The following is a 144,179-nucleotide window of genomic DNA, read 5'->3' as shown; positions in this document are numbered from 1 at the left end:
GAATTACTATGGGGAAAAATATGGATTAAGCCCAGATTCCCCAAATTGTTATAAGACACACAATTATTTCAGTCCCCAAATGTGTCTCAGTTTTACATTCCCTGTACATTTGCAAGGAAACAGCTACATTTTTCATTAGATCTTAATATCAAGTAACAATACACTGGACTTTAGCTATAATTGCCAATAATTTGTAATACTTATGAGTGATTTATGGTGAATACAGAGAATCACCCCCCCCCCTTAACTAAGCCTTGTTAACCTGGAACCTCAGCAGATCTTTTGCTTCACCTCTGCCCTGACGATTGAGTCACCATAAGGGTGGCCAAACTCCTCTTCCAAGTGCCAAGGGGTTCAGCGAGAGGATGGAGGGAAGAACTCAACAAACAGAGCTGCTTCAGTCCATAGCGGAAACTAGCTGGCTGAAATGGTCAATACTTTAGGTGGATCTAGATGATAAGCTGTAGGACACAGAAGAGGGAATTATTGTGAAATGGTAGCCACTGATAAACCTACCAGCTCAGAGCTGAGATCTGGGCCAGGCAACAGACAGTTTTTCATGCTTTCTCCTCATGTGAAAGCAGAAGTCTGACTTTCTGACATGGGAGTCTGACCAATGTCTTCATGGCAAGAGCATCAATATTTTCTCACGCAGCATCTCAAACAGCTGGCACAGTTGAGGTGCACAGAAACAGAGGAGTGCCCAGGTGCATTACAAACTGTTCACATGATATTTCTCTTAATCCATCCTTTCAGTTACTCTCTGTTCTGTGAACCACCAGCACATGATTTTCCACAGGAAAAATTAATATGCAAAATCCTTGACCTAAAGAAAATAACAATGAAACCCACTAGCTCCATCGTCATAACTTTTCCACAACTCTGTGGTTCCTGAGTTCAGGGCAGAAGACAGCCAGAAATACCATGAGAAGCAGTCTCTGGTTAGGCCATGCTGCCATCCCTGTGTCAAACCACACTGTGACTCCACAGGCTAAGGTAAATTGTAGAGCAATATTCACTGTGCCCTTTCCTTAGCTTGCCCATTAAAGCGAGAACAGAGAAGATATCAAATACACAGGCAGAAGAGGGATCTTCAGCTGTACTCTGAACTCAACTACCCTGACGAAACAACTTTTTTCATGCTTTTTGTCATGCCTTTCTGAGAGAACACTAAAGAAGCAACAGTCTTCTGTTCATAAATGAAATGCACCATAGAATTTAACTACTCACTTTTCAAGCTTTTTAAACCCGAATACCTCCAGAAAGATTTTTCAGAAACAAAATATGGACTCTTCAGAGGCTCTCTACTTTGAATTGATGATAAAGATGCAAAATCCCTTTGCCTTTTGAAGTCCACTCATCATTTGTCAAGAAAAGTACTGAAGAAAATTTGTAGGATGTATCTGGCATTTTGGGCAAACATGAAAAGATATATCAGAAACAAAAGAAACCATAGAGTTTGCTTTCATCATGCGTTCAAGGATCACAAAAAATATTTCACAAGGATCAAATAGCTGGAATAGGTGTGGCTGATCTGAAGCAGCATGAAAGGACAAGAAAATTCATCTGTGCTAGGATCCTCAACTGCTTCTTGACAAATATTTTGTATGATAATGAAACATAATTTTGCAGAACCTGAGAGAAGGTGCTATGAATGGCAGCTATGAAATGATCATGTACAGAGAATCTGTCCCCATCACTTTGGCAGCACTGCAGACAAGAGTCAACTGTGAAAGTATTATTATTAGAATATGTGGTGAACCACTCCCTTCAAGGGACCCAGGAGTGTAAAATTGTCCCAAAAGGATTCTCAAATAGCTAAGAGAAGGCACCATCCCAGACCAGTTACATCTTAAATTCTGATCCTGAAAAAAATAATTATATATATATATATATATATATATATATAATTACAGAGCTGTGGTAAAGTTATTAAGGCTGTCAACTGAAGCATGCAAAAGGATAATCTTAAAAACTCCCCTCATGTTTATAGGGATAGGGATTTTGACTAGCTAATTTAATTGTTTCCAAGACCTGCTAACTTGTTAATTGTGCTGGGTGGTGATGAAACAGCTCAGTTGAAGAAGTCCAGGTCCTGTCAGAGGAACATTCTTGTTGATATTTGGAGGCACAAAGCCAGAACCTGCTGCATGCACCCAGCTTTCACTGAGCTGGGAGACATACAGATGCAGTCCTACTTAAGCACTAAAGTCCTCAGGATCATAGGAAAAATCAAGAAAACATAATATTCTGTCTTGACTAAGGTTGGCAATAAATATAGTCGAGGAGCTACATCCATGGAAGATAAATGTATATATTTTAAAGTGAGAAATTGAAACACTGGGGCATATCAAAAATCTGTCTTTTAGCTAGTATTTCAAAGTTGGTAGAAGCTGAAAAGCCTTTTGCCTCCAAAAAAAGACTAATCATTCTGCACATTAGCAGAGCAAATGTGGAAATATCTGGAGAATCTCTCCAGAATTTTCTCACATTTTCTAACAAGGTGAAACCCAAAGATTTCTGTAGTTTAAAGTGATCACTTTTTGTTTAATGTTGCCTTTGAGCTCATTTAAAAGGAAATTCTCAGCTTTGCTAAGAAGGTACAGAGCCACATCTATCTATTTGCTCAAACCTGCCACCTGCTAACTTTATTTAATAATCTTTAACATAACTTTATTTAATGATCTTTAACATAACTTTATTTAATGATCTTTACTTAATGATTGTCCCCCTGTACTCGGCTCTGGTGAGGCCACACCTCGAGTACTGTGCTCAGTTTTGGGCCCCTCGCTACAAAAAGGACATCGAGGTGCTTGAGCAGGTCCAGAGAAGGGCGACGAAGCTGGTGAGGGGCCTGGAGAATAAGTCTTACGAGGAGCGGCTGAGGGAGCTGGGCTTGTTCAGCCTGGAGAAAAGGAGGCTCAGGGATGACCTTATCGCTCTCTGCAGGTACCTTAAAGGAGGCTGTAGCGAGGTGGGGGTTGGTCTGTTCTCCCACGTGCCTGGTGACAGGACGAGGGGGAATGGGCTTAAGTTGTGCCAGGGGAGTTTTAGGTTGGACCTTAGGAAGAACTTCTTTATTGAAAGGGTTGTTAGACATTGGAACAGGCTGCCCAGGGAAGTGGTGGAGTCACCATCCCTGGAAGTCTTTAAAAGACGTTTAGATGTAGAGCTTAGGGATATGGTTTAGTGGGGACTGTTAGTGTTAGGTCAGAGGTTGGACTCGATGATCTTGAGGTCTCTTCCAACCTAGAAATTCTGTGATCTTTTGTTTCTTGAAACAGAGGCATATAACTTCATTCACTTTCTCCATGTTTCTTACAATTCTACATCCCATACCACTCCTTAGCTGATAGGTGTCCCCTTGCAAAAACCCAGTCATCATTTGCATACTTCTTTGTAAGGGCATTTATGACCTTGCTTGTAAATAAGGCCCTGTAATACCCAGATATTGTTCTCTTCAGGCAGTTAAGTCTGTTTTCTAGGCAATCATAGATGACACAGCTCTTAAGTAGCCAGTTTGGAGGTGAGAGGAAAATGTCACTAGTTTGGCACAAGGGAACTTTTCAGACATACAGTGAAGCTGACAGAAAGCAGCCAAATTTTGTGGGTCTCCTTTTTCTGTCTTCTAAACCCTCAGCTAGTATTTATGTCAGAGGGAGAAATCAAGCTAGGAAAGTCTGGAGAGATTGATTAAACTTCCCTTTCTGTCCATTCAGTTCATGTTCCTTCTTATCATTGGTGCTTACAACCTTTGGTACCTAAATTTGTTCACATTTCTGTCAAAATCTTGACATCATCAAAAAAATAGGTGTGTACCTCATGACTAAGCTCCGGAACATTGCAGAAATGTATGTCTTCCCTCTTAACTGCTTTCTGAAGCCTATCAGATGATTTTCAAGCAAAACACGCTGATAAAAATCCCATGTCTTCCCATGTCCTTCATCATTGAGAAGTCAATATTGAGAGGGTGTAGGTTGGATGGGAACATCCAAATTCAGATCTTTCCTCTACCTTGTCTCCGTATGGGATTTAAACACATAACCACAGCAAAGTTAGAGGTGGTTCAGCTCTGATATCCTCTTAGTCTTTTCTACTGTGTAAATAATACTTAAATATTCATTGAGTTGGGACAGAGTGTAAAAAATACTATATTTAGAATCCAGCCTCTGGTCATACAGCTACTAATGTGTGTAAAGTGGAACAGCTTCAACAAACAAAGACTGTGCTCAGCTTATTCTACAATCTAGGTGTAAGGGAGCTCTCTTGGGAAGAAAGCAATTTTATATCAAAGGCTTGCTTCAAATCAGATGTAAGGACATGAACATAAGGATTAGCTATTTCAGCTGTGACGACAGTTGGTGGTTTTTGTTTTGTTTCGTTTTGTTTTGTTTTAATGACATTTTTGCATTAGTCCTACTTCTGAAGATGATTCGTGGCCATGAAGTGTATGTTTAGGGAATCCTCTGTCCCTCTAATCAAAAAAGGTTACGAACCACCTTTTAGATAAAAGCTAAATCCTGCCCTTGCCTGGGAATTCTCTTTCAGCCAGCTTAAACTGCCTCACATGCATCTGGCTGTCTTTTTGAAGCCTCCTGGGCGTTAGTTGTTTAAACGCACCCTGTCAGTTGTCTGGCACCAGTTTAGCTGTTGGGGATTGCCCATTTGTACATCTGTGACTCCATTCCCCCAAACATATTGAGGCCAGCCAGGAGGCAGGGTGATGGGTCTAGTGGCTCTTTGAAGGTTATAGGGACAGCAAGACTCCTCAGACGGGTAGAACACCTGGGGAGGTGAAAAGTTTTGTGAGCCCCACAGCCATGGTGAGAGGGCACGAGGTATGACACAGCTCACCCCATTCTCTGACAGCACCTGGAACAGAACCTATTCTCTGAACACCAGGCAATTGTGCAAAAGCTACATAAAAAACATGTGGAAACAGTCAAATCGGGGAGCCTTATAAAAAACAAAAAAAAAAAACAAAAACAAACAAACAAAAAAAAAAAAAACCTGCATTTGGAAAGATGAAAAACATGGAGAAGAACCTGAGAGGCTTAGCCTGAGGTAAAACTTATGGGTTCTGCCAGTCTTTTTCCTTGCAGCTAGAAACCCTTGGCCAAGGTATGAGGTATTAGGTGATTGTTAGCAATATTATGCCTAACCAATATCAGATTGGTACACTTGCAATATTTCCATTTTAAAAGTCTTGATTTTAAGAAACGAGGGGAAGTTAGACTTCCAGAATATATTGTACTTAATAAATACTAACAAAAACAGTTTGGGATCCTTGAAATAGTTATCCATGTTTTCCTTTCTTGTTCGCATCCCTTCACATTCTCATACAGAAGTGCGGTCTCCTAGGCCATTTACCAAGCTTGAGGTCATCCCAGGCAAACTGTTCATCCATTATGTTTGCTGTTGCTATTTCCCTTTACTTGAAAAGACAGAGAGGGATGTGTCTTGCCTCAGTGAATCTGCTCACCGTAGTTCAGTAGAAAGCCAGTGGTACTGCTGCAAAACAAATGCAGCTAAGCTGTTCTCAAAATACTTGACTAACCCATCGGTTATGGCAGCATGCCTTGCACTCCTTATGGCAATCACAAGCAAAACAAAAGCTGACAGAGGCATGAGGTACGATGTTCATGGCACAGCTGCAAGCACAGCCACAGCAAGGTTCCATAACTGTAAATATGAGTGAAAAAGTTTCTTTCTTGGAATATAATTGTCAGTCATCCTTCAAAGCATTAAAATGTTGTAGGTTAGAGTAAATTAATTGCATGCAATTAATTGACTTATATTTTTGCAACTGATCTGCCTATTGGATTACATATGTGTTTATATTGCACAGCCTTTTTTACTTTGCTTCCTGTTCTATGTTTGTTTTATGATGTGTGCATATATCACAGTAAGGGTATTGTCAAGTGATTCATTAAACTAGTATTTCATAATTAATAAATTAGGAATTAATTGTGGGTTGCACCAAATCTTTCTCAGAATCCAACTTAGAACTTTCAAAGTTGATAAGCATACATCACCATGAATGAATCTAAGAGTCATTCTCCATAAATAAGCAAATTTAATAATTTTTATTAGATAACCACAAAAAAGAAAAAATATTTATGCAAAAAAGATTACTGTTTGATAAAGTACAACACACAATTTAAACAAATGAATGGATAAAAGAACAAGTTAAAAAAACACATTGAAAAAAATAAATATATTAAAACTGAAATACTTTGTTCACGCCAAAATAGATTTGAAAGGGACTGGATAATATCAACAATAAACTTTCAGCCAGTGCACCTGAAATGCAGTTAATATGTTTTGCTATTATCTATACCTGTCTAGACTTGCTGCACTACTCCAGGGCTGCTCTCCACACTAGTATGTCTGATGTCTTTGCTTTGAAACTACCAACCTCTGTTGTGGGAAATAAACAGGTCTGTGGCACACCTACTTTTTTTTTTTTTTTTTTTTTTTTTTTGTTATGCCTGTGTTATCAGAGAGAGAATGTACACATTGCAACCTCTCCTGTTTTCTGTTAGTGGAGAATGACTATGGAATTCTTTCTGGATTACTCTGCAATCTGCAAGAACAAGCAATTACAGTAGGTAAAAGATATTACCTATCAAACCCAGTGTACTTAGCAGAGTGTTTACATGATAACCATGCTCTGTAACTTAGTTATCTAAAACCCTGCTAAATGTTTTAAAGACTCTTTCACAGGGTTCCTCACCTATATTGAGAAAGAGGAGAGGAGAGGAGAGGAGAGGAGAGGAGAGGAGAGGAGAGGAGAGGAGAGGAGAGGAGAGGAGAGGAGAGGAGAGGAGAGGAGAGGAGAGGAGAGGAGAGGAGAGGAGAGGAGAGGAGAGGAGAGGAGAGGAGAGGAGAGGAGAGGAGAGGAGAGGAGAGGAGAGGAGAGGAGAGGAGAGGAGAGGAGAGGAGAGGAGAGGAGAGGAGAGGAGAGGAGAGGAGAGGAGAGGAGAGGAGAGGAGAGGAGAGGAGAGGAGAGGAGAGGAGAGGAGAGGAGAGGAGAGGAGAGGAGAGGAGGAGGGGGGAGAGGGGAGGGGAGGGGAGGGGAGAGAAGAGGAGGGGAGGGGAGGGAAGGGGAAGGGAGGGAAAAGAAAAGAAAAGAAAAGAAAAGAAAAGAAAAGAAAAGAAAAGAAAAGAAAAGAAAAGAAAAGAAAAGAAAAGAAAAGAAAAGAAAAGAAAAGAAAAGAAAAGAAAAGAAAAGAAAAGAAAAGAAAAGAAAAGAAAAGAAAAGAAAAGAAAAGAAAAGAAAAGAAAGAAAAAGTCAGCAGATGATATGTAGCAGCTGTGTTCTTAACAGGTCTGGGCACTGAAAACCACCAAAGATAATGGTTTATGAGACCCAGACTAATTCTTCTGATAAAGCTCTGTGGACTCAAAACAGCTAAAACTAAAACTTTCCCTTCAGTAACAAAATTGAAGACACCAGAAAAAATAAACTAGTTAGTCATCTAAAAAGATTGCAAGCCATCTTTGATCCTCATTTTGACAGTTCCAGGACTACATATTTCTTTCTGATCTAAATTACATTGGGACATCTCATTTTTCACACTAGTGTTTTTTTTTTTGTGTGTGTTTTTTGTTTGTTTGGTTGGTTGGTTTGTTTTGTTTTTTGTTGTTTTTTGTTTTGTTTTGTTTTGTTTTAGCTCATTAAAAATAGATATTAATAATCACTTTCCATGTTGAAAGCTGTTTCTTCTTGCTTTAGAGCCAAGTCCTTACCCATGATAGAATTTTATTATTAATGCTGTTGCCCTTTTATTGAATTAATATTACCTTAATAAATTTATTTTTCAAAGGGCATTATATTCTTTATAGGCAACTCAAATATTTATTTCAGCCATTTATTCAGCAATCATATTTTTGTACATTCACTGAGATAGTTCTGATAAACTGAGATTAATTTTCTGCATGTGGAAGATTCACGGGAGAAGTTTAACCACAGTGGTCAGGTACTAGGTGTGCATGAGAGTTCAGGGGCTTTTGTAAAATTACTTTTCAGCTCTCCTGGGAATTTCCAGGGCTTCTTCCACTCATATGTGTAACCCTTTAGAGCTTTTTGCCCGCAGGGAGGGCCCTCCCTTTGACACCAACCAGTCCCTCCCTTTGACACCAACTTACTTCTTGCAAGGCCTACTGTGCTCTAGGACTGCTGGGGCTTAGGGTACAGGGAACTGAAAGATGTTCAGACAGTGGAAAAAAAGAGTTTATTACATTGACACCAGCTGAAGGATAGAATGTTCTTGCTCAAGAAGTTCTGTGTTCCATGTAACATACAGGCATATTATTGAATATAATGAAAAAATATATAGTAATTTTGCAATGGCATATGATGTATAAAACACTTATTCTTGAGCTCCCCTTGCAAAAAGTCTTCATCTCAGCATCTTCCATGAGATAACATCTGTCCTTCGTTATATTCACATTCAGGGTTCTCTCTGATGTGTTTTTGAATTGCTCTTTTTTTTTTTTTTTTTTTTCTGTGATAACCCTGACATTACAGGACTCTTACTTACGTTAGAAAACAAGGGTTCTTTTTGTTGAATTGCAAGAACAGAGTCTTTCAGGGTTATGTTTTTAATGAAAGTTTCCATAGATGGTGGATTTTATTTGGATGGCATTGCACTTCCATAAAAATCAGTAGGTCTTTATTGTTTCCATATATACCTCTTACAGTTGTTTTTTGAATTGGTCACAGGAAAAGCTGATGTCATGTAAAACTTCTGTGAAGGGACTTGTCCAAATTTTTTTGGATCATTATCACAGAAATAGAACAGAGTAGAAAAGTGTCTGAAAGACCAGAGAAATTTTTACTAACCCACCTTTCTCATGTTGAAGTACAAAGCTTGGATTAGCTGTGCCTGGCTATGTTTGCCCTCACTGAATCTGAAAAATCAGAAAATGCGGTGCGCTTTCTACCCATGGTTCATTTTAGTGCTAGGTTTTAAGTTCATCTATTGTCTTGGCAGATATCTACATATAAAATTCCCAGACATTCATACATAATGAGTTCTACAACAGTGTATAGCACTAGCATAACAGATACAAGACCTATTATTTTCCCATTCTCTTGATTAAACTGAGGTTGAATTTCACCTGTAATTTTAGTTTAGCAGTGTCAAGTATGTAGGAAATCAAACTCCATGTATCTGGAGAAGATATGAAGAAATTATTGCTTTCCAAACTTTCTGGAATTACTAAAATATCTGTGAGGTCTTTTTTGATGGTCTTAGGGAAGTGTAAGAAATTTCCAAAGTGACACAGGGAGTTGGGCTGGATTAATATTTTATAATTTTAAGTATGTAAGTAATAGGCACAGAGTATAAGCGGGTCGCCTAGGCTTCTACAAGCACTAGAGAGAAATAAATACATCCACAGGGCAATTTATCTCACTTGACTTAGCAGCCCTTAGAGGTCTAATATTTTTTGGATCTACACTGCCACACTTTTGGGGATAAAATAGTGGTAGGCACCCTTGAAAACATACCCATACCAACTATGTTGCCATAAAGCAAGGAAGTCTGCACTTAGACATATATGAAAGTCCATCCTGCTTGTTGACATTGATGGATGGATAGCATGATTCACAACATGATGGAATAAGTGACACGAATGAGGCAAGAAATTAAAGAAATTTTAAGCATGCCTTCTAAGCATACCATACCCATGAAGATATATATTATATATACTATAGCAGGAGTGTGTATGGTACTTTGCAGGCATAAGAAAGCTCCCAGGGAATTTAGCATCTAAGCTTATTTGTCAGTGTTTTACATGAAACTACTAAACTTGGCAGAATCCATATTCTTTTCTAATATTGTGAGGGATAAAATAAGCAGCCAGGGATCCCACGGACTGAGTAATGCTAAAAGAAGGTGTTTTATACTGTAAATCTGGCACCCTCCACTTCTGTATCTTGAAAGTTGAGATGCATCTGGTCTCAAGATGGCCTGGAGTGGAAGTGGACATCATGGCCATGTATAAAATTCCTCTATCTCAGCTTAAGAACTTGGCTGCTCCCAAGCCGCAGGTGGTCCTCTGCTGGGGACACTGTCTCTTGCCAGGAGCCCTTAGCTGAGATGGGAGAAAGGAAAGCTCCAGAGTTTCCTGTTTTTTTGAACTGAAGTGTCAATGACCATTATTTATTAACTGACAAAGGGGCCTTTTTTTTACTTCCTTTTAATTAGAAACTACAACAACTTGCTTTTCAAAGCTGAAAATACTTGAAATGATCCCAAGTAATATTCCAAAACCACTAGCCTAAAGCTGGCAGTTAGAAACCTAATGAAATCTGATCGACTGGCTGAGCCCCCCTTTTCCTACACACATACTCACATGCACACATGCTCCCTTCACCCCAGCACCACAAAAAAAGACCCCAGACAAGGCGACCACATTCCATCTGAACAGCCATCTACATTTGTTACACAGCGGACAACTTGGGATCTATCCATGAGAGATTACAAGTACTGCTTTAAGAAGCAAATGCCTTATGAAACCTCTCAAAGCAGACTAAGAAAAGCACATTCATTTCACAGGCTATTTTTAATTCCATTCCAGCCCATCACAGGCCTTTATAATCCTCTTCTGTAAGGAATATCTTCATGGTTTGAACTCCTCTTTAGTGGGGTAGATTTAGCATTTGCTGCAGGATGGGGAAAAGCTAAATGAAGCTGCACTGAGTTGCCACAGCTGCTCCATCGCAGGCTCCCTCCTTCCCTGGTTAGGAGGATTGCTATCCTCTAACACACTCTGCAGCACACACACCGGGTCACAAGATGTGAGGCAGTTTTTTTTTTGTTTGTTTTTTTTTTAATGGCAGAGTTTGACAGACACATTGCTGCTGATGTTCAGCCAGATAGAGCTGGTCAAAGCAATGCTGCTCATTTACATCTGCCTCCCATGCACCGAATCCTGTCAGGTTTTATTTGTCATGGATGGAGTTAATTGCAAAATGCTCAATGCTGAGAAAATGTGGAAGAAACAACATAAAACAAGCATCTGTTCTATAAGAAATATGCAATGCTGACACAAAGCTGGCCTAAAGCTCAAGCAGTTTAAATGGCTGCAGAGGCACCATGTGTTTGGGTGCTCCAGGATTATTTAGTCTGTCCGTCTGTCCATCCCATCTTCCTCCCCCTCCCACCCCCAATAAGTTTCTGTGCCATAGCTTGTCCATTATAACAGCTTCTGAGCCTCTTCTGGCATTGTGGTATATCAAGAACTGCTTGGAGGCTGTGGTAGGACACAGATGTGTAAAACCATACCACAGGGGTGTAAGCAGGGGTGAGGTTTGAGCGGGTGTATGGCTGAAGGGCTTGAAGGGACCTGTGGGGATGGGGAGTGGGTAGGCTGGGATGCAGCAGTCACATGGGGAAGAGACAACTTAAAACTTTCTAGCTGTGAAGTAGGGAAATACTTCTTGAATTTCGCTTAAGGCATGCTCCCTCTCTCTCAGGCCTATCTGGCATGGATGGCCTGTGCTCCCCTTGCACAGGAATGTCCATCTGCAACGTGTTTCCTTGACCTGGGGTTGGTTCATCTGTACATCCTCTAGTTGTTCCTCTTCAGCAGCAGCAGTCATTATTAGCTGGTCACAGAGCCTTCATGACATGTCTGCCATGTGAAAAATAATTAAGAGATTTTTCAGAAAGTATTACATTGCCCAGAAGTTTCCACAGGGCACATATTTAATCTCCTTGAAAGCATGGAAAAAACTCTTCTCTAGCAACTTTCAGTCAACAACTGCTTCTTGGAAATAATAGTTTGTAGGAATATGTAAAACTGGCACGTGGTACTTCCCACACAATATAAAGACTTGTTCCAAAAGCATATTATCTGTTAGAAATGAGGTTTCATTTCAGTCTCCACAGAATTTTATCATTTGTTGTTATGTTTATGTTTGATTAAGGGAGGGGCTCTACCAGATGAACTTTAAGGTCCCTCCAAACCCAAATCATTCTATGATACTATTGTATTATCTTTGACGACTGTGAAAGTAAATCTCAAATGAGAAACTTTCAAGAATATCCATGCTCTCTATATCTAAAGTATACTTTTTCCTATGCTAGCCTTTGTACAGGCAGAACCAACAACAGTTGCAAAATATTCACAGCACTTCACAGAATGCATACATCAAGGCATATGCTCAAATCCTATTGATCTGGGGGGGGTGGGGGGGGGGAGGGGTTAGCACTCTAAGTTAAACACACACACAAATTCTTTGCAAAACAGTGCCTTAAATACTTGCTTAATGCCTACCTCTTTCATACCAAAGGATCAAAATAGTTTGGTGTTAGTGATGCCACTTCTGAGTACTTTGATCTGTGCAGCAAACGCTTCCTTGCTGTCTGCTGCACATCTGTTTATCTCCTCACCTCAGTTGCACTCCATGAGAGTGTGCAGGCTCTCTGAAGTCCTACTGATTTGGGTATGGTGCCACAGAAATGCAGCGCTGACCCATCAGAAAGGCTAAAAGCATCGACGCTTTTGAGTCAGGAATTGGAAATTGTACCAGATATGAAACTGCTTACCAGCTAGTTATAGAAAACTCATTGCAGCAATAGAAAATCCCACAAACTTCAGGAACAGAAAAAATTCTCCTAACCCATGGTGTCTTTGCAATCTTTCTCTAAAGCAAATCTCTAGTGCTTTTAATGTCAAGCTAGAATGTTTCTTTTGTGTGTATCAGTCTTTGCAATTTTGTTTCCACAATCCCAAACCTCTAAAAATATATAAGTAAATAAATAAGCAGTGACTGTGACCTCTCCCTGACTTTGTTCTGCTTTCAATAGAAATGTGGTACACGCTGATGCTTGGGCAAAATTCATAGCAATTTTAATCCTCTTGAAACAAATGTTTCACTGTCTTTGAACACTGTCTTTTATCCTGGAGCCTGAGGATAATTCTAGCAATAGAAATATGTTGTCTATATTTGTTTGCATTGTTTTCAAGATCTTTATGTCTCTCTGTTTTCATTTGCAGATGGTATATTTTCCTCTACCAAAAAGAAGATCGGAGTATCTGGGAAATCATATTTATCTGTGGTGTATCATTAATTCGTGCTTCAGAAATTTTATTATTATTATTTACTTTTTGCTTGTTTGTTTTGAGGGAGACAAAACCCCTCAGCAGATCACCTTCAGCATCTTCCTGAACAGAAAAAGCAACACTATTCACTAGTGTTCAATAGCGTCACTATTTCTCAATCACTGTTTTTTCCTTTGTCTTTGAAGTGTTATCATATGGAAGCATATACAAACAATAGATATTTTCTTAACTTCCTGATCCTTTTATGTCAGCAATTCTCTGTCCCTTCTGTTCATATCATTTCTCTTACATCAGCAGTTCCAGGATAAGAAAATCTGCCTAGTCTGCTGAAGATATGTGAAACTGCCACATCCAGAGAAGAGCACCTTTTTCACATCAGTGAAGCCTTTGTCACATAGACACTGTGTAGACGATATGAAAGAAGGTTGGCATTTATACTCAGAGCCCACCAAAACTGCAACCAAGCACAGGACTATGAATATTTTTTTTCCGCAACATTTGAAACTCTATTCTAAATGCAGTAGGTAACTAGTTTTGGACACTTTGCCAGGTGGTTTCCCAAGGAACTTACAGATTTGCCTGGACGAAGAGAGATGGATTGCCAGAATACATCAATTAGTGCACACTGAAAAGCAATGTTTGGCTACATTGTGAGCGTGTGCTTGCTGGTTCCATTGTAAGGTAATGGAAGGCCAGGTCTCAGCTTGTCCAGCTGGCAAATGTCAACATTTACACTTCCTTGTCTGTGCTAGGAATTCATAGCACATTAATTTAGAGCACATTAATATAGGTGCCTAATGCTTACTGAATCTTTGGGCCTACTAGCATTTTTTGTTGTCATTGCTGTTTTTAAGAAATCAGAAGAAAGGATTAAAGAAATAAGAAAGAATTAATAGACTTGTAATTTTCCCATACTTTAAAGTTGAAGAAAGAGTTTTAAACGTGTAGTTGTTTTTAGGACTTTTAATACCAAGTCTGAAATCAAGCAATGTGAAAGAACAAAAAATTTATTGGAACCATGTTTAGCTTTTTCTTAAAAACTGACATTTTGGCTTATAAACTCAGATAATTTTCATGGGAAATTAATGGCTACTGCTAATAACTGGATTCAGTGTCTGAGAAATTACACTAAAAGTAATCATAAACAGTTAAAGATCACTTGTGAGTTTATCACATGGTCCAGATTCAAATTTGATCAGGCTCCCTAGTGTCTTAGCATTAGTGAGAGCTAATTCCAGAATTAAGGGGCTTAGCTGTGAAATTTTTGAAGGACATAGATGATGTTGATTATCACATGAACAAAGCCTGGGATTTTTGAAGAACTTATGGAAATTAAATACACAGCTTGTTTTGGAATGTAGACACCTAAAGCTCATAAAACTTATTTATATTATGACTAAAAGATGTTTTGTTACAGAGCTATGTCATTCGAGAAACATCACAATAATTATTAGTTAAGTTTTGGTCAGAAAAAAGAAATAAATTGTAGGCATGAAAAATTAGATGTACATGACCCATATGTAGCACTGTCTTTCTGGGATCTGCAGCAACATTCCATTAACAAAAATGCCAGCTGTGGTGGCATAAAGGTGTAACCCATGCCAGGGAAAGACTCCTTGTTTCACATCATGCTGTCTTAATAGGTCATGAATATGAGCAGAATAGGGACAACTGAGAAGATGCAAACTCAAGGTGATGGTTAGTGGGTGCACGTGCCAGCTTCTGCCACCACAGTCATAGTGTAGTGGACTCCAAGTCCGCTGATCGGAGAAGAGAGCGTGAGATGAGTTTTCCCACTGCTCTATCATTCAACAATCTTTTTTATGTGTATGAGTTTTGCACTGCATTGCTTATTGCATTATTTTTATTTGTGAGGTTTATTAGGATGTCACATGTAAAGTAATGGGATTATTCAACACACATTTTCCCATAAAAGGGAACTTTTTTAGCCATAATAAACAATTGCAGAACATTAACTTGGAGTTCAGATCTGGAACTCAAAGAGATGATTAATATAATGTTCACCAGATGAGGGCAAGTGAGCACCCATCTCCACTCAGTTACAGGCAATGGTAAGAAATTCTCAAACCACATCAGTGTCACTATGTCCAGGGTGTGAATATAGGACTGGGAATAAATGCCACAGTCAAGTTGACTGGTTATTTTATAGGTGTCATCTCAGGCCAGATTGCTGTGCCAAACATCAGGGTATATTTTCTCTTGACTCAGGTGGCTAGCAGTAGCATCTTATGATGCTGTTGTGTTCTGTCTTACTGACTGCAAGGAAGAATAGGCAGAACTAATGTTTTAGACATGTTAAGATCATGCTTTGCAAAACCTGAAATGGTTAACATACATACTCTCACTTCAGGTTATGTTTCAAATTGAACTGATAACTCTCGCTTTTTTTTTTTTTTTTTACTTTAAACACAAGTAATAAATCATCGAGGTGCCTCAAATGAGCAAAATGAGCAGCTGGCTAGCTCTATTATTTTTCTTCAGATGAAGAAAAACCACAAAACAAAATTTAATAGCCAAAACAGAACTAGTTTAGTTACAATACAATAGACTAAATTTTTGGCTATAAACCCCATTTGTGGTGTACTGTAGAGTTAGTAATTCTTGTACCCTGTGGATAAGACAAGAATGAATATGTTTGTTCTAATGCATATACATTAAAAACAAAACAAAACAAAAAAACTTACTCGGTTTGGATATGTTTGTGCTTATCTAACCATAATGGTTAAAACTATTTTGGCAGTGTAGCAACGTATTATATAGTTTATTGGGCTTTGTTTTGGAAAATGAAAGCTGCTAAGATATTGTGGTTTGGAAGCTGTCTGCAGAGCATGTACAGTGTTTCTTGCAGGCATACACTTTCACTGGATTTTTGTCTTGTTTACAATGGATTACAGGCATCTCTGTTATACTTTCATGTACACTTTAAATCCCCTTAAAAATTGTAAGTAGACTCTCAGCTGGTTTAATTTGTCTCATTCATAGGATACCAAGGAAGTTATACATTATATGATAATAAAATTAATAATAATACATTATACCATCCCATGATCTGTTATTTTTTATGCATTATTATTGCAATTTGGGATTCCTTACTTAATAATTAAATCTGTATTCCTCTTAGCTTTCCTTATATGTTTCCTTTCCATAAAAAGATAACCCTTCTTGACATTTGTTGAATGCATGAAGGAGGATGAAAGAGCGATTATTTATTTATTTATTTATTTCCAAATTGTGTATAGTGTCTAATGCCAAGACACATGCAGAAGCAGTGAAGGAAGAGAGGGGTAAATAGATCAACGGCACTTTGTATGGTGGGGGTGATTCTATCGGGGTTGTTACAGCAACAACAAATCCTAGTTTTATAATAAGGAGGGATTGCAATGTCCATGGCAAATGGCTCAGGTTGTTTTTATAGGACATTAAATATAAAGAGCTTTATATGTAGCTTTGCACATATGGATGCTGGGGCCATCAGAGTTGTACCAGAGTCCTGCTCAGCCTGGAGACCTGGAAAGTGCTGAGGTACCAATGAGGTGCAGGTGGGTCATATATACTTTTTTCACTGGTACTTTCAGCTCTTTCAATCCGGTTCTAATTACTTCTAGAGTCCTTAAATCATTGTCTGTCTTACACTCAGCATGCTGGATGCTGGTGCTGAGACACCTTGTCTCTTTTGCTCAAAATGAATCCAGTTGTGGTGAAATTCCAAGGATCACTGGGGGAAAAAAAAAAGCATAACCTATTTTTTCTAGCCTATAATAACCTTTTCCTGCCACAGCCACATCCAGCAGGCATCCTGTGCCTGGCAGTGTGCTCCTCCCTAGGCACACCAGGGTAACTGCCCTGTGGTATGGACTTGGGGTGTGCCTGGGGTCATGGCTGTGGGCACTCCAAGGGATATTGTGGAGGTGTGAAAGCTGTCAGATGTCCACAAGCCTGACCCCATCTTTTCCCCACATCATCCTAGTGGCAATCTCCAACTTGGGATGTATGAATTTAGTCTGATAAATGTTTCACAGATTTCTCTGTTTCCTTCCTACACAAATAAAATGGTGAGGTCCCATTTAAGCCCAGCTCAGTGCATTTACCATCCTTTTTTTCTTCCCACCCATTTAATGCTACTGATGGAACAGTAGCCTGGGCAAGAAACAACTGGCAGCTTTTAAAAGGCATAAAAAAGTTCTTTGTTCACTTTTATCTCAGGACAGAAAGACTGGTGAAAGTACAACAAGGAAATAAATGACTAACTTATTAAAGTGTTTGTCAGAGAGAACGGGCTCCCATCCCACGCACTCTCAACACGTGAAAGTCGAAAGGAATAGGGAAACTATTTTTCCAGTGGAAAAATACTATCTCCAAGATAGTCATCGAAGTGAGCAGTGGCCAGCAGTGCCCAGATGCCAGCCTTTTCTTGCCAGGACTGTGTCCAGCAGGCAGCCTGTGCCTGGCAGCGCACTCCTCCCTGGGCACACAGGGGCGGCCTCCCTGTGGTGTGGGCTCAGGTTGTGCCTGGGGTTATGGCTGTGGGCAAGCAGGGATAAGGCTGGCCATGGAGAAAGCCTGGTCCGAGCCCCATGGGAACACCATCAGAAGTCCAGAGCTTGAGGTGTCACAGTTTTGAGCGAGGGCACAGCTTTTCAAGACTGCGACACGTGGGGGTTGCAGGCTTAGCTTTGTATGTGGCTAAAAGTATATATGTAATAAGGTAATCAATTGGCTGTTGCAGTGACTGTACACACAGTGGTTGTGATAACACTACTTCCTTGTTGTTGCTTTCTGTTGCTGTAGCCATGCATTGACATATGATAAAGATATGTGAGCATAATAAATGTTAGGGTGTTGTCATCTGCAGTATGCCACCAAGGGGGCTAAAATCAATAAAGAAGAGATAAAAAAGGAAATGAGTCCTAGAAGGTGAAGCTATGAATCAACATTGTGTAAAGTGTCTGTATGTTTATTTGGTAATTTTTCTATAAAAATAAATAGCAATAGTAATTGGTTTGCATGGAACAAAATCACACCTTTCCCTTCATCACCAACATCTGTCCCTGCCAGATGCTGTGCTCTGACACTTAATAAAGGTCTCTTCTTCTGACACTGCTGTAGCTGCTACTACACCCATATCTGCTCCATGGCTCCCTGGCACAGCCAGGGCAAGGTGTGCTTTGAGATGCCTCCCAGCTCATGTCCCACAGGGGATGCAGGCCAAGAGATGCCTTGCCTCAGGACCCCGTGTGGCCAAGGGGCAAGCCTAGAACCCAGCTGCATAGCCTTGTCAGAAACAGGCCTGCCACAGGAGCATGCTGAGATGTGATGCCTGGTGGTGGGGAAATTCTACAGAGAAGGAGGAAAGCATCTCTGGTGTCTAGGTGCTGGTGGAGTTATGTGGCATTTTTGTGGTGGTATTCAGTGTCTTTATTTTGCATTCACCACCCAAATTCTGCTTGGGACCCTTAGCTTGAATGCAGGGTGTGGTTGCTGTGACTTAAAGTACATTAACTAGTCCACAGAATCAACCCTGCCCTCTCTAAAATGGCTCTTCTCCTCTCTGTCAGCTTATATTCCTTTATTTCACCTCTTGTTAACTCCATCCCTTTGGCCCCTTACCTCCTCTTCTGACCTGTTCCCACCCTCACAGGTCCCAGTCCTCTCCCGGAGGCCCCTGTCCAGACCTGGCCTTTCCTCCCAGTTTCATGCCATGCACCACAGCTGTGGCTGATCAAATTATTACCCAAATATTTCCTAATCTTCTCCAAGGATTCAGTCAGGACCCTTCCATGACCTCCCAGGCCTGGTGACGTTTTCTGTCCTTAACTAGAGTTGTGGAAGAAGCCTTGGTTCCCAGAGGAAAGGGCTGATTCTATAGGGGAACTGCAGTTTTGGGGTGGGTTTTTCTATGATATGTTTCCTGCCCCAAAGTCTTTCTTTGTGAAGGGATCACAGGTAATGCTTTATGGTGGATTGTGTAACTTCTTGTGATTTTGTGTCTCTGCTGGTAAACAAGTGGTGTAGAATCCAGCCAGTTCCCAGATTTCATACTTTCCCCAAATGTTTTCGCAGGAGAGAATTCACATTTCACTTCCTCTGTTGTTGCAAAGGTTCAAAGCATTCGTACTTGGCATATGGTTTTGTTTTATTTTAATTTTTATTTAGCCATGTATTCCCCAAATATAGAAGCCACCATATCTAAGCTGTACTGTAATACAAATACATGTTTAACTGCATAGTAAAGCAATGAAAAGCAATTTTAAACAAAAAGTAAATGAACTCAACACTAAACCACAGCATATTTCCAAATGAAGCTATTACTGCCCCACAGAATCATTACTTTTCCTGCTGGGTGGGATAAAATGAAAATTACCTCCATGAACATTTTTCTGCAAAATGAAAATGGATATTATATATATTATATATATATTCATATGTATGTATACATACATATGGGCTAATGTCACTTAGTTTCTCTCTATGATATCCTTGATTACACAGCTGTTACCTTTTATTTATTTCAATACAAGTGAATGAAGGATCATGCTGTACCACTTACAGGCAGTAATACCATCAGGTCCTCAAAAGTAAGCTCCGTAATGACTATGTTTTCTGTGACTTTCTATTTCTTCTCATGTTGGGATGTGTACTCTTTTTTTTAGCTCTGTTGTGATTTTTTTCTTATAAAAAAAAAAAGAAAAAAAAAAAAGAAAAAAGATTCCTTTGTAAGAAGGAGGATTGAACTAATTTAAACAGTGAAGTTTTCAGAAGTAGAAACAGCATTTATTTTCTTTCATTTTCTAGCATAGGTTCATAATAAACATTTTTCTTTTCTATCTAAAACTTGTATTTCTGAATTGTTTGGAAGCAAACTGTATGTTGCACAAAAGACAGAGAAGATTTGAATACATAATCCTATTATTTTATTCCACCCAAGATTCTACAAAATCCACTTTCTGTGAATAAGTGAATTTCCTATATTAGGAAGATAATACATTTCTAGCTAAAATAGCTTTAGACATGGGATTTATTAGCACAGGGAGATGTCAGTCACTTGGCCTATTTGTTATTACCCCTTTCAAACAAAGTCAATGTAGGTTAGTAGAATTCCTGTCAGTCACAATAAAACACTGTTCCATCTGAAGAAGAAAATGTTGGCAAAAACATGGGAGAGTCATAGTTAATCTCACAGAGAACAATGAGTTCTTCAATAAAAAAGGGAGTTTCTGAAGTGCAGTAATTGTATATCCCCCGTTTAAAGTGAAATGATGATCAAACAACTTGGTGTACAGATGCATTCTCATTGCATTAATTGTGGTGGGGTGAACAAGTTCTAACAATACAGTGCTTAAAATGATCATATTTCAATCCAGACTGGAAAATTTCAGTAGGTAAGTATTGTGAGACAGCATCTTTCATCTTTCTATAGCTAGCTTAAAGCAACCCAGGTCAGTGGTAACCAAACATTTTTATTGTCCTCGATAAAGATCTTCTGAAGTCTGTTTTCTGACTAAGTGCAACAAAGCAGCGGTTTTGGTTCCACAAACCAGTAAATCTCTTACTGTCAGCAGGGGCTTTGTGGACCAGGAATCTGGCACTTGGAACTGAGTACTTCACGCCTCTAGAAATATTCCCCTGGAGAGCAGGTCTGGGGAAGCTTGCTGTGGGAATGTCTCAAGGACAGACAACATTGAAGTCACCCATGCTAAATTACCTTGTAATACCTTTTAATTACCTTGTATAAATTGTTTCAAGTATATATAGCTTTTTATGTGACCTTTGCTGAAGACCTGTGACAGACCTGCTGACCATCTGTAGCGACTGCGGGAAATGCACTGCCACTCACGTGCTGCATGATCTTCACATGAAACCTGAGGGTGTAGGAAGGCTCTTCACTTTGTCTTTGCCTTCTGCTCTGTTTCTGTTGGTTGTTCTTTTTTAACTGGTTTATATTAGCACCCAGTGAGCAACTTACACTGCGAGTTTCTGAATTTGAACCAGTCAGCAAGAAGGCAGCATTACGTTTAGAGAGAAAGCTTTGCCTTCTTTCTTTATTAGTATAAATGATTTTGTGATGAGTCAATATAAACCTCAGAGCTGCAAGACATACGGGAAATGATAAATAGGCCTCCGCTTTGCATGTAGGAGAAATAGGCAGGAGGGAAACCCCCAGTGATTTATTTGTATGAATGATTGTATTTTCTCTTTTACCATGTTGTACAGTGCTTGAGGTAGTCCTGTTGAGGAGCTTATGTTTTGGTTGTGAAAATGACATCCTGTAGTATCTAGTATTTTAGAATCCAAACAGAACTCAAAAAGTTTTGTAAAACAAATATATTTAAGAAATTAAGCTATACACATACATAAACATTTTTGAAAGTTGATACATGTGCTACCAAGAAAGCTGAGAAAATCAGAGTCACTTTGCACATATGAAAGTGTCACTTCCTAGTTTGAAATTGCAATTGTCTGAAGAGTTTTCACTCTGAAAATAGGAGCCAGCAAACACTTTTCTGTGGTGCCTGCAAATCAATTTAAGCTTGGAGCAGAATGAATTCAACTGTAAGAAAGCTGACTAGAAGGCAATCAGGGAAATGAAAAGGACACACACCAGAAGTGTTCATTCTGCAAATGAACCACATTTTGAACTTTAATGGATTCTGTTTTGGCTGTAGTGTGTGCAAGCTTGATTTGTAATGTTTTATGTACATGTAATGGTAGGTTAAAGTTACATGTTTATTAAAAGAAAAGCTACAGGGCTTAGCCAATATATGATCATCCTAGATAAAAGCTGATTCATTTTGGCCCAAAGGCAGAATCACTGAAATAAATCCTGCTAAGCGCTAAAATCAGAGAGAATCAAAGCTACAAGTCTGGCATGCAAGAGCTTTAATCTAGAAGCACTATATACATTGTATTATAGTTCAGATTTTAATGTAGTCATTGCTTGAGGAAAACCCATCTGCTTTACATTATGCCTGCAGTGCAGAGTACATTGATTTCATCACATCTCTGTACAGAATAACAATAAATGGACTGTGAACCATTCTTCAAATAACTTCTTTAAGAATATAACAACTGGTATAATATTTCAAGGTATGAAAACATAAAGAGAATGAAATAGAATAACTGTAAAATGCACTTTGAATACATGTTTCAGAACTGTCTCAGTCATCTTCCATTTATTTTATCCTACATCTTGACAGTTGGCTGTCTGCAGGAGTCACTGAAGAAATTGGTTCAAAACTTTCACTTTGTTCCTATTTCAGGGATATTGTATTACATCAGGAAGAGCTGTTGATCTTGTGCAATCCGAAAGCTGCAGGACATGTCCTTTAGTGGTTTTGTTGTTCGTTGTTTGTATTACTTGTTTTTGTTTGTTTGTTTGTTTTGCAAGAAAGTTACTACTTACAACACAAAAGAAGAATATAGCAAAATTTCAGATTTTCAAGAATAGATTAAGGCAGAAAGTATTTGCTAAGTTTTAAAAACATCTATGTTTAGAAAAAATGGACATCAGGTTGCTTCTGGAACGGGACTTCCTGAACAAAACAAAAAGCAAAGCACAATATTTGCAGATGCTTTTTCAAGAGAATTAACATTTTGACACAGAAGCAAATCTAATTTCCTGGAACTTTAAGGAAAGGCAGAATAGACATGATGATGGAGATAATATTACACAAGTCATATATCACTGGGCTGTATCATCTACAGTCTGCAGTGACATTCATGGTTATTATGGTCACCAGCCAGCACAAAGAAAGTTCAAAGGATGAGGTAAAGCAGTGAAAGAAAATACAGTCATCACCACAATTTTCCACTGCTTAGATGAAGAATACATGGTTCCTCTATGCAGTGCAAGGCAACAGTATTACAGCAGGAAACTCATCCATAAAAAAATGTCAGCTCATAGCCTGAAACTTCTGAAGTAGTCAAAACAGTACTGAGCTGGACATAAGAAACTCAAAAGAAGCATGATGTGAGGGGAAATCACACAGGTCTTGCTGTTTTGTCTCTGCATGGTCTGAATTCTCCTGTTCTGGAGGATAAATAATCATTGATCAACCAGGGTTAGGCCAGAAATCAGAAAATTCTTCCTAGCTAGAAAAATTCAATGATTCTTGATAACTTGCTATGACCAGACTCCTTTAACACTGAAAGGTTACCCTCGGTGACTCAGAAAGCCTCCCCAGGTGGAACCAGAGAGCCGTTCTGTTCACACCAGAGCAGACTCCAGTCTGAATCACTCTCCAGGCTTCACTAACTGCAGACTGAGATCTTTCCTGATGACAATAATTGTGCTACTGACACCAATCTCACATGCAGATTTCTAAAATTAGGTGTCTTTGTCTGGTGCTGACTCTCCACCCTTTCACTTTGCTCTTGTTCATGTTGCCCTTTTTGCATAGTATGAGTCAAGACAGCACTGAGTTATGACCATGCAGACTAGCTGGCACGGCTTATTCTGATTCATCCATGAATCTGTAAATCAAAAGAAGTTTCAAATGCTCAGTAAAATAGTCTCAGATGCTGAGCTCTGCACACAGGGAATATGAAGACAATTTATTTTTTGACTCCACCTTAATTAAAATAAAGGGCCCCATATTTATGTGGGGAGCTGGAGGTAGTTACATGCTATCACTGGGGTAATCTCCAATGCTTTGGGTCAGCCCCATTACATGACTCAGTGTTTCACAGGAGAGCAACCAGGACTGCAGGTTCCTCATTTTCATCAACTGAATTGTAATTATGGGGGGAGGTGAACTGCTCACTTTGGAATGAAATTTGCTGGCATAAAGGCAATAGAAGAAAAAAACAAGCAACCTTTTCCATGGGAGCCCACTCGTTTTCCCTGCTCAGACCAGAAATCTCTAGAAGTTGTATGGGGTGGCTCAATGCCTGTGCCATTTCATGCTGGTAGTACTGGCACTTCATCCTGCCTGATTTCATGAGGTAGTATTAACAACATCTGTCAAAGCAGTCCTGAAAACAGAAGGTTTAGAAATAAACAAGCAGTTTTGACTCCACAAATGATACACTACAGCTGGTCTGTGCTGACTTCTTTGCAGGAGAAAACAGGTGATGGGAATAGGCAGGAATGAGGAGATGACACCTGCACATCTGAGCTCACATAGGGACTTTTCTCCCATTTTCTTATAGCCCTCTCTTAACACAACTGCTCAAGATCTAATCTTATTCTGGCACCCCAGCACTGCTTCTCCAGTCCTGAAGTGCATGTCTCCATAACCATCATCTCAGGTGCTTGGGAACTCAAACTTATGTCTCAATTTTGGAAGTTCTGCTGCTGCCCCACATGTCCCAGTCCTATGCGTGCTGGCCCATGACTGTCTGTCATTGCTGCCCAGCAGCTTCTCTGTCTGAGTCCTGCTCTGGCAAAAAAAGGACAAGAGTAGTTTTGAGAACACATCAAAATAGTCTGCATTCCTCTGAATCTATTTTAACATATTTGTGATGAGAGGAAAAGACAGGAAGTGTCTAGTAAAAAATTAAATACAGGAAATAGGACCCCAATCTAGCCCTGCTTCCCATTTTACTATTAGCTTGGGACTGAAAATGAGGTTGATGCAGGGGATTTTATGCCCTAATCCCTCATTTTCCCATTTTGTGGACATACTCCTTCCATTGCAATAGGCAGAGGAAGTGGCCACATGATTTTAGTTCCCTTTTTGGTACCTAAAAGACTATGGAACTAAATGAAACTATGCTAACACTTTACTTGATGTGACACTGTATATACTCCTTTTTTCCTCAAGGAATGCCAGTGGTCCTCAGCTGATATCTGAATCCAAATAAATATGATAAAACATGATAAACATGGATTTAAATAGAAAAGGGGACTTTTACAATGGTAATTCAAGGGGTGAGGAAAGACTATTAGAGTGAGTAGAGGGGATGAAAATAAAATATTATGCAATCATTACACTAAGTGCAAAGGAGTCTAAATGCCTAACCTTATCTAGCATTTGTTGGGACCCAAATGTTAGAATAGACTTGTGGTGTTGACAGTCTGGCACATGTGACCAGTGGCTACATGACTTCACAGAACAGTCATTCTGTGTGTAGGACCTCAAGGAAATGTGTTGTACAAAAAAGTAAGTAAATGATCTTCCAGGAACACATCATGTTGGTATTTGGATAAATCAGACTATATTAAAAAATAAAAAATAAAGTAAGTGATAAAACCCTAATGAATGCCTCTGCATTTGGCACAAAGCCAAGGAAAAATGCTGTACCACTACTTTTGAGAGAAAGTGAAGTTATTATTGGTGGGTGTGGGATAATTATTATGCACTTCTTTGAAGCACAAGTTTTTCAAAGTTAATTTAAAGCTTCAGGTAAATTGCATGTATTTTAAAAGTAAGATACCTCTTTTATTGACAGTACTAACATTTGACCAGGAGGAAATCTATGAAAGAAAAAGACTTATTGGTAGGAATATTGGACAGGAATATTTTCTAAAAATCAGGACTCTATAAAACACTGTATATATATATATATATATATATATATATATATAGTGACTGCATCTATTCCAGCAACCTGATTTCAGTGGGAATTCAGTTCCTCCGTGTGCATGTGTATGTATTGTAAACATGTATAAAAATGTGCCTGATTCCCCTGTGAGACCAGACCTGAGAGGCGTAGGTGTTCTTGGGCTCTTTCCCCTAACGGAGGTGATGCAGATCTCAGTACACTTCCTGGAACCTCCCTGAACATATTTTTATTTTATTTAGGGTATAATGCTCTCTTGGATAGATAGCCTACATGATCTAACACTTGCAACAGCTTATACAAGAGGTTACATTCTGCATATGTCCCAGGTGATCCTTTCCACAGAGTCCTCAGAGTTTTTTGAGTCACTTATCAGCCAGAATGTAAAAAGGTGCATAATTGTTCACAGAATTTTTGGCCTGGTCAGCAAGCTTGTCTTTGGCCCATTACCTCAGCTGCAAACAGAAAGACTCTTCAGAATGATAAATAGGAGATAAGAGGGGAGCAGTTATGGCAGAGCTTCTATTGGAGAAGTGGATGCAACATCTTACAAAAAACGTCCAGCACTGTTCCAGCTCTCTGATGCTACCCAGATACATGCAGAGCATATGCTTGAGAGATCACAGCCAGGTTTAAAACACTTTGCTTCAAAAATATGTCTTCAGAAATTGCCTTACTCCCTGACCAGGCCAGAGACCTAAAGGAAGAAGAATTAACATAGAAAACTGCGTTGGGTGCCAGCAGTTCCAGCAGAGCTGCAGTGCTGGGCTTGCTCTATCTGGATTTTGTATGTGCCCAAGGCATCTTGGAACAACTGCTACAACACACAGTGGTACTGGCAAATGGTCTGGCTCACGTAGCAGAGCAACAGCTTTCAGGCTGGTGCTCTCATTACCCATCACAGAGGGGGGAACTAATTCCCAAGACTGGTCTTCTGGTCACAGGACACTTACAAGCAGCACGATATCCAGCTAACTGTGTTGGACACTTAATCAAAATGGTTTTATATTGAAGGCTGAGCACTGGAGGTAAGAACTGATGTGCTGTCATGTGGTCACATTTGGACAAAAGCATCACAACCCTCTTTAGTAAGATGAGATTGGCAGTTTAACATTTGCACATAAAAATGTACAGGTAAGTTGCTTCCAACTGCTCTGGTGACAAAACTTTACACTAAAACTTTGCACTAAAACTTTACACTAAAACTTTAAAAAGTTTTATAAATGTAAGTCCAACATTCACCAGATGATAGAGCAAAAATAAAGGACTATGACATGGTGATGAACTGGAAAAAAAAAAAAAAAAAAAAAAAAAAGATGTTACTAAATTCAGTTTTGCCCTCCTAATTTCCAGGTCTGTGATATGGTAGGTAATTCAAACTGCTGGCCTATTAACATGCTAAGCATGTTGACCATGCCAGAATGTAAAAGGCACGTAATTCTTTATTACTTTTTTCCTGCTAAGTGTTCTTCAGCAATGTGAGGATGCCACAATGTGGCAGTGATTCATCTGCCTGGCTTAGGCATCTGTATGCTCTGGTCTACCAGCTGCTGCTCTAAAAGGCTGTGAAATGCTTATGTAGATGTCTTGGCTAGCCTAAAGCTTCTAAAATGGCACTAGATGCCTGTGCTTAGGTCTCTGAATATCTTCCAGTGTGTCATTCATTAATGTGGGTAGGGAGATTGAATTTACAAGTTCAGAATTTCAAGATTTATTTGTGTAACCATTAGCTATGTATACCCTGAGTAATGAAATGGCTGATCTTGATCTTACACCTTAGTCACGGTTTTGATATTCTGTAAATATCAAAGAAAGCTTCATCTAACATTACATATAGTAACAGATCCTTTCCCTTTGCAACAATGAATGATTTCAAACAGTCACTCTTCATTCCTCAGAGTAAAGAGTAAAATGGATGACATTATCACTGAGCAAGAAAGGAAAAGATGCATGCCAGTAAGACTGTGTCAGTAGACTGCTAATACAGCAAAGTTTTAATTTTCTCAGTGAAGGGCAGGGATTTTGTTTTCTGAAACCTTACAGATACTGAGTAGCTGAGGGGGAAAAAAAAAAAGCAAAAAAAAAAAAAAAAAAGCAAAAATAAAAGCTGATTTCTCCCTTTGTAGGAAAGATAATCTTCCAAAGGTGTGTAGAAAATGATGTACATTGTTCTTTCTATTGCATCAGACACTTCAAGTGGTATATAATCATTGATGAGAAATATCCGTGTAATGAGATGAGTGGTGCCAGGACTGAAATGTGGAAAGAACCTTATTTTTGTTCTAATGTAATATTTTCTATCTTCTCTGCTTTGGTGACAAAAAGGTTGTAGCGTAGATCAGAAAATGAGGAGAGGAGAGGAGAGGAGAGGAGAGGAGAGGAGAGGAGAGGAGAGGAGAGGAGAGGAGAGGAGAGGAGAGGAGAGGAGAGGAGAGGAGAGGAGAGGAGAGGAGAGGAGAGGAGAGGAGAGGAGAGGAGAGGAGAGGAGAGGAGAGGAGAGGAGAGGAGAGGAGAGGAGAGGAGAGGAGAGGAGAGGAGAGGAGAGGAGAGGAGAGGAGAGGAGAGGAGAGGAGAGGAGAGGAGAGGAGAGGAGAGGAGAGGAGAGGAGAGGAGAGGAGAGGAGAGGAGAGGAGAGGAGAGGAGAGGAGAGGAGAGGAGAGGAGAGGAGAGGAGAGGAGAGGAGAGGAGAGGAGAGGAGAGGAGAGGAGAGGAGAGGAGAGGAGAGGAGAGGAGAGGAGAGATCAGTATGTTTACTAAGCTTATTCCATATTTGTGTATAAAATAGGCATGAGAGCTTTTCTCTGTTTTATAAGAATGACAACTGTCTTCAGTTTCAAAGGCAGTAACCATTACTGTTGGAATGGGAGCAAAATTAGGAGATCCAGCGGTAAAATTCAGAGCCAGGGACTGCCAGAGCTGTTTTAGTTGCATGTGGAGACTGCAGTTATTTTTACAAATATAGTCTGCATTTTTCTACATGGGTAGGCAGAATTGATCTTTTTCCTGAGGCATATTGTTCCTAAGTAAGGTAGGTTACTTTTAAACTCACCTGTCACCTTTAAACAGGCTAATTTTCTTACTTTGCAGACTGAACTAAATCCACTGTGACTGGGCCTCCGGCTGAGGAGGAACATTCAAGGTAAGGACACTGGCAGGAATAGAGGGGAAGACAGAGCCAGTGGGTAATTCTATACTGTGTGCTGTGTTTTATTTTTCCCCGTAGACATAAAGGATTCCACAAAACATTGCCAGAAATATTTAGGAGCAGCAAATATAGGATTTACACGCAATTTTTGTAAAGATTCTTAGAAAACTTATGCTGCAGTTTGTCAAGTTCTATGAGGTAAAACAATATCATGAGTAAAGGGAGATGTGTGTTCATCTGCTGTGAGAGCATCTTGATGATAGCTGTGAACACCCACTGCAGGCTAAGATACGACGCACATGGTCTGTCAGCTACAGGGTGAACACCTCCCCTTTCCAACAGTTCTGGATTGATTTTGAAACATGTTGGTGAGTAGCTTCCAAAGGTTTTGTATGATTTTCATAAATGCACAAAACCAAAAAGAAAAAGCAATTCAGCAGGCAACTAGGAGACGTTTTAAAAAGCAGACAGGCAAGCATAGACCCCTAGGCTGTATGCACATGCTTTTCCCATAGAATGAAAGACCCAAGTCATGGACTAAACAGTCATGAATTAAAGATGGGAGAAATCCATTAAGTCCTATAGATTGTTCCCAGAGTACAAGCTTGCTCAGTCAAGGTCTGACTGCCCAACACAACGGTACCTCCAAGTGACCCCCAAGGGACCATCCCTGGATCTCCTAGTATTCCCCCAACATCCTTTAATATTTTGGTCTACCTTTCTTCCTCAATTTTATCTGAAAACTCCCTGCTGCATTCTTCAGAATGCAGAACAGCTCTGCTTTTTTGCTTTTTTTTTTTTTTTTTTTTTTTTTTGGTGTGTGTGTATTGTTTGGGAAATGCAGGCTGTCAGCTCTTTTAGGTATCACTTAGCTAAGTTTCTCTGAGTGAGCTTTCATACTTGCAAAATATGAAGAAAACAATTCTCAGTGATGGAGGGAGAGACACTGGAGAGTACATTTGACATGAGTTTGTAATATAATGTTCAGCACAACCAAACCAACACAAATCTGGCATGCAAAAGAAATTTCCTTATAAAAAGAAGAGAAATGAGATTTTCCCATGTATGTATGTCTCTAATATGATGAACAATAGATTCAAGTAATGTCTCTTTGTCCAGCAGTGATGTAATGGACTATATTCAGTTGAAGGAAGGAAGGAAGGAAGGAAGGAAGGAAGGAAGGAAGGAAGGAAGGAAGGAAGGAAGGAAGGAAGGAAGGAAGGAAGGAAGGAAAAAAAAAACTCTTGATAAAATTAAAGTACTTTGGATGTACAATAATACAAATGGGATTGTGTTACAAGGGGAAGTATTGAAGACTTTCCTGAGGAAGGTGCTTTCTTCTTTTCAAGAAAAAAAAAAAATATATATATATATATATATGTTTACCTGCCCCTTCTGTTGTATTGGTCTATTTCTTTTAATTTGTCTCTTTATACTAACCATTTACTATGTATGTACTATGGAAATACCAGTCACGCAGTCACTGAATACATATTGTCCATCCACAAAATGACTGAGGGTGATAGCCGATAAATACTTTGTTATGTGCCTCTCTGGGGGACAATACCATCAGGTCTGAATGTAAAGAGACTTATAGGAAAAAATGAAGAGCAGAAGAGAGGATGAATGGAAGGAAATAATTTTTCCATGGAGAGCTTGTATAGGCTGTCTGCTCTCATCAGTGAAGAGGATTTATCTGAGTTGCTATAGTCAGACAGATGAAGCTTTTGGACAAGAGTGAGGAATCCTGTTCTGTCAGCAAGGGAGAGGGGAGAGATGATGTAAGAGGTCTTTGCATCACTCTGACTCACTGGTAGTATTTCTGTTTACTGATACAGTTGATTAAATTGAATCAGGTGATATACTCAAGGCTTTACTGTGAAATAGCAATTGTGAAGGTTCACAACTGATAAAGAGAGCTTACGCAGTCTTATCACAAACTATTAGAAAGCCAGAGGTCATAGCTTGTTTATGCCGCTCACCAGGAAATACTGTAGCAGAATGGTGACATGGCTACATGATTGGAGTAACGAGCATGCTGTAGTTGCAATTCACAAGGCTTGAGTATTTTTAGCTTCTAATGTGCCTAAAAAGCAGGCTTTGAGACATTAAGAATCAGGAAAATCAGAACAGGATGCAATTCATCCTGCAAGGCCCAAAATGTTGGCCTTGAGACCTCTTTAATGTGATCTTAATGGCACTGTACTGACATTCATCTGATATGAACGATTTTATTTAGGCAGACTAACAAAAAAATCTTAAAAGCCACAGAGCCTGCACTGTGGTTACAAATGAGCATGATCCCAGAAACAGATAAGTAGCTGATTTGCTCCCAAATGTGCAGGATCTCGAAATACGCTCATGGTGGGTGAGACTTTTTTAATCTCCAGCCAAGAGTTACTATTTTTTCTCCTTCTGCTACTAGGTAAAATGTGCCTGGACATTTTACAGTGTGTCATAAATTAAAGAACACCAAAGGGACCTTTCCTCTTTATTATAGCAATCTACACCAAAACCACAGTCTGATTTTATACTGTAAATAAAACAACATCTCTGGTTTCTAATTCCAGCAAGCTGAGCAGCTAGTTGTTAATGCGGCTCTGAAAAAGCATTTCATGCATGATTTCAGAAGCTGAGTGTAGGTAATTGTATCTGAAATTATACTACTAAAAATACAGGATGGTGAAGGAAAGGTCAAAGACTGGCTCTTGAGGGATGGAAGGAGGACCTCCATCATTTGTTGCATGCTATTTTTAGAGCAGTGTTTCTCAAATTTTGTGTTACAACTAGGAAGTTACAAAAGGCTTCAGAAAGGTGATGAGTGGAAGCAGTATGTAGAAGCTCCACTCCTCTGAGGCAGCGGGGAACGTGAGAGGGCTGCAGTACCCAGCTGGGTATGTTTGTCTCAGCAGTGAACCGCTGCCTACCTGTCATTGCTGGCTGGGGCTCAGCTCCTCCCAGGCAGAAGAACTGACTGAGGGCTGCATGAAGGTTGCAGCTGAGACAGGCTGCTCTAAGGGAAGATGTGACTCAAAAGCAGCTGCCACGAAGCACTGAGCTGTTGCCTTGAGGCTGGCTCTAGGACGAGGTCCCTGTTCCCACTACGCAGTGCAGACAGGGGAGGAGCAGCGATGGCAGAGGACAGACCCAAGAGAAGCACCCCATGTGCCAGCTCAGCCACAAGCCTGACAGCCCAGGCCTAAACAAAAAGCAATCCACCGACGTGAATACAGAACTATTATGAAATTTTCTGTGTACTGCAAAGTAGGAAAAGCTGTTTAAGCTCCCCCATGTCAATCTATCCATTAGATGCCTGTTACTTGTGTGCTACCAGAGCTGCAGTAGCAGCAACCATTCACCTAAGTGCCGAACGGCAGTGGCAGTGAAGTGTAGCAGAGTTGGAAAAAGCAGGTAACAAACACAGCAGCTGTGCAAATCGGTCACATTACCAACGGCTTGATGAATTGGGGCTGCTACCGAAGTGATACTGCTAAGTGGACAAGAGCTGCCCCCAACAGTTGCTTCATCAGAGGAAAACAGACTAAAATAGATTGGTATTTGCTTTAGGCATTTGGTGTTATAAATCATCCTGTTTACCCAACTTGCTGGAATTTTCCCTGCCTACCCCCCAATAAACAATTGTTAACTGATCTGTGTTTGCAGGGAGGGAAGTCAACTCGTTTTGGGCATCGAGAAATTTCATTACCCCACGTCGCTGGGTGGGAGCTCAACCGGTGTGCCTGCTGCTCGGCATCTGCTCTCAGTCCTTGCTGACAGCCAGGCCCTGGAAGGAGGGCTGTCCCACAGCTAGGAGGCTGCTGTGAAAAAGGGAGTCACCAGTTTCTCCTTGGTTCTCTCAGCCAAGCCTGGTCTCAAAGCCTGTAGCCAGCTCCGGGCTCTGTCATGAGAGTTGCGCTCTGCAATATGGATCTCCCTGCAGTGCCTGTTAAGGGGTTAAAAGCCTTTGCAGCATTTCTGAGCCTTATCCGTCCATCCCATTTCAGTTGGTGTGCAGCATCTCGGCAGGAGTCTGGTTACCTTGTTCCCTGAGGAAACAAGCAACTGCTCCAGCCACGAAGCAGCTCTTGCTGTGCAGACTCCCACAGGCTATCGAAACTCCTTACCTGCCTCTGCCATGCGGGAGCGACCTGCCCAGGCGATCTGAGTACACTCCTACAATACTTTGGCCCTTCCTGCAGAAGTCACTCAGCTGTCTTAATTAGGAAGTAGCAGAGGCTACAAACAACACTCAGGGCATTGAAATGATAAGCTTAAACTGTTATTCTGTTAGCATCTGATAGACCAGTTACTATCCAAGGGTTATGTGACTCCTGAGAATAAGCAGACAAGAGTGACTATTAATACAGGAATACTCTATGTCCTAAAAATAAATAAATAAACAAAAGCCCTGAAAAACATTCCTGGGGTGCATCCACTCAGATCTGGGTCTTTTGCTACATGTTTCAATTTGGCCCAAATGTTATTATTAAAGAGTAACAGGCACATCAACTTTAAACCACTTTAAACTTCCAGAGATTTGAAGTCACAGCTGAATCAGAAAATCTGCATCTTTATCAGCTTTAGCAAGAAACATTTTAAATGCTGGTTTTAGATGTTCCCAAAACAGGGAGGGAATGGAACCAAGTTGATGAACAAAAAAAAAGCATGACTTTAGAAGCATGTTAATGAGGTTTTTCCACATTCTTTTAACTGATCATTTCCATATTTCTGCTGCTTAACAGTAATATTCTTGGTCTGAAGTCCTTGCCATTGTTACTTTACCTAGCAATACTAAAATTGAAGTATTACATTAGCAAAAATTTTCTTTGCTTGAGATTTTTTTTAATTATTTTTTTAAGAACTATTGAGAGACCTAAAGTAGACATGAGCCATAAAGCTATATATATAAAAGTTTATGTGCTAATTGTAAGTCCAGGTCTGAAGCCTAATGTGGATACTTTTCTGCATTGAATGAGGTGTCACAGGCTCAAATTAGCTTTTCAAAGTTTAATTAGAAGCCAGTGTAATTAAAACAATCTCTGGAACAAGATCACGTGCCTTCATGCTGTGTGTGTGCATGTGTACACATTACACAGCAATGCTACTTCCACCCACTATGGACTGCAATTTACAGCTTTTGTAGAAACAAGCCTGACGCTGATTATTATACTGTTGATGAGAACTTCGAAAACGTGCTTTAAAAAACATATACACAAGCATGGATAGCTAAAATCAAAGGGAATAACCTCTCTGATAAGATCAGCTCTAGCATATTTCAGCTACTGCAGCTGTAAAACTAAGTATGAAGGTCAGGTCTTTTTTTTTAATTATTATTTTACATTTAAATCTCCATCAAGAATTGATGACACTTCTCCCCTCAAGAGACAGAAGATGATGATCCTGGTGAAGAGCAAAATGAGTGCCTTAATTGCTGGTCCAGACTGTCCTGGGCACTCAGCACCTTCTGCTGAAGAATCCAAGCGAATGTCCTACCATTAAACTGAAGGATACGTCTCTTGCCCTCTTTCTCTTTCTTGGTTATTTGTGAACTATTTGTTTAAAGTGGAACATTTTTAACTGGAGAGTTTGTTTTATTTCAGGATATCCTATGAACCATTTTAGAGATCTTGATTTCATTCATATCCTAACTCCAAACAATTTAGAGGAGGGAGCTGACTTGTGTGTTTCGCTTGCCAATTAGTTAATTTTGACAGAAGACTTTCTTTCTGGCTGCCTTCTCTTGGATAAATTTGTTCAGTATGTTCTGAAATCACTTACTGCTTTAGGCCCCACAGAGATGCAGGAAACACCTGGTGTGCAACTTCTCAAGGGCTTGATAGCCAAGGAGTTCAGTGCTGCCAGGATCTGAATGGTTATAGAAGAACTGAGGTAGTTGGCAACTGAGCAGAGACTTTGGAGATTTAAATTTTGCTCTCAAGAAATATGTGGCTCTCTCCACATGATTCAGAAACTAGAAAAGAACATAAATTCCCTCAGATGTCTTTCAACTACAGTACAGGTGGGGCCATCCTTTTGCTTCCTGCATTTCCCTCTCTCTTTAACCCTCACCGACTAGTGTCACAAAGTAAATTTAATAGTTTCTTCTAATTCAGCTCTTAATTTTACTAGCAAGGAGCCAAGATCTCTGGCTGATGCCACCTACAAGGGAACAGATGCAAGACCTAGATGGAAGACTTAATGTCCATAGCCAGTGGACAGGGGAAAATGCAAACAAAAATGTTTTTCTTCTCTTTTGTCTTTTCATAAATACAGGAAGAATTTTTATATTAAATATTATTATTACACAGCACAAACGGATTTCTCCCAATATCCCTCAGGCTTCCTCTTCTGATTTTTATGTGAAAATTCATCTCATGAACTTGTTTGGATGGATCTTAGACATCCAGACAGTCATGAGCATGCAGAACCTTTACATTGGTGTAAAAAAACCTGTTTAAGTTAGTGATTTCTGAATACTGCTTGTACTTCCACTTGCAGCCCAGCTGGATTCAAGAGAAATAAGAACCTGTTGGCTTCAGCCTAAGTTATAACCACCACAGTGACTTTAGTGCTGAGGAACTTCTGTCTTCCTCAGAGACTGGCTACTTTAGAAATTAAGTTTTTTATAGCTTTGCTTAATGCTTGCCAGACCTTGATTAGAAAGTTTACTATAAAAGATGATTCATTTTACTATACCATGGACTGATCAAATCTTCAATTTCACATTATAGGTTGAATCTTTTGATGCCTCACTGTAGCAGTCCTTCTCTACTTATCATGAAGGTCAACTTTAAGAAAGAAAAGGATTTATTAAATGTAGGTTTACCACTAAATCAATAATGGAGCAGTACGTGCTTGAGAGAAAGAATAGGTACTTCTTTATTATATTTTTTTATTTTATTTCTGGAGAGCTGGCCCAGATTCCCTGGTGAATCAAAGTGCTCACTTGAACATCAGAAGTGAAAGGGAAAAAGTGGACACTGGCCCATGCTGGAAATTGTTTAATGCTCAGATAAAGAGGATTGTACAATGGGTAGAATTTCACAATTCAAAGCCAACTTGTATTCTGGATGTCTAAAGCTTTTTTGATCTAGTGTTACTTATTTAGCACTAGTTTGCAGGGAAGGACTCCCAGGACAGCAGGAAGACAGCAGGAATGCAAGTGGTCAATTTAATCAGCTGACAGAACGATAACATTAAAAGTCAAATCAGTTTTTTATTCTAGAAGGTAACTTTAACCTAATTTAATAAGCCAGCCGAGAGACCTTTCATAGGTGAACAAAGACATCTATGAATAAAATAGCTTTTGGTTTAAATGTGTGAGTGGGAAACACGGTTCCTCACTAGGAAAATCCATCTCCAAAAGAGCTACCTGGGAAAACCTCCCTGTGACAGAGCCGCAGAGAAGGCAATGACTTTCATCAACAAACTGCATGGGCTTTGATGTAACCTACTCAGGTTGTGAACCACCAAGAACTTTCACCTTGAATTAAAAATAGAAGTGGAATTCCATAAATCAATGAAAATGGCTTAGTACGGAAGAAAACTCCCTCTTGCAAAGAAAACTGAACAATGCATTTCTGGGAACAGGTTGACATGTGGCTTGAAGATATCCCTTTAACAAACACAACAGACTATAAAAAGGATGGCCTGTGTTGCTCATATTATTACCTGATTACTTCCAGATGTTACTTAATAGATTTGCAGCCTTGTTGAATTACTCTTGAATGTTAGCTTGTATGTTTGTGCTGTTCAAGGAGAGCAAACAAGAGGACTTAACATGCAGAGTTTATAGCCTAGTACTGATTCTGAATAAGGCAGCAAGTGCACATATACATTATAAGATACTAACATATTTGAAACCAATTAACTTCTAGTCCATCATGTCACTAAACCGAAGAGCTACTTTAAGTTTGCTAAACTGCATGAGGAATTATGAAGCATCCGATTCATTACGAATTATGAAGCATCTGCTTTAGTACTGTAACAGATTTTAAGACTATTATCACACAAAGTCAATATACCCTACAGTAAAGAGTAATATCAATAATTAGGAAAAAATATAGAATTGTTAGAATAGAATGTAACTTAAAATCAGTATTAATAGCAATGAACAGCAAATAGGCCACCAATAGCTAGCCACAGATCTCAAAACAGAAAATGCTTACCTTATTTTTAGCAGCATCTATGCAGAGATCTATTCCTGTCTCAGTACAGCTGAATTACAAATTTACTGTTCACAAGGCAACAAATACAGAAGCCTTTCAACTGCTAGTTGTGGCTCACTGTTTACAATGTTTATTAACAAACTCATTTTCATGCGATTATCAAATGAAAATACTAATTCCATGGGCAAATACACACTTGTTCACCACTCTAAATTATACACATTGTATTTGCATCTTATATTCAGAGAAGTGCAAAGTCCACAGTGACATAAATAACAATAGTTTTGTAAACTTTCAGATGACCAGTTCTCAAAAAATATTACTGTATGATAACGTATCTTTTTGTACACTGCCGAAATCGAACATTTTGCAGTAAAAGAACATGCATTTCAGCTACATTCAAGTGATTATTTTATTACCATATATTATGTCTTACAAACTTTATTGAAGGTCAGCAACAGCGCTACAAAACCATACCTTAAAGCAAAAGATGTACTGCATGGTATGTGCAGGCATAGCAAATGAAAGATAAGAACTGGAAAGTAAAACAAGCTAAGAAAACTTGTACAAAAGTTGATAGTAATACTGTCTAACATGGGGTTAATATCTTACTTATAACAGACCTGAAGGGCTACTAGAGATCCAATTTAGAAACATCTGTGCACTGTAGGTACAGTTTGGTGCAGATCAAGAGTGCACTAATGCAGTCAATGTTGTACACATAAGATAATGCAAAAAAAAAAGCTGATATGCATATAAACAACTAATTTGTTTACAGTAAGTAAGGCAGCACAATTGTAGTACTGCATCCTTGGCACTTAGTGAAAGGACATGTATTTGGTTTAACTAAATTCATAAACAGAACATACACTGGTTTGTAAGATGTAAAACATACATTATCCCTTTGAACCTTCTGGTTTTACAGCATTACTTTTCTTTCCTAATTTTCAAGTTCAAATTCAAACATACACTAACTACATATGGAAGACGTTTCAGATATTGGCTTAAAACAAGACCTTACATAAAAAAAAGTGACAGGATGACCAATTAATTCAAAAGACATTAACTAAAGCTTAGTGATGTCTTGTGTTGAAAACAAAATCTGAAACGTTTATAAAATAATAAAAAAAAGCAACCTCGTATTACAACCCACAATCTCTTTATGGGCTTTTCCCAAATAGTAATTGCTTCCTTAATGTCCCTTTCAAATATGGCAATTTCACTTAGAAAAACTGAAGTCAGTCATCTGAAAAGTTGTAACTGAACTACGTTTGGCCTAGGATATTATATCACAGAATCGAAGACTTGTTCTTCCTTGAAGCAAACACGTTACATCTAAGAATGAAGAATTCCAACCTGAAGTGATTGTCCTTGTATTAAATGATATTAACAACTAATTGGAGGGAGCTGATTTACTTTTGCCTGCTTTAAACTGGCTACATTGCCATTTTATATTATATATAACAAATGTAATAAAATTGTTCTTAACATGTAATGATGTAACACTTTAAAATTAACTGGTTTAAAATATGTTACAAAGACATTTTATTATATATGAACTATACAACACGCAAGAATACAGAAATATTTTGAACATACACACATTTCTGTATTTTCATGTAGACTATTATTTTGCACCAAACATTGGTGTCTAAAGTTCTAACAATCCTCTCTGATAAAAAGAAAAACAAAAACCAGAATGATGTTTTGCCTGTGTTTTTTTTTTTCCTCCTGAAAATAAAGCTTATTACAAGCAGAATTTCTTCAACGACTTTTTGTTTCTTTTTCCAATTTTATATTTTGCACAAAGCTTTTAAAATGGATCCACATACATTAAAAGAATAACCTCTCAGTCCTTTGCAGTGCAATTTGCTAGGGATAAAGTTTAAACCAAAACTGACCCCTTCCCACTATGAACATTGAAAGCTGCAGTCAAAGTGTCAATACAACTTGCTATTGAGACTCCTTTCCCCCTTGTTTAAAATGCAAACCTTTTCAATATCCATTTTAATGAAAGTATTTGCATAGAGCAGCCTTGTATTATTTCTAAAGAACATTATGAGTGTTTTAACACAAGATAAGGCACATGTTTTTCAGCATTAATAATCTAAAACTAATCCTGAGGAACTGCTCCTCCCCCTCAGCAAAATCTGCTTTTTAATATACCCTGTATTACCTGAAGAAAGCAGAAAAGCAGTATAGAATAAACCAAAACTCTTTAGCTGAACTAAGTTCAGAACATTTAATAGCTCCAGATAATAGTGTAACAAATCCACAGATAAAGAATTAAGACATACTCTAAACAAATTATCTTTAGGGAAGAAAAAAAAAAGGTACAGCCAGTAGCACTGTAGATGTTAGATAAAAGTTCACATAATACAGATGACATTTATAGTGAGTTTTGCTAAAATAAGCTCCTGTCAGAAACAAGGTAGCTAAATTGTGAGGCACTTAAGGTTGACGAGAAAAGGAGGAATGCAAGGGATCTGTTTCATAGAAAACCTGAAGTTGCATATCATATCATTGTATTAAGCCTTCTATTAAAGTGCTAGAAATGGAGACTTAAAACAAAATGTTTTAAATATAAAATAAGTGATTAAAGAGCTTAGTATGCATTAAATTAAGTGCTTTTGATTCTCATGAATTCAGAGCGTTTTAATATATATATATTTTTAAATAAAGTTTGGAAATAATCCAAGTGTGAAATCATCTTCCTTGTGCCATTGATGCTATTTGTAAAGTGCCCAATTATTTTTCTTAACAACAAAACCATTTGCCTTATCTTATGTTGTATAGCATGACATAGTCTGTAATACATATGTAATCCATACTGGAACAACACAGTCAATCTGATGGAAAACAGCACATGCATACGTTTAGTCAAGAGTTTTAATTCCACCTGTCACCCTAAGAAGTTAGGGCCTTGGATTACATAGCCACCAGCATATAGTGCAACCAACCTCAAATTTTCAAAATGTAATTTAGCTGTTCAAGTCCAATGGTCAAAGATAGACTTATAGAGCTTTTCCTCAGAGCAGCCTGATGCCCAGACAAAGTCACAGATGGAGCTCTAGATCTGAATTACATAAATCCACTAGATGCCAAATCTGAGAAGGATCTGGGTTCTGTTGGATGATGAAGAGGCTGAAGATGTGTGGCAGTCTGTGCATTACTGATCACATCTAACTGAGAGGGATATGCTTCATTTACATTTCCTCCATTGAAACCGTTTTGAAACTGGTAGGAAAAAAGACAATATAAATGGTTAATATGGGAAACCAATTTTATTTCTTTTTAAATCTGCCTAAACGCACAGTTTTCATAAGATCATATTAAAATATAATGAGTATCTTCAATTATTTTAATTTTTTTGGGGGGGGGGCGGGCAGGGGCTGATGAATGACAAAAACATAATTTGTATCAAAGTAGGGTCTGAATCACCAGTGAAACCAACCTTGCTGATGTCACTGAGAGTCCCACTTCAGGCCAAGGGAAAGAAACACCATCATTATCTAAAGCATAATAGAGTTTCCATTTGTAGAAAGTACAGTCTGAGTAATCTTAAGTTCCACATCCAGCTGTCACATTTTAGAAGCAACCTATTTACATATTTTCATGTCTGCAATGGGATCCAGACTTTACAGCTCTTCCAGGAATGCATATTCAGTCCTATTTGTAAGTGTACTGCATTCAATCCATGAGCTGAGCTATCTTAGGGTGGGCTTTTTTAACAAATGGTCTTCATATTGACAACATCAAATAAGAGTAATGAATGGATTTCATCAGTCTTGACATAAATTGTTCATAGGATTATTTTAACCATCTGATGTAATGCTTACCGTCATGCTCTGGAAAACTAATTTTATCTACAAAATACTCCATTCAGTCATGCAAAGAAAATAAAAACAAAATATTTTAAACATTTCCATCATCTCTTTGGGAGTAGCTTATATTGGAAGTATTCATTCATTCAACGTTTGTCCTTAAAACATATTATATATTCTCTCATTCATCTATCAAGATATGCTGATTTTGTGGAAACTTTTTTTTTCCTGCTAGGCAAACACTGAAATTTGACAAACCACGCAGTTGTTGTTCTAAAATTCCTAATGACTATTCTACAACCATGTGGATTTGGCTTTAAATCAAAGATGCCATACTAACAATGATGGATACACGAACGAACTAGGATAAATTCTGGAAGAAGATGATATCATTATGTTTTATAAGACGAGTGAAAGGCTTTTAGTGATGGAGACTACAGTGGTTACTATCCTACCATGAATGCACGAGTTCAAAGAAGGAGTTAATTTTGGTAGAACAGATTAATTACAAGTTAGGCAGAAGGTCAAGGCAGATGATCACAACAGACCCTTCTGGCTTTCTAATCCTGCTGTCTTTTTGTGTAGAAATCGATGGGAGGTAGGAGGCTGCTGAAAGGACAGCAATCCCTGCTGGCATAGTAGACGTCCGTACTCTCTCCAGCCTGTGGCTGATGTCAGCAGGCCAAATCCAGCCACGCAGAATGCCCTGCTTTGGTTTGGCTGTGTGACTGCAACTCCAACAGTAACACCCAGTATCAGCTTACTTACAGCCTTACTGAAGTTACCAGCAGCCAATAAAGTCAAACCTTAATAATTTTATTACCGTAATAGCGACACCTTCTCTCTACTTACAATAAATAAACACATTTTATTTGCCATCATGGCTTTGGCACAGATATTTTAAAAGACTACAACTTAAGTGCAGTAGCTATACTTCCGAATTACTAATTTCAATGAGTTCACTTATTTTAAAGTTCTCTTAACTCCTCTTATATCTCTGCAATACAAGTATACATCATAAACATGGTTATTTTCCTTCCAGCAATTACATTTCTAAGTAAAATGAATAAGTTTTTTTTATATTAAAACAGTTCTCAACATAACATCTTTACTTACGTAGAGCCTTCCTTTGCCCTCAGTCCATAAATATGTTAATTGACAGGTGTGAATAGAGATCGAAAGTGAGTACAGTCTGATACAAGAGGCCTTTGGTTGGTTGGTTGTGTTTTGTTCTTGTTTCAATGTGAACAGTATGCATTAGTATAGGCTGCAAAAAGACACTGCTACTTGGTTTAGGAGCAAGCAGTCTCTTCCTCCCAGCCACCAACACTCATTGGCATAAGTAAGTTGTGGACCCACTAGGACTTGGAAATGGCTTTCAGCTATCTCTGATCACTCTTTTACAAAAAAGGGAAGGGGCAATAAGCCTTCCTTATCAAGCAGTGTGTTGCTCTTTTAAGCTAATTTGGACAAATGTCCAGCACTTCTCTTCAGATGTAAACAGGAACTGACAAGGAGCTAAATGATGTTACAGCGTAACAGCAGTTCTGCATTAGGCTTCTGCTTATGCAATGCCATCCAGATCCATTCAGCATGGGTATACCATAGCAAAAGGGGCTTAATTTGCCTCTGAACAACTTAAGTAAGGCTACGTTTTCACAAAGTAGCCTTTGTTCATGTTTTTATGACAACCAAGCTAAAAGCAATGTTACTATGGTAGCACAACATTCCCGTAAATACAACGTAAAAGAAATTCATTTATTGCATTTAGAGATGCTGTCTTAGTCATTAGTCAAACTTTTTACAGATAGAGAAGATAAAGTAATCGAGAAAAGAACAAAAAGGGAGCATAACAAAAATAATTAAGGCAGCATAACAAAATAATCAATCAAATAAATATATTTTAAACCAACCATTAGAAAGGAGGAAATTGAATTGCTGAGGTGCTGGCTGTTCGAAACCAATGGGCCACACCAGTACAGCTTTTGGGGAAAGGACATTTCTATCCTATTACAGGAATAAACTTTGATGATCTTGAAAATGCTTTACATCCCTGTTATCAAGCACTATGCAGGTTTATTAACACTGACCACAGCCATGCAACAAACAGCCAAGTGCTGTGCAAGCCTGTGCCTGCAGTTTGCCAAAGTAACATCATGCTATTTCAGCCCTCGGACACTTGCTGAACTGTTTTAGCTCAATTTCTGTAATTCTGCAATTACATTTTTCCACTAGTGAAACAGTTTAAAAGGATGTTTTGTACTTGTACTGAGCATACCAAAAAAAATGGATATGTTCTACTCGCATTCCTCACCTCTGGCTTGTGTAGGTTAAAATGCCAATTAATACTTTAATTCTGTAAATGCTTATGCACATGCACAAGCATTTACAGCAGGATCAGTACTTTAGAACACAAACTCACTGAAGTCCAAAAAAGAATTGTGGCTCTGTACTTGAGCATCATAACAGAAATAAATGGTACAATTTAAAGGACTTCAACAAAGGTTATTCAAAATCAGGAACTGCCTTAATAACTGATTTATCTTTTATTTTTAAGTTAATTTTACCTATGAAGAACCGTGCTTAAAATTGAAATCTGTGCTAAAGAAAAGCTCCATTTTTCTACTGATATCATCCTTTTCCCCTAAAAATGTATAAGCCAATTCTAAGCTTATGACCTAATCTGTTGTGTTTTGTTTTGTTTTTTTGGCTCCCACTGGGAAAATTACTGGTAGGTACAATAGCCTAGTTCACTCACTCCTGCTTTAATACTGCCGAAGAGAACTACCAGGATGTGGATATATGTACACAAAAACTTGACCGAACGCAACCTTGTTCAGTCTAATGAACAACTACAGCAAAGACACTCACTCACTGCTAACACACCAGTTTCAAACTCAGTGAGATTCAAGTATGGCAAACACTGCATCCCAGGAGCCATTCAAACCCCATAAAAATGTGATTCAAGCAATATAACAATGTTGCTTACCATACCTTGTTCAACAATGTTTGTTGACTTGCCATCATAGGATCATATTGCATTTGATCCATGCAGCTGGGCTGTGCTTCTTGCGTGCACTGGTACATAGAAACAGCACCTGCATAGCACGTTTGAGGAGTTAGCATAACCGACTCAGAGTTTATCCCACAATCATGATTTTCAGGGACCTGCTGCAAACAACCGAGAAAATCTTCCAAGTTGGAAGAAGCAGAGTACGTTGATCTCTCAAAACTTGCTACAGGGAAATTCATTTGGGAAAAATTAGAAAGCTGCGGCATCATTGCTGTGGGTTGCTTATAAGGAACAAACTCTTGCCTACATGCATAAGGTGAAGTGTTTACTTCTGATTTGTAAGAAAACTCAGGAGTTGTGGCATGCATGCCAGAGAATACATATTGCTGGGGCTGCTGCTGTGAGCAGCTAAGAGGCATGCTGGTGCCAGAGTTCCAATTTGTTAGCATCCCGTTGACTTGCATATGTTTCATCTTCTGACAGAGCTGCTGCTGCTGCTGTTGCTGCTGCTGCTGTTGCTGCTGCTCCATGAGCTGCTTCCGATGCTCATGAATTTGATGCTGATCTAATTCTTGCTGTACCAAGCAATTGGCATTCTGGACCACAGGTTGCTGCTGGTTACAGCCTGAATATAAGAAGTCAGACTTATTTAAGGAATCCTGAACATAAGTCAGGATTTCATCAGTTATGTCTATGTCCCCAATATCATCCATACCAGATAATTCAGTTTTAAAAAAATCCTCATCCTGCTGAATGTACTTTAGATCTTCAAAGTCAATACCAAGATTTTTCATGATGCTGTACAAATCACTGGTTTTGTTATCTTGAAAGAGTGCCGCACTGTCTTCAGGAAGCAGCACACTACTGTCCTGGGAACACTCAGTTAGTTCCTGTTTGAGGATGCTGTGATTTCCAGCAGGCAGGAAACTATCTGTCCAGTCACTGCTTACAACACTGCCCAGTTCGTCCCTGCTGTCTGTGAAGAAGTTCCTCTCAAAGGAAAGTTTGTGTGATGCTGGAGGACAAAGATACACAGACTCGTCTTGCCTTAACATGGCACCTAGAATGGAGTTTGGATCCACAGAATCACCGTGTAGCGTAGCTTTACCTCCTTTTCCCGTTGTGGCCTTATTCCTTGGCTGAGAAGCATCCATAAGGCTTGACATTGGGAAAGTTACCTCATATAAAACAGCCTCACCCGTGGCAAACATGAAGGGCAGTTTCATGTTACGTTTCCGTAGATGTTCTGCCCCTTCTTCGTCTCTGAAAGTAAATCAATATATAACACAATACTGCAGTACTCAACAGTTACAGTAATCTTTTTGTCTCCTGGAATTAATAAATAAATATCGAAGGCATTTTTCAAATTCCTAGCTATTTCAGCTCAACTTGGCTGACTTAAACCAAGAGGCAGATTATGAAATAAAGAGCTTATGACTGTAATATGACCTTTACATACTACATTGTAATTAAATCTAGATAGCATACACCATTTGCTGTGCATTAGGGGCTGAAATAAACATAAATGGGCTTTGTTCCATATGTTATGTTTTTCTTGACATGGCAAGTAATCATTTTACAAACTCTTTGGGAAAATTCGTTTAACCTGTATAATAATGCTAAATTCCATATTATATGGAACTCGATTAAGCACCATAAATTACAAAATATATAAATTCTTTATGCTTTTTGTTGTTTCCCCTACAAAACTGCAGCTGGATTTTTGAAGGTAAACAAGAGTGATCAAAAATGCTCAGTTTCTGAAGAATACTGCTTTATACTTTATACTGCTTTATGATGACTCACGTAAGAGGTCTTTGCGTGGCAATGATGTAATCTGGTCTTCCATTTTTGTACACAAGTCGCGCATTTGCCTGTACCCAGGCCCACCGATTTTCTTTGGTTAGAAGCCTGAAGACAGTCATTCCACTTTCACCTGTCTTCATCACTAAAATTGAAGAGCAAACATACCATTTACTGTCAAGTGAAGAAAAATAGGAAAACCTAGCTTGTCATGAGAATAATCCCATCTGTAGAGCAATTTACAATTTTAGGTCCTTGTTTACCTATTTCTGTACAACACTAATGTATTCCTAGTGCAATGGGATGATCGATCACTTTTCAAGGTATCTTTTACCCATAAAATAAAAGCCAAAATTACAAGTAATTGTAAGATATCCACTACAGACAGGCAACATCCTATATAGAGCCTCATCTATTATTTCTGCAATAATAGAGACTATTAAAAGTGTAGATGACAAAAGTGTAAATCTCTTTTACAGCTGAGAAGTGACTACTGTTTTATAAATTAGAAAACTTTGAGTTAGCCCTGTACTAGAGCTATGCTAGCCTCCGTTATATGTTAGCTCTGAATCAAATTCTTTCACATTTTGACTGGTTAATACTTCAAAATCCATTTTACACTCCCGTTTTCACTTTACTAGCAATGCTTCATAAACATACTATTGTTTTCGTTATACATTGCTGAAACTACTGTCTTTGTAGACAGAAAAATCAAATAAAAATAGTGGAAAAGTTCACAAATCCTAACCAAAAGTAAACTTTGGTAAAAGACTATTCTTTATGTATTTATTTTTAAACTTAGCATCAGATATTGAGAAAAAAAAAAAAAAAAACATTTCTAAGACAAAGTTTCCAAACTAAGTTTCCAACCAATCTTATTTTGGAATTTTTTTATTCCTTAAAACAAACAAACAAAACAAGTGAAAGGCAACAGTGACTGAGCTATCCCTGAAATACAAAATGTGCTTAATAAAGGTTAAGAATTAACCTCCTGAAGGGATTTAATTAATTGTATACATGGGGACTAAAGAACTAAAACAGTTTTCCAAGAGAAGACAGTAGAAGAGAAGCATCAAAATCTCTTGAAGATGTTTCTGTAACTTTGAAAGAGAACTATGTTACACCTAATAAAAAAGGGAAGAAAGAAGTCTACCAAATGGTTACTTATCAGTCACTTTCTCCTCATACTGTTATTTATATCAAATCAAGCTACCAGGGCTCAGTAACAGAATATTTTTCTCTTTAAAATCTTACATTTCTAAGGAAAGTTATCTTTGAAATAGTCTCTTTGCCCAAATTAAGTTGTTGAAATAGCAGAAGTCTGACTGAGCACAGAAGGAAGTGAGAGAGCAAGATGTGACAGAAACTGGAATACACAACCTAAAAGGCTCTAGATAGGAATATTAAATATTTCCTTGTCCAGTATAAATTCTTATAGGAAGGGAAAGATCACATAAGATGAATAGTATTCTTTTTGTTAATAACTGCATAAGTTTAAGAGTCTTTCATAATATTTTTCAGTGTAAATATAATCCAAGCATTGATTTTTAACAGCCTTTCTTAGGGAATGGAGCTTACTTCGGACATGATTTTCAGCACAATAAAGCATATCAGCTGCATGAACAAACTGGTATCCCGTTCCTCTCATACACAGCTCTGCTTCAGTGTATCCCAGGACAATCTTTCCTCTGGAAGGTAAAAAGAATAAAAAATAAAAAAACTTGCAACACTGCTGATGAACCATCTCACAGAAGGAATGCCAAGCAAGTTAATTGTGGCTTGAACATCTCAGACATAAATGCTAACTACTTTTTTTTTGTAGTATCAGTCATTTGTTGAGACATTTCTAATAAAAATACATTTAACAAATTAACAGTTAACAAAAGTTAACTTATACTAGTCCCCCAAGTTGGCTTCAGTTACTAGAAACCATTTCTCTGAACTTACTAGTAGGGCTGAAGAGAAAAACAATAATGGATCCTAAACAATCATCAGTATTTACTGAAACAGTAACTAGCTATACATTTCAAATTCACTTTTGAAATGTTTCTCATCAGCATATGGGTAGAGTGCTATAATTTATACTTACTTTGCATCACAGCCCGTAGGTGTGAAATCCAGCTTGTGTTTTGTTCTGAAGATGAAGTTTTTGGTTCGTATCTCAAGGATAGATGGTGGCTGCAGGGGAGTAGCTACTGCAAACAACGCTAGCTGAGGAGACAAAGTAGTGCCATCCTTCCCTTTCTTGTTTTGTCCATGGAGAAACTTTAACCGTCCTTGAAAATTCATTGCCTTAAGATGACAAAAAAAAAATAACTGTTAGTAACTGTTACATGTTGGAGGTATTTAAGAGTCAGATATTTTTGTTATGATGTAAAATATATCCTTTGTTTTATAACCTATTAGATTCAAGCTTTGTATCACGCCATACACAAAAGTTAGCTAACAAGTACTGAGTACTGCTGTTATAACCCTGAACATATAACCTAGAGATCTAATAACCAGTAAACTCTCTAAAAAAAGAAATAATGAGAAGGCTGCTTTATGAAATAAATACATGCAAAAGCAAATGCCAGTTGGATCTTCTAATATTCCAATGAACATATCATTATACATATATGCAATTAACATAACTTCTTATGAATTCTTCTCAGTCACAAGGGCTTATTCATATTTCACAGAGAAAACCGAGCCATGAGAAATGAGAGAACTTGCCCCTAGTTCTAACAACACATCAAATGGGAACCCAGGAATACAGTCCCTACTTGTCATTTAGTATCGCTAACTGGAATATGCTGGTTCAAGCACTCAGATATCAATAGAAAGTTAAATAAAGTAAGTTGCTGTACATATTGTAAGCATAATGTAGATTACAGCATGTGTGAAAGTTTTTACATAACTCCATACTCACCAGGAACCCAGATGAATTATCCAGGAGGCATCGTAACCTGCAGATGAAATTCCTTTCCATAAAGGAAGAATTCTCTGGAGGAAGTTGGTCTGGGTTATAATAGGTTGCTGGCTGTGAAAAGCCATTATCTCCTACAGGAAAGGATTATTTATAAAGATTATTTTTAGAAGAACACCTAGTGAAGGCTATCTATAACAAATCATCTTCCGCCTCATAAACAAAGCCTTAGGTCGTGACCTGAGCAAGAACAATGTAAACTGGAAACGTTCTCAGAACTTCTACCAGTTACAATGCTAGGTTAAGCATCAGTTCTTCTAATGAGATTATGTTTTATAGGTTAGAGTATTTTAAAACTGTATGCAACTTTAAAAAAATAATTATTATTTTAGTCAATAATCTAGATTCTGAATCAGTTGCAGAAAGCAGAATGACCAGAGAGTACAGTCCCAATGCTGCAATGGCACAATCTTCAAATGTGAAAAGTCAGCATTTTCAGCCATAATAAGTAATTTGAGTATTCAAAAGGTCAGTAAGATAGTATCAAAGATGGTATGTGAAACCATTGCTGTCCATACAGCTAGGTGAAAGCCATCAGTAGCAATAAATAAAAAGAAGCACCTTTAGAGATTTACTACAATAAATCAATCTGAGCAACTTTTTCAGAAGATGTCAAAAAATAACAACAACAAAAAAAGCTAATATTTTACTACTAAATAGTGAAAACATTTCTTCTGAGTTGTCGATCATGAAAATGATGTAGGCTCTCCAAAGCCTCCACAACCTCGAGTACTAGGATAGCAACCTGACAGTCTTCTACCACTTTACAATAAGCATGTGCTTATTCTAAAATAATAAGTGGGATTTAGGAAATAGACTTAAGCATTTAGAATATAAAGTAAAAACAGGAGGTAGATCAATAAACTGCTGATAGAATACATATGTTCTGCATGGGACCACATATACAGAGATACTAGAGCATGTCAACTTAAAGCAAATTTGGCAAAGTAATCTTGTTTACAATGCATATTAAAAGAACACAAAATGCTCTTTCCTAATTCAAACACACAGAAATTAAGAAAAAACAACAGTGTAAAAACATTGTTTTAGTGTGTTAAAACTCTGTAAATTTTAAAATCCTCTATATACTGTAAGAGAATTAATTACCATGTATGTAAAAAAGACCATCATAGAAAGAATCCAAACTGACCTTCTTGACTCGGAGGTAGAGTTGGAGGTAGCATGCCACTGGCTTACCAGACACATTATGTTCTCTGAAATACAATTCTGTCTTTTGGACAGCTGGAAAAACTTATGGATAGGCTAGCTGTTTTGCACAATGACAGATCAACCCCAAAGGAAAACAAATCATGACTAACTGCCAGTTCAGTTTACTCTACTATTAATTCAACGGACTGAATTGGAGTCAAATGAGATCACTGATGGCTCATCAAGAGGACATATAAATCCAACAAGAAAGCTGAGTCACCCAGCTCTTTAGACAACGGAATCAGGAGATTCCTTTTTTTCTGCTACACAAGGTCAATTTTTGATGAACAGACCTCCAACTACGGATGAAAAAAAAAAAAAAAAAGCACCGTAGCTAATAGTGAATATGAAAAGGGATGTGCTGAAATTACAGCCATCTGCAGAACTGCATGATAGCCAAGGCCACCATTTTGAGATGATCCTACAGATATTCACATTCAGGGTGTTTGCCACCTAACCTTGATACCAGAAAACAACATATTCCCTTATCATATGGATGGTTCTCAACAGACAAAAGCAAACTTACTTCCTTACTCCCTACTGCTGCAGTGATTGTTTTTTTTTGTTTGTTTGTTTTTTGTTTTGTTTTTTATTGATTTGCTTAATTGCTGGTGGGAATTTTCAATACTTCTGTCTTTGAGGTGGGGCTTCTCCAAGAGGTGCTGAAATGGGTTAGAAGCCTTCTGAAGAAGCAAGGATAACAAAGAAAGAGCAAAGAAGCAGCTTGCAAATTCCAGTTCCTTTTTCAAAAATGCAAACTCCAACACTGCTGAGAATCCCCGCAAACCCATTAGTGGAGGTCTCCTTGAAATAGTTAACACACTGTAGATACCAATATTTACTTTCCACAACTATTAGTACCAAGGAACCACCTAAAATACGTTTTCTTCCAAGTATTCCCAATATTTACATCCTTTTGCTATTGCCAGGACTTTACTCCTGCAGGGCCAGCGACAACTGAGAAAGACTCCAGCTAGTGAGGCAGAAAGCCTACAATCCCTGTGAGAAACTAGTATTAACAGTTGGTTATTGTCTATGTAAGAGCTGCCTGGAAAATCTAGTGGCCAGGCAGGGGCATGTTGAGAACCCTGAGTAGTTTAGGGTGCCTTAAAGGCTTTCTGTTTGTTCAGCAGATTCTTTCATGGAGATTAAGGGCATCTTCTTGAAGGGGATGTAGGGAAAGACTTAAATCATCAACAGCAGGCTCCTCAAAGGGCTCTGGTAAGTCCCCCGGCTCAGAGAAATCTTCTGGCTGAGGATTGCTTACTGAGAGGAGCCCTTGAAACCAAAATGCTGTGCAAGGCTTTCTGTGGGAAACCTCGGCAGTGCATAGGCATGCCCTTCAGCATTTCTGCTACTGAAGCAGCTCAGTGCTACTCGTTTGGTATGTACATGGCTAGCATTTGAATGCTAATACCTTATCTTAGTTCTCTTGAGTGTCTGTCAACTCCCTCAGTACAACAGGCAGTTCCCAAGAGGGAACAAGACTTTGGTGGAAGAAGCAACAATCTGTAGCTTGGAAGAGGGGGAAGGCACTCAAAATAGGAGTTTCTGATCCTTGTGGAAGGGAGAAGGCTTTAAGCCCAAGCCTCCTACATTTGTGAACAGAGTACTGTTGCACATTCCCAGGCAGACCTGAGGCAGAGAGGTCTTAGTGCCAGAACCTTGGAGAACTGACTTGCTGTAGGGAAGCGAAGAGTCTTACAGACCATTGCTTGGCAACTGAACTTTAAAAGCTAATCCAAACTTAATGCCCTGAAGGGGATATTTTGGACTGAAAAACCAGAATCTTGCAGACTTCACTGAGTTATGCCTTCCTATGCAGGGAGGCATAGGAACAGCTGAGGAAAACAGTGGTCTTGAGGCATACCAGAGCACTGAGTGGGAAGCATCCAGTCCGGGCTAACTGAAGCACAGCCACTTCCCAGACTGAGACTGAAATCTGTGATTAAGCCTGAGGACAATTATAATGTATCTATAAATAACTATGTAATGCTTGCTGGATACATTACAAAGGAAATGGATTAAATTAACAAAAACAGGGGGTAGGGGGAACAGGGGAAGTTCCTTGTGATCATAGCGTTATCCTCAGTTATAAATCTGAATTCAGTTTAAAAATCTTCAACAGCCTAACATTTTACACTACTGGAGGCATGAAAATAATTTAGCAGCTTTTAGTAAGCTAGTAACACAAAACAAACGTTTGTTTGTAGCGCTGCTCAGCATTTGGAGTACTCCCATCACTCAATAAAAAACGAGGCCTAGTCGGCCTAGTATTGTGCTTTTCAAACGCAACCTTCTGTAAATTCACATACACTTGCTTAATCTCCACAGAACACTACTTCACTCCGAGGTAAACAGTAAGCCACCACATAAAAACAGGAATCCTAAGTGCCAGCAGTTGTTTGCTAGGCTGAATTGCAGTATTAATTGTGTAGCATGTTTTCCCCTGGCTCATGTAGATTGACCTACAGATAGCTTAAGTGTTGACCGCTAAATGAGAAACTGAAAAGCACTGAGTTATGAGCCAAACAAGTAATATTAGCTGGTTTCTAAGAGTTTTTTTCTGTTAAATCCCAGTGTTCGTGATTTACTACTATAAAACATTAAATGGGAAATTGTTGCAGTTTTAAATCAAGTTGCTTTATAAGTGGTAAATTAAAAAAGAATATGGACTTTTTTTTTCTGGACTAAAAAACAACCTACAATCAAGTAACTTATAGTAACAGACCTTTACCTACATATTTAAACAGCTGTTGTGTGAAATTAAGCATTACAGTTGTCTCAACAGTTTTGTCATTATTATCAGGCAGGTTTACGCTTACGTTATTGCATGTAGCCATCTATAACAAGACATCTCTCTTCCAATATTTAGGTAACATATTTCTCCTTGATAGTTTCTCAATACAGCTGCTCACATAAGCATCAGTCATGATAACTTGTGACAACCTGAAACTCTAGCCAGCATAATACTTGGTCTTAAAGGCTCATCTATTTCATCTTTTATTCCCAGGAGAAGTAGTGGTCAGTGCAGCAGCTTACTTAGCATACTAGCAGATATGGAGGAGTAAAAGTCTTCCACAGCCAGGAATGCACTATTCCATATTAACATAATACTTTAACTAATATTCCTGGAATATATCTACCAGCCTGAAGAACTTCATACCCAATTGTCTGATGGTCTTCCTAAGCTAATAAATGTGCTGTCATGATCTATAATCAGGAACAGCAGATTTTAGAAATCCTCTTTTTTTTTTTTTTTTTTTTTTTTTTTAGAAAGAAAGCACTTTCCCATTCATACATTAATTAAAGATGAGGTATAACTGAAGATGAACACGGGAAAAACAAAACAAAACACATCTTCCTCATTTATTGTATCAACAAAAGAAACTGTTCACTTCTTACTCTTCTTACTGCCCTGTTTGCCACACAAACATGCAGGTTTCTATTTACCACTGTACATATATCAAACACGCATAACATTCATTTTTTTATGCCCCAAATCAAAGTCTTCCACTTCAGAGAAAAATTAGTATGTTTATGATGCTGTCCTATGGACAACAGTGCAATTTAAAGTGCACAAATAGCACTTCCCATTGTTGGCTAAACACATCCATAACATTTAAATAAATTTAAAATACATTATTCATTCTTTTGTTCATATAAAAGGATCCACACCTTTTTTTGCTTGTTTGTTTATGTAGACCCATTAAAAAAAAAATACTTGGACAGGCAAATATAAAAGTTAGCGGCATTCTCACCTTGTACACTTGGTCCAGAATCTGCAGACTGAGAAGGATTTAATGCCCAATGTAGCTGACGTTGAAACTCAGGTCTGTCTTCTGTGTGAATCAGTTCAAATACACTCTGGTGTATAATATCAGACTACATACATAAACGAAAAAAGAGGGAAGTAAAGAAGAATATGAAACTTCTCTGAGACTATGACGAGAATTGTCTGGTTGATAATAGTGCTATTGCCATAGCAATAAAAAACATATAGCATAAAAACATAATTTGCACACACATGGGAAAGCTTCCTGAAACAATTTTTAGCAGCACAAAGAAAGAATCAGTCACATCCATGACTGCAAACACAAAAAATAATAATAGAAAATATAGATATTACCTTCCAACCCCTCCCTCCCTTTTTTATTTTTAATTTTTAAAACCACTTGTTATCTATGCAAGCCTGGAACTATTATGCTTATGTTTTGTTTAAATCATTTCATTTTATGTACTTGTAAATAAAATAATTGCCAGCCAGTACTTTGACCTGACCCATTCCAGGTGCTGCAGGAATACAAAAGAAGTCAAAGTCCCCGAACAACAGAACTTTCAAAACTAAGCCAGATATATTTTGAATATTGTGTTTGTTTGCCTAAAAGCCTTATCATTCCTGAAGAATGTATTAAAATCAGTAATTGCAAAGTTTTCATATCACCACTTGCGTGGTTAGGAATGTGATCTGAATGACAAAGTTACAACACCCAGGATTAAAAAAAAAAAACAACAACACACATAATTAAGGGGGAAAAAACACCCATAATATTCAAAAGCATCGGTCAACTGAGAGGAATTAAAATGTTTACTTTCTACATAAATCTAAAACCCAATCAAAAAAATATGCACACAAAATGTTTTTAAATAAAACAATTCTAAAGAGATTAAGATGAGCTACCAAAAGCAGAAGCCTAGCTCAGACTTCGCTTTGATGAACTTCATAAAAGAATCAATGTTTTCCAGAATTAAAAATGCAAGAAATGCTAATTTTTGGACCTTTAAGATTTCACTTCTGTATCATGTACTTGATTTACTGGCATTGCTTTAGAATTTCTATGCACATTTCTTTTCCATGCTTTTTTCTTCGTTTCCCAACACCAAAAGACTCTGAAACCTAAGGAATAATGTTTTGTTTGGAATATTTTCTTTTACATAAACATTCCCCAACTAATTCTTATCAGTTAGCTAAAATTGCAGACCAAGCAGAGTTTCTCCCTATTTTTAGACAGCATCTGAATCTATCATCATGCAGTACACAACAAATGAAGAAACAGTTATAAATTGACAACTGTAGATATTTCTGTACAGATATTTCGCCACAGAAGTGCAGTAAACAAATGTATCTTGTGGAGATGTAGCCCATTTGTAATTCAACACTGATGTCATAGCATAAAGTATTCAGTTTATGTATTTATCATTAAATCAAATTTCCCTTTGTCATCTATGCAATGCCCAGTAATTCAAGTGCTACTTCCATATCAGTTCTACACCGTACTACCCAAAGAAGGGTTGTACTGGAAAGGAGGCTCTTGGCTAGCAGAATTTCTGCATGCAGGAAGAAAAAAGTGTCAGAGGTTGCCCAAGCTAGCATCACTGGGCCATCCTTGACTCAATCTTTTTAAGCAACTTTGCCCTATCTCTCATGCAGAGGTAAGAACCACCACAGTTTGTATCATCTTAACATAAACTAATCCTGGGAGTTGCATTCCTTAGGGAACATGTGTCCTCTGGATCTTGGTCTTTTTGCTATTTTGATACATGGTTTGCAAAGCCATATGTGATCTGCTCCATAAATTGTAAATAACAAATGCTTGTTTTAAAATAATAAATAAATGAGGGGGGCAGGAGAGAGAACACACTAAAAAAATCTAAAGTTACTAAAAATCTCTGAATACATTCTTAAAAAAACCTCAAAGCATATGGACTTAATTTTGTATGAAAGGTTTCCATTAAAATAATTACCTTCCCATTGAATTACGTCTAATTCAGCATCATAAACTGGGTAACACCACAGTATAAATTTCAAACAGTTGTTCCAGTAAAGACTAATTAAGTGTGAGAATTTCCTATCTTGCCTAACTCAGCTTTGGAAATCATATTACTGTTGTGCTTGGCTTGAGATCCCATTTTGGCTACGTAAGCTGTTAGAAAAGTAATACAGTTTCAAAGTAATCCAACTCAAAATATCTGACTGCGAATTTTATTACACGATCAGATCCTAATATGAGTACTGATGCCCTCAGAAACTATCCAAAACTTATGTGAAAAAAAAAAAAAGGAAAACATAAACTTACTTGTTGGAACCCCAGGTAGTCTTGGATAGTAGAAGAGACGTAAAAAACCAGAGCGTCTGCTGTCACAACTAACACAAAACCATTTAATGCCTGGGGAGGAAACACACCAATCTGTCAGCCTCAGAGACAAAATTCAGATAATTATTGTGGCTCTAAGTCTACCTGTACCATAGTCTCACATAATGCGAAGCATGCAAAAACATATCTTTATCTAACAGTGTAAACAGAAGGATTCATCATCATCTCTCCCTACAGTATGCATGATACAATAAAGAAAATCCCACCTAAAGAAGAAAAATGTTTGGAAAATTCCAGTGGAATAGTCAGGGGAGAAGCTAAAGATTTTTGATGACTTATTTACTCTTTATCATAGGAGATGAGGGGCAGCAGTATGAAGACCTATGGATTTATCTAACATCAACCACAGTTCACAATGCTTCAGCTCAAGCTTTCAGGATGTTCAAACGTCTGCAGTATTAAAGGGAGCAGCATCACAAACTGATTCCCAAAATCTCTTCTATTCATAGTGCAGACAGGCCTAAGTGGACAGGAAATCAAGCGATCAAGAGCCCCAAATGGTCCAACAAACATTTTATAGCTTACTTAAAATAGAAGACCTCTGCACAAGCCGACTATTGCAAGTAAACAATGTTTTCGAAGAGATTTCCCCCTCCATGAAGAAGCAGACTAAGTGGCTCCTTGTTCAAAGTCACGCAAAGGGCATTTATCTGAACTCCAAATCAATATGGTTCATGGCGATTGTTGTGATAGCAAACAGAACATTTGTGACTTGGCAGCTCATCTGAAAGGTGCTGATTTACTTCTGTGGATTTCAGTCAAGATTTAACAAAAGGCTGTCTCAAGGGACGGAATTAAGTATGTTGTGCCACTTAATTTCCTCAGCTACATTTAAAGTTGAATTTGGCCAGCATGATCAAAAAACATTTTTAAAACTCTTCGTTACGCAAAATTATCGTAACTAGGAGAAAGCATAAAGTAAGTGAAGGATATCCTATTTGTTACTGTAATATAATAATATATATTTTTATTATGAAACAGCATCATTCTTCAAAAAACATTAACCCACCATAAGTATGGGAACCACCATAGCTGCTTTTCCATATTTAGCCAGGGTATTGTTTTACTATTTCTTGTTCTTTTATGATTATTGTCTAATTAAGACAACTATCTGATTACACTGGTTTTAAAATTCTGTCAGTTGCTCCTATTTCATTTGTAGATATTTCTTACTCTATTTTCATTTATATTCACAAGCTCTTAGAACCTCCATATATTAGTTTAATGAAATTTATCTGAAAACAGTATGTGCTTAAAAAAAATATGAAACAGCGTAGTCAAACCAAGAGATCTTGAGGTTCAGAGCAGTGTCCCAACAGTTACATAAAATCCTTGGTTTTGATAAAGTTCATACAAATCCCAAGAGAGTGGGAAATCTGCAATGGCAGGTGCTTGTGTCCTCTGCTGACTTACTTTGCAGTGAATTTCACATGAAGTGTTTGATATAAAACTTCTTTGAACTGTACACTGTGTAATTCTGCACCACATGTTAAAATTAGTTATTCTGCTCTGTTTCATGCAAAGCCATGGAAAGATTCTTTGTCCAATCTGTGACAAAGGCAAACAGCTCCCGTACCTGGAATTCAGTCACATTTTACAGTGGCTCTGCTAGGCAGTTCATTTTGAAATGGAACTGTTGCTACAGAAATCAGATACCTTCTGTAAGCCAAAAATTCTGTAAAAGACAAGATTGTTTTCTGCCAAGAAATCTAAGACAAAACATTGCTAGAAGTCCCTTAAAATATGCAGGTATCCAGGATATGTCAATAAATGGGATGTTGGTTACAATGCCAGTTTTGGCAAAAACTAATCCTAAAATAATCATCTTTAAAGGTATAATGAAATTTGACAATGATTACTATTCTAGATCATTGGACATAATATTTTTGTTTATATAAAAGTACTCTTAATATTCCTAACACAAGGGCAATTATAAAATTGTTACTATCAAGAACAAAGATGTTTTAAAAATTTGAGGATGTAAATTCCACTTGCATATTTTATCATAAACTTGCTTATACTACTACAGACTATACATCTAAATTAAGACTGAAGTAATTTAAGTAATTTTAAGGGAGATAAATCTTAATTTTAAGGGAGGCACAGCAATTCATTCAATCTCTACTTCTGCCATATGTTGAATTGTTAAGACAATTAGTTTTTATGTTTGAAACTAAAGACATCCCAATTTTGTTTGTTTCGAAATGAAAAAAACACCTGATGAGTAAATACAAAAAAATGAATAATATGGTATATTTTCATACCATCCTTACAAAAAGTAGATTATAGTAAGGAAATGTTCATCATCAGTTGTAGTTTATGGAAACCCAGATAACTTAAAAGACTTCTGGGTTTAGGCACAAAGCAGGATGGGTACTACTATTTACATCTTAATGTTATTTAATATCTTCTAGATAATTCCCATTTTCATCATTTAATTTTTTAATTCCCTCATAAAAGTCTGTTTATGTATTTTCATAAATTAGTTGTGTTTTTTTTTGTAATAATTTTTTAAAAATTGAGAAATTCCATTAATTTTCCTCACTTCTTAAGGGGCCAGAATTTACAGTAATAAATATGCAATCTATTTTGTTTTCATATTGGAAAGGCATTTGCTACAGCAGTTTCATCATAGATAGAACTTAGTAGTCAAGTAAAGTAACTGAATTTCATATCAAACAATTAGATGTCTCCAGTACAAACATATACTGTGCCTTTTTAAATAATTTCCATCTAAAAGAAAGCTGCTTATCTGTAACAACCCTGTTACAGTTCTGTCATACTTTATTGAGGTTAGAAAAGTACACTCGTGTCCTAGTTTTTTCAGTTGGTTGGGAAACAATTTTCCACTAGCATTAATTTACAGTAATTGTTTTGTGGGATTCTTAGAAGCTGTTTTCATTTCTGCCCTTTGAACAGTCACATTTATTTTGTTCTAAGCAAAGCACTGCCTCTCACTGACCTAATAATTTGACACTTATGGTATGTCAGTTTGGAAAATGCGCATATAAAATAGATTATGGACGTATTTCAAACGGAGTTGAAGGTCACAGTGAAATATATTTTGTGAAACTAATTAGAACATTGGAATGCTTATATTAGTCATTTCTTGAATTTAATCTGGACCTAATATTGTATCACATTTCATATGTTTTGACATTCTAGGATATTAAAATAAACTAAATAATTTTTAAAAACACTATTTTTCATTAATTCTTTCCAGTAGTTCATATTGCTAAGTTGATGGAAATACTTTAACATTTCTCCTGAACCTATGCAACAAACTCTAGGTTCTTTCAAACCACCGAGAATTCAAAATATCCCAGCAAGCTTAATGTCTTTTGAAGATAATTTTTTTCTAGACAGTCATCAGACTTGCAGTACATGACTAATTATCTACCAATCTTTGTAATAAAAGTCAATAAAGATATCAATATTAAAAACCAAAAAATAGATGCAAAAAAATACAACACTAAGATTTGACTTAAAGCATAGGTCCCTGCGGTCTAACAACCACTCTTCAAAGTCACTAGTACCTCCAGCAAAAAGTGCAAGGAAGACATAGTATTAACCTAAAGAAAATGACTAAGTAATTTGACAACAGGAAAACTTCCTTTTTAAACTCACCACTGAATAACTAGTATGTTAAATATAGTCTTATTTTTATTACTTGAATTTAAATGGTCACTTAACAGATTCATTTCAAAACATACCTGCAGTAAGAGTTCCCCTTCGAGGATCTGCATCCCCTCTCCAAGTTTTGCTGTTCTACAGTTTTCCTGAATGCCATTTCTTTCTGGTCTTGTAGAGTTTGAAGATTTTAATGCAACTACAAAAAAGAAAGAAAGAAAGAAAGAAAGAAAGAACAAAGATGAGTGATCTTTGAAAGGCTCACTAGAAATTCTCGTGACATTATTTTGCTTTGTGTAAGAAAAAATGTTTATGAAGTCAGTCTAATGGAAGATCTCCATTTCAATGTCAGTCTTTTTTCCTTACCTTTAAAGATAACCCATCTTGTTTCTATGACACTTTCAAAACAGAATCAGTGTTATTATAAACTATCCAAATCTGTTTTGCTCCTTGTCTTTACTATAAGGCACACTTTTAGCTCAACACTTTTCTTTAATAAAGGATATTTTTGCTTCCACACAACCTCATATATTATAACAATCCTGCTTTAGGGTATAACAATTACATTTATTTTTATCCCATCTAAATTCAGACATCTAGGTACCTTAGATAAGAGCGTGCTCTAGAACTAAAGCTCCCTTCAGAGAGAGCAAGGAAACACAAAGGAACTCTAAATGAGTATCATACATTAAAGAAAACATGAAGAAAAGAAAGCCATTTCAAATAAACATTTTTATTTATTTATTGTTGACCATTTAACTATTCAAAGAACTAACTTTCCAGTTTCAGCTAAACTACCGTAACCATGAATAATCATTATCCACGTCACAAAAAAACAAACTCAGTGAATAAGGGATGAAGAATCACACGGCACTGCTACAAAGATAAACATATCCTATCCTATTTCTGTACTGTGTGCTCTCATAAACAGGACATTATCAAGTAAAATTAGATACTAAAAGACTGTCCATAATTCAGTTATCTACTTTCCACCTACTTCTAAAAAGAAAAAAAAAAACTTTTCAAATCTGAAATTATTCTGACTGGATCTGTAATGTGGAAACAGCTTAAAATTACATTAGTAATTTTACATACCTTAAGCCTTTACCATAAAGTTAAAGGAAAAATATATATACATGAAAATATATATATAAGTTGCAAGATATGGTAAATCTATAAAAGCAACAATGCTGCTGGTAAAATAACAACAGTTTAGTTCAAAGATGAGATATCTACCCTAAACTCAAAATGGTTTTTCAATCTGTTTAAAGCCTTCATTTTCAGCTACTCAGAACTTTAGTCAATAATCCTAAGGACCTCCCGTTCACTCGCTTTTCAACTATGTTAAATAATATTCTACACTAAGTATATTAACTGAAGGATAAATTATGCCTTTCCTTTATTTTTTTAAGCTTTCTCTACAGCTAACAACTTTCAAGCCAGACAGTTTTCATTAAAATAATTAAAATATCCCTCAAAGGCACCGCAGAGGAAAAATATGGTCTAAAAAAAAAATAAATGATTAACTGATTAATGAGTCAGGAATTTATATTTGAAATTAAAACCTTAATGCTCTTCTTCCTTCCAGTTAGTCAAAAAGTCCTGTAGTAAGTCACGTGGAGCTACAATCACTAATTCATTTTCAATTCAAGTAGTTGGAAAATAAGGTAATATTTTTTCCTATGTATTATTTTAAAAGGAAATCTAGAACATTTACTAAAAATCCCCAAAGTTCCCTGGCAGTTGGAGAAAACCTAATATCCTTTTAATTTCTATTGTATACTTATTGAGAAGACCCATATTCAGCTTTCGAAGTTGCAACATACAGTTATGTATACATACACCATCCAGTTATGTATATACATTTTATATTGTGCAAATAGTAAATGAGGGGGAGGAATTATACAAGGTTATCTACTAAATGATATTCTGTGCTTCATCCATCAATTCATAGAGCTATAGAGCCTATATGCAACACAGCCTACACACTGGTATGACTTTATTCCTCACTACTGGCAAAAAATGCACAGAGCTACACACAAACTTACATCCTTTGCTGAACTAAAACCTAAGGCTTTTGAAGAAATCAGAAGATGGATGAAAGCAAGTTGTTGTAATTTAAGATGGATGGAAAACTGCTGACAATCCAGGACGGAAAAAAGAAGATGATAGAGTGGAAAATGTATAGATCATTAGTAGTGCACATCTCCTGATAAACCCCATCCCTTTCCCTTGCTTTGACAGATGAAGGGTGAAGACATTGCATTACAGGGAACTTCACATTTTGAGACTTTGAAGATATATCACTAAGCTACAGCTCTAAAACACCCACGCTTTCAAAGATAAGTCTGAAGAAGGTTAACTCATGTATGGAAAGTTTTTATCATCCTGATCTAAATTAATAAAGGGTCATAAAAACTGAAGTGCAAGTGTTGCTTAGGTAGGAGTACTCTTCCCTTGTTTTCATTACTTTAATGCGTACAGTATAAAAACTAAATGCCATTTAGTGGAAGAAAAAAAAAGTTTAGCTGGTACTAGAAAAAAGCCACTTTTAGAAAAAAAAAATAAAAGCAAAGCCAGCTAGTAAAAACAAAAATCTGAATGAAAGGTAGTATCCATTCACTTTCACTATTTTGCAAAACAACAACAAAAAAACAACCCCCAACATCTTGAAATTGAAAAGGAAACATTCCTGAAAAAAAAAAAATAAATATCTAGATTATAAAAGAATGAAGGCAAACAGAGCAGGACAGACTATAGAACTTTACCCTTAGCAGGGATTTAGAAATGCCAAAATCCCCAAGATGACACTCATCACAACTCCTCTATCTAGAATAACGCAGCAAAAGCTGCATTCTATCCCAAGACCATTTCCAAATTCTTCCTTCTTTATACAGCCTGTAGCCATGTGTAAGTGTAAGATGTATACTTCTGAATGAATTACTTACTGATGGCTAATTTTTTTTAATAGAAATAGTCCGTAATAATCAACTAATTTGGAATATTTAATGCAAATTAGGATTTATTTTAAAAAAAAAAAAAAAAAGCGCCAAAGCTCTCATGTCCATCAAGAGAAGAATGAAGAAAGTCTGAGAAAAGAAATCCCAGCAACCCTACAACTGGTTTCTTCTTCAGTGGAAATTATAAAAATATAAATTATGTAGAAAAAACAGGAAAGATGACTAAGTATTTCTGTTAAATATTTTTGAAAATAACAAGTGAGATGCTCACTTTCATGACAAAAGCCCTTTTATTCCAACAGAGCTACAGAGTTGACCAAATATGGGTATTTTAGATCAAAAAGACTTGACAAATTTTAGCCAGTATTATAAAAACCGCTTGTTGAATTTCCTCCTGGTGAGACAACGGAGTGGATGATACAGAACTCCAAATAAATATTTAAAAGAAAGTAGTATCCCCCCAAAAAAGTATTCACAGGAAGTGCACATTTTAAAGTAAACATAAAAATTATTTTATTTTTTGTTGAGTGACCTCATAAATGTATCTTGTAAAGGACATGATACTTGTATAATTAAGATAATTACCAGCCATATGTGATTAAACTTTTTAATCAATAATCGTTATGCAAACACACAAAAATCTAGCAATATTTCAAGCTGACATAAATACTATGAGACTAATGAACACAGACAAGAGGACTCCCTGACAATGAGCAACCCAGGCTACCTGGATACAAACCTCCAGTGTGTGGCTCAGAACAAATTGGTCTCCACAACATGCAAGTCTAAGGCCACAGCCCTGGCCTTACGGTATGGGGGGGGGAGGGGACTATCCTGCAAAGCAGTAATTCTGAAAAGGCTCAAGGGTCACAGCAGACAGTGCTGTGGCCTCAGAAACATCAACTAGAGATCTAGTAACAGACAATACTAAATAAGGACAACTAAAAATATTTCAAGTCATCAGTACTCCAAGCAGCCATACTGCATGCTGGCAGATAAGAGAGAGATGGTGAATCAATGAAGTTGTATGTGTAATCAGTTGAATGATTAAAACATGCCATATAATGGAAAAACAAACAAACAAACAAAACCCCTTCCATTTAAACTAAGAGAAAACTTGTGTTCTCACAGGAATCCAGGCCATAATATTTAAAAATTCATTCGACAACCATATAACAAGATTCACTAGCTCAATGAGTGCATTTGTAAAGTAGCAGAGCAGTTAGGATAACAAACAAGTAAGGTAACTTATCCAAAGGTAACATTACAGTGAACATAATCTACCAGTTATTTTAATCCAGATCAAGTACAACATCCTCGAACCTATCCCGTCTAATTTTCAGCCTCAGGAAACATAAACATGAGTACTCCCACAGAGTAAATAGAAAATACTGTAGATTATAATATCTCTGTATATACTCTCAAAGACATGAAAGAGTGGGTTACTTCTTTGAATTTCACATTAATAACTTTAAAACAACAAAATATAAAGCAGAGCTGTTTATACCTGTAAAAACAAATTACTTTTTGCTACGCATTTTTATCAAGAGGGCTAAATTGTAAGCACAAGCTTTTCACATAGGTTAATCATTGTCACTTAATCCAGTGTCCATATAGAAGCATCATTTTCATTGCCTGAACTTTTCTGATTTAAAGTAAAAACTAAATCCTATAGATAAATCTAGACAGTGGCCTAATTGGATTTCTAGACATAGAACAATGTTATAGTTTCTATTACATTTTTTTTTACAGTTGTGAAATGCTTTAGCATTCAAAACAGAAAATACACAAGATCCTAAGTCAGTCTTAAGTTGTCTCTAGAAAGACAAATTAAATAACAATGGTAACATCAGCATTTACCAGCTTCTTATCTATGGTTCGAACTGTTGAATACAAGTGGTGAGAAACTTGTACAAAGATTCAGTGTACTTTCTTAGACAGACAATGTCTGGAAAAGAAAATTCTCTGCCACAACTGCTTCTTCAGGTCTGAAGCAGAATTCAAGCAACTCAGTTTTAACTACTGCCAAAAGCCATCATTAGGTGTTAAAAACACCTAACTATTTAAGAGGAGCAAATATTAAGCAGTCTTCCTTCTTTCCAGAGAATAGCATCCAGTAGAGAAACTGCTTTGGGACATACCCTACAATGCATGAGTTATAAGGAGTGTGCTGAATCAACCAGTAATTTATGACAGAAGGATGAATTTCCAGATCTGTTGAGAGATTCAGAAATTAATCTATTTGTTACCATGCAGACAACCAGCATGCTTTTAAGCTTCTGGAATTTTAGAAATAACAACACATCTAGGTCTTAACTGGTCTTTTAAATTACATTTCCCTCAATATGAGTCCTTTCACTTTCACCTTTCCTGGGAAAAAAACCTCTCAATGTTCATCTCTTCAAATCAGGCTCTTGAACTATGACACATTTAACATCAACTGTGTTTACTCAATGGATCCATTCAGAAACAATATCTTCAAGTCCCCAGTAACTGTGAGCAGTGACCAACAAATTAACAGGGAATTTTATGCAATACAACAGTTTTAACTCCTAGCAACAGGAGCATAGTAAGGAACATGAGTGATGATTAAAAAAAAAAAAAAAAGTTTATCTACCACCACACAATTCATCTTGATGCTGTTGATTCTTCAACAAAGGCTTTTTTCATCATTTTCTAGTGCTTTTTCTGCTTTTAAACACTTGATCTCTGGGGTTTCTATGCAGCAGATAAAATTCCCCAGAGTGCAACCCACAACTGGTATCCTCTTCCTTCCAGGCTGCCACTCCTGTTCTCAGAGAGAACCTCTGCTGTTATTTCGTCGCTTGACAGCCAGCTGCTTTGAAGTCCCATCTCCAGTAGTATACTGAGTTCAGTTTAGAAAAACTAAAGACCATGCAGTCATCTGCAGCTGATATCCCCATACATAGAATCATAGAATCATAGAATATCCTGAGTTGGAAGGGACCCTTAAGGATCATCAAGTCCAACTCTTGACACCGCACAGGTCTACCCAAAAGCTCAGACCATGTGACTAAGTGCACAGTCCAATCTCTTCTTAAATTCAGTCAGGCTCGGTGCAGTGACCACTTCCCTGGGGAGCCTGTTCCAGTGTGCAACCACCCTCTCTGTGAAGAACCCCCTCCTGATGTCAAGCCTAAACTTCCCCTGCCTCAGCTTAACCCCGTTCCCACGGGTCCTGTCGCTGGTGTTAATGGAGAAAAGGTCTCCTGCCTCTCGACACCCCCTTACAAGGAAGTTGTAGACTGCGATGAGGTCTCCCCTCAGCCTCCTCTTCTCCAGGCTGAACAGGCCCAGTGCCCTCAGCCGTTCCTCGTACGTCTTCCCCTCCAGGCCTTTCACCATCTTCATAGCCCTCCTCTGGACACTCTCCAACAGTTTCATGTCCTTTTTATACATGAGCAACTTCAGCAGGAATCCTAGAAACAGTGACTCCTTACTCTGTTTACACAAAGTTACAACAGCAGAGGATTGCAGTTTTGTCACAGAGCAAGTGCAAATACATTCAAATAGTTAATGCAGCATTGCCTGTACCAACAACACTGTCTGACAGAATACACTGTTGTCTGGCCATGGAATGACAGATAAGGATCCCCAGCAACGTGTATCATAGCACTGGCAACACTAAATTCATCCAGACCATGAGCTATTTCACTATTTTCCTCAAATCTTGAAAATACTCAACTTAAAAAATGCAGTTTTTTTTGCAAAGCATCAGAAAGAAAAATAAAAAATACTATTTTTTTTTTAAAGGTAATTATTTCTGTGTTGAGTGAATAAGGAAGCTATTCCAGATATAAATTATAAAAGTCTTACCAGCACTCTTACCAGTGCTCAGCTGTGGAGCCTGCAGAGATTATCTCAACTGAAACCTGAGTATTTCTATACCCAATGTATCTTATTATTAAATCAGTGAAGAAATGTATGATTACACAGGCTCCAACTCAAAATTTGCCTGAACCAGCCATAAGAGTGCTGAAAAAAAAATGATTCGGAGATTGCTGGCTGAAAAGCTTCATGGAAATCACAGAAAGCTACTCAGTGGTTAGGACCTTCTCTGCTACCTTTACATTCCCAAAGAAAAGGCAGAGCAAAAAGTTGAGAACCCAGGCTAGCTCATGCCAGTGAGGTACAAAGAAAGGGATACCAAGACACAAAATTTTAACTGGGCCTTCTGAAACCACATTGAGATGCAATCACTTAAATCTGAGTGGATATCATTTTACTTTTAGGTGAATGATCTGTTAAAGCCTAAAACTGTATCGAAGGAACACTTGCCTAATATCACAAGTATATCATTAGTACATCAGTTATGCAGTCCTGGAATTTAATCTTAAAGAGCTTCCCAGAACTGTTTTATATCAAATTTTGGCACCATTCCCACAATTCGGCCAAACAGGTCAAAGTTTACAGTCAGAGCCAATTTAGACTGTTTCATAACCTCTTCAGTAGAATTATAAATTCAACTAGTCTGTTCTAGATTACTTTAACAAACAACAGTTCTCATGAGGGGGGTGGTCTTACTTGTCTCAGTCACAAATACTAACCCCCAGCACAAAGTTCACCAACCAAAACAAGACATTTCTAAAGGCCAGGAGAGCACTACTGAGAAAACCAAGTTTAATATTAAACTCCTGCCTAAATCATTAACATATGCTAAACTGCTTATACTGGCAGAAGATCCATTTTAAGTGGGAGAAAATATTCTATATCCATCTATCTGTATGCAACCTTAGCCGTATCCATTACTTAAGATTACATGGAATATTTTGCATCCACTACCTCTGAGACTCTAAAGGGAAAAACAGGTTATTAAGCAACCCAATGAAAAAACATACATATTTAAGATATTCTTTTTTGAAAGATATATAAAATGTGCACTGAGTGTGTATTTTGTACACAGGTACACTTGTTCTACAGAGAATAAACTGCAGGTTTCATTACTAAAACGCATGCACTAAGGATTGTTCTGTACTTATAAACCCAAGAGAAAAACACAATTCAGAATTATCACACTTGCATCCCCAAAGTTTTAGTTATGTTACGCAAAGATGTAGAATTGAATTCTGTTCAGGCTGCAGACACAAGTAAACTTCAGAAGATACACGTTACTTTAGAAGAAATAAAAAGTTTATTGTTCACTTATATCAGTATATTGTACAGTTATTTTGTACTTCCTATCCATTAATTTATAAATTCTGAATAATTTTCAAGCTAGCTTTATAGTGTTTATTTATATCCTGCTAACAGCTGACCAGATATTTACCTCATAGAACTGACAAAAGAAAAAAACGCAACATATGTAGAAAATCTCTTACTTTGTTCACACGAATTCTGATAACTGTCAATTAAATTTATAGTTATTCTACTAATTTAGCAAAACTATGTCGTTTATTTGTTAAGCTAGCTCTTGCTCTGTGAAATGAGTTTCCAAACAATCAGGTTTTTACACAGCATCCTTGTTTAGAATATATCCAAATACTGAGTATTGAAGAAATCCAGACTTCCGTTTCCAATTCCAATATCTTGGCTTCCAATTATTCTTTTATCTATTAAAAATTAAAGTTTTGATGTGTATCATGATTTTCATTTCTTATATGCCTGAAGAGGAAACAATTTAAGGTCAGTCTTCCTTGTAAGTTGCATTACAATACACAGTTCAGCTTGTAAATTACATTAAACTGTGGATGGATGTATAACAACATCTATTTCCCATTAGCAACAAAACAGCAATACATGAATACATTAATAAAAATGTAAAAAAAAATATAAAATAAAATCATTATTCTGATGAAAGCAAGGCCAGTACATGCAGGAAACAATTTATAAAAGTAGCTATGAAAGTTGAATGACCAAATTTTGGAAACATAACTAAAATGAGGGTGAAATTGCACATTTGGTAGTAACTGGTGACAAAGGACTTATTTTTCTTCTTAAGCATGGGAATAACTAAACATGTCAGATTATGACAGTAATGGGCTCACTTTTTAAAGACTATGTCTTAAAACAGGAACATACCAACAAAACATATTCAGATTCTGTAATTTTGGCTATTTCCAAAAAGTCCAAATTAAGGTTAAAAAATTGCTGACAGACAACTCTCAGATTCAAAGGATGTTGCTTTGATTCCTAAACTTATTTTAAACTGACGTTAAGACATATAAAGATGTCTACATTTTTAGACTAAGCAACTGAAAGAACCTATGAGCCATAGGAGACAGGTGTTTCTTCACTTGGCCTCCAGGAAATTATTCCTGGTTCAAGAGAGAGGAAACACCACGAGGCAGCTGTCACAAGACTATAAACCATATCACCATGAATACTTTCAAAGAAGAATTACTAGGCTACAGCTGGTGAAGGAAGAGAAAGGAGGCTGAGGGACACTAACACTTGTACGAGAACAAGTTTTAACAAGAGAGATGGGGAAAAAAAAGCCTGAAAAAGTATTTCCACTAATAAAATAAAAAAAAAAAAAAAGAAAAAGGAGAAAAAAACAAGAGCAAAAGTAAGTGGCCAGACTGAGAATTTCCTGTGTCTTTGAGAGTTTACAATTTAACTGCTGTACAGACTTCCTACTGATGCATACAAATCTCTAGAAATCAGCAATTTCTAGCTTGCAATTCAGATTTTGTGATGATGCCTCAAACTGGGGCTCCTCAGTGCCACAGGCCAGCAGTTAAAATGATGTCAATTCTACACGTGCACTCCTGAATTTTCAGTCATCAAGAGCTTTCTAGTTTAACCCAAATCCAAACCAACTGAATGCATACTCATCAGTTGTACAATCAGACATGGCAGACAGAGCAAAAGTGTGGTAATCTGTGAGGACATTTGTGGCAACAAGAAATTTTCTTTAAAGGAGGAAGAAACGCAAGGTTTAACCCCAAAAAGCTTAAGCTAGGAAGGCAGAAAAAAAAATATATCTCTGAAAGTGGATGATTACAAGTGTTAGAATACTAAAGGTTTCAATATTAGGAGTTGCCACCAAAACAACTACTAAAATAAAGCTGTATTTGTTTACTACACTAAAATGAATAATTTGTACTTTAGTACTTTAGGATAAAGAACTTTCAGTACTACAGTTCTACTAAGAACTGACTTTGGATATTCTGGATAACACAGATGAAAACAGACACAAAAAAAAACAAAAATTAAACAGTAAATATTTTGCAAATATTGCACTGAAATTACTCAAGATACAACTACAGAACTAATCAAAGGTCCACCGTTCTTAGACTTCAGACATGTTCATGCACATTTTACATTCAACAGCAGAAAAGAGAAAAAGCAGTACACATTACATCAATTGCTGCACGAGTCTAAAATAGTCTCTTTATCATAACCAATATAATCAATATATATGAAGAATAAAAACAGCATCTAACGTTATTCTCAAGACCAAGTATTATGGTTTTCAAGCATATGATAGTTCAGATTAACCTAACAAAACCCATCTACTTTAAAATGACCTTAGGTTCCCCATGTTATAAAAGCAAAGCTCCAAAATGCAAAATACTATTTTCCATTTATGATCTTAAATCATTTATCACAGAAGCTATTTTCAACATAAGGAAGTCTGTTGCTTGCCCTTTCAAAACTGACAAGTCTGCGAGCTCAGACCAGTGCTACTAGGTTTCCAGGACTATTACAAAGATACATTTCTAATTTTCAGAGCTATAAATCATAAGGCAGACAAAAACTTGGCAGGATTGTCTTTTTCTTTTTTTTTTCTTTCCCTGTCTAAATTTAAATCAAATTTCACTGTCCAAAACTCAAAGGGGGCCATGAATTTCCCACAAATTATAGTTCTGAATCACAACATTATTTATGAGACAGTGAGTTTCCTGTTTTACTACTGTATATATATATATATATACATAATATATATATATAATATCTAAATCTAATATTGATGCTTGATAAAATTTTCCAACACAAACAACAAACAAAAGCAGAAGAACTTTTCAAAGGGTTTGAAAAACCTGTATACCCTTTGCTGATAAACCTTATCCTGGAATAATGTTATGTCATAACATTATTTTCCCCTTTTTAGTCTGGTTTTGATATGTTGTACTTGAATACAATATGCACTCTAATATGTATCTTCTGTAATGAAGACTTTCACTTAAATGTGCTATTTTTTATTGAATTACATATCTGTAGAAAGAATTCATACAAATGATTAACAAAATTTTAAATAAAAGGTCAGAATTGCAGAAGGTGAACCAACAAGTCAGTAACTTATTTGCTGTTTTACTGCAAGTTAACTTACATATTTAATGAACCACAATTTCAACCATGAAACTCATTTAAAATAGAAGTAGATCTGTTTTAATAGTTGTTTGCACTGAGAAGGCATTGTTCTGCCAAGTGCATAACTACATAGGTAAATACTAAACACGAAGAACAAAACCATAAACCCCTGCTTTCTAACACCTGAAATATGGGCAAACCTCTATTTAAAAGCTTCTGTTCTCCCTGGTGTTCTTTTTTTAACCTGCAGAAAGCCTATTAGAAGTGAACTTTAACCTTCCTCTCCTACAGAAAGCTGAACAGGTAACAGCAGGTAGCTGGGGCAGGAAGCATACCTTACCTAATGAGTGCATTTGAGATGAGCTAAACATATCGCAGCTTCCCAAACCAGAATGATGATGACAAGATGCTGGATTTCCACCGCTACATCGGAGAAACACCACAGACTTCACAAGACATCAACCCTTTAACTAACTGCAACAGAAAAGTGCAGTCTCCAAAACTGACAGCTGTCTTTTCCAACCTTATGACAGCATTTCAAGACAGCTTAAGTATGTATCAAAATTGAAAAAGGCAATAAACAGTAGAAAAAATGTATTACTTTATACAGGTTTTAATCTTTGGTATATTTTTCTCGTAACACACACTGTTATACTATATGTATTATGCTATAATTCTGTATAATAGGATTATAAACCACACCACAAAATATACATGGGGCTGATGTGTGTGTCAGTGAGACAGAGAGGCTGAAGACAAAGCAGAAGTTAACAAAAGTGCATATAAAATTCGAGAGGATGGATGGTTTTGTGGTTCTGACAGAGTCTTCCTGTGCAATGCAGTGGAAGGCGCCGTATGCTTCATTTCCTTAACTATCAAACAGGAATCACCTCCAACTCCAGCAGCAATGCAAGGATTAATACAGGAAAGACCCAGAAGGTCAGATTCTATAACTGGGAACCTTGGAAAGAGATTTTAGTGGCTCATATGAAATTGTATTTGATAACATATAGTTTGAAGCTTGTGGTTTCATGATTATTTCAGTATCATCTTGCCTGGTAACTTTGGTTGGTTAAACTGAACGGTAAAGTCATTGGATTAAAGATCTAAGAATGATTACAGTCCAAACTTAACAAACATGGTAAAGACTTCAACAGCTTTCTACATAAAAAGATGAAAAATGGAAAAAAGAAAACGCTAGACTGAATTTCAGCCCTTGCACTTCACTGAGGATGGTGTTTAACAGCTTTCACAGGACAGAAGCCTGCATTTTTTGATCAAGCACTATAGAGCCGGTTAAGAGTTAGACTGTGATGCAGCAGAAAACTATATCCTATTCATCACAGAAGAGGGAAGGAGAAAGAGGTGAGGAGCCCTTTGAGGAAGGACATCTGGAGCAAACATGCCAAACTACAGAAGGAGGAGCTGAGGGAAATGGGAACTTCCACCTCCTGTCACCTCGTCCCCACAGGGATGGGGGGCCTGCCTTGGGTTGTCCAAGAGTGGGTCGGTGAACACCTCCGTTCTCAGGCTGAAGTGTTCTGATAAAAGAAAAACCACAGCCAAACCACAGCTAAGAGTTTTGCAAAGCTTCTTCATAAATTCTAACACCAGAGGTGGTTGTGTTTTGCTTTTGTTATTTTACTAAATATTGAAATATACCTTAGAAGTATCACACTGAGTATTAACACACGCTTAGTGCCGTACAACTCATCTACTTTCGAAGTAACCGATGAATTGAGCAGGAAGTGTGTAAATACAGCCACAGTAAAGATAAAGCAAAAGTTTGATTGGTGAATTAACAGACACTCATCCAGTTCCAACAGAAAGAACCCTTTTTTGCCTTTAAAATATTTTAAAACATTTTTACCCACTGAGTCACATAAGCAAAGCTTCTGCCTTAGTAGATTGCCTTGAAGGGCAACCACACAAAAACCAAGGACGAGAGACAGTACCTCAGACTTCTAAAATAGGATTTCAGTTTCTTGTCTTAGTTTCACTCTTTGTAAGAGCTACATGTATATAACTTGCGTGGACTTGCAGAGGGGTTTGTTTTAGTTTGTTTTCAACAAACTATTTAGCAATACAACTTACTGTGAGAATCTGACAGCACAACAGACATTTCTAGTATTGCACCTCGCCATGGGGCTTATAAGGTACCTGCGCTGTACCGTTGCAGCATACTGCATACCTGGAGCTGAGAGCTCTGTATCTCAACTTAAGAGGCATTTCAGTCCATTTCTGCAAAACTTTATTCCATAGACATATAGAATATATGACATATAGAATATATGGCTCATATATGACAAACAATAAATTTCCCATTTCATTGTCTATTAATTTCAAGCATTTTCTCAGATCTTCTAGATTCTCAGTTGTTTTAAACTGAATTTGATTAGTGAAGTAACCATGCAGCCTTTTTTTTGATATATGTACATGTGTGGAGAAAGTTATGTAGCCCATTTTTACAGCATCAATATACACTAGACCCAAGTTTCATACCATCTTCTACTACAGATGATTCCCAAACCTGAAAGTTGAAAATCAGGAGGCAGGTTCCCAGCTGGGGCACTAACCACAGAGGACAAGACCAGGCCCAGATCCAGTCCCCACTGACAGAGCCATTCATCTATGTTATGGAATGTCTGTTTTATGGGAAACACATAAGCTAAATGAGAAAACCCAGTTCTGAAAGGACTTCAGATTAAGTAAGCTAATTAAGAGAAATCAGAAGTCATTTAACAGGGAACACAGTGAATTAATTTTGACAGCACATTTCTTACACTGTAAGAAGTGTTCTTTATAAGGTTACGACATCAGTAAGGATTTATATGCACAGAGTAGAGACTGTAATAGAGAATTAGCATTCACTGATTTGTGCCTCCACAAAGAAAAACAGAAACAAGCAAAGAGCCAAAATTTCATGGCATCTTTATTTTATTACAAATGTAATACTGTGCATACATTTGTTTGTGAACACCTGCATGATATTAAATTTGTTTTTACAGTTACATAGATTGTTCAGGATCTTACTAAGATAAATGTATTTTGGTTTCTTTACTTCAAATTTTCAGTTAGAAGTTTGTGCCATGCCTTTATCAACAATATTCAGATTCTTATTAGAGTAAGCACAAATCAACTCATATTTTAATGGTGCCATCTGTCTTTTTTTTTTTTTTGTAATCTTTTGCCAATAAAGTGAAAGATCAAATGAAATAAAATCTAAACATGAGGTTTCGCTTACTCTGCCACAAGGAATAGTGTTCAAGGTGGCAAAGACAGATCTGTTTGATAATTATGTATTTTCTGCTAAATTGTTCCATATGCTTGGAATGTTTGGGATTTAGCCAGAAAGAAAAGCAGAAACAATTCTGGTAGTTTTTTCCCCCCAAATGCGCATCAAAATATCTTTAAGGAATTGCTCCTTAGGTAAAAAGATTTGGATTAGCTATTTCTGTCTATTATGTTGGATGGAGAAAAAAAGCAATGCAATTCCCGAGATGTATGCATTTAACTTTAACAATTTAAAATACAGAGAATAAAACATGCAAAAACACTGAAATATTCTGTTGACAACCTCATGGTTTCATCTGCTTTATAATGGCTTTTGAATACGTTTATAAATATATTCTTCTGAGAACTATCATTAATGAGAAAATACATTTTATATGAAAGTTACAAGTATTCACTGTCTTTGTTTAATCTGCTAATAGGAAATCAGTTTTACTCTCGTGTAAAACTTAAGACCTTTGTGTTCTAAAATTAATATATCTAACTAAGGATTAGTTTTGATAAAACAGTGTGACAAACTATTATTAGCCTTAACACATTAGTGAGGAAAATGCTCAAATGACAGAGTACAAAATGATGCTGAGCTCTCAGGGGCTCAGAGGTCAAGCGTTAATGATAGCAACACCACTTCCTTCCTGCATTTCAGGCCTTTGTTCTGTAAGATTCCAAACTCATCAAGACTGTTTTAATAAGTGGTTATAAGCTGCATCATATTCTGATACTACTACCTCCCCCCCCAACATGCCGCTGCTATGAGGTATAGAAGTTTGTAGAAGTTAGCTGATTCTGAGCACAGCAAATGCTGCAGCTTTGTGTTATCACCCTGTCCTTATAGTACAGTACAAGCAAGGACCAGCCATGTGAGAATTTTCAGGGAGAGCTATACACCTCTCCCTTGATGCCTCTTACATCACCATTTTGGAAGAAAAAAAAAAAAAAGAAAAGAAAAAGACAACAATGACAATCAAAATTCAAGGAATGAATTTTACTTTTTCAGTTAATACATCATCTAAGTTTATAGAAGGAAACAGAAGAATGTCTCTATTCTACCAACAGAGACAAAATTGTTTTTTGAAGAGTTTGGTAACATTTACATACAAATAGATTTCTTATTTAGTTTAATAAATGTGCAGCAGTGTCATATATATACATGTACATTCAAGAGCTCTAAGAATAAAAAAGACTTTTTTTTTCATCTGCACATGTGACATGGCACCTATGTGTAGCAGCCTGCTATTAAGGATAACATTGATATATAACACTAAAGGAAACAAATCTTGTATTCTATTACCTTTACTAAGCTTACTCTAAGATTATTACAAATCATTTTCATATGCTAGAATTAATTTATTCTGTTCACATGTTGTTGTCTTTGCTAAAATAAGAAAAAAATGTATGTAAAAGAAATGAAATGTTTTATAATTCCACTTCTACTTCTAATGTAGAATACGGTATTAGAAAGCAAGAGTAAGCCTTAGCAATACAGCCTAATTAAACGCAGGAAATGGTTACAGTTCAGTTTATCTGCATTCAAAATTCATACGAAGTTAAGTGAATCTCATTCCCGGATTATATTGACACAAGATATAAGGGACGAATAAATGCAATGGCTCAAAGGACTGAAGGGTTTGACTTGTGAAGATAAGAAATCTCTCGAACACTACCCTTAGCTTTCTTTCCCACCTGGAAGTGGATATGACTAGCCCTGTAGCCTGGGTAGCTTTAGTGAGCGATGTATTTGCCTTTAAGCTATGATAGTTCATAGCATATGGTGTTCATGTAAAGCAAAAACAATAGCACTTCCTTAATATTGTCAGCAGTAGCCTTCTGCAACTCAACATTCACAGCCACCCAAGCTTCAGCCATTTTTGCAAAGCTCAACTGCTAATGCAAGCCAGAAGCCTGAATAAAATTTAGTAGAACATATTTAGCAATATAACTGCAGTCTCCAATTTTGCAAGCCCCCCTCTGTGTATGTTAAATGATAGTTGCAAATGTGATGGCCAAATATTAAATATCCCTGCACTCAACATTTATCAAAATAACCACTACTAATCAGGTAACTGCTATTTTTTCCCTACAAAATGTTAGTATTTCATACACAGCTCTTTTTTTTTTTTTTTACCCTCTATGGTGCAAACATATTCAATTTTTAAAAAATAGGCTCTGTAAAGCAGTGAGAAAAATTAGCGATTCATATGGCTTCATCAATTTAGGAAAGGTGAAAATGATTGTCTCCAGTTTTGTGGAACATACATGTATCAACTATCCAGTCAGTTGAGAAAAAAATGCCCTGCTGAAATCATGACTTTCAAATTCCCTTCCAGGTAAGTTGTTCAAGTGCAAAAGTTCAAGTGTAAAAGGGAAGTAAAAAGGAATATTGTTGACAATGACTATATAAATGTGTGAGCAGAGAAAGGTACTGACCTGTACAAACCGAAAACAGCAGATGGAATAGCCATAGTCTATTTTTCACAAAGCATATCCAGAATATTTAAGATGGAAAAAATATCATTCAGTCTCAGATAAAATAAAAAAAAAAAAAAACAACACCCACACCACTAAATTTCCAGGCATTCTTTTTTCAGGAGAGCTTGGTTTTCTAGGACAGATTGAGAAAGGTTATTATATTGCTATGAACTTATTTGCATACTTCTAGCTTTAACAATGAAAGAAGTTATTAAAAGCAGTATCTATAATACCAGATTTGTTTTCCTGCTCTTCATGAATGAAAGGTTGTGAAAACTACCAATACTTGCTTCTCCTCAAACATAACACTACTTAACTTGACTTGGCAATTTAACTTGGCTTAATCTAAGGATGAATTATAAACAAACTAGATAGAGTTCAATAATGTATTTCTTTAAGAATCAGAAAGGAACTATGGCTGTTTAGTCAAATTAGAACTGCAGTAATTTACAACAACTTTGTTTTTATGTGCCAAATAATACTTCCATCTTTAGATCCTACTGCCAAAAAAACTATTATTACATTCCAAATGCTCAGGAGTAGTACACCAACTATGAATACATAAATACAAAGCTGCCAGCTTTGCAGAATATATTCAAGTGACAAAATTCTTGACATCCTGGAAGCACCTTACCCTGCAAGCAGCACAGTAAAAAGTTTCTACTATAAACAGATGTTCCTGTTCATAAAACTAAAAAAAAGCCTTGGGTATAACACTGGAGTAGCATTATTATTATTTCAGAACATAAAAATAATTTAAAAATAAGCTTTTATAAAATTATTTATGTTTTTGCATCTGCTAGGTACACTTATGTATGTAATTTTCCCCTACAGAATGTTTAAGTGGGATGCCATTTAAATGCAATTTTTTTTTAATTAAATCCATAGCACACAGTCCATTATCACATTTTTCAAAAGGAAACAATGACATTTAATTTTGGAGAAATATATGTACAAGGTGATGGTGTAGCAGTACTATTTTCAAAGTTACTGCCCTGGCTGATAATTTACCAGGCTTTGAGATTTGTTTTTGAATTACTGGAAAACAAGCAAATATAAGTATAAATATGATATGGATGTTATAAATGTCCTTAGAGGAAAAGAGTTCAGTTTGTGGCCTTAGTATGTATCTAAACATAGTAAATATCCCTTATAGAATTAATTTTATTTTTCTTTGTTGATTTTTGATTAAAAAAAGTAGCATTTGGTGAAGCGTCATTACAGTTTTAGAGCTTTCATTACTACTGATTACGATGATGAAATCACAAACAAAATCATAAAGCCATTAAAATATGGAACAAGCAAATTCCCTAGACATCTCACAGATGCTGCCAAATGAGCTACGCCCTCTGTTAAGCATTAAGTTTCTAATTAAGGGAGATGTAATCCTCCTGTGTCATTTCATGGTGGTTAACATTGAAAGCGATAATCTTGACTGCTTATCTTCCCAAAGAACCTTCCACATATCAATAGGTCTGAAGGATGCCCACAAACACTCTGTGGTATAATCTACATCTTAAGGCTCTCAGAGCTAGCATTCAAATTCTCAATGCTAGGAAACGTCCTCATTTACCGAGTCCTTCCATCAGAGAAAGTAAACAAGGAGAAATTCTGGTCATGAGATACGAAGTCAGTAAACACCTCTGTACAGGCTGGAATTCCCTCCAGGGGAAGGTCATGAAGCCCTAGAAGGGAAGGTCATGAAGCCCTAGAAGGATGCCTGTTAGGCAGGTCATAAAGCACAGTAGTAACAGGAGTATCTTGGAGGAGGAAGGGGAAAAAAAAAGAATTTAAGGCAATTCCTCAAAAAGTCTCTTGAAAGAGTCTCTTGTTTAGTTTAATACGGCTCTAGTTTGAGGTTTAATATGACTGTGGGCATGGCATTGGCTAATGCTGCCAAAGCATCTTCTGAATAGTTGAGAGATACCTCAAGTATGGAAATATTTATATACAGTGTAAATTCCCATGTTTTATTTTCATCCTGAAAGGAATGTGACCCACTCTACAAAATATAGCAACTGTAGGCTTTGGGGTCGTTACCAAATTAGAGGGAGACAGATCTTTTCCCAAATGCTTTCATGCAGAGGACATTCCATAAAGTCTCCAGCAGCACATGACTTTGTACAGCACTGAAAGAATCTGCAAATGCCATTTTCTCTGAGATGGGTTTAAAGCAGAAATGATTTCTGAATGATTCGACCTCATCACGTTTTTCTTGAAACTATCAACTGGTGTATCACTTGAATCTGCCCCCTTTCACCTGCTACAGAAAGGGCATCCCTTCCCATTCATTTCCATTTATGACCCTTAACCAGACAAGCCCTCTCAGAGATAATTTACAGATTTGTTCACCAGGAGAGAAGAGGTAAAAATCAACACAATTGTATTCCCTCTGAGCTTAGACTAGGAAGGTAAGGTAAAAGGCTAAATACGAGGGAAGGTCTCAGCTTTTTAACACCAGGCTAGCTGGTGACTGCCAGGTACCTGACCTCAGCCAGAGGTCAAATCAAAACTGGCATCCAGCAGACATCAGATAATCTGTCCCCACTCTTGTACATCAGATAGGGTCTCTATTAAAAGACAGAATAAAGCTACAGAAAACATGTAATGGCCTTCCCAAAACCATATCTGCATATAGATATAGCAGCCTCATCTGAGCCATCCTGTTCCAGAGCCACGATGCATTTCACAACGTGAGCCACTCCTCAGCACTACTATGAATGCAAATCTAAGTACATGGCAGCACCAGAAACATACCACCTCCTTTGCACTTAGCACGTGGGACTGGAATGGATGTTGCAGGTGACATGAAATGACAGCAAAATAATTTGAAGTTGGGAGGTGTGGAATAGAACGTTAATCTGTTAATCTTCCTCTCTAGTACAGCTATGTTACCCTGTACGCTTCCCTGTTCTTTTTTTTTTTTTAAATATTCTGTTTTGATGTGTTGAGATGGATTTAATTCCTGCAAGACAGGAGTTTATAAGAATCCTTACATGTTCTGGAACACAAGGCAGGTAGGATCTGATAAGGCTATTTTTACAAGTTTGCCTGCTCAAAAACTTCTGTCATTATCTGCTAATGCTTTCTTCTCGTAAGCTAGAGAAGTTAGGTGTGATGCTTGCTACATTTGGCACATTATTTGTAATCCAACTCTTCGCTCTAATTCATTTTTCCTACATAGTTTATAATACTCACTACACTATTTCACCATTCCATCTTTTCCCAGGATATTGTTTAATATAAAATGCTCTTTTTTGCTAGTCTATGCTTTTAAAATTCTCATTCGTATACACAGATTTTTATAGCTTTCTCTCTCTCACCAGGTGTCTGTCCTACTTAATTCTCTAACCAAGAACTCTAATGATTTTGCAGAAATGTCCTTTGCTTTTATCCAGTCTTGGTTCTATTTCAGTGGTTTATTTTATTTATATTTTTTTCTCCCAGTCTATATTTTACTGGACAAGTATCATCTGCTAAAGAAGTCAAAAATAAAACAACTGATCTGCTTCACACATTCAACACTTTTTGAAACCTTGCTCCAACTTTTCATTCTGAACATACACTAAGTCACATTTTATGAACAGGCAGCACAGATACATCAGATACATTTGGTGAAAGATGTTCTACTTGCTCATGTGTACACACTTTCTCCATAATTTTTTTTTTCTTCTTTACAAAAGAGGCTTTTTATTACTTAGAAAAAAATAACCATTAGTTAACCTGTACAGCAAAATAATAATTTTTTTAAAATTTTATTTTTTTAAGCCTGTTCTACCACGAGCACTTTCAACTAATCAAGCAGAAGTTGTCTGAGAAGGAAACCACCTTGCACGACAGTACTCAAAAGTCCAAACAACCTGCCAAGCAATTAGCCACAGCTTTTTTTAACTTTTAAAAATAAATAAAAATCAGTGCTTCTTTCTGTATCGTTAATACAAAACGTTAAAAGAAACAACAGAAACATCACAGCTTATCACAAACTGAAACTGTATGGTAACCTTTTTTCTGCTGTTCTTTGAGGATCTATTTTGTTCTTTAGATCTGAAGCAAGTTCAATATTTAAGTGCTGCTTTTAAAACTTTTTCAACTTAAACAAATCAGACTAAATGCAAGTGGAAAGCATATTGACACATTATAACCAAAAGGAATGATTTTTTTTCCCCCCTCCATATTTGTAGAACTAATTCAGTTTTTACTACCTTGCATAATATTCTGTTCCTCTATTTGAGGCACTGATAGAGGGACAGTGAATCAAGCTAGCTTCCCATCTGCCTTTTACATGGCAGGTGATGTTAATCAACCCAGCTGGCTTATACAAAGATGCCTGCTGTGGCCATAGAGCAAAATGCTTTGTAAAATGTAACTTGCAGAGTAATTGCATTACTTTTCCGTACAACGTCACAGCCACATAGAGTAAATGTTTCTTTTAAAAGCATTAACAGTAGCTTTGCATTCTTAAACATGGCTGAAGTTTCAACATTGAAGAAACACGTTTACTGATTTTAAAAGCACTTTACAGCATGGTAACACTGCATTTTACAAGATTTTCTTAAGAAATATACCATAAAGATATTAAAAGCTGCTTTAAAACGCTCCCATAACTGATGAACTTGAACCTGATTCTCTATGTAATTTTTCTCAACTTTCATAGGATTCTTTCTTCCGTACCGTTCTCAAAATAGAGTTCAAAAAGCCATGAAGTAATGAAGATGGGGTTTTCCTCTTTAAACTGCTACAAAGTGGAAAAATAATAATAATAAAAACTTCTGTCAAGGATCTGAAACAAAATAAAACTGTATGGCAGCAAATTGCTCACAACATTGATTATAACCAACTCAAACTCTCCTACATGGGATTGCTGAACTTTTTTTTTTTTTTTTTTAAATGTTCTTGTTTTTCTATGTTGCTTTTTAAAGAATGAGCAACTGTATTATTCAACGTGGAATGCTAAGTGTTTATGCAGAAGTCTCCCTTACAAGGCGAGGACGTATTTTCAGTTGCCACAAAGTGGTGCTTAACACACTGCTATGTTTTCTTAAGTAGAAGGAAAAACCAACAACGAAGTTGTATATTTTTTTTTCTTAAGTGACTAACTGAGTGATGCTGAACTTAGTTCATAGTGTGCTAATTAATCACTCCAGAAACATCACACTAAGTCAACACGTGTCTACCTCCAAAAATGAGAGTTCAGTGCTTCATGAGTTCATGCTTTTGGAAGACTTAGTCTTTGTTCACAAAAACACTTGCACTATCTAAAGTTGACGTTCCCAAACCACGGTATGCAAGACACTTCCAAGTTATTTTACATGTGTGGTAGGCATCAGTAGCCACGGATCCTGATCTGGGCACAAAAGCCAGGAGCTGCTGCAACTACCACACAGTAAAATCTCATCACCTTCAAGCCTATAAGCATGTGCGTGCTTCTCACTCAGAATACCTACATCACACTCCCAAACTGGGATACAGAATGAGATTTAAATGATAGATGAAAGGCAAGCAGCCCTTTTTGAGGAGCAGTAAGAAGGTAGGTAGTTTACAGTACCATGAAGTGAAGGATTAGGGATAAGTTATTACAGTCTTTGTCCAAGAAGGTCATTGGTATCTACATGTTGTCTGGGCATTTCTAAGCCTCTAATGAATCAGCAGTCATTCTCAACTTATATTCGAACCTGAGCAAATGAAGGAGCTAAGAAAAGCAAAATAAAACAAAACAAAAAAAAAACTTTCAAGCATGTCTACAAAAGGTATTTCCATAAAGCAGCAGAACAGTGATTAGTGTCCAGTGCTTTTATGGCTAGCCAATTGCACTTGGTCACCTGATGTCAGACTTTACTGGGTGTTTATTAAAAAACACCAACTGGGAATAGAACTTTCAACTTTTACTTTTATCATTTACTTTAAAACAGAATAGAACAACTGCATGTTTCCTGCAATGTACAAATCTGTCAACTCTCACTTGGGCTTTGAAGCAACTTAACAACCACATACCAAACCGTACACTGCTTGTGGTTTCAAGACTTGGAGGAAATGAACTCTTGTTCCATAACTATCACAAAAGAGAGTCACTTGCTGAATCACCAAAACCATATCCTGGTACGCGCACATTTCTTCTGAGGTATTTCCCATTCAACATCTCCTCTGTACATCTTCCACGTCTGTACAGAAAAAAAGCCAGCTAGACTTGCAATATGCCCACAAATTGTAACCTACCATCAGGACTACTAATATGATGCTGGTTTAGACAAAAAAGAGGAAAACAAAAGAATCATAGGATCATTCAGGTTGGAAAAGACTTCTAAGTCATCTAGTCCAACCTCTAACCTAGTAAGAAGACTGGCTAAACTGTTAGATGTGAGCAACGAAGAATCAGAGAAAATGCAGTGATTTACTTCCTTATGGAATGAAATGTAGGTTCAGCGTAGATGCCCAGAGGTACCCATCTATCATGTTTTGGGTTGGTTGGGTTTTTTGGGTTTTTTTTGCATGCTTAAATCTTAACACAGAGTTTCTTTTTCCTGTCAATTAATTCTTACACAGTTTGGAACAACACAGAGCATTTATAACCATAAAGTAATCAGCCACTACATTGTATTTAAAAATCATTATCTATTTGTTATTATTTTTGATTTCTTACTTCTAAGTAGAAAATGACTGGTAGCAACACAGATTTATTTTTAATAAATTATGAAACAAATGCTTGAAGCCTTAGCTAAAGAAGTCTTTTTGAAGTATCTGCTTTCTCAGTTTTGTACACTAATAATCATTTTTCATGATAAGGCTGAGGAATCTGGAATGATTTTCAAATTTCATTTACAGTTCACAGTTAGTTTACATTATCCACTGCTCTCCCTTGCTCACAGAATCAGGTAGTCAGGTCCACCACGCTTGATTTGACCTTAGTGTACAGATTAACGAGACTAGCATTCTCACATGATAAAAACTGAGGAAGAACTACTTAAGCCAGTAGCCATTTCAGAGTAGTACATGTCCATTTCAGAGTAGTACATGTAGATTCACGCTGAAAGAAACATTAAGGACCTTGGGGCAGCTGACCCTCCTAAGCACTGAGGTAAGCAGTTGGAAGTGTTCCAGAAGAGGGTCCACAGCCAGCCAACAAAGCTTGAGACAGCATGGGGCCAGCAGAGGAAAGGGGGACACCTGAGAAGTACAGATGCTGATGCATTCCTAAAAAACTCTTACAGCCATGGGCCTCAGACTTCTTGCAAAAGAGCATAATCATTGCACCCTACTTTCAAACGCTGATGGGTTGCATGAAGATCAGTATTTTTTTTCCTTCCACATTACTAGGTATAATACATTAACATTTATGCCATCTGTTTAACATACTGAATAAGAATTCCTGTTTGCATTGTTATCCTTTTCAAGAATCAGACACACACACACACGAAAAACAACATATAATCGGTTCTACCTATCTACAAAGTTTCCCGCTTAATAGGTCAATAAAGACTATCCAAAAAAAAGTATCAGTGGTCTAGATACATTTTTTATCATTGTCTGATAAAGCACATCGACCAACAGATGGTATACCAAGAAGTAGATGGGGAGATACCATTATCTCTTCCTCTAAATATAAACAAATATTTATGTGGCACATTTTAAATCAATAAAGGAAAGGCATCATCCTTCAGCTGGCAACTCAAAATGCAGACATCAAGAAGCAAACAATAATTCAAAGACTGAATACTTCAGCATGAAAAGCTCGTACCTTGTGCTTGCCCACAAGAATCATAACACTGAACACATGACAATGGAGTCTGATGGGGTAAGTCAAAAATGTTTGACCACTCAGACCACGGACTCACTCCAGTAAATTCCTACCTTATTGAATCAGCTAGAATTTGTCTGAAGGGTCCATACACGCACAACTTTCAGCTTATTGTACGTCATATGATGCCACGCATAAGTCTGCAATACAGAGCAATTCAAATGGCACATGGGTTGAATTTCAAGAGAAATTATGCTGTGGAAAAAAATGAGCATCTCTCTGTGCAATTAAAAACATTGTTCAGCATGAATCACCAAAGTTGACCTATTCCTATTTATGTGTACCTTTTAATGTTCACAGCTGGCAAACAGCAAAACTGCACTTTCTTAAAGTAGTTTCATATAAGCAGTCTGGTTCTTACGGTTTACTTCACGTAAGTTCCTAGAACAACTGCAATCAGTTTTATCATTAATATCTTGTTAAAACATACAGCTTTGACAGTCCATCGTTGCAGAGGTACAAGAACACCTATGAGGCTTTCCCCAGGAAATGTTTGTCAATACTTCATCTGAAGCTCTTAAAAGCACTTGAAATTGGCTATTTCTCTTACCTTTTTTATATCCTCTTAAAAAGAAGTTATAAATTAATCCATTGCAAGAAGGTCTGGTAACTAGAATGAACTTCTAGTTATGTAGTTAGATTTCCAAAACAATTCACAAAGCAATCATTCATTAACTATCAATTTATCAAAGCGTTTATGGAGCCAAACCTGTTTTAACGTAGCTAAAGTTTTTTTGTTTACTTAGGAAAAATAAACAGGGTTATAACTGGCTAGAACTGTACAAGTCTACAGAGCTCAATCGTACAAACTAGTCTTATTTCCTTATCAGAATACAGATAAAGTCAAACAGGAAAAGCTAGGGCATTTCTCCTATCAATAAGCACACAGGAGCAAAACTGCTGAGTCATAAAGGCACACAGCATTAAAAGCTGTTTTGGAGTTCATAGATTATTTGTACAGTTTTTTTTAACACTCCAGTATGAATGCTTTTTAAATTACCAGGACATAAGGTCACAGTCAAGCAAATAGTACTCATACGAATTCAGATGGGTGAATCATGAAGCCTATGGAACACAGATGTTGAAAGCCTGATGCTACCTCTAATTATACTTCCTTAATTACACTTTCACCTTTAGAGAATGGATCAACTTTTACTGTAGTTTGTAGTACAACAAAACTCCAAATCTTCACGTGCTATAGTACAGCAATAAAAATATTAGCAAAAATCACAAGATTTTGAATATATAGATTCACAGAAGTCACAGTACTTCCTGAGGTTGACACACTTGGTATCCACCTGCTACCCACTCTGGTTTTGAATGTCAGACTAACCATCATATCAATCTCAAGAACATTTATACAATTTGAACAGATTTTAGGCTCTGATCTTGCAAACAAGGCAGAATATTTACTGCAATAGCCAGAACAAAGCACAGAACAGTATACATAAAACTAATCTCCCTATTTACAAGGGCTACAGAGTAAAGCCAAATACTATTCATACTGGAACTGGGTTTCCAAGAACTGTTACAACAGCTTGGTGGAACATAAGAGGCTCCTACACAGACTTTCCATATATTTTTGATCAAGTAATAAACATAGCACAGACATGAAGAGAGAACCTTTTATTCTTCTTCCCTACAATGGGAGCTCTAACAATGACTAACATCAATCACTGAAATAATACACTGCAACAGTCCTGGAAAAGAAAAAAATGAAGATGACATTAACTGTCAATATTTGCATCCAATTTCTCCTTTTTACCCTACAAAAATATTGATAGAGTAAACTTTTACTTTCTGATATGAGAAGAATTTACAGTTTTAGGTGTTCTGTATGAGGTATATTAAATGTAAGTTGTATCAGCCCGTAGCGGTATAGGTCTATGCAGCCGCATTACTCGCCTAGTGACACAAAGCTCCTAAAAATAAAACGTTTCTGGTCAAGTTAAGACTAAGAACGAGCATGTAACAGTGAAAACATACACAATTGGAGATTTAAGGTGATGTCACATCTACGTGGCTCCAATCAGCATTTGTGAGGATCAGAATTTAGGACTTCAAAGCCTAAATCCCTACTTATGTTCTGTTATGTAAAATACAGGCTAAAATAGCCTGTAGCAGACAAGCCACAAATGCTTAGTCTGACTCTGGGCTGGGAAGGGGAGGGGTGAATAAAAAAAGAAAAGTATGGCAGCACGGACTAGGAAATAACTTGAATGGTATGACAGGCTGATACTTCAATACCCATACTATTCCAAGGTACATATTCTGTAATGAATCTGGATGGGATGCAGTAGAAAACAGTATGAGAGGAAATATATGAAGTTTTCCCGTTTTTCCTCCAAACTTCCAACAGAATGTAAAACAGCTCATTCAAAAATTTAAACATGAATTGATACCTATGTTAGAAATACAGAATGCAGAAAAGCCATCTGATTTTTCAGAGAAGTGTCTAGCTTCTAAGGCCAGAAACCAAGCAAACTGAAATCTGAATAATATTTTAACAGAAAGATGCAACTGCTAGAAACAAGACGTGGTGGATTCTCCATTTAACTTCATCACGTCAAGATCAAATGGCACTCCACCAAAACCACACTCAAATTATGGGGTATTTTTGCACCTTGCAAATGGCCTCCTAAAAATGCCTCCTAATGCAATGATGATTTAAGTAAGAGGAGCCAAACCCACCAGAAGCTGCTGGCATCAACATAAACACTTGCATGCAGTAACTACAGCCTGACTGTACCAGTGTCCTGGAGGGCTTTAGCTTCTTCTGGCTTGGGAGGCAAGTGTCTAAGCATAGAGGAGGAAGAGCAGGGAAAGAGGGCAAACACAAGAAGGAAGTTGCCCATTTGAAAAAACACGAGGAATGGTGCTTTAAACAAACAAGCCAGGCAAATGCAATCACCTGAAATAAAAGTGAGTCAGGCTGTATTATACTAGCCTTAGGAGGCTGAGCTTTAATCAGTTGCTTTGTAATTAGAGGTTTCTCCTTCACAGCAAAATTTAAAACTTGGATAAAAAAAAAAAAACAAAACAAACATTTGTATCTGTTAGCTTGTAGATATATTGTAACATTCTTAATGAGACAGAATAAACAGAGTCTCCCATTTTACCTGTCTTTACCACCTGTACTGTACATCTTATCCTAAGCTGCACTCCTCAGAGCAGAAACCTCATGCAGTCTGTTCTCTTGAACATGCAGTACAACAGAGCAGCAGGCATCACAAGAAAAACACAGTATATCAAAGAATATATTTTACGTGATGACAATGGATGCATTGCAAATTTAAGCTATGTTATGCCAAAGAATGCGTGTTAATTATATTACAAAGTAAAATTAGGCAATGCAAACTTACTGGAAAAAAATCTTAATTATTCTGTTATTGCTGTGCTTGCCAGAATCACTTGCATACAACATAAGAAACCAATTCTGAACTAATTTTGAACAGAAACTTTCTTCTGTAATTGCAGAACTGTCCAATAAGCAAGAGAAAAAAATATATACTTTAAACCACAGGAATTCTTAGCAAAATGGATAAAAGAATAATTAATAAGCAACACATTCAATTTTGTTTCTAACTTATTGGTACACATACAGAGCACAGCTACTTCATTTCAGTTTCTGCAAACCTCTCCTTAATTCTCAGTATACTGTAGAAAAAAACATGCCTGGACACGTTAAAAAAGTTATATAAGTTATATTAATTATGTTTTTATTCCCATTTATCCCTTTAATCTAACTGCTTCACCAAAACCCTGAGAAGACTCATAAGTGTTCTTTCTTACTGTGGTATTTAAATAGTTGTCAATTTGTCACATAAGGACCAGAGCTAGAGGCAAAAGGGCTTTCATTTTAGCATGCACAGGGAACACAGGCTATGCTTAAATGACCGTCCAGTTGTGCTCCAGATGCTGAACTGCATCCACACAAAGAACTGTTGTCCCATACCCTACTTCTATATGCTTTTCACTGCTGAATGCACATATGTATTGGCACTTCACATCAAAACAGAGTGAAATAACACAAGGAGAACATACCAAGTTATTCTTTACCGTCAGCAGACACCTGCCTGATTTATCCCAGTCTCTTAAAAATAACAAGCTTGCCTTAAGCCACTTTCAGAAAGTATCTTACACACAAAAAACAAATACTCCAGCGGTGATTTAAACTCACCTGCTTGACTTTGATGACTGCTGATCTATGTCAGTACATGCAGGTATCAGCACACAGCTGAAAAGCAACACTACCTCAAATCATTTCTTAGCTTTGACTGACCATGCAAGAACTCTGGCTTGAAGCAGACTCCAGAGACATTATTTTAAGCCACTACTGAAACATCTTTCTTGACTCCAGAACTTCACGTTCCAATTTTTGTGCATACAAAAGCATGCCAGAGTGCCTGATGCAGATGCAAAAAACCTTCTGCCACCATGCTGACTTGAGTAACCTGACCACACAGACAGCTACGGCATCATGGACTTGCGTAGCTGAAGGACAGCCATACAGGATTGCTTAACAGCAGCCACTGGGGAACTTCAACAACAAGCTACAACAATCAAAAGCAAGTGCTCAACACAATATAATCAGTTACCAACAGAGAAAAGGAAAATGTTTAAAGGTTATGGAAAAGAAAAAGACATACAACAATTTCCTAGAATCTGGAGTGTGTTAAGTGTGCTAAAGCCTACTGCATTTCTAACTTGACACTATGTAAAAACTCATCTGTCTTTAACTCCAGGGAAAATTCAGTACTATCTTAATGATTTGGGAGGGAAGACTTTTTTTTTTTTAATACTTCACTTTTAAAGGAACAACTAGACATCTAAGTGAGGCACATTTAGTTAAATGGACACGACTTCTTGAGATGTCTTTCATAAAACAGTTCTTCCCCGCCCCTCCCAGACTTCCGCCTTCAGAGAACAGACATCCACTCTGGATTATTTAAACTTGGAAAAATGCAAGTGTTTTCTTTGAAAAAATATCTATTGTTACAGCAAAAACTTGGGTTTCCTTTCAAGCAAGATCATATGATTACGCGTTTATATTTTACTTTCCGCAGGAATTTACACACCCCCCATTTGCATCCTGTTATTCATTTAGCGTTTCCCTTTACTTCAGCATGCTGTGTTAATAACATGGACCTGCTGGCTCAGGCCAGGCACTCAAGGTGACAATCGATGATCACTCTTGGGTTTATCAGATTTGTTCTACAGGGCTTTCCTCATTATTTAACTACAGAACACATTCCTTCAAAAATCAGTTCCGTGAGAAGCACTGTATGGGCAGATCATAAAACCAACTAACCTGGGGTGGTAGGGTTCTTTATTTTTGTTGCCATTGGTATTTATTCACTAATTAGGTACTTCAAAGCACTTATCTGTCCTTTGGTGGGTCAGTTTCAACTGAATTAGATTTCATGCTATTTAAGTACATTAGAATAGTAAAAATTATTTTCCTGTGTGCAATATTGGATCTATCATAGTCTTAGATTGCATTATCTTGTTTACATGTATCTTTAACCACCTACGTTAGCTCTTAAACACCTTCAGGCTGATATTGATTACTAACCTGATTTGTAGTCCTACCTCTAAAGAAATAGCAAGAAGCCTCTTTCCAGGAAAAAAAAAAGACTATGTAGCTTCTATGAAGGTAAATGTTACTCTTGCTTTATCTTAAATAATTTGATGTTATTTTTATTTTTTGAACAATGTTTCACATATAGCAGGCTATTTTATTTTATAGAAATTACAGGAAAAATATCCTGTTGTAATACACTCAGTATATACACTCACTCATTGTTTGAAAAATACTTTACAATTCCTATCAGGCAAATTAAAACTCTGCTACTTAATTCATTATGACACAATAACCACTATTCCACAACTGTGGTCCAATATTATAGACATAGTAGCTGCATGTGTCTGTATGTTGTGGATACCATTGGAACAGGACATTGTTACTGAGTTGCAACACAGCTTAGGTGTGCTTCAACAGTATTTAAATCGCATCTTGAGATGGATATACAACTTCCCTGCTGCTGAATGGCTGAAAGCTACCTTCATTTTCAAATTTGAAACAAGCACCTGATGTAAACTTTGGTGTAGAGTGATTTTCCATCCTTTTACATCACAAAAAAAGGTAAAGCCATGATTTTTTTTTCCTATACAGAAATAATATCACTAATCCCTTTATTCCAAAACCTTCGAGTACAAGTTGTCTGAACAAAATAAAAACAAAAATCAAGCACTTCCACTGCATGAGAAATTTAGATGAGTCCATATACCACTAAATTTTTAGCTGGTAAGGACAGAGGTTATTTTCGTGTCCAAATAACTGTCAAAAAATAAATAAATGAGTAAAGAGAGACTGTTCAGCTGCAGATGCTGAGGAATGTAATTCTATCTTCAGTATAGTGTCATAAAACTTCTGATTGATAAAAAAGAGTACGGTTTTATTTAAATACCAGCTCTTTGCTTTATTCCAGTAATGTAAAGGACCAGACTATTTCTGCTTTTGCAGAGACTGGCATGCAGCCAACCACCACATTTCACCCTACAGAACAACTCAGGTAATGAAGGAGAGGGGTTGAACTCCTTTGCCACCCTGACACAGTACAGGAGGACACGTTCTGCTGGCCTAATTACTACTCTGAGCGCTGCTGTGTTACCTTCTCCCAGGCTGGGGTCAGCGAATACCTGCCCACACAGTTGGAGAACCTCAGCTGTCATCTTAATGCCTCATACGCTGCTTTAATCAGGGCTTGAAGACAGGAAGGACGTTGCCTCTATTTCTTTAGAAGTCACCTTCATGATAAACTATAAGAAGGAGTACTAACAGTTACCCTATATAAGTCTTTTAACCTATATGAAGTCCTAACCTATTTAAAGTCTTAAACCCTATATGAAGCGTTTTTCATGCATCATTAAGCAAAGCATACAGCTGATGGGAATTCATACGACATGTATTGAACTGTAATGGCTTTAGGAAGGCTATTTTCAGAGGAGGAAAAAATAAATCTCATCTCTTCTCTTTGAAAGTCTAAGAAAAAGGACTGGAAGACTCATAAAGGGTGATATTATTTCCAAATGCAAAGCTTTGAAAGACTTGTGATTTAAGTGAAATATAAGTAGTTACATTTGGTTTTCAAGAAACTGGAAAGCTTACTTTGTACAGTTACATTGCACATATCCATGCAACTGGATGTTCCCTTAAAATACAGATAAATTTAACAAGTTTAAGTACTTAAACAGCTGAAATCAGCCTACAGTATGAACAGAATTCTACAAGCAGTCCAAAAACATATAAATTCACAATCCTTACCGTCAAAAAAACTTTTGGCTCTCAGGTAACTGACGCTAAGCCTAAGCACAGACAACTTATCCAATTTGGCGATAACATCTTGAGGGAAAGGCAGAAGGCTAGCCAAGCGATCCAACTCCGCATTCAGACGATCCCTGTGCCTCTTGGATGGATTGGACTTGACTCCTTCAGCTGGGGATGGCTTTACTCTGTGGCAAAGAAACAAACAAAATATAAACAAAAGTTCCTTCCCAAAATGAAGGTAAGGATTTGCCAAACCTCACATTACAAATAGCCTTTTAAACTGTAACATGCAAAATGTTTTTCCCAACTGACTTCTGTTTCCCACGGAAAAAAAATTAGAATTAATCTAAGATCATTTAACTCCCCCCCAATACACCCACTATTAAATGAAGCAGTAAGAGCTGCGATAGCTATCTGACCACGTAATGACCATTTGAAACCTTAAGAGATTTAGCATTTATTAAAACCCTCCTATGGTTTCACTTAAACATCACTTCAGTTCTTCCAAACATTTGTATTAAAAATAATTCAGTTAGTATCTATTAATATTTGTGCACAAATCATTTGACAGGCTAGTTTTGACTTGAACTGCAATTTTTCACAGGTGTCCTTCATTCTTCATCAATGTTTGGAACAGGTTATTGTCAAGTGAACACAACAAAAGGCTTAGGAACTTGCTAGACAACAAGGCATTCAAAACTACGCAAGAAAAGAGATACAGCTCACTCAGCAAGTAAAATCTCTCTTGCTCCCACTATTGAACTTGTCCTGTAAATCAACTCCTAGCTGATGGCATTCCACTTGAGTATGGCATGAAAAAGGCATGCCTTTGTAGCTCACATAGTACAATGTGAAAAGCTTTCTGTTATGAAGTAAATAATAAACTTCTTGTAAACCTGTTGTTTTCTATTCATATTTGCCCTGAGCTCCAACTCCAGATACCTGAATACAAATATTCATACCTTTTCATACATGCAGTAGTCTAAAAACAGAATTACGCCCCCTCCTCACTTGAATTATATTTAGCCATTCCAAGCCAACACTAAAACCAATTAACTTATCTGTGCAAGCCATAATACATTTTAGAACATTTCTCACACTGTTTTCTAACTAAAGAGTGATTAAATTCCCACTTCTCCCACATCACAGTTGTATTTGAGAGCTGCAGCCATTACTGATCTCTTACAATTTGACTGCTTTCATAGGGATGTTGGCTCTGCAAGGTGCATCATTCGTGAAAATACTGAACATAAAAACTTCAGCAGTTAAATTCCTCAGTATTTTGTTTAGTCTGCTTCCAACTTTTGTCTTTAAAACCCTTTTTTAGATGATAAACTATAAAAGCTCCAACAGTTATTTTTGCCGCTGCTGAAAGTGAACCATATTGAAAAATAATCTCATCTCGTGGTTCCAGTCAAAAACATAGTGATAGAGTGGACATTCATTTTCTTAGCTTGTTGTTCTTTTTTCTCCCCCTCCTTTTATGTTTCAATTACACTTCTTAGTTTAAATTCAAACCATTCTTTTTACATGCACTTGTCAAAAACTTGCACTTACACCTGGCTACCTGGCCACTGGCTCTGCAGCTGCCCTTCTGTACATTAAAAGGGCATGTTTTTTTATGTGTAGCCTGGTAACTTGAAGGTGCCATAACATAAAGTGATAGTGAACGGATAAAATGCATTAGCAGCAACTACTTACTCCTTAAGTTAACCTTGCGACAAACTAAGCACTGCCTAGGACACAGTTGTAGCACAGCTCTATACTACGAGCATTGGAAATGCACGAAAAGAGGTGAATCAAGAGGATAAATTAAAATTCTTCTACTACTACTTCTTAAAATAAAATAAAATACTATCTTAAAATAATTTAGTAAAGTTTTGTTCACATTCTCTTATTCTGGCAGGATATTCACTTGTACAAGAATAACACAACTTAAATATAACCTTAACAAAATAAAGTTCAAGAACACCAAACATCACCACCAACATTCAACATTGCTTCATAAATATTTTTATGTATTAAACAACCATAAATACAAGCACAGAATAATGAATTCCATACCTTTAGCAGATAACAGCTGATTAACAACCAGTGAAGAGCTCACCACTATCAAACCAAACATGTTTCTAAAAAGCAAAGGTCCCCAGGAAAACAGTTCACCATACGCCATTTTTTCCAAAAAAAAGCACTAAACACTACCTTCCTATTTTCACTACTGTCCTCCTGCCTTGCTTAAAACTTCTATGAGCAGTTTGGCAAGTTATGTTGAAATTATACGAAACTGTGCAGTTACCTTGTCAAACTGTGGGATCTAATTGTTTTTGCTTTACTTTCAAGTAATTTTTCTTTCATACTTCTAAGTAGTCCAAAGCATACGGATTTCCTAACCATAGCATTCATTTCTGAACATCCGGTATTTGCAATATAAATCTTACCATCTATCCTCTCCTTCCAAAGGAAATACTGATTTTTCCTAATTTTATCCTTTATGACCCAACTAAAATCCATGATATAAATGGAACAAGTATCTTCAGGGACAAAAGAAATTAGGGTGTAAATGAAGGGGGAATAAATAGTGACTTGAACCATTTTCCATTCACTTACATAAACCCTCGATGTTACGGGCAGCCCAAGCTGCATTGCAGAAAGTTATCTTCAAGGAAAATGGAATGCTACGTCAAGATTAAATCCACGCACATTTTATTTATAAAGGAAAAAAAAAAAAGACTAAAGAAGGGAACAGATTTTAAGCTGACTGTTTGGTTCTTAATCTTTTACCTTACAGGAAATTTGAATTCTCTAATCAATCAAAGGCCAGAGGTCTCTGTGCACTCAGTATCTCTTAACTGAACTGAGTCCTTATCACCCAACAGCTGCAAAACAAGCAAGGACAGCTAATTCTAGTTCTAACATTAGAAGAGATTTGCCATCATAACATTAGTTGACTACTATTTTCAGAGGTTTACTACAAACAACTTAAACAGAAGTTTTAATTACAAATGCTTACCATGTGTGTGTACTCAGACATTAATAACACTATGTTCTTAAAAAGTGCACGTGTATCTGAGTCTTCTTATTAAGAGGCCAAAATAAATCTCAGTATTTATATGCTAAGTTGTATTTTTAAAGGAAAATTGATGCAGTCCTTTGAAAAAGTGAAAACAAGACAGATAAAGCATGATACCTTGTTCACAAGACCAAAGGGTGAAATGAACACAGGAAATAAAATGATGTGCAAGAAGAGCATTCAAGAAACAGATAATTATGTTTAAAAACTAATTAAGAAGTTAATCAGAATGGCTTTATCACTTAGAAGAAAACAGCATGAAAGAGAATATGCATGTCACCTAACCGATGGATTTAATCTTTTCAGCTGTATGTATTTTTCATCTCATCTTTAAAATTTAATGAAATAACATGTTTTTCTTCTGTATGTTACTCAACTAACTGTAGCTCAGGTATATGAAACACACCAGTTACCACCAAGCATGTGCTACATAGGTGACCTCCCCCCATATTCTCTGTTTACTTTTCACAGAATTTTCTAGGTTGGAAGAGACCTCAAGATCATCGAGTCCAACCTCTGACCTAAAACTAACAGTCCCCACTAAACCATATCCCTAAGCTCTACATCTAAACGTCTTTTGAAGACTTCCAGGGATGGTGACTCCACCACCTCCCTGGGCAGCCCGTTCCAATGCCTCACAACCCTTTCAGTAAAGAAATTCTTCCTAACATCTAACCTAAAACTCCCCTGGCGTAACTTTAGCCCATTCCCCCTCGTCCTGTCACCAGGCACATGGGAGAACAGGCCAACCCCCACCTCGCTACAGCCTCCTTTAATGTACTTATACAGAGCAATAAGGTCACCCCTGAGCCTCCTCTTCTCTAGGCTGAACAAGCCCAGCTCCTTCAGCCGCTCCTCATAGGACTTGCTCTCCAGGCCCCTCACCAGCTTCGTCGCCCTTAAACAACTGAAAAAAGATTCCTATGCATGTATGCTCATTTCCCAAACCAAATTTACCATTAATGAACATTCAGGTGATGATTCGTTTAGAAGCAACAGATAGAAGACAAAATATCAACCTCTTTGATCAAAAGCTGTTGTTAACCTATCCTGAAAGGGCAAGATACACTTTCCAACGCTTCCTTCAGCAGGCAATGAAGCCAGCAAAGGTTTAGGCAGCTGAAGGGATAAGGTTGTTTTTTTTTAATAAATAAATAAATAAATAAAATAAACACACACCGCACTCCAACCAGTGGTGCGCTGCTTATCAGATGCTGTACAACTGTTTGTCCTGAAGGACCAGTCGCAGTTTGCTCAGGTTGTCTTGGTGTCAGAATGACCCCAACAGAGCAATGGAGACAGCCAAACACCAGCCAGGAGGGAAAGCTTCTTGCTCAGTTCTAACATACTGTGATACTGTTTCAGATCACAAGCCAAGCCTATTCAAAAAGGTAACAAACAAACAAACAAAAAAGCATGCTCTTCGCTGCTGGCCACAGTATCTACGTTTGACTACATTCATTTGTGGCAGATTTTCTTTCCAAAAAGTATACTTCTGCAAGAAGCATTGCCAAAAAAAAAGACAACAAATACAAACAAAGAAACCACCACCACCAAAACAATCAAAGAAAAAAACCCACACCAACCAAACCTTAGAAAGAGTCACTTTCAAGTAGCAGTCTACATGTAACATACAGGTAAACCAAGACTGGCAGGGTTATCATTTCTAAGTTTATTCTACTTATGGCAAACAGCTTTAATGTCTGCCTTTCAAATGAAAGGTGTAAACTGTTGTATATATGATACTGCATTAAACAAAGCAATCTTTTAATGATTGTTTTTCTTTACTGACGAAGTTGCATTTTGAAGGCTTGTTCTAGCACTTCTCATTTGTTTGTCTTGAAAGAAAACATAAACAGTCATGGTTTTTTTCTTTTTTTTTTTTTTTTAAATTAAAAGTATCTCTGCACTGCTTTCAGACAGTATTGTGTCTTAATTTGTAGTCTTAATTAAGGACCAACCAGTCAAACATTTTCCTCTGGAATATTTAGTATCATGAATACTTTTAAACTAACTCAGAACAAAAGCGTATCATTTCTTATTTAGTCTGCTTTTTCAAGGAACATGCTATTACACTTTGTGTCTGCACAGTATGAAACATTTAGATCCCCCCACCCCATTCCTTGTCTATTACATTCATTCAGTTACGAAAAACAGCTCCTATCCAAATACTGAACAACAACAAAAAAAAAAAAAAGCAGCAAATCACAGCTAGATAGAGGCAGAAAAATATAGAAATAGAAGAACTACAAGGTGGAGCGATTAGTAATATAACGTCTTTCAGATAATGTTAGGATCTATCTCCAGTAAACCCCACCTCAATAAAACTTTGCATTTTATCCTCTTAGCACGTAAAGTCAGCGATTCAGCTACCAATCACTTGAGAAAAGGAATACAAGACCTTCAAAAAAAAAAAAAAAAAAGAAGGAAAATGCAGGGACCATGCCCTGCTCGCCAAGCCCCCGGGCACGCAGCACCGCCACGGGCTGCGGCCACCAGGGGGACCCGCCCGGCTCCGACGGGAGGCTCCCAGCGAGTGGTTTCTGCAGCACATTACATTTTACTGGAATGCAGATTGTTTACTAGGCGCCTTTTTTTTTTTTCCCCTTTCTTAAGATGACAAGATAACAAGATGAAGTGCAGGAGCAGTTGCCATTATTGCTTTTCTTTTCCAGCCGCAGTACTGTAGCTCCCTGCTGAATCCGAAAGGCGCTTTTCAACGCTTGGCACTGTCGGGCAGCTCCCTGCCAAGTTCAGTCTTCTCAAGGCACATAAAGACAGGGTGGTTGCAGGGGAAGCTTCCTAAATCGGTTCTGAGTTATCATCATGGCTTTAATGAGTTATTTGCACCAGGAGCAAGACGTATTTCTTCTCCTTCATTTTTTCCCTCAGCACAGTAAGGCATTGTATGAACAGCTTCTTCCAATTCTGTAAGCTAGCTGCCTATTGTTGCAGGTTAACAATCATCAGGATCCTTTCAAAAGGTATATATATGGCAAATTAAGTGTTTTAAAAAAAACTATCTACAGAAGCAATCATTATAAAAGGTACTATTCCCAGCAATACATCACCTCTTTAGTTTTGCAACTCTTTTGGAAGAACTCTGAATTCTGCTGGGGACACAAAATACCAAGTTCAAAGAGACTTGGATCACGGCAGCATCAAACCACAGCGCAAGGAAACAGTATTGGGACTTTTCTCCCCTCCTTCTCTCCAGTCAGTTACAAGAGCTTACAGCCTCTCCCTGTGGTTTTTGGCCCAAAGGTACATTCTGTAGTAGGAGACATGAGAAATCAGAGCTCTCTGACCCACCAGCAGTGATACGTAAGGTTGGTCTAACAGCACAAGGAACCAAGAAGCACAGCTGTTAGCAAAAGAAAAAGCGATGCATGCCAAATAAATTCATCTTGCATACAGATAATTTCTGGTAACCCAAACAAGATATGTTAATAGTAATGCCTCCTCTTCTACAGACAGGTGAGCATACAACTTTAACATTAATACCTTTATTTTAAGAGGAAACACTCACCTCTCCCTTTGGCTTTAGAGGGAGAAATTCCTCAACAGAGATATGATTCCCATTAGTAATAAAAGAGCCTTCAAGCTCAACTAATAAGACAAGCACGGCCAAATTATATAAAGAGAACATCTATGCAGAAAGATGATTTACATAGCTACTATAGTAACGCAAAAAAAAAAAAAAAAAGTTTCACATCCTCTAATCCAGCCTAAGAATTTAATAGTAAGCCAGACATTAACCGATCTTACCAAAAAGGCAGAACACCTCACCCTTTCGCAATCAGAACTCAAGAATTATTTGCCTTCAGCAACTAATAGTTGACAAACACTACCAGTGCCTTTTTACTTCTTCATGAAAAAGCAACACTAATTTTGCTCTTGAAATTCAGATCTGTAGAGCAAGTCTAATTCAGCACCTCTGTTTGGAAATGAGTGATCAAAAGAAAGAAAAGCAAACACTGCTGTTCACATTATGACTGTACCTTCCAGCAAGGGCTTTAAAAAAAAAAAGCCACGTTTAGACTTCTTGTGCTAATTTGTAGACCGAGAATCTGGATATGCGTATGTACTCATTCTAACAGCTCCAACCGTAAAGGCGCAAGCACCCCAGTTAATTCCCCTCCCCCTGAGACGGTTGTCTGCTCTAAGTCTAAAACCATACCATTTACATGAGAGTTTCATGAAATATTTGTCCTTCTTTTTAACGCTTTTGGAGTTTCAGCAGTTACCTGCCACAGGAGCACCCCTCCACAATGCAGAGGGCATTTTCTGAGCTTTGTATCGCGCTTAGGTGATTTTCCCTGCAGCCCAGCAGTTCGCCTTTACTACTTTTTACGACCTATAGGTACTCGGCTTCCAGTCGCAAGCGCAAGTTCAACATCTCCCGTGTCCTGCACACCGCCGGCCAGCGCAGCGCCCGGTCCTGCGGCAGGTGCACAACGTGCCACTGCCCAGGTAGCGAGCCGGCCCCCCACCCCACGAGGCTTAAAAATAAAAACCGCGGCCAGACTTCTTTCTCCTGGCCTCTTTCGACCTTACACGGGACCCGCAGGGGTGCCGGCGGCGGCGGCAGCGAGGCCGGGCCAGCTCCGGGAAGGGGCCGAGCGCCCGGCGCTGTCACCTCAGGTGCCTACCGAGCCGGGGCGGCCGCGCACCCGGCTGCTGCCTCCGCCCGCCCGCCCGGTCGCGGGGGGCGACCCGCTTTTAACCAAGCGAAACGGAACAAGATCAGCGGCCCCGGGACACGGCGTGGGGCGGGCACGGCTCGGCTCGGCTCGGCGGCCACCTTCCCTCTCCTTCCCCGTGCTGAGGGGCGCGGGCAGGGCCGCGCAGCCGGCGGGCAGCCGCCCCCGGGCAGCCCCATGCGGGACGAGGCAGGGAAGCCGCTTCCCCGTCCCCCCCGTGCCGTCCTTCCCAGCCCGCCGAGCGCCGCTTACATTTTCTGCACAGGTTTCCGCCGCTTGCGACTGGCGTAGGTGACATTGGCGTTCATCCTGCCGCCGCTGCGAGGCCACCGCCCTCCTGCCCGCCTCGCTCCTGCTGCCGGGAGGGGGCGAGCCCCAGCGGCGCCGCAGCCCCGGCCCCGGCCTCGCCCGCGGGCCCCGGCCCTGCCGCCCAGCCCGCAGCGCGCTCGGCTTCCCCGGCGCGGCGAGCTCGGGAGGCGGAGGCGCCACGGGGCGGGGATCCCAGGTGATCGGCGGCGGCGGCGGCGACACCCACTGGCCGCCCCCGCGGGGCACAGGTGTGGGGGCGGCCGGGGCTTTCCAGCGCCGCGCCCCCCCCCCCCCCCCGCCCCTGCTGCCGAGGCGACACCGAGCACCCGGCCGGCCCCGCGGACTCCGCGCCCCGGCGCGGCCGCCGTCTGCTGGCCGAGCGCCTGTCAGTGTGCGCGGCGCCGGGCCGGGCCGCGCCTCCCCGCCCAGCCCAGCCCAGCCCGGCCCGGCCCAGCCCCGTGCCCGCTCCTCCCGCACGGCGCTGCCGAGCCCCGGTCCCGCCCCGCCCGGCTGACAGCGCCGCCGCCCCCTCGCCCCCCGGGGGAGGCCCCTCGCGGCGGCCGCGCTGAGGGAGGAGGGGGCGGCCGCGCCGCCATGTTGGGAAGGGCGGGCGAGGGGAGAGGAGGGCGGCCGGGGGCGGGTGGGGTAGGGGGGGAAGGTGGGCTGCGGGCACCGGCGGCGTGAAAATCAAATAATAAAATAATACATGAAATAAAAGTCACGGTTGCGAAAGGAAGCCGAGCCCGCCTCGGTTGCAAGATGAGGCTTGTGTCGGTCACCTGCCTGCCCCGAGGCCTGCAGCCTCCTCGCCTTCCCGCTTCCCCGAGGCTGAAAAAAAGCGCTCAGGCTGCAGGTCACCGAGTAAACAAGCCAAAAACGAGGCGCTGCCACCAAAACGAGGGGCTGGGAGGGAGCCCCAGGTAGGAGTGCTTGTGGGTGGACAAGTGGAAATGCACAGGACTCCACCGAAGACAGGGACAAGAGGACGCTTGGGGGAAGTCACTTGGGGCAGCGCTGCAACTTCCTAAGCACCAGAAGGAACGAAGGGGGTTATTAGCCCAGGATGTGGTTAATATCTCATTAGGGGGTAAATCCGTGAGTTATTATGCTGACATTTTAAACTAAACACTTATTTTAAAGGAAAGCAGCAGTGTCACAAAAAAAGTAAAAGGTGCTGCCAAACTGCTGACAAATAAAACTGTCTAAGAAGCCTCCTGATGCATTTGTGACCCGCCACTGCTTTGCCTTCCTGTATTCTTCCTCTGTTTCCTCTCACAAGAGGAGAGCTCTTCACCCGGAATTAAGACAATAAATTTTGTCTCTGCACTAAACTTGGGAGACGGGGAGTCGCCCTGTGTAAACACAGGCTATACACAACCGTGACTGCGACAAGAGCCTGGCTGACCCGTGCTGAGAATGAGGAAGAGCTCCCTTCTGCTCCCATTGAAGCCCACAAAACTCCAGCCACTTCCCGAAGCAGGCGGCTGAGTCCAGCCCAAGCGATGCAGCCACAGCCTTGGCCCCTCTGCTGCTCAAAACTCAGGCTGTTGACTTTAGCACAGGTCCTTGCCTTTTTCCTTCTCCCAGTTCTCCCTGCCTGGCTGCGAGGAGGCTGAGGCAGTGTCCTTGGTGCTGGCTTGCATCTGCCTGCAGAAGCTGGCCAGGCTGCAGGAATTAAAACAGCAGCTAAGAGCACTTGCACATTCCCTCGCTGGCTGTTGAAACCAATACTGTGGTTATGCAAGTACTCCTGCTCCGGTATGCTGACAGAGGTTATTAGCTGTGGCCCAGGTATTACCATATGGCAGCTGCTGGGAAAATAGAGCACTGCGGTTGTGCAAACCCCAGCACAGCCAGTCTTCTGGCTCAGGGGCAGCCGCGCCGTGCCGAAATGCAGCAGCTTTGCTGAGGAGTCCCGGCTGCAGCCATGCTCTGGTTCCAGCATCCTGTGCATCCCACAGTGGCATGGGCCTCGTCCTCAGAAGCTCACAGCGTGAATTAGACAGCATAACACACGCTTGTTTACCAGCTTAATTGCTCGAGTTTAATTGCCTGGGAAGCTATCCCAGATGCAGAGTGTGCTGAAGCCGCAATATTCAGATTAAATTAATTTAACTAAATCTTAAAAATACTAGTGTGCAAGTAGTTGATCAAATACTGTTTTGAAAAATATATCTTCAGCAAAGAAAAATTGCTGAAATCCATTAAAAATATATATAGTAAAGGAACTGTACATGTTAAAAGGTCAGTGCATTGCATTTGCATTCCTGCCACATTCCTGGCCAAACACCTTGGCAGAGGATGTCAGCTATTTGCCATTATCTGTCACTCTGCAGTCCCTTTCCTCTTTATTGTCTTCTCTCTTCACTAGATGTTGCCAGCATCCTGACTGATAGGCAGTAATGTGTGCCATATCCTACTTCCTTCTCTTCTCCAGACTCTTTCTTTTGATTTTAGGACTAAAACTGAAAATGCCATTTACTCTCTCCAAATCCATCCATCTAGCCAAACACTCTATTTCTTCCCGCTTAAACTTCCCAGTCCCTTTCACTACTCTTTTCACCCCTAACCTCTTCCTGCTCTCTGGTTTCTTCCTCTGTCAACACAAGCATGCTCTGATCACTCCATACACAATACAAATTGCTGCTCTGCTTTCATTCTTCTCTTTAACTATATTACCTTTGAGTTGTAAACCTAATGACATTGTTTAAAGCTCCTCTTCTTCCAATTTTTGATCATTTCCAGTCGGAGTTTCCTCACTGCAACTGAACAAAGTCTCCAGCAACTTCTTATTCTCTAATGAAAATCCACCAAGGTCTCTCTCCACTGAGACATCCTCGAGATCACAACGTTTGTGCTGCTTAGATACTGTCAGACACACCCATACTTTGCAGAATCACGGCATGGTTGGGGTTGGAAGGGACCTCTGGAGCCCATCTGCTTCAGCCCCCCTGCTCGAGCAGCACCACCCAGGAGCATGTCCAGACAGCTCTTAAGGATCTCCAACAAGGGAGATCCCACTACATCTCTGGGCAACCTGTGCAAGTACTCATGCTGACTCATCTATCAGGTCCAGATGTACTGGAGGCCACATGAAGAAGGAGGTAGGCTTTAGCCTCCTCTGATAGATGTCATCTCCCAGTGAGTTCCTTTTTGGGGCCATGGGAATTTACATGGTACCAGTGGAGGTCTGTGGTTGCACTTCAACTCCCAGATTTGGAAGCAGAGAGTAAGGAAAACTTGCTGCTAGGCAGCAACTATGTCTTCTGTACATCCATCCATACAGTGCAATCCTTTTCACTGCCTGCAATTGGAAATCCGCTCCTATGGGTCAGATACCTTTTTAACAACAGATAGGACATGCCAGACGTTCAGAACACAGACTATCATAAGATGCATGGAGAATTTCTAATTGTGTCATTTAAGCCTTTTACACACAGTTACCTAAAAACAAACAAACAAACAAACAAACAAACAAAAAACTTAATATCAGGTTATCTACAGCTCTATGATTCTATGATTTTACAAATCTGTCCTCTCCTGGCACTCTTGCTGTCTCTTTGCCCAACACATCATTTCAGTATTTTCTTTTCCAATTGTTTATTTGGGTACAGTAGAGATCTTGCCTCATATTCAGTGTAAAATGGACTAAAACTATAGAACTATGATTCAGCTATCTTACAGCCTCCTTTACAGCACAAGGTTGTTTTGTTTGTTTCTTTCTTTAATTATCACTCTTTTTTAGCAGTAATAGTTGGTCAGGTTTAACATGTTGGATCTTACAAATGAAAACTGTGGCCGATATTATGTGGACAGTTAAAGGGTTTAATACCTATGCTGATCATTTTCATGTATATAGTAGTATAACTGACCGACCTCCTCTTACTTTATCTCTAGGATGCTACCCAGCTGGCTTACTAGGTCTAAACTAAAGATCACAATGTCCCTTAATAACTTGTCTAGAACCATCAACAATCAGTTTTCTCCTCATTACTCAAATCCAGCATTTCCACCTTTAAAGTCATGAATTGTAATTCTATCCGATAATGAGATTTTTAAGAGAAGTGTGCCTGTGTATCTCATGAATCATGCCTTTCCTATCCTTAGCATGTGGTGAGGTGCCACAGGCTTTTCCATATCTGCGTAATTATGATCCTCTGAAGCTTCCAGAGCTCTTGCTGGTCAGCAGTTACATCTGCTGTCCTGGTTCCAAAATGAGCAATTATCTTCTGACCCAAACATCAGTTCTGCTCCATTTCTGCTTCTCCTGCCCTACACAGACCCCTCACTCATTTCAAGAGGTGGGCAGCTGCTTGGAGGAGAGGACTTTTACTAAACAGACAGAAATTCCTGAGTGGGATGGAGTTTCACAGGATCACCACAAGACCAACAAAAATCTTGTCCCTTGGGAGGAATTTATAAGAATTATAAACACTACTTGCTATCTTAGGGTCATCTCTGACTCATTTATCTCCTTTATCCTACTCTTTCTGTCCATGGCCAAAACTTTACTTCCCTCAGATAATTCTGTGTGTTGACTTGTTCTGGTTGTCTTCAGTGCAAATAACATGGAAGAAATTGGGTTTGATTATTTGTGATTTCTTTTCTGACTCCCTGGAGATGAGGAAAGAGAACTGTGGTTTAAAATTGTAATTTGTGCAGTTCAAGTTTTGGGGATATGCAGAACTGTCACTTGTTTAGGAATTATTTGCCATTGTGCTTTTGTTCTGCTGAGAAAGGATATCTGTGGTGACTCAGATTACTCTCTTCATACTCAATTCAGGGAACTAATCATTTAGGGAAGTTCACTTGTAACTGAATATCCTGTATATTGATTTTTTAGTGACTGGGAAAGTCACACAAATGATTTATTGTTAGGAACCAGGTTTATTGAAGAAAATTCTTCCTTGCCTTTTTGGAACTTAAATGAAAACAATTATATCTAGAAAAATAAAAGCTCTGAAATGTGACTGACCGTACTTTATGGTGACTTTTTTATAGAAGCCTTAGTTTCAGGTACTAGTTGAACTGTAGGTAGTTTTTATGAGAATTAGATTGAGAAGAAGCTTTTTTCCTGCTATTTGTATTTGTGTCAATATGGGAAAGAACCCGTGCATTCCTTTTCTCCTCCTCCCCATCTCCACTGTGTCTGTGGGAGCTTCTCATATGTCAGTGTTTAAAATTACACCCAGTTTTCCATTAGATATTCAACCTGAGGAGCATTTCTAGAAGCTGAAGAGTCATACAAAGCACAAAAGATTTGAAACAATTGATATTTGGGCAAGTTGCCTCTGATCCTTATAAAATTGCTCATGCTGAAAGGTTTTGGTTAATAATGGTATGTTAATTACTTTAAATTCATTGAATTACACTAATCCAATGAAATTTGTAATCTCAATTGTCACGACAGAGGCCACAAAAAATCCTGAGTAGAATAGATACACAATTAGAGACAGCATTCAAGACTATTCCACTTCCAGAAAACTTGAGAAATTAATAAGCATCATCTGTGAGACTGTATCATGATTCTTCTCAGATCCTATAATGTTGAAAACAAGAACCATGTTTCACCCATAAGTACAAGAAAATAAAGGAGCAAAGGAACAATATCATTACATAGTAAGTGTAAAAATCAGCACACTGCTTACTCTTCTCAAGTTTTTCCCTGATATACAGAAATGAGCAGACTGGAACAAGTTTATAAAAAAACAGCCTTCCAGTTAGAGAACTGGTGCTGACCTGATGCAGAGCAGCTCTGCAGAGAGGATCTGGGAGCCCTGTAGGACAGCAGGCTGTGACCAGGAGCCAGCAATGTGCCCTTGTGGCCAAAAAGGCCAATGGTTTCCTGGGATGCGTTCAGAAGTGTTGCCAGCAGGTCAAGGGTGGTGATCCTGCCCCTCTACTCAGACCTGGTGAGACCACACCTGGAGTATTGTGCTCAGTTTTGGGCCCCCCAGTACAAGAGGGACATGGAGCTAATGGAGTGGGTCCAGAGGAGGGCTATGAAGATTATGAGAGGACTGGAGCACCTGTCATATGAGGACAGGTTGAGAAAGCTGGGCCTGCTTAGTCTGGAAAAGAGAAGACTGAGGGGAGACCTCATCAATGTGTATAAATATCTGAGGGGAGGATGTCAAGAGGATGGAACTGGTCTTTCTTCATTTTTTTCCAGTGACAGGATGGGAGGCAATGGGCACAAACTGAAGCACAGGAAGTTCCAGCTGAGTATGAGAGGGCACTTCTCTACTGTGAGGGTGACAGAGCACTGGCACAGGTCGCTCAGAGAGGTTGTAGAGTCTCTTTCTCTGGAGATATTCAAAATCCACCTGGATGCCATCCTGTACAATGTGCTCTAGGTGATCCTGCTCAGCAGGGAGGTTGGACTGGATTAGGTCCCTTCAGAGGACTCTTCAGAGGTCCCTTCCAACCTCAACCATTCTGTGATTCTGTAACTACATTTATTTTTTTCCAACCCTCTTCTCCCACAAGCATTACGAATACATTTTATTATATGGTTAGAATAATTTTTATGTTGTCATTCCAAATACCAGCATGACCTCCACTTCTTCCTTCTCCCCTCCCTCCTTGTCAGTGGAGTACGTTTATGTTAGTTATGTCCATAAACAAGGAGTTGTCTGTAACTACAAAACCCATTTAAAGAAAAATGCCATTTCTACATACATCGTACAATGTCCATCTTTCTGACAGTTAGATTATTGGGATCAATTAATACCTTCTGTTCCTTTCTGGCTGCTGAAGCTCACTGGCACAGAGTGTAACAGACACATACTATTATATTTTCTTGGTTTCCTTACTACGGTGACTGCATACAAAATGCAAATTGCAGATGGTTACAGGCATGTGTTAACCCCTAAACTGTTCCTGGGAATTATGTGAGAACACACTAAAGCCATGTAAAAGACCATTCTAACAATTTTGAACCACCAATGATTGATTTTCAATGTCTTGGATGTTGTCATGGTGCTGGCAAGTTCACTAGTACAGGTATAATTCTAGAGTGTATTTCTGATGGTTTTGGCCATACAGTTAAACAAATAGCTTACATTTATTGTAAGCTATTTGTATGCAGAGGCAGGAAAGTTTGGGTCACAACAGTAAATCACCATGACAATCAGCAAATGTGGGCAACACATGATCCAGCTGCACCAGCGTATGATCTTGCCGCACCAAGACGTTCTGTACCGTTATACTCAGAACATGAAGAGCTGACCTTTTTTTACTTCTGCTTTAAAATGCTGTTGAACTATATTTATTAACAGGGCTTTCCCACTAAATTGGCTTATAATATTAACAAAACCTGTGGCTTGAGAGGGTCTGAAACAAGCTTACAGTGATGATGGCTAACTCAGTAGGCTGCAAATTCTCTTTCTGCTCTCATTAAGAAGAAAGGGTATACACAAAGTAAGACTAATGAGTAAAAAAAATGATCTAAATTAGAAGTGACAATACAGTTACTGTGCCAGAGCCTAACTTCTGTACCAACAAACCTGAGCTAATTTTAATAAATATATCTAGCTGTCATAAATTTTAATTTAGCCTTATAAAACCTTTCTGTGACTAAGACAAGCTACAGGTATCACATTAATGGCTTTGTATTCTCTCTTTTGCTTGGGACTACCTATCAATTATAGAATGTACACATAGAGAAGAATATGAAAAAATAACAAATAGATATGCCAATATCTAAATGCCAAAGGTCAAGGCTAAAACCAATTTGTAATTCATGGAAATTTCTCACACAGACAGCTTTCCATGAACACACTGCATAATTAATAACAAAAAAGAACAAGCAAAGAAGAAAGCCAAAACACAGTGTTTTTAATACCTACTCAGGAAATAGCCTGCCTGAGAAAAAATGTGGCATGTGTTTGTTCTTTTGAAAGTATTTTCATGAACACGATAGAAAATACATTCATTGAGTCCCTGGTTCTTAAGAATGAGCTGAGCCTGTGTTCTGGCAGCTGATTGCCCAGCCCATCCCTTAAAGCTTTCTGTCACAGAGAGACTACAGCTGTGCTAGGTGACCTGTCTGGGGCTTACTGAGACACTGTCTCAGTAAGTGACTGCAATTTTATGAAGGTTTTGTAATGTAGACCCATAACATCATTTTTCTATCCAGCGTGACTACGACTTCCCCTCATTTCAGCATGGTTTTCTTTGATTTCAGCTGTGACTGAGGCAGCCGAGGAAGTTGAGAGAGGAGAGGGGACAGTGAGTCTGTTAGGACAGGAACACAGGGAAACAACTGTCTCTGGAGAATGAGTGCCAGCACAAATCCAGAGAGTGACCACATTGCACAGAGCAAACAGCATTGCAGAGAAGGCAACAGGGGCAGGTATCTGTCCTAGAGAAGCACTTTAAGACTTTTGTTCTGCAGAGAGTAGTCCTGGCATGTTTTTTCTGCTCAGCACTACAGAAGAACATGCATGCACTGAAAACTGCCTGCAAGCCAGTTGATATATTGTTTGCTTTATCTCCTCTTTTTTTTCCACATTTATCCTGTTAAGTGTCCCAACCAGACTGTGTTTACATGTATCCCTAAGCAAGTCACAACTGTTGCTAGCTACATATCATCTTTATAGTCCCATTATCTCCGGTTCTTTTAATTCAGTCTGGCCCGCAGAGTACCTCATAGTATTTAACACTTGCTAGCAATGAGTGTTCTGAAAACCTTATTAGTGTGCCCGGCATGCAAGAGAGGTGTTTAGCTCTTTGGTTGTAGTGACTCACCTGTTAATTTTCACTACTAGTTATGTAGCATTAGCTTCAACATAGAGCCTGAGGTACTATCTGAAATGTTGGGTTTTAAGTCCTAGCTATGCAGAAGTTGTCTCTTAAAAGTTAACATACTATGTACACAGACAGAAAGGTTCAGAATGTTCTTTGAATATTTTTCCATTTGCACTAATATCATTGAAGATGCAGAATTGGAAAACTCTGTCTTGTAAGAACAGCTACACTTAATTATTACTTAATTATAATTTGTATTCTATTCTATATAAATAATTTTGTAAGATTCCTAATGAATAAAATACTAAAGTGGAAAAGCCTATCATAGGCGTATGTTGTATAAAAGATCTTTCCAAAATAAGTGCATAGTTTTAGTGATTATTTAATCTTCTAGAAAACATTAGGAAAAACAGCTTCAAAACCTACACATTGCCAGTTTTTATGACCACAAGTGCCAATTAGCAATTCCAGTGATATCAGCACAATAGCGTTCACTAAAAGTGTTTCCCATGTGCTTCACACAATTATTCTTACTACGTCCCTATAGCTACAATACATTGCATCACCAAGATACCACAAAGCTTTAGCAGTTTATCATTTCCCCTAGTCAACAGAGCTGCTAGCTAGTCTATCTGCTAGAGATTAAAAGTTGTTCATTTTAGATGTATAAAATATAGCTTTTTTTTTTTTTTTTTTTTCTCTGAGGGCATATATTTGGAGCCACTTCACAGTTTCTTACATAAGGGAGGCTTACTGAAAGAGATATCCTAGAGGCAGCAAGACTCCAGAAAATGTGATTTTTTGATCCAGGATTTCTCCTGTAAGAATTCCCTGACTCTACACTTGGTAAATTTGGATCTGTTATAAAATTAAGGGTGATGTTTCTATAGCAATGGGCAGTGTGAAAGATGTGCCTTCAAAAATATTTCAAGGAACTTCAAGGAACATAGGATAGTACTTTCAAATAGACTGGGATTTGAAAAAAAAAAAAAATAAAATAGACACAAGAATTGAGTGAGGTGGACTCATTGATGTTAAGTACAACAAACATCTGTGAGCTGGTCTGTCTGAACTTTTCAGCTGACCTTCAAGCTTGGCTTAAGGTGACCTGTGGTTTACATAGCAGCCCAAGATTAGTGGGATTTTTTAATTTTAATTTTTATTTTTTCCAAAGTGGGAAGAAATCATTTCTGATCTTGTTTCTGCCTAAACCATTAACAATTCAGGAGTTACAGCTGAAGGATACCTAATTCTTACAACAATTCTTACTTTTTTTCCTTTTTTTTTCTTCTGTTTTCTAGTAAATATTTCTAGTATTCCTACTAAAAGTATAGTAGAGTACTCATATGGTACTTTTCCTAGGAGTACATTGCTACAGAATTGATCAGATAGATAAAACTGGAGAAAAGGAAAGAGAATAAGCAGAGTAGACAAGGAAATCCAGAAAGAATAAAAAGCCAACAGTTAAAAGATGGAGTTATTGAAGAGAAAATTGTAAATGGTTGAGGAGAAACTTGTTCCCAATAAGAAGACATTAAAAAAAATGTTATAAAAAAAGCCAGAGTTACATTAGTAGCTCATAGAATCGTGGAACCTATTGATTTTTAATAATTCATTGAGGAAAGTGACTGTAGGATCAATTGGTCATATGTTGTTCCATTAATAAAACCTTTCGCAGAGTTGTTCATGACAGTAGCTACTGTGGCAGAGAGCCATACAATGAATCCTAGAAATTTAATTTCATATGTATGGCTGAGCTGCAGCATCTGGGTGTTTGCCAGCCTTTACGGACTGTAGACATAGCCTTTATACAGCCATGTTCTAGATTCAGTCTGAAAAATGGACAAGGAAAGGGAAAGACACAGGAGCAATGTTCAGCTTGCTTGCATAAAAAATATTCTGTTGGCCTCTTGACTCTATTATTTACAATAATTCCTTCTCAGTGAAGGCTTCAGGGAAAGGCATACACAGGGAAATGTCTGCCTCCCCCTCTACCACACACTCCTGCCATAAACTAAAAAAAAAAAAAAAAAAAGCCTTTCTAAAAATGGAGACCTGAAATAAAGTGACTTTGGGATATTTGTCTTCCTGTATGAACCTCTCCCCAGCCACAATTGTTCCAGCAGTCCATGTTCCAGAATGTTATGGCTAGGTAATGTTTGTTCAACATGTATTGCTACTCTTGTATAAAATATTCTGGTCATTCCCATAACATTCTCAATATGTAGCAAGTACGTATTTCATGGTCTCCATTGTTTAAGACCAAAGGTTGAACTAACGTCATGACAACATTTATAGTGGACACAATGAGGCAGTTATCTTCATTAGGGCACAACCTGGTAGTTACCTTGTGTGTGTTTTCCCCTTGCTTTCCTTCCTTTTGTAGTTACACCAAGAGAAGAAACATAGCTTGCTGTTTTCTACCCTTCATCTCAAACTTTTCTATTATAGGCAGGGCAGAATAAATTTCCAGCATATGACTTTTGTCCTAAAATGTTACAGTTCTTGATAAGGCCATAATATCATGGCTATGGGTTACTGGAAAAACTGCTTTTATTAGATTAAAATGCCATTAAGCACAATAATTTCATCATCATTCTGTTCTTGCTATGGATATCAATGCTCTGATGTTACTGAGTTTGTTCCTTCAGCATCTAAGATCTTCAGCATCTACCCCTAAGCAGCTGAATACTTGCTATGGTAACAATTTCACACAGACATGACTAATTACATTAAGCTTGGTGATACTGTTGATTTCTTAGGCTTGTGGTGGCTGGAACAACCTATTGTAATCCTCTCCAAGTTTATTACAACTGCTTTCCATAAGCAGTGCAAACTCAGTGATATACATGCATCAAAATATCCTATAAAAATTTATATATGCCTAACATTCAGTCAGAAGAAAAAGTAAATTTCAAACAGTAAACTGTATTCAGACTTAGAATAGAATTTTCTACAATGAACAAGCACTTCTGGTATATGCTGCAATGCTTCAGGAGGTGGGGAAGGAAAGAATATAATATACTTCTTGCTGTTAAATTATTAACAGTATGCTTTTTCTTGACATTCATATGCTAAAAGAACTGCCAATATTGGTAATATTTGATATATTGTGCTCATTCAATTGACTCTTCCACAATAACAGCATATTTGCATGCATCCAAACAGCAGAGGTACTCCATATTTTCAGAAATACTTGATAAAAATGATGTAACTTATAGAATAAGGTTTGAACAGTACTCCTTATTCTAATTCATCTTTGTCTTTATGAAATAAAACTTTGTTTTTGAGTAGCTAGGTCATTTCCATCTATAAAAAGCATAGAGATCACTGTTTAGTCTCATTTTAGTCTCTTATTTCCCAATCCCTTCAATCTATTTAGCTTAGCAGATGTACAGAGGCACACAGATGGAAACAAATCATTCCTTTTCAAGCTTGCTGTCCTGATTATTTTCTTAAACAACAATCTGATGGCACTATTCCTGTCTTCTCTTGCAACTGCAACTATTGCAAAGGAGATATGGGGAGAAAAAACATGCTAATTTCTAAAAAAAAATCATGATAGGCATCTTGCCTATCTTATTGCCCTAAATCAGTCCTATTTAAGAGAAGTGACTCTCCTCATTGACTCTGAGTAGCATGCTGCATTGCACAGGCTTCTGTTGAAATTAATTGTTCACCCAAACTAGGGGTGCTGTTTGTATCTGAGTGTGGGTACACATGCTGACTTCCTTCTACGATGGGATGAGCTGCAGTTGTATATCATTTTCTCTTTTCCTTCATTTCCTATACTCTAGCTTCCACTGAAGAAACAAGACATCAATAGGAAGGAAAGTCAGTGTGCCCTGTGCATCAGTATAGCTGAACTGCAGGATTAATTGCAGACTACTCCATTGCTGTAGTCTAAATGTAATCAAGGAAGAGATATTGCTGAATATCAGGTTAGCAGAAGCTAACCAATTATACATACTTCTGCAATTTCATCATACTATTCTATATCCTTGGTGACAGGATTCAGAAAAAAGCCAGTGGTGCTCACTGCTTTGATGAGCAGCCACCTGTACTACCAGCTGTACAGATGCTCAAGCTTTTATGCCTTTAAAGTCAGTATTCTGCAAGCCAGTCACTCAGACCAGCAATCAGGTAACAGTCTCAAACAGCAATCATGGCTCAGTCAGGAATTTCAAGTGATATTTGGACCCTACAGGACTTTCCTTGTGGGAACTTGTCATGGCAAGTTTGCCCTGACAGAGGGCTTTAGAAGGGACAGAAATATATATTATTTCGTGCAAGGCAAAAAACATTTAGGAGAAGTTAAAAAAAATCTATACACAAGGGTTCAACCTATATCTTTGAAAATTCAACTTTATAGGCAAATCACACCACTGAAAAGAAAACAATCAACTTGTTTTAAGCAGATAAAAGTGGCACACTTTTGATGGATTCTCCTTTCTTTTCAAACTTCCTCCTACTTGACAGATTCTTGAGATTTGCTGTTTCCTTTGATCCCAAGCTTACTGACTTCTATACGTTGCATTCCTCCTAAGCATTCTTACACCAATACAACCAACATACAAGAATTTTTCTCTGGAGCTTTGAAGAGGTATGAAGAGATTGTACCATTGTTTTGCCTTTTTTTTTAATTTAAAACAAAAAAAAAAACAAAAAAAAAAAAAAAACAAAAAAAAAACAACTCTTCCTTTACTGCTTTCTTTTATCTAATTCTTAGCTTTTGAGCAGGCAAACAACACAAAGCTAAACCCATTAGTCATTGAAAGTACCTACATCACCCATCATCAGAATGTATTGTTTCTTCTGCAGCTGTACACTGCACAAAAACACATTCATGTAACCCCACATGAATGCGGATGTTTTGTAGGCACAGGGAAAACAAGGAAAAAGAGCAAAAGAAGCAAAAAAAAAGTTGAGTAGAAGTATCTTCCTTAATTGCTTTCTTACTGAAATTAAACTGTATTCTTCAAGATATCTAAGGTATAAGTTAACATGGAAAGTACTATTACACATGATTACAAAACACATTTTTATTTTGTGGATAGTTCTTAAGACAGTGCTCACATGCAGTTTCATTTATTGTGACTCTTACTGTATTAGTACAAAAAAAAAAGGCTGAAATTGGAAGACAACAGTAACACTGAATTGGAAAGTGGAAAATTACAGGTGTAGTATGCAAGTTGAAAGCTGTTCTTATAATTCAGGCTGAAGTGTTTCTATTTCTAGAGAAAAAAATAAGTACCTAAGTTGCGTGTAGGACAATTTATTTGGATTGAGCAGAAACAGCAAAAATTCAGACTTGCCAGAAAAATCAACACTGTCCAAATTTCTTTTCCAGAAAATAAATCCTTCATTTAGGCATGGTTAATATTTCCAGCCTCTGAAGCAAACACTTTAAAAAAACATTGTAGTGCTTCTTAATGTCATTTGAAATAAGGTCAGGATTAATGCTCAGTGCATTTGCTGAAATAAATGAAGCTCATCTGCATCATAAATTAACTACATATATCCATCTCTGTTCAAAATGGATGCAGATTTGCTATTTGTTATGGGTTTATACATTACCTTGCATAATGAATTCAACAAAATACATGCTCAAATTTCACATACACACTCTGACACTTTCCGTGTACTACCTGTTCCATGTGAAGCTATGAAACAGAAGTAAATAGGCATCCATTTGTATTCTGTATAATAATAGATGTGAATTACAAGTTATCTTGAAGAGTCAGAATTAAATTGAACATTCAGCTTGAAATCTAGCAAATACAGAATAAACTATGTTTCCTAAAATACCACATTACAAATACAAACAAAACAATTAACACAATACAGATAACCAAAAGAGCAAACCCCGGTAGCAACATATTGAAGTCCAGGTGCCAAATTGCTCCTGAAGAGCTGTTGTTACTAGATGGGTTACAATGCAAAGCATGAGAAGAGCTCCCATGGAAATGTTGCTTTTAAGGAATTATTACTTTTATGTGGTTTTGCTGCAAGCAAGCATACAGATAATACTACTAATTTAAGTTAACTAATAAATAGTTCCTGAACAATAAAGATACTGTACACACCCTTACTAAGCAAAATGCTGTCACACCCATTTGCTTTTATTCCATATTTTCACCTCTGAGTGAAACAAAGTCAATCTCCTCTGTCAGTTCTCCCCATAAGGCCTCCAATAACCAGTGTTTAAAGGCTTTGGAGGGCCAGAGGCAGTGAGAAAGTATGGGATTTTAGGGGCTGTCATAAGGAATTTCAGATGGCAGCAGGAAATCCAAATCCTTCCCATCAGCCACTTTGACAAACATTTCAAAAGCTCTGTAGGAGTGAGCTGGGATTCGTAAATTCATACATCCCTAGGCTTCAGGTGTAGTTCAGGAGGCTTAGACTTTTAGCATAAATAATGCAAACAGCCTTATTGTTAACAAGTGGTGTTTGGTCTCAGCTTGTGAAGAAAGATTATTATTAAAGCATAAACTCGTGTTATAGCTACTAAAAAAGTAGGTAGTTGTAAAAATTACAAAAAACAAAGCTAGAATATAGCACTGACACAATCCTAATGGAACCAGGCTATGCGGTAGGAATAGGACAATAACTAATAATATAAAATCATAGTAACAAGTAAACATGTATTGTATAATGACAACAAAAAGGAAAGAGTAGCCAGGAAAAAACACAAACTATTTCCAAAATCAAACAGAACTGACCTAAAGCTTGGAAGCAATGGAGTAGAAGAGAGGTTAATCTGATCATGCAGCAATCCTTATGACCCCTTTATGTTGATAGGATCATTCCTCTTAAGAGGTATTAAAACCTTTGGAGGAATAAATATACTAAATTATGCCGAGATGAAAATGCTCATCAAATTTTATTTTTCTAGTCTTCAGAAAGCTGTAAATATCCATACTGTGAAGTCTGCCCATGATACCTCAACTGCCTCTGTATCTGAAGGCAAGGGGCCGATTTTGATTGACCTGTTTCTGCAGGAATTTATTGATTTGTCCCATGTGTTCCCTCACTGCTTCAGTAGTCTTCTCACTTCAGCATTTAGAAAACAATTAGGTTTTCCATTTGCTTCAAATAAAAATAATGCTAGTAAAATATAAACAGTCATGAATGAAACCTGGTTTCAATTAAGTTTAAATTAAGATGTCTATAATTTTAACTTTTGGAAGAAATTGAAAAACCCAGAATTTCTGATGCATATTGTGAACACAGGAACATGAGTATAAACACTGAAATAAGATTGAGAAGATCAATCAACTTAGATGCTTTGAACCATCCAGAAGTCAAACAACATTGCATGAGAAAAGCAAATGGACCAAAAAAAAGGGAAAAGATGTAATGAAAATAATTAACCAAATATTTTTCTTTAATTATGATGTACTACTGTTAACGATGTTCACTTCCCACTTTTAGCTCCTACAATTGTCTTCCTTTGTAACATGTAATCACAAAACACGAACTGCCTCAGCATAATGTAATTCTTTTGGGTGTAATAAGCTTAATGCTTTATATAGCAGTGCTAAACCTAACAACTGTATGTGGTCCTCCACATGTGAAGTGTAACTCATGATCATATAAACTACAATGTATAAATACCCCAAAGTAGACAAAGCTATAAACTACCTTAAGTGGATTTCAAAAGTGTCAGCAAATTGTGTAACACAAAAATATTTGTCCAAGAGAACTTTCTAGGCACTAAAAATATATTTACAAAGCATGAACGAACTTTTCCTTTTGCAAGAATCTACAACATAGGAGGACCATACGTACTATCCTCTATAAACCCTAAATAATCAGATGCAGTTTCAAAAATATTTGAATTAAAATAAGTTATCAATGATTTTCAAATAAGAAATAATGAAAAAAATAAAACCCCAGTTCCTTAATTTTTTCCTATCTGCCAAAAAAAAATCCAGTAAAAGTAATAATACTTCCTAGGGGGAGGGGAAAGTCACTGTGTCAGTAGGTCTGTTTGCCTTTTTTAAACCCAAGGCAACTTCTGGGTGTACTGTCAAATCCCCCATGAAAATGCAGCATGCCTTTAGTTTAAAAGGGAAAGATTTTCTACGTATAAATGTGTGCTATAACTTTGTAGACTCATAAGGACCAATATTTGCATTAATACCAACAGTTAATTATCGCTTCACCCCTCTCCCTTTTTTTTCTAATGAAATATTACACGTATTAAAAATAATTCCATATCTTTTGAATCTGATTTTTTTCATGAGAAAGTTCTCTTAAGTTTACTTAAGTGAGTCCCATTTCCTTTCCTATTATAAAAGACCAGTTCCAGTATGACAATTTCAAATGTCAAACATTTCCTGCCTATCTACAGTACTTCAGGTTATTGGAAATGAGGCATATTTCTTATTCCAGTGCACCTTCTGAGTTTGCTGTATTTACTTGGTTTTGCATAATCTGCTTCCTAAAAATAAAAAAAAACAAACAAACAAAAAACTAGAGTTATCAACAGACCTGAGCAATTCAGCATGTCATGATGTAGTTGTGTAGGTTTTTGTGTGCGCAAATAATTCTGTGGGAAAGTGAAACCCATGTGTATGGTTTCACAGCTATATGACTTGATGAACTGACATTTGCAAAAATACATCTGACTCATAGTGCTTCCTATTTCAGGGAAAACTTCTGGAGCCTCACAGTTCACAAAAGAAGAAACCTATGCAGACCTTTTGAGTTGACTGGGTGGTGAGACCAAGTTCAACCACTTCCCATCACCAAATGGGACACCGCTTTCTCTTTTCACTGACATTTTAGCAACAGGCATAAAGTCTAATATCCAGGCGAAGTATTGGACTTAAAGGTTATTCCAGACAGAAGCAGAAATATGGGCTTTTTTTTTTTTTTTTTTTTGCATTAAACAGTTTGGAAAATATTGAATGAAGGCATGAAACAATAGTCTTAAGGCTGATGGGAGGGTATAAGGATAATGCCACAGGTATCTCTTGAGGGTTAAAGTAAAAGCAGCAAATGCTGGGGAATTACTTCTTCAAAATGAAAATTTACCCTGTCCCATTTCAGCATCTATCATAAAACTACCGTATTTCATCTATAGTGATTATAATGCCAAATTGATGCCAAATGCTGCTAATTGTTTTAAGACTTCAGTTCTGTTAACTGCTTTACTCTGTAATGGGGAGTGGAAAAAAATAGGGGTGTGACTATAAATAGTCATTCCTTCACTCAACTTGATACGTTTGCTCATTTTATTATTTGCACTGAAACAAGGGAAACCAAGCAAATAGAAAGAAAAAGAGGAAGAATAGTGAGGTTTCCTGGACCTAGTCAGACTTCTTCATTCTCAGAATTTCCTTGTCTTTTTTTCACATAGCATACACACAGAAATACACTGGCAGCACTGACAAGTCTGCTCAGTTCAGGTTTACTTCTTTTTTTTGCTTTACTATAAGAGCAATGTTAACAATAATTAAGATATATCAGTCAGCTGATTTCACAAGAAAAATCAACAAATTGCTATGGCTGGTGTGCAAAATGACATTAGACAACTGCCTAATTTAAATTTAAGAAAATTGATGTTTAGAGACAAAGTGAATGATACACTTCTAAATTATAGGCAGTCTTTTCCTAACTTTGAAAAGACTTCTGAGTCTAAGTGTTAATTGGATCACAGAAAAGGCCTTCTTTTCCGATTTTTCTAAATAGCAGTTTCCAAAAAGAAGAAAGACTGAGATCCAAACCTGCTATACAAACACCCTCAGCACCTGCACACATTGAAAACCAGGTGTGAAAAACCCTTCAAGTCTAGTGACTGTAACCCAGACACTGGCTCAAAAGAAGCTGGCATGCAAAACAAAAGTAGATGGCTAAGGCCTATCTGTATTTAATGATATTTATTGTAGTTTTGAAAATCTAAAACAATCTTTTTTCCCCTCACATGAGACCCTTCTAAGTTCCTTAATTCAGACAGCACCTCCACCCAGGACAACTGATCATACACTCATTTGCCTTTGGGAAAAAAATAGAAAAATAGTATGTATGTGGTTTTATTTATATATTTTACTAAACAGATATTGATCTCAAATTCTCAGGAATTTCACCAGCAAATAAAATGTCTTGATTATTTAGTCATTTAGCTTGTCATGACAACAAAGTGCAAACCAGACATTTCTTTAACCACCCCCCAAGTCTTCTGTCTTTTGATAAGAAACAGAAGAAAGAGGAAGCTGAGTTCTCTTCCTCCCCCTCCATGTCCAGAAAGGTTGGAAGCAGTCAATCTTACAGGCCTTGCAGCAAGAAGACTCAACAGCTGTAACCTTTCCATTAGCATCAGGAAGCCAGGCCTTAAAACAGAATAACCAGCATATAGAATTAAATGAAGTTTCTTTAGGCTAAGAGATAGAAACAGGAGGGACTGACTGTATATTAGAGAATCCAACACTATGCTAAGGTACGGTGTAGTTACCAGAGAGGTTTTGAAAGATACAAAAATAATATCTAAGATAGCCTAAAATATATTTAATATGGGAAGAATATCTCCTGCAATATGACTTAAAATGCAGACAGAAGTGAAAGTGAACAATGTTTGTATTTGGCAACCTGTACTTTGATCCTTGTATTAGGAATTATTCAATGATTTACCCAACACAGGTGTGCACGTAAATCACCAGTGGGGCTTTTGTATGTTCTCTTTGCTATGTGAACATTGTCAAATATGACGTTCTGGCCTTTACCTCGTACTTCCATGTGGTTCCTGACTGAAGCAGCAAGAGAGACAGCAGACTCCCCAGCACCACACTGTGACCAGCACTCCTCCAGAGAAAGCTCCCTGCACATCAGAGGTACACTCTCCTCTCAGGTGGCTTCCCATGAAATCCTTCAGAAGGGAAGCTTATAGTAAGCCTTTAAAGGGATCAGATTGTGCTCCTGGGGAGGACTTGCTTTTATGTTCTGTTTTCTCTGAGAAAAGGATCAGCAAAACATCTGCTGTAGGATACGAGGCAGTTAGTAAGAGGCTTTTGATCAGCCTAGAGAAGAACAGGAAAGAAGAATCCTAGAAAATACATTGTTGGCATTAGCATGCTACTTGAAGGTATTTTTGTAATTTACCAAAGATAATTTTGTCATCTATCATTATTACTACGTGCAAAAACAAAGTTTAGCTTACTTTAAACAAGAAACTCAATTCTGGAACATACAGTAGTCTGAGAAACCTTAAGTCCTCCTGCTGTAATTATTAAGAGCTAGGAGTGAAGACAGAGTGCTATGGAGTAAGACAGCATGTGATCATGTAATTAAATGCAGCATTGTAGTATATACATACCAATGGAGGCTAATGCTACTGGTATCTCTCCCTGCATGAGACAGCTCCTCTTTATGAGATATATAGCATTTTACACTAAGCAGGCCCATCTACACACTGCACTCCTATATCTCCCAAAATGTACTATAGCCCTCACTCTGTCAGCTGTGGACACTTCAGCTACAGAGCAACCTCACAACAGTGATAGAGCTTTAGGTCTGGTTTCATCTCCTCCTGAGAAAACGTGCCAAGAAGCCTAATCAAAGTAGACAAGCAAGATCAATCCTCAGAATATGCCTACATAGTCATATATACCTAAAGTCTGGAAAAACAATACTAAATGAATATTATTTAGGATGTAAAACCAGTTGTTGAAACATAGCTGTAGTAGATTCTGAAAATGACACTTCAGTTCTGCATGAATTTCTGGGTTCTACTGTTACCCATTTGCACTGAGGTTTAGTTGTTCACCCTTAAAAATTCCAGGATAGATGAGAAAGGATACATCACTTTTTCACAGGATTATCACAGGATACAAACTTTTTCAAAAGTTTTGTGATAGTACTCACTGACATCTGGGATTGTTTCCAGTAACAACTGCCCTGAGGAAACAGCACAATCAGCAGCTATGTGTCCAAAAATTAGAAATTAGTTTGGCATAGAAATTAGTAATCCTGAGGAAAGAAGCCAACTGAAGAGCACTTAATGCATCTGGCATCTGGTGAATAGCTGCTCTGTATGGCATGGAATGATATTGTGGGCAAAGATTTGAAACACACTGGAAACAAGTGGCTTAAAACCAAGCCTTCTGGGGACTGAGAAAGATTCTGTGTTGATAACAATATGGAAAAGCTAAAATATGAGGCTCCTGGGAAAAGGGGGAACCACAAGAGAGGCATCACTAGAAATATGATTGAACAGAATTAAATATCATTTTCCAAAACCTTAGCGTGCAGATAAACTGAAAATATATCCATCTTAGCGAAGACAAAAACTGAGATTGTTAATGCAGTATTATTTATATGACAAGTAGAAAAAAGTTATTTTTAATTTTCTAGAAATATATTTAAGAGTTATTTTCAGTGTGAGTGAGAAACATGGAGTTGGGATCTACAATATTAAAGAGACTCTGAATAACACTTTAATACAGGGTTTTGTTTTGTGTTAGATGAAAGAAGGCTGTGAATAAACTAATGTTCTTTAAATCCTAATGGGATTAAGGCAGCAACATGATACAATTTGATTAATCTTTCCAATAAGGAGTTGAATGCATTTGGTTTTCACTGCCATAAAAGAATCACTCTTTTCTAAGTATGTGATGGGGTATCCAATATAACATGATGTGGAATGGTTTAAAGACAGTTGTGTTTGATTATTTTCCTCTTTGTTTATTATGTTCCTACTGTTATTTTAAATAAAACTATCTTTGCAATGCTGATGAGGACAGATTCAAAAGCTCTAATTAACAAACTCTAGACATGGGCGACTCTAAATGTATACAAATATAAAAGAAGTCTTGAGCCAAATCTGAACATGATGAGTAAATTATTCTAAGAACCATTACTTAAGTATCATCAGCAATGCCAAACAGCAAGGAACAAATTGTAAATTGAAAACATGACCTTATGTTTTCCTTAATTGCAGACACTGAAAATTTAGAGAGTCTGACCCACTAATAATTTTGTGCTCCTAAATCTGTTATAGAATCTTTGCAGGCCTATTCTAGTGCCCCGTGTCAATTTCCTTTTGCAACAGCTCTGGCCACTTTTTTTTTTATTATTCATTTATTTCCTCCACTGTACATGGAAATACACAGAACTATAACCCTACAAATAAGCCTACCAGGCTCCTTTGGCCTTTAGCAAGAGCAAGTTCCCTACCTTCTTGCACTCCAGTCTGTTCCTCAGCTCAGCCTCTAATGTAGCTGCCTCTTAAGCAAATAAGGGATCATGTTTTGTCTGGTGAGCTTTTCATGGAAACATCTACCACCTCCATCAGCAGGCACAGAACATTCCCCTAATTGTTTGCATTGAATAGGTGTTAAATGGCTATTTTTCCTCAGATGTCAACCTTGCTGAGCAAAAAGAGAGGGCAGTATTTCTATCCTGTCAGACCATATGCAGTCAGCAGCTTCTCATACACAAGGACCAAAAAATTAAAACAAGAGGCAAGTATGTGGAGACAGCCTTCTTCAGCTGATCTCCAAATCCACATCTGAAGCCCTCAAGCTACCCCTAAAATTGTGAGTGAATCAAAATTGTAATTCACTGATAGCTAAAAAATAGTTCTTTGGTTTGGTGTGTTTTTGTTTTTTTTTTTTTTTTTTAAAAAAAAAAACTTTAGGATATCTGAGTATAAGAGCCAGGAGCAAGGCCATTCATTATTTTATAATTGCCAAGGTTAGCTTGCATCACTATGGTTGCTGGTGTTAAGAGACTATTTGTGCCTAACAGAGAAACTCTCCTCAGCTAATGCTTGCAGGATGTTTCTTGCAGCCAAACCTTCCTAGCACAGATGCCTGGTTTACCTTCCTGAACACTCAGGCAAGCTCCCTCTGCTGGGGACTTGATGTGCTTCATGAGGGAGAAGTGCGGGCCTTGTTTTGTAAGCCAGAGCCCTCCTTCAACATAGAGGGAATTCCTTGCTCACCTCTCGACAGAATCAGGGATCAGTAATAGTTCCTATTGCTCGCAGTATAGCCAGACTTAGAAAGAAAGAGAAGCATTTGCTTATAAGATTTCCTTCTTTACAGTTACATTAAAGAAAAAAGGGAAAAAGAAAAACAAGAAGCACACACACAAAAACATTCTGCTAGTGTTCTTGGACTAGTTATTGTTTATTTAAGATGTATATTTCAGTAGATGTATAGTGAGCTAAATAAATTAGTCTTTTATGGCAGATTTATAGTCAGCACAACCACACTGACATGGAGGTCTGCTATATTTCAGCAAAACGTATTTATTTTGGTGTTAGCATTTCAATTTAGCATTCTCTAGAGACTCTTTAGAACAAAATAAAATAAAAATCTCACCTGTGGCTTAATAAAGAGCCAGCTTCCTCATAAGACCATTGAGAATACTGAGACTTACTGACACTGGTAAAGGCAGAGCCTTTCTTGAGCGTCTATCCTCTCCTGGCAGGCTACAGCCTTACAAACTAGCCATTACCACTCTCACTAAAGATAGTGGAACTGTCAGCTTAGGCTTTTATATGCCAGCTTTTTTTTTTTCTGGGTGTCCAGCTGGGCCCAATGACAGTTAAAAGCACAAGGATACTGCTCAGATGCCTGCAGTGCCAGGTTAATAGCCTTGCCCTTCTTGACACCTTTCCACCAATAAGAAAGCAAGCTAATTAGTTTAACTATTCACTGCTGCTCAATGAGTCCCCTGAATAACAGTCCAATAGCCTTTATTTCTTATCCAGGTTGGAAGATGCTATTAGACTGGCAGTTCATGCCTTTCATTCTCCAGCTGAGTGCTGATGATTTAAATGTCTGATGATTTAAAAGCCTTTTCTTTGAGAAAGGAAAGGTTATCTCTAAAAAGGTGGCTGATAACTCCCTCCACACCCTTCCCTTTTAAAAAATCACTGTCATTGCACAGTGTGCACTCGCCTGGATGTATTTCAGACCAAAGCAGCCTAGTAATGTTTTAAGGCTTACTCTCTTGATCCATTCATTTGTCTAACTTAAACATCTAATTTATTGTTTCTGGCAGTGTGAACACTAAGGCATATCAGCTTTGAAGTAAAAACTGAAAATTCTTCCATTTCTTGACATTTATACCACAGAGATGTTCAACCACTTGATAGACAAGACGTTACTATATTTGTTAATCAGATAAAATGACGGAAATCCAACCACGACTGAAAAATTGTGTTTGCGTTCTAATACTGAGTTCTCACTGAAATATAGATCTGAAACTAAACCCATTGCTTCAGAAGCTGACAAAATCTTCAGTGCAATTTCTCCTCCCACTATATCTTTCTGTGCTCTTGTGGCTTTTTAAATCCATAGGCTCACACACCCACACAGAGCAACTAAATGAATCATTTTCCTCCACGACTTCCCCCATGTCTACCAAGATTTATTTATTTTTTTAATCTTTTAAAATTGAATAACCAAAGACTGTTAGCAGTCATGTGTATATGAATTAAGAGAAACAACCAAGGAAATATGACTTCTAAAAATGCCACCAATGGCGTAAGTTCCATAAAAGGCTTCAGATGAGGTCACACTTGCATTTAAAGACAGCATGTGTTATGCTGATCAGACCACCAGTTCCCTTTCCAAGGGAGGTTCTCTGTTAAGAATATCTGATCACTTCCATACAAGAGCAGTCCCACTGAGGTAACAGGCATATATGATTGTAGGTTCAGCCTACTGAAATATCTGAGAACAGGGAAACACCCATTTTACTCCACAGCTGTTTTCTTCGAGCATCTCAGTTCAAAAGTGTTCTAGTACTGCTGTCTAATACCAAGAAAATGTACGTGATACTCCTACAAACTCCATGAAAGTGTACTCCATTCCAAACTATAAAAAAGTAGTCAAAGAAAAATAGCTAGAGAAAATCATGACACAATGCTGGGGAAAGTTGTAACCTATGATGAAATAGTCTCTTAGGATCATAGCTAAATACATCAGTCTGACCAGCAAGCTGCTTACCAAACAGAATCCACATTTCTCTTTTCAGAAGTTCAGTAGTAGGAAGTAGACAAAAAAAAAAAAAAAAAAAAAGCTAGGAATGTGAGCTTATGTATTATGTCTCATAGTCTCATATTCTCTAAAATCTAGAATGTAGTTTGCATTTAAATTTTTATAATTAAGAAACAAAGTTGAGATTTCCTGTGGACAAGCTGTCATACCATGTGTTATCTATACATATAACACTGATTTTAAAATGTTATTTAAATATGAGTAAAGTGCCACTTTCAACCACATTTTTTTCTCTCTCTTTTCTTGTGAAAGAGGTATAACTTTTTCCTGTATTGCAAAAAAAAAAAAAAAAAAGATTTGGGGGCAAAATTTCTTTTCAACTGTATTTTGTATGGTATGTGGAGCAAGGACAGCATGTGCATATGACTGGTTTTGTTTGTTTGTTGTTTTGTTGTTGTTTGATAGGAGGAGGAGCTGTGACATTGGTGTTAAATGAGTAAGGCTGAAGAAACAGAAAAAGAGACAGCTACATATGTGTGTACATTGATAGGATGAATACCCAGTTACCTAGAGTGAAGTCTGCTGCAAACATTGCAGCATTATCTGTCCCTCCTAGATAGTTTCAGTGCAATTGCTTGGTATACCTAACAAAACAGACAGAATGCTAGCCGTAATAACTACTGAGGAATGCTTATAAACAGTGAAATTTGTAACTGTGCTAGGAGCTAACACACTATTTTCTTCTGAGAATTCACTCAGGATAGATCATGTGAAGAATTTGAAGGGAGACACTTAAAAAATGTATTTTATGGAGATTTGCCTTTGTGTTGTTTAGACTTAGAAATTGTATAGATATTGAAGAAGGCTTTATTTCTACAGTGCTTACTATTACTGACTGGAACTATCACAGTCTATGAGTAAATGGCTCATCTTGCTGTTGTTTTTTTTCAAGGTGCAGAGATTTTACCTTTAGAGATGCTTAGGAAATGATTAAACATCTCCCAGCTCATTTCCTAATGAAAAATTTGTGGCAGGAAGATAATGGTCTGTAAATACAAATTTTCACTGTTCCTCTCCCTTTCTTTTCACTTTCACTGTGCAAGAAGCAAATTTCCCATTCATTATAAGCTTTTTGATTAATTAAGTAAATGAACTAGCTAATACAGTTTAAATAGCTACAACAAATAGAGGTATATGATATGAGAAAATATTTTCAGGTTTTTGCTGGCTGTAATCACTGCAGTGAAGCATACCTCTCCCTCCCTTCATTATCAGTCTGGTTGCCCAGTGCTTTCCCTAAAGCAGTTAAATTTCTCATTGCAACCACAACACTCGGGTTTCACTGGAACAAATGATTAAAGCAATTCATTATGCTTTCTACCCTTTCAGGTGACAGGCAACTGGTTTATATCTGTGCCATTTAAATAAAGTATCAAGTAATTTGGAGGAAACAATGTACATGCCCAAAAACTATATGCGTACATAGAAGAAGAAATCTTTGGTATTAAGTATTTTATAAGGGGTTTCTAGTTTTCTCTCTGCCCAGATTAAGAATTGTCTTCAGCATGACTGCAAACAGGCTTTCTGACAGGTGGGAGAATGAGCCAACACTGGAGTCTTTACAATAGTGAACTTGGGGGCTTCTCTTTTTCTGCAAAACAGGTGTTACACAGCAAGCAGCAATACAAGCTCCTACATGGTGATCTGCTTCTAGTTTGGTAGGTGAAAGTTTAGCTCATTCTTCCCTGTTCTTCTACATTTGCTGGCTGACATGACAGCTAAAAGACCTTGGAGGGATTGTTTTCTCTTAGTTCTGTCAGTGATGTACTATGTTGTTTATGCACTGGAAACAGGACTGAAATATAACCAATTTCTTATGTTATAGCAATTGTCAGGAAAAAATGTTCTGGTAACTCAAAATCAAGACTGAAGAAGAATATAAAAACATTTTGACAGTATTTCTTATTCATCCAAAAACCTGGAAAGCCCTTAACTGAGCAAGTAACAGCAGCTATTTGGGGAGATGATGATGCCTACCGTGAAAAGAAAACAAAACCAAAAAAAAGCTTTCTTTAAATATTTTTCTTTTATGAATACTAAAAATCCTAGAAAACATTGTATTAATACCTTTAGAACCTTTTTTTTTTTTTTTTTTTTTTTTTTTTGCATTAAATACAAACATGTTGAAGTTGCTGGGAAGATAAGAGCATATAGCGATCCAACTAAGGCAGCCTGATTTTCAAAATCATCACAAGTGAAAGGTTTACCTGTGTCATGTGAAAATTCTCACACCAAAACTTTGTGGATGTTTCCTTCCATGTCACAAAGCAAATTTACAACATTGTCTCAGCCCCAGATTGATTCCAGGAAGCCCATCAGAATCCACCACTATATAGCGCAAACAATAATACCATTTCTCCAGGAATATTGGTGTTCTGCTAGTAGTGAACAAAACAAATTTTCCGTGTATACGGAGTGAGAAACAGCTGTTTCCATCTCCTCTCCACATAGTGCAGGTGAATTTCTAGGCAGCTTGCTGGTGGTCCTGTATCTGTCACTCAGGACACCAGTGCAGGTCTGGGCTGCTTTGAAGTTAGAAATATGAGGTGAGGTAAGAAAAAAGTTCAATTTCTTATCTAACTGAATTCCCCAAGCTATCAAGGATAGGGGAGGATAAGGTGAATATTTTGGGGGCATCAAAGAGCATCTAGCAGAAAAGATGGAAATCTTCTGCTCTTTATAGAATTCATCCTCATTTGAGAAAGGGTGTAGAGAAGCATAGGGAAACAAAAACGTAGATTTCTGGCCTAGCTATGTGAATGATATTTGGAAACTTCTGCCAATGAGTGCTCCTGTTGTAACATTATGCAGTTCCTTTTTCAGCCCAATAAACTGCATTTCAATAAGAAAAACCCTCTGCTCTTAGGACTTGAACCTGGACTTCCAGCTGAACAAGTGCTTCTTGCTATAGTAAAGAGCCTATTTTTTTGTGTAATAGAAACAATTATATTTTATGGAATAATAGTTGTGATTATATCATTTTAAATGACAGGAATAGTTCATCCTGCAAAAAAAGTAATGTATACATGTACAACCTGGAAATGATGCAAATCATACACGTGCAAATATCCCATGAAAGCTTTCTTTCTAAGTAGAAAAAAAAAAAAAGGATCTTACATTAGTGGGTGATGTGTCTACTCAAGTGCTAATTGTGAAAAATGTTGTCACATGCTTTGTGATATGTCACTCATACTGGAGGAGGCTATAATATGCATATTTAATCCACACACCACAAACTATCTACATTTCAGCAGATGTTTTCTCAGAGCTGAAATTTTGGAAACAAAAGCCATTTTTTTTAACCACAAGATATGAATCACACTGCAGTAGCATGGAAACCAAGGTTTTAATATGTTACACACTACGAAATAACAAATATAGAACAAAGATAGCAGTCTAACATGATAACTATAATTCTTGAGAATTTGCACAGGAAATCTTGTTTGTTCTATGAACAAATTAAACTTTATAGTTTACCTATGAATTAGGCTGATTAAATTCTTCCTTCTCTGAGTAAAAGGGCTTTAAACCAGTATTTTGTTTTATTTTTTTTTTGGTAGATAGTTCTAGTTTATCTTAGTCTCATTTCAAACTATGCATCATTGACTTTACAAAAACTGAGACATTACTTGCACTTAAATCACTTAAATGTTAAAATTGAAGTATTTGGAAATTGCAAGATTAACAAAGTTATTTCCACATTCTAAACTTTTTTTTTTTTTAATCCTTCCTTTATTTCTGACATGTCATTTGCTAGATTCTTGTCCTTCTCTTCTTGGAGCACTACAGTTTCATCATTCCAGGACTGAGGAATCACAGCCAGTTTCTATTCTGACAATCTGATGCCTTTGGATTAAAATAATATTCATAAAAAAAGAAATCTATATAGTTTCTACATAGTTTTATATAATACATGCAGCTTATGCTGAATGAAATAACTGAGCCAATGGCATGTGAAATCTCTATTACCAAGGCCTGGGTAAAGCTTTAAAGTGATACATTTTGTTATGAATGGCTTTCCTACATCACAAGTAGCATGGAAAGTTTTGTATGGGATCTCCTTTGCAGTAGCATAAGCCCCTACATAAACTTCTCTCGGCATCATTTGGAAAGCGTAATTAGAAAGAACTAAAACAATATTATTTACCTTTGCTCTTGAATTATATTATGTTAATTGGCTACATACATCAGGAAGACGACATCTTATTTTGTCACAGAAATCAGCAGTATTGAATATCAATGCATGTTTAGACAAGAAAGTCCAGGCACAGTAGGTCAAATAGTTGCCATTGATTGCTCCTGTAGAAATGGCTGGACATGAAATTTCCCAGAGTTTGCTTCTTCTGTAGGTACTCACTAGTGATAGGAGTCCAGAGGAGATTTTTCTTTGGGGAGCATCACCAGTGATGCATCAGTAGGTCAGAGCCTGGCCACAGGTAACAAATAGAAGGCAATGTCCCTATGAAAGCCAAAGAGAGTGCTAACTAGAGCAAGAAGGTCAATCTGCATGCTGAGAATGCATCAAAGTGTTATTTCAGTTTTGAAATTTTTTTTGAGGATTGGGCCTTCATCACTGGAGACATCAAGCTAATGGCTGTCTCAACAATTTATTTTATTTTATTTTATTTTATTTTATTTTATTTTATTTTATTTTATTTTATTTTATTTTATTTTATTTTATTTTATTTTATTTGGGGTCCTTTTCTGAAGTGAAATCTTTTAGAAAACTCTAGAAAAAAAATAACTTCACAACTGCTTTCCATTGAAGGCTGCTGTTCAGCCCATCAGGTTTCAGTATTGACATGAAAGTCACTAAATAACACCCCATAAAAAAACTTTCACTTCAGAAATTCTTACTTGCAAGAATTTACACTTCCCCTATGCCTGAGACATCTTTGCTTTTAAATAAGTTTTGTAGCATCCAGGCTGCTAATCCTGCAAATGGCTATGGGGTTAAAGTAACCTTGAAGGGAGGTCTCTAACCCAGGCCATCTGCATTGTGCTCTGTGGCACAACACAGATACCAAAGGCATCATCAACATCAGCACAGCATGGTGTGCTGGAGAGCTGCTGGGTTGGCCAGTGCCATTCTGTGGTGTGTTGCTTTCCCTGCACACCTAGATCTGGCTTCAGTGCAGTGCTACTCTGGGCACTGCACTTCATTTCAAGATTTCTTCCCTTCCTCTGTACTTACATTGTGCTCAATGTTTCCCTTTCTCACTTCACTGATACCCTCATCCTGTTGTCCTTCTCCAATACACACTATCTTTTCTCAGCACTAGTGTTAGTTACTCAATATTAGCATTTTATTATTTCATCATGCAGTCTGTGTTGTAATTGGGGCATAGAAGGGATAAGGTGCACGCCCAGCTGCTGTATGAGATCGCTGTGTCTTGCCTACCTGACCCATTTGTGGGCTATCATTTCACCTCCCACAGACATCCGAAGTCTGACACGTGTCTGAGCATCCTGCAGACATTGGTTTGAAGGTTAGAAAAGACAGATCAATGTGTTGCAGAGCATAAAAGTTATAGAAGTAAAAACAAACAAGCAAACAAAAACCTAACCCAAGTGTGGACTAATAGATATTTTTGTTAGCCTCCAGCAGAGAAGCACCAAAATAAAATTCATTCACCCTATCAAAATTATTAGAAAAAGATGTTCTAATTCTGTAGTTTGGTCAACACAAATTGTGTGATTTTGGCTTGTGGAATGTGAGGAGGTTTCACAGAATAAATATAAATGTTTACCCTTCTTACCAGCTCTTGCTAAACAAACAGGAGCTATCCTGCCTTTAGCAATTAAGAATGATATAATAAGAATATATGCATTTAACAAAATGCTTATTTAAATAAAAGCATGAAGTTAATACTCATATCCTATATTGTTCTTATGTACTGCAGGCTAGAAACTAAGCAAATAAATAAAACTGAATGCAACAGACTTCTGCCTTCAGCTAAAGTTGGGATTCTTAATGCATGCAGACAGGTCAAATACTGTTGTGGTTTCACATCAGTTTCTTCTGTTTTACTTCCATATTTCTGAGAGCTTCCCTTAGGTAAGGAACACATCTGTTTGTGTCTGAAAACAATAGATAGGCTCAGGGTGGAATGTGGAGGAGGTTTCTCTTCACAAAACAAGCACAGCACTCTCCTGGCAGGCTTGCCAGAGGGCACAACATAACTAAGAGTATGAACTGCTCCACTTACCATCTCTATATAAACACAAGATTTTTCTTCAGACGTGCCATTGATGATACCAGGAGAATGTATCTGAAGCTAACACTGCAATTTTCCCATTTACTTCCTGACCGTGGGATCCATCAAACTCAGGAAAGCAGGTTACTTCCAGTGTAGAGTATAACAGTTACTTCCAGTTCAGAATATTTAATTGCATAAATAAATAAATAAATGATGATGATGATGATGATGATTATTATTAATAATGTGTCATATCAGCGGTAAACTTATTCCTTAACAGAGCAAAATGCTGGCCACCTTACAGTCCGAAAGAGTTGTTGACTTCATTTTTAATGACATTAGTATTTAACCTTAAATGGTTACAATTATTTATGCAATTAAAGATGCAGTGTATTGAAAATGAAATTAGATCCACGTTAACATTTAAAAAACACCATTTGGCCAAGCTTTAAGGATTCAGTCATGAACAGGTTACATGTACACTACTAGTACGAGATCAGTGTTAGAGATAGTGACTTGGCAATTATGTTTCCTTCAAGCTATGGGGAGAAGAGAAAAACACATTTTAGTGCAGTCATTAAGTTAACATCTTTCATAATTAATAAAGAGTTATGAGTCACTTTCTGGGAACAGCATTAAAGAAACTTCAGGACACAGTATTTGAAGAAAGAGATTTTGGGAAGTTCTGTGACATTGTGGAAATGTATTTCTTGATTATTTAGGCATATGATCTTAAACAGCTTTGGAGGGGTATTGATTTCTTTTAGTAAAAATGAATCATGGATATAAGGGATGCTGACAGTCAAAATGAAGCTTCATTATCTAAAACAAGTAACTAGCAATACAGTCCTGAAATATAAGCAAACCATGGATTTCTGGCAAGTGCTTTATCAAAAAAAAAAAAAAAAAGAGTAACTACAGGAATATAAAGTACAAAGGGGTTAGATTGTCTCCTGTTTTATTCAGTGAAATTTTAATATTTTTTTTACAATGGATACTTGTTAAAAATAATAAAAATTAAAAAAAAGTACCTTAATATAAATATGTTTACGTATACGTATTATATATGTCATGTTTTTTAAGATTTCAAATAACCAGTTGTTAAGAAACCAGCAATGATGGAAATTATTCTAATTCAAATGCTTATTTTAGGCTTAGGATCTACAAGAGGTTGGGTCTGTAGCCTTCATTCCAAGACTGATTTTGATTTTATTCGGTGATTCAGTTTATGCATTTAACATGAATGCATGCCTAACCCTGGCCCAGATACTGCAGTTTTGTCCCATAGCAGTGAACGTTGGCTGCTAGACTGGGATCTTTTTTTTTTTACCTGCTTTCCTTTTTACCTCACGATACTTGTGTTCTCAGAAGCACAGATATATCATCTCCAACCACCAGAACAGTGTCTGACTTAGGCTACTACTCGGCCTTGTGGTTAGTACATAGATACTGGACCTCACGTACAATTCTGTTTAGTTTGAAATGTCCAGTGCTACCCACTTACCACAGCAGTATCAACCTCCATCAGACTGAACTGTGTACTTGAGCATATCAAATTTCTTGTTGTTTTCTGCAAGGCTTTGAGGAAGCAGGCTTCCACCATAGGAGCCCCGAAGAGAAAATCAGTGTCTACCTGTCTCCAGGACAGGAACTATGACCAAATGTTCTGAAATTCTAAAAATATTGAAAACAAAACAAAACAAAACAAAAAAACTTAAAAGACTGAAATGTTCTTAAATGAATCGCCAAGAAACATTTAAAAAAGCATAATCCAGGTCTGGTGGTCCCTGAAATGGAGAAATAAAATTAAAGTTCCCAGATCCTCTTTTGGGTGTGATTCTGCTTTATAAACAAATTCCTGCTTATAACCAAATTCCTTATATAATCATGTCTGATAAGAAAGCTAATCCTGCTTGTGTGAAGGAAGAGGAACTATATCCAGTCTCATTTCACATTTCACTTATTTACTTGAACTTCCTAACAGTGCTTCAAGAGAAAGGAAAAATCTGTTAGTAAGTTCACATCTCTCTTCTTCAGCCAAGGTAAAATACTTCCCTAATTCTTTCTCGTCTGTTACAATGTTGATAGTATCATTAGCACTTTTAGTAAATGTACATTTCATAAATCGTGCATGTTATTGAATAAAAACTAATGAATTTTTAAAGGTAGGGGAGAAATTTAAAGGTAAATGTAGCAGAAAGTATAATTTATCTTTTCATCTTCCTTTTCTGTTGGTTCAGAGGTCTTTTTTCCTGAAATTGTTATCTTTGCCTCACATTCCAACATCGTTACTGAAACAGTCTTACTAAGCCTTTTTTTCCTTTAATAATTTTTCCCTCTAGCAGAAGGATGAAAAGCTGGTCATTTGTCTGCAGAGTCTCCAGAATTATGAGAAGCAGGACATCCTGTGAACATAGGAACTTGTGCGCACATAGTACTGAAAAAAAAAATAAATAAATAAAAATTTACTTTTAGAAAGCTGAACACATCCAAATACTGCTTTACTGGGCCTATTACAAAGTTTGAGGTGTACGTTGTAGTAGACACATATGTGCTTTTGTCTTTTGATGGAATTTCAGCCCAAAGTGTGGAAATAACTGAAGTCAGATTATTCGTGCAGGTGAAGTAAATAGGTCTGACATAAGCAACAGAAACAGACAAAGCAAATTAGTTTCAAGAATATATTCTTTCATCTAAAATAAGCAGTCCACCTACTTTTTTGTTTCTGTTATTTTAAGCCTGACTCATCCCTGGAAGAGTTTTTCTCCCTGAAGGTGAAATATAAAGAATAAGAACTGATAACAAAAGACAACAAGTTTTACAACTGTATCTGAGGGACACAAGTGAACAGTACCTCAGGGGAAAATGAACGAAAAAGAGTAAATTATTTCCAGATATTTCTAAATTGTCATCAGTCTCTCAGCAAGAGGTGAAATTGCTTTAACTCACAATAAACCCCTCTGAGTAAAGGAAAATCTTTCCAGTTCCTCTGTTTTCTTTCACATCTCAAAAGGGAACTTGAGGTATAACTTATCAGGTAGGCAAAGAGAAAACTAGCAGGAACAAATAGTTATCATTTCACTATGCAAACCCATCTGAGACTTTCAGTGAATCTCATGATGAAACCAAGTGCATGACTTGGCCAGGTCTCCCTGCTGCTTGCCTTGGTTTCTCTTTTTGCTCTTTCACTCCATTCAATGCAGGTAATTCAATTCATATTGAACTAACTCAGATTCAAGCATGGTCTAAACAAATGTGCTTATTCTGTCTCATAGAACTAAGGAAATATCATTCCCCCCCCCCCCGTAATTTCTTTTAATTTTAGCATGCCAGGCACCATCTGCACAGTACAATCAACAAGTGATTTCTCACAGATCATCTCCACCCCTTTCCCTGCTCCCAGCTCCTACTCCAGCCACTTCTCTTTCCCCGGTCTCTCATCTTACACTCTTCCCATTCCTGCCAGCATGTTCTACATTTTTTAAAGGTTCACTATAGTATTGAAGTAACAGTACATGTTACAAGGGCTACATTTGCTGTGCAAAACTAACTCTTATTAACCTTTAACTCTCTACCCGATAAGTCTTGGATAAGTCTTGTGGCAGGTATGTGAAACACAATTGTCTCAGACAACTGGGTTGACTGATTATTGTCATAACAAAATATAAGCATATTTTTTAAAGTGTTGTCCTTTTTTTTTTTTTCTTTTTCTTTAGTGGATTTTCTTATTTTAATATTTTCTTCTGTGAATAATGTTAAAAAATGCAGACAAGGCAGATGAACCATTTTTTGGCTTATTAGATGATTCATCTGGAATGGTCTTCCAAAAAGATCAATCTTTTTTCATCAAGAATTTAAAAGATGAGGGTAAATACTTGTAAATGCAATATAACATTGACAAAACTACACCAGTTTTCTCTTTGTGTCACAGGCTAAATGATCTCCTTCAAAGACTTACCTTGCTTCTGCTACTGTGCAGTACTTTGACAAACTAGTGTAATTGTACTCTGTGTCTGACTTCCATTTAGACATTAACTGGACAAAATAGCTTCAAAATGAGGGTTTAGAGGTCAGACTGTTAACCGTGTAACACCATGGTTTCAGGTGAATAATCTTAGCTTACAAGTTTGCGTGTTGATCTAAGAGGAAAAGAGAAAGTAGAAAGATGAATGAAGCTCATCTTGCAGGTGAGTTTCCCTGTCATGAAAGTATAACTCTCAATTTTAAGAAGATATAATATAGTTTGATTGTGCCTGAGGGTCATCAAAGAATGAAGCCCTGCTTCATTCTGCCTGGTATCTATTCAAATACACAGAAACAGGTTTCCTGTAAAGCTTATCAAAAAAAATAAAAATAAAAATAAAAAGGGAAGACCCAAGGTAGAGGTAGAGGAAGTGGTAAAATAATTATGTTGGTGCTGTGTGAAGGCAGCATTTTCATGTTGATTTCCTTATTGACTAGAAAGAACTAAACTAAATGGAAAAAAAAAAAAAAGAGTATGGTGTTTAAGGTGTTTAAGGGAACAGGTAAGAAAGGAAGTGTGAAATGAAGCTAAGGAAAAAAAAAGCAGGTGAAAAGCCAGACATCACAGAACAGAGTGAGTGTAGCCAAATCTGGGAATGATATGTGAATAGCTGAAAGTGCATGATTTGGTTCTTAGAGATATGCCCAAAAGCTGGACTTTCTGCTAGACACTCCTCTGTGGAACCCTAAAGTTCCATGCACAGAGAAGAAAGTTGTCTTGCATATCTCGGTGGCTCCAGAGCTGGGGCTTCTTCTGCACTGGATTGCTCTCTGGTGATGCTGAATGTGGAGGCCGTGCTCACCTGTATGGGACCCTTCTGAGTACAAGTGTTTCCAGATATCAAGAAAATAAAAACAAGAGATGAAGTCAAACACACAGCAGATATGCATCCTGTAACTACAAACAAATACATTTAGAAGGTAAAGATATGACAAAGCCTGTTTAAAATGAATTTAAACTCTTTCCCATTGTCTATAGAAGCCCTTCTTTTTGTTTTCTCATACCATTTTATTGGTGTTGTTCTTTCATCCCAGAAGGATTATCTGAATGCAATAATTCAATAAGAAAAAGAGAGTGCACAGCCAACAAGTTAACACCCTGCATACAGTTGTCTGAAAATTCATTCAGTGAGATGATCACATACATCATAACATGTTGCTGACTCACTGCTGGTACAAGAGAAAATAATTTTCCCTCAGGGACAATAATAGCTTATCTGTTACCTCTCATCTGCAAAGAGAAAGAATAATAACCTTGAAGTCATAGCAAATGATCTCCACCTGTGACACTGATGAAATACTGAAGCAAAGCTGTCCAGGTGAAACTATAGAGGATGCAACTGTAAAATAATAACATCTGTCTGGAAAAGGCTGTATATTCAGACTTAGGGCTTTGTTTGAAGAGTATAAACAAAGGACAATGTTCAGTTAGTTCCTGTACTGGAAAATAATGAATTAAATATTCAGCTATGTTGTAGACAAAAAAAAAAAAAAAAAGGACAAAAAAAAAAAAAAGAGATGTCTTCCGTCTGTTTGGCATCTATGAGAAACAAGAAGTTCCTTTTCTGAATAAGTTTCTCTTCTTAATAACTTCCTAAACTCCCAAGGTATTGCTTTTTATTTTGCTCCTTAACTAAGGAAGTAGAAGCAAAAAAAAAAAAAAAAATCAAAAAGATATTGCACAATATCACAAATGAAAGACTGTCTGCTTTAGAGATGGATGAGTCTGAAAAAGCAGAAACTTTGTACTTGTAAAATTTAAATGTCAGGATAAGCACTTACTATATTTGTCAACATTTAAATGCTGAATACAAATGTTTGGGTTTGTTCACCAAAATTTATGGATTTTTTTTCTCGACATAGATCCAGAATTAGTAAAACTTTGCTTTGGTACAGGTTGGGGCAATCTGGTACTTTACTGGTAGCTTTGTTCAGAACTGGACTACCAGCGTCGTGAGACAGATGGTGCCAACCACTCCCACTAACTTTGGCAGCTTCAGCAATCACCCCTTTAAGGTGAAACCTCTTGTCCTAGGGCCTAATTGTTAGGACAGGCTTCTGAAGTGTGAGGTCAGTCCTTAGGCTACAATGAAGCCTGGAACCAATATTGTTCCATCAGTGACTGCTACAATTCCAGCAAGTAACCCAGGTACCAAAACCACACTACTAGCTGTAGGTTGAACACAATCTCTCTTTTCAGGTTGATGGATAACATTTGGATTCAGAAGCCTATCCATTCAAAAACAAAACTTGTACATCCATGTCATTTTAAGTTTTTGAAGAATTACATGTAGGTTTTTGACAGTCATAGCTGAATTCTGTTGCTCTCTGGAATGTAAATGTATTCTAAAATATTTATTCAATTTAGACAAGGTTAAATCTATCTTCCAGCATAACTCAGCCAACATGAAACAGTTCTTAAATAGACGTGGAAAAATAGTACCAGGGATACTGTTACTAATAGAAACAGCAATGGGGGCTGCTACATAAACAGACATTCACTTTTTTTTTTTTTTTTTTTCCCATGAGAGCCCTATTCTGTGAAGATTTAGTTGATAACTGTAAGACATGGAGGAGTTCTCTGCATTTGGGAGAATGGATCTCAGCAGTCCATGAGAAGTGCCTGAATCCCATGATGTACAAAAAAGCTATGCTGAGTGGCTTGTGGTATATATTAGGAATCAGCAAAAATGTAGTCTGCTGACCATAATCAGCCCTCCTTGCTCAACCCTTGAGTCAACATCACTGCACCCATACCCACTAATTTGAAGTGCACAGAAATTTGGGGTTTTATCAGTGGAAAATTATAAGCATCAGTTTTCTTTATGGTTATGGAGACTTTATTCCGAACTGGGCCAATAGTTTTTCATGCTATCATGGTTAAGATTCACAGAATTCTACTCAACATCAAGAACTGGCATGATATGGATTACATTATGCTTTTGACTGCACAATATTCAGTTGTGCAAATAAATTCAAGTATGCCTTTACAGGTGGGAGAAGTTTTGGAAGCATTTGGCTTCAATTTTCACTTCTGAATCTGCAGAAAGATTCATTCACCACCATTCAGTGTAATGGATATGGAAGAAGAAGCAACTCTACTCCAGTAAAAAAATCAATAATCTCTCCTTTTCTTAGCAACATTGATTTCCAAGTTGGCAGGATATATGTATGATTTCATAAGACAAAAAGAGAGCATTAGTTAAGAACAACGTGTCCTTGCTTTGAAAGCTTTTGCTGGAAGCAAACTTTTACAATCAAATTCAACTCAGAAAGCAAAGGGTATGGAATGACCCAGCAAGATCTTTCACAGTCAAACGTGCTTCTATAATTTAAAACATGCACCAGAAAAGTCAAGAAAAGCAGTGGTGATGGTGTTCCCAAGATAATAACCTATGTATTAGTTTAAACCTACTCCTTATTGTGCCATGGGATGGCAGCCAGAAACAGTTTTGAATTCGTTAATTTTCTTTTAACCAGAGTTAAATAATTCACAAGGAAGTTATTTGAGCTTAGATGATAAAAAAGATAAATCCAACTGACATGAAACATGATTCTTCTCTTCTGTGAAAAGTCCTGTCAGGAGAAATGCAAGTGTTAATACAGAGCATATAAAATTATGAGTCTATAAGGCACACTTCATTTTCATCATAGTCATTACACTGTTGCTATGTCATAGTCCTAAAAAATCCTAAAGCATTTCTCTATCAGTATCATTGTAACTCAACTATTCTGTACACTCAGCAGCACTGTAAAGTGCACATGACCGCTATCATAGAGGGCTGCAGAGATTACGGTTCTATGCTATGACTAATTTAATGCAATCAGTCAATAACAGAAAACAGTTCTAAAGCCAATACAGAGTTTGGAAATAAATATCCCAAAGTTGCTGTTCATATTCACATCTATAAATGCCCAGATGAAAAACCAGCAGAACTAATTCCTTCACTTGCTGTACTAAAACTTCCCTGGTCCTGCCTACTCAGTGAGTGCTTTTGGTCACATATGACCAAAAGGGCAAAATCATTGGAGGGTTGATAGGGTTCACTGAGATGCAGTGGTGGATCTGGTTTCTGTCTGATTCTAACTTGCCAGGGCAACAGAGCACAGATCTCTGACTGGTCTGGGTGCTATTGAATGAGCTACCACAGAAATGTGAATGAATTCCACAGGAATTAAGAATCAATGCAGAATAAACTTTATACACATCTTTATAATAAATATGTAAATATTTATGTAATTAAGCACACTGAAAAGTAATATTTTGAACTTTTGTAATTCCTGTTTAAAACAGTTTCAACACTAACACTCATGATAATGAACCTATGTATTTATATGTACATACACACACAAAGAGATAACCTAATAATTCCCTTAACAGCCTAATATTTCTTACTTTCACTTATGGCATCGTGCCTTAAATTTGAGGGAGCTCCCAGTTTTTCACATTAGGGTATGCTATTACTTTATATTGGTAGAGTATAGAAATTCACGTTTGTTTTTGTTTTTGTTTTTTTTTTTTACTGCAGTGAAAGACAGAGTAGTACATTCTCCTGCACAGTGTGTAACACAGCACGTGCTTGAAGGGTGTGAATTCCTATAAATTATGTGAGTCAAGTCCAGACCAAGTTGAACTGTGTTTAACTTAGTGGTTCTGCTCTTGGTCACTCAGAGTTCATATTTTTACCCTCATCCTCTCTGTTTTTCTACAAAGAACCTGGACACTCTCTCTTTAATACTAAATGAAGTAAGCAAAAAGAATAAGGAAAAAAAAAAAAAAAAAGCTTTATGTTTTCATGGTATTAAGAAGGCTAATAACAATTTTGTTATTACCACACACTTGTGAATGCTGTGATATGTTCACCTTCATTGATCATCCTAAAACTATTGTAATTTTATAATCTGGAAATAAAAGCCAAAAATCAGAAGCAGAACTCAGTTAATGATTCATTGGTGATTCAGAGTGTGTCATTTATCCCCCATTTGTTGCCAAGGAAACTTGACACCCACTTCCTACCACATCATTGCTACAACCAAAACAGTGTCAAGCCACAATATTGTTTTGCTGCTGTTTATGACTGCTAAATGACAACTTCTTGTGAAAAATAAACTTGAAAAATAGGTTTCCCTGACATCATCATTAAATTCTATGGTTTAGAGTTATCAGTGGCCAGCTAGTCACACCAGAAAGCAACTAAGTGATCTGCAATTTCCAATCTGTCTTCTGCAATTGTTAAATTGGTTCTGCTAAGTGACTTGAACTGCAGTGCACCCTCCATCTTGAATTGGGTAAGGGGGTTGATGGGTTTTTACTTAACTGTTGAAACCATTACAACAAGAAACAGGCTAAGAGTAGAGTCACTTGAAAGTGGTTTTCTGTTTTGGGTTTGTTTGTTTTGTTTTGGGTTGGTTTGGTTGGATTTTGTATTTTTAATGTGGTTTGCATCCCAACTAGATTAAATCAACCCCTTTCAGCATTTTCGATGAACTGCAGATTTCCTTTATTTTATCCACTGCTATTCTTGTCAACAGATGTACCTGCTCTGAAGTGAGGGACCTGAAATGTCACCCAGCATACCATAGCTGAATTTTTGTAGACCACCATCTCCAAAGAAAACTTATGGTTGAAAACTTTATAGCTTGGTATGATAAAGATATTTTAGACTGGTCCTGTACTTGCTGACTTTAAAATCAATTTCACTGAAATTGTTTCAAAATTCTTTAGAAAGTCCCACATATACTTCAGACTGATATGTAGAATCACTCAGTGATCTCCTTCCTTTTTTTCAGATAGGTCTGTCTGTGACCATAAAAGAAGAAGGAAGATTGAAGAATAACAGTTTCTTAACAATTCATAAAATAAATTTATTTTACAAACCATAGTCTTGTGAATATTTACCTTAAAACAATACTTCAAGCTTCGTTGTGTGGTTTGTTTGTTAGAGAATCTGTTTGCACTGAGGGCTGAGCTTTTCAAATTACTGGATAGATCTTCACTGGGAACAGTTCTTTGTCACACAGAAAACATATCCTGAAATCTTTTTTTGTGTCAGCACAGAATAAATTCAAGAAAAACAGGTGAGGGGAAACTACTAAGAAAACTGAGCACCCTACTGGGACGGGCTCTTATTACAAACTTGGTGTTAAGAAATTCTATGCTAAAAGTCTGCACTTTTATAATTCAGAGTGTGATGAGACAAAGTCTTTGCTTGAAGCCAATGTTTAAACTCCTGTCTTCTACCAGCAGAGTAAAACCCACTCCCTAGGCTAAACTATGCTAAGTGACATGCTTTCACTAGAAATTCTACTTATTCTCAATATTTTTAATTTCTCTTTGCCAAACCAAAACTGTTTTGGTTTCTATAAATTTGCATTTTGACAGAAAGAAATGTTGGCAAACCTGGTACAGTGCTAAATATGATGGCTTTGGTCCAGCACTTACATTTTTAACTCGAAGCAAAGACTTAGCTCTCATTGTTCCAAATACTTTAAATTATGTAGAGCATTCCTTTAACATTGGTGCTGTAATAAGATGGGAACTTAATGAGAATATACTCTGAGGCAAACAGTCTGCTATGGTTCAAAAAAAATATGAGTAATATGTTCTAGGAATTCATTAAGGTTACAATGCTTTAGTTTAATTTGTCAAAAACAATTAGACAATGACCTGGAAAATATTTTTGGAACTTTTTGTTTATATTTTGCCTCATTCATCAAGAATTTAAAAATACAGGTATTTATAAAAACTAATTGCATTTTAATGAGAAGCAGTACACATTCGTAGTATTTAAATATATGTAAACATAAATATGAGGGCCATGCGAAGGCCAGCAATATTTATTCCTGTCTTCCCCTAACTCTGTGAATAAAATTTCCTTTAATCTTATATATATGCATATCTATGTACATATATACATAAATACCTGGTGAGAGATTTCCACAAAAGGTTTCAGTGCCTACTTCTGGATTTAGCATTTTTAATGTGAGAAAATGTCTATTTCTTGCTTTTTTTTTTTGCTTTTTTTGAATCGAAGTTCACTTGAGATAAAAAGCATGATAAATAATAATAAACAATAATAGATACATAGAAAATAAAAAGAATAAATAGAATAGATACTCCCGAGTATGACAAAAAGTTTCAAGAAGATCAGGTGATATTTTTCAGGGCACATTAAAGTCTCACACTGGTGCCAGAAAAGATCTTTTTAGTGACTCTTTAATTGCACTGCATATTTGGCCTGGTAAGAGCTATTGACTGAAGCTGGAGTTCTCTTTCAAGGTGCTGAGGCAGAACATGTTTGTCCCCACATCTCATGGGTTTCTCCCAAGGAAAAGAGAAATTATTTGCCCAACTCCAGCGTAGATTAAGAACCGGTGTTATGGAGAAACAGTGGCTTTCAGCCACCTTTTGGCTGCCACGTTCAGGGCCTTGGGGGCTCTGCTATATGGGTGCTGACTGCCACAGAACGAGAATGTGCAGAACACCAGTGACAGCCCTGTGAGAGAGACCTAGAGGCAAGGTTGGAATAGAGCCCTATGTCTTTAGTTAGTTGGAGAGAGATGCTGAGAGGAAATATAGACTTCAAAGACCCAGCACAATGCCAAATGAGCAAAGACAAACCTTATTATAAATACGAGTGTGGCCAGCAGGGTCAGTGGTCCAGCTGGAAGCCAAGCTCTGTTTGCTTCACCTTCAAGTTACTTCAAGGCTCCCCTGTGTCAAATGTTAAGTATATTTTAGATGGTAACTATTTCTTAAAACAAATGTAAGTTTTGACTAGTTTGCCTGAAATCAACCAGATTCAGGGAGACCAGGACTTTACTGTAATCCAGGACTTGAGAACATTTTTAAATTAAATAAAGACTCCATTTGATTTTAGGTTACTCACTTATTTTCTCTCATTGTTTTTTTTTCCAAAGTAAGAAATATGCACCTGTAAAAATAAGGATTATACTAGATTTAGTACTTCCGAGTGAATAGACTGTACTCTTCTGACTCTTCTCAATAGCATTTTCATGCCCACAAGGGAAGGTGAACAACACGCCCCTGTTGTGAAACTTTTGTTTGGTTACCACTAGAAAGAATGCCTCTTTTTTGTTGTTGTGGTAGCAGTGTGTTTTTGTTTGATTGTTTTGTTTTGTTTTGTTTTTCCAAGCATCAAACATTGTAAACTAAACCTTATATGTATATATATATGTATATATGTATGTATTTCTTGTAGAGTTCTAGACAACGCAACACTAACGACGTGACATTTGTCTCAACAGTCTAAGTAGTTTATACATTCAAGAGATTTTAAGCACATGATTTTAAGCACAGTAACCTAGATGAAATGGACAGCTATGCATCTGCATTGATGTCTGTATGGGTGGATAGCCATCAATCTCAGTGTGGAAGCATGTAATATAGATGTTGAATGCATTCATGTTGATACCTGCTACAAATCTCCACTTTTACGTGTATTAGAAATGTTTGCTCACTTTGAAGTATTTCAGAAGATTGTGAATAACACCATTTTCTGTCCTTGCTCCATTTTCAAAAGGAAAAGAAAAAAACAAAATGATAGCCATACATTTTCAAGGTTTCACAAGTAAAAGGTAAGTTGTATTATGCATTTTTATGTAATCATGGTTGAAATTATTTTTTTTTCCTTCAGTTACTAAATCTGTGCTTTGAACTCCAAGTGTTGGTATGCATTAAAGTCAGAAGAATATCAAAAGTTCAATGCTTGAAGGCATGTCTCCCTTTTTAGGCAGTGCTTAGGTCTTGAACTTTGGAAGAAAAAAATCTGTATTTTTCTAATACTGCTATGACTACATCTGCAGCCGTCAGGAGATCTATATCCAACAGCCCAAAAGGCATTTAGAAAGAGTTAGATTCAATTTTGAATGTGAAAGAAATAGCTTAGTCCATTTTATTTATTACATTTAACTTCCGTACACATCCATCTTTCCTCTTAGGCTCCTCCGAAAAGGTTGTCACTATCTTTGATATCATTTCTGACACAGTGTATGAATTCTTGTTACAGAATTGTATGTGGATTATGTATTTCCTTTATCCTCCTTTGAATTCTTATGGCAGAACTCACTAATGTGGTTCAAGAACACCCACTAAGGCAACACACATTGGAAAAAAGAGAGATGTAGGGGCCACTTTACTGAATGCTAAATGATATAAAATGTTAAACAAGTAAATAAATAATCAGTAGCTATAAGTCATTTAATGGTTTAATCCAAACAGTAATTTTTTCCTGGATGTGGCTGAGATCCCTGATTCTGTAAAATGTACCATGTATTGTGTATGTATTTTTTTTTTCCCTAAGCTGCTCCTAGTCATTATAGAAGACAGCTATAGATAGCCATTGTTTTGATTTAAAATAATCTCTTACAAATAAACTTTTTTTCTTGTTTTTTTTTTCCTTTGTTTGTTTGTTTGTTTGTTTTTCCCTCTCTTTTTCTGCTATTCTGATAAAAATA

The 144,179-nt window shown here is 37.5% G+C and overlaps 1 protein-coding gene and 1 long non-coding RNA gene across 4 annotated transcripts; both read right to left on the bottom strand.

The window, feature by feature from the left end:
• Positions 1-37,309: 37,309 nt before the first annotated feature.
• Positions 37,310-100,143, bottom strand: AHR (aryl hydrocarbon receptor). 2 transcript variants are annotated; one of them, XM_068674110.1, is made up of 11 exons: positions 99,659-100,143; positions 91,631-91,818; positions 59,601-59,716; positions 55,810-55,899; positions 53,494-53,617; positions 48,467-48,597; positions 47,645-47,847; positions 47,134-47,243; positions 45,559-45,700; positions 43,734-45,015; positions 37,310-40,152 (listed from the first exon to the last, which is right to left on the bottom strand). In XM_068674110.1, exons 1-11 carry the CDS (start codon positions 99,712-99,714, stop codon positions 39,997-39,999), a joined length of 2,598 nt encoding a protein of 865 aa, XP_068530211.1. In that variant the 5' UTR covers positions 99,715-100,143; the 3' UTR covers positions 37,310-39,996. The 2 variants fall into 2 exon arrangements, with proteins under 2 accessions (XP_068530211.1, XP_068530212.1); XM_068674111.1 differs by lacking the exons at positions 91,631-91,818; positions 99,659-100,143 and adding an exon at positions 84,357-84,378.
• Positions 100,144-117,492: 17,349 nt separating this feature from the next.
• Positions 117,493-123,219, bottom strand: LOC137851685 (uncharacterized). Of its 2 annotated transcripts, none has more exons than XR_011093359.1 (3): positions 122,794-123,219; positions 119,194-120,388; positions 117,493-118,803 (listed from the first exon to the last, which is right to left on the bottom strand). It is a non-coding gene; the product is annotated as an uncharacterized lncRNA (long non-coding RNA). The 2 variants fall into 2 exon arrangements; XR_011093360.1 differs by having other exon boundaries at positions 119,194-119,419.
• Between the last annotated feature and the right edge of the window lie 20,960 nt (positions 123,220-144,179).

Source organism: Anas acuta, chromosome 2, assembly GCF_963932015.1.
Source record: "Anas acuta chromosome 2, bAnaAcu1.1, whole genome shotgun sequence".
Classification (NCBI taxonomy): domain Eukaryota; kingdom Metazoa; phylum Chordata; class Aves; order Anseriformes; family Anatidae; genus Anas; species Anas acuta.
Note: the sequence above shows the minus strand (reverse complement) of the source record. Positions and strands in the feature narration are given on the sequence as shown.

What these genes read in the sequence shown, in the direction of transcription:
- AHR (XM_068674110.1), bottom strand. Translation starts at nt 99,714, where the DNA reads ATGAACGCCAATGTCACCTACGCCAGTCGCAAGCGGCGGAAACCTGTG. An exon ending in ACTACCTGGGGTTCCAACAA is followed by an intron (nt 53,618 to 55,809) that starts GTAAGTTTATGT and finishes TTATGTATGTAG; the next exon opens with TCTGATATTATACACCAGAG. An exon ending in ATAATTCATCTGGGTTCCTG is followed by an intron (nt 47,848 to 48,466) that starts GTGAGTATGGAG and finishes TGTCATCTTAAG; the next exon opens with GCAATGAATTTTCAAGGACG.